Consider the following 144,179-nt stretch of genomic DNA (forward strand, 5'->3'; position numbering starts at 1 on the left):
AGTATTGGCTAGTGTGACTGGGCTCGGGTGAGAGAAGACGTATGTAGTGTCATCTGCAAATAGTGTGGGTTTGAGTAATTGCGAAGCATTTGGAAGGTCATTTATGTATAGGAGAAAGAGAAGAGGGCCAAGGACACTTCCCTGTGGGACACCAACTGTAATTGGTTGCGCGGAAGAGTTTGCCCCATTTGCGTACACATATTGGCTTCTGTTGCTGAGGTATGACTTGAGGTAGTTGAGGGAGTGCCCTCTTATACCATAGTGTGACAATTTTACGTGGAGCAAGTCATGGTCAACTGTATCAAAAGCTTTACGTAAGTCAATGAAGATCCCCAGTGGGACTTCTTTTTTCTCTATTGCAGTGTATATATGTTCTAGCATGTGTATAATAGCATCATTAGTATTTTTATTAGGCCTGAATCCAAATTGGCAGGGGTTGAGTATGTTTTGGGAGATAAGGTAGGAGTAGATTCGTTTATGAATTAATTTTTCGAAGATTTTTGAGAGAGGGTGTAAGTTGGATATTGGCCTATAGTTATTCAACTCTGTTTGGTCTCCTCCTTTGTGGATCGGGGTGACCCTTGCTATTTTGAGTACTGTAGGGAAGGTGGAGGATTCAATGGATTTGTTAAAGAGTGTTGCAATGATTGGAGATAGCACTTGTGACACTTTTTTGTATATAAAGGGTGGTAAAGTACTTAAATCTCCTGCCTTGTTTTTTAGTGCATTGATAATAAGGGAGACTTCGTATGGGTTAGTCGGAGCTAGGAACAGTGTGTTCGGGTAGTTGCCGGTGAGGTAGTCATTTGGTGGGGTATCTGAGCTTGGGATTTTATTGGCAAGGTTTTGTCCTATAGTGGAGAAGAAATCATTGAGTCTGTTTGCTGTTTCTGTTGGTGGGAGTTGGGGTTCATCTGATTTTGCTAATTTTATTTCGCTATTTCGTGATATCTTTTTTGTTCCCAGAATTTCTGATAGGGTTTTCCAGTTCTTTTTTATATCACCTCGTAAGTTGGATAATCTGTTCTCATATAATCTTTAGCCACACTTGGCTTATCCAAATTAATTTTGTAATAATTATAATCCACTACACATTAAGTAAATTTGTGAACTTAACATCCACCTCCTTCTGTCATTTCACATATAATAATTAAGTAATTAACTAATTAATGATTTCACTAATTATTTCCGGTTCAAGAAGGACCAACGGGCAATTTAAATGTGGAAAATTGTATTTATCTGGATGTATCTCATAACCTGGAGTTTACCTGGAGAGAGTTCCGGGGGTCAACGCTCCCGCGGCCCGGTCTGTGACCAGGCCTCCTGGTGGATCAGAGCCTGATCAACCAGGCTGTTACTGCTGGCTGCACGCAAACCAACGTACGAGCCACAGCCCGGCTGGTCAGGAACCGACTTTAGGTGGTTGTCCAGTGCCAGCTTGAAGACTGCCAGGGGTCTGTTGGTAATCCTCCTTATGTATGCTGGGAGGCAGTTGAACAGTCTTGGACCCCTGACACTTATTGTATGGTCTCTTAACGTGCTGGTGACACCCCTGCTTTTCATTGGGGGGATATTGCATCATCTGCCAAGTCTTTTGCTTTCGTAGTGAGTGATTTTCGTGTGCAAGTTCGGTACTAGCCCCTCTAGGATTTTCCAGGTGTATATAATCATGTATCTCTCCCACCTGCATTCCAGGGAATACAGGTTCAGGAACCTCAAGTGCTCCCAATAATTGAGGTGTTTTATCTCCGTTATGCACGCCGTGAAGGTTCTCTGTACATTTTCTAGATCAGCAATTTCACCTGCCTTGAAAGGTGCTGTTAGTGTGCAGCAATATTCCAGCCTAGATAGAACAAGTGACCTGAAGAGTGTCATCATGGGCTTTGCATCCCTAGTTTTGAAGGTTCTCATTATCCATCCTGTCATTTTTCTAGCAGATGGTAACAAAGATAATTATTATTTATCAAAGTTACATATACAAGTATGAATTTGGGACACCTAGGTCACAAAAATGTCCCCCTTCGATACCTACAACTGTCATATCCACAAGTTGCTCTAGACCTATAATTACAAATGAAATGTGCATCACCAAGAATTCTGGTAAATATATATGTTTTTGGACTGTATATTAAAATTAATAAATGATTATATATATACACATTTATATAACAGAAGGAGAATATATCTTAATATCACTCACCAATCTGACTGGAGATCAAGATGTATCATACTCAGAAAACCTCACCGTCTATACATGAAAATAACACTGGCCAGAGTTACAAACATAAACAAACTTATCTGAGGTTCCTGGAGCTGTCTTCTCCAGTCGCCTGATATCTCAAGTTATGCAGGAATGCACATCCAACAATTTCAGCTCCTATTTGAGAGGTGTCAGCCCAATTTAACCTCTAGAGCACGAAAATTCTTCCGATTATTCACTAACGTTTGTGTTAATAAGTTCAAACATGGCGAGTCATTCTGCTCTGCGCAGGCGCAGGGCTTCCCATTTTCGATAACATAATTTTTATTAAATACAATGTATTACACTAATTTACATAAAAAATACACTGTATTTTTTCCAGAAAATACATTATTTTCCACACTTGCTACCTCGTATAATTTTTGCTTCTTTTTAATTGCTATTAATTGCTCAAATTTTGTGTTGCAAGTCAAATCTTATTCCTAAATTAATGTTATTTATGGTTGCTACCTATCCTTTTAATTTTGTTTACCACTACTTATTTTATTTCCATTTATATTATGTGATGCAATTAGTGTATATTCCAATTACATTATTGTTCAATTCTCAGAACTATCACTTATTAGCTAGTACCAACTACCTCATTTTTTTTTACTTTGTATAGTACTATTAATTGCTCAAACTTAATACATATTACAAGTCAGATCTTACTCCAAAATCAATATTATATAATAGTGACTATCTGTCCATTTAACTTTGTTTACCATTACTTAGCTCAGTCCCTTGTATATGTTCTCCTTTATATTAGCTTTAAATAACTACCTTAGTTCATATATTCACAATTGTTAAACTAATCAAGGTGCTATTCTCAGGTGCTAAAGTGTAACACATTCATTATTTTAATATTATATTCCCTAGCTCCCTTATTTGATTACCACTGTGAAGGCTTACTCAGCCCTGTATTACCCAGGCTGGCTCCTCCTCAGGAAAATTAGTGAATAGAAAAAGAAATAATAACAGACAAACATAAACACTTTATTATATAGAAAATATAAAACACTTAAATATGAAATATTAATCCTACATTAAAGAAAATGAAAAATGAAAAATATAAATGATAACTGAATTCAACGCTATTATATATAGGGGTGTCTGGTGTTGGTGACACTGTGTTGTTGAAATTGTAGCTTTTGCTGATGATAGGGGGGGGGGGTCGCAGGTGTTGGTTACAACCCACCGGTTCGTTCTTCACAGTATAGCCGTGAGTATTATATCCCGATGACAGGAAAGCAGGTTCTTTACCACTGCAATGATGAGGGGTTACGTCCTGCAATTTCACACAGGTGCACAGGTAATTAAATCCAAAAAGGGGAAGTCTCAGGACGTTAGTCCATCTCCATCAGTTCTGCTCGTTGATTGGCAGGTGACCCTCTCTGTCATCCAAGCTGGAAAGATAGACAGGTTACCCACTGCTTAAGAAATCACTCTCCATGATAAGTACAATACCTAAAAGATGTGGTGATTATAACAACAGTCAACCTAGAGCAAGACTGAAAGGACTAAGTTTATTATTGGTCAAAAGTGAAGCTTTCAACCAATAAATCCACTAGAATACAAGGCAGGCATGTACTTACAGTAGTGCTGGGAGCTGTGAGTCTAGTGATTACTGTTTGGACCAGAGCCCCACACGTCACCTTTAATGTTAAAACCTAATAATTACAGTATGCCCAATAAATTAACTAAGAGAGTTTTGCTTGCTGAAGTTTCCAAATGTTTTGATCTACTAGGTTTAGTGTCACCCCTTACTATAAGAGGGAAATTATTAATACAGGAAGCATGGAAACTTAAATGTGCTTGGGATGAAATTCTACCCGAGGAATTCATTAACAGGTGGGATGAATTAATTGGCGATTATGAGAAAATTCCAATGTTGGAGTTCCCACGCCAGGTGGCCAATCCAAATGGGAAAAATGTACTCCACATTTTTTGTGATGCTTCAAAATTGGCATAGGGAGCAGTTGCTTACCTTCAATGTAACAGTATTATTTCTCTTGTTATGTCTAAGACTAAAGTGTCTCCAATTAAATCACGTACCTTGCCTCAGTTGGAATTAACAGCCATTTATGTACGTGTCAAATTAGCTAATTATATAAGAAATAAGTTGCATGAGATAAATATTAGCAACACTGTAATTTGGTCTGATAATAAGGTATCCTTACAATGGATTCATAATGGAAACAGTAAAATTGTGTACGTACAAAACAGAGTCGCTGAAATTAATCAGATGCAAGAGAAGTATAATAGTTTGGGTCGGCATATGTTAACATTTAATCATATACCTGTTGAGGAGAATCCAGCTGATTTCTTGTTTCGAGGTTTACCTTATGCTAAATTTGTATATGCTGTATCATGGTTTAAAGGACCAAGTTGGTTGGCAAATAATGCTAATTGGCCTGTACAAAAGGCGTATATTGCTCCTGTTGAAATTACTGTGACCACCGCTCCAATAGTTTGTCCTTCCTTAGCCATTCATATAAATAGGTATTCTTTTCTACCCAAACTAATCAATGTAACTAAGTTGGTGTTTAAATTTCTAAACAAGATGAATATTTCATATAAGTTTTCACATCCTCTTGAATTTTGGATAAAGAGGGTACAGGAGGAAATCTATGGAAATGAGATTAAATTGATGATGGAAAGAAAAATTGTGAAAGGTTCTATAATAGAGAAATTGGGGCTGTATTTAGAGAACAATGTAATTAGGTGCAGAGGTAGGTTACAAAATGCTGAATTGGGTGATTATGCTAAACACCCTATCTTACTGCCCAAAACTCATCATCTAACAAATTTGATTGTTCTAAATGCCCATAAAAATGTAATGCATGGTGGGGTACAAGATACCTTAAATTGTATTAGGGAAACTTTCTGGATTCCACAAGGACGGCAAAGTGTAAAAAGGGTGATTAAATCTTGTGTAATATGTCGCCGTGTGGATGCCAGATCCTATATGTACCCAGGTCCTCCACCATTGCCAAAGGAGCATGTACAATTAGTGAAACCATTTGATGTAACAGGTGTAGACTATAGTGGTCCAATAATTTTAACAGGTACGTCAAATGGTGTTCCACTGAAAGTGTATGTTTGTTTGTTCACCTGTACTGCTACTAGGGCAGTTCATTTAGAAGTGGCACAGGACTTGTCTGCAGAACAGTTTATACAGCTGTTTCGAAAATTTGCAGCTAGGAGATCCTGTCCGAGGTTGATGATTTCGGATAATGCCACAAATTTTGTAGCAGGTGCTCAACACTTGATAGAATTAAATAATAGTAACGATGTTCAATCTCTGTTAACCCAGCGAGGGTGTACCTGGAAATTTATTACTCCTAGAGCCCCTTGGCAGGGGGGGGGCTGTACGAAAGACTGATAGGCACAGTGAAGAGGTGTCTCCGCAAAGTACTACACCGGAAGAGAATTAATTTGGAAGAATTCCGTGCAGTGTTAGTGGAGGCAGAAAATCGTATAAATAGTAGGCCTCTCTCGTACATGAATGATACACCTGATGCAGATGTATTAACACCTTCTCACCTAATATGTGGAAGGAAATTGAAAGCTGCCCCTGTCTATAGAGATAATCCGGAAGAAAGTGGTGAAGATTACAATGATGCAGCAGTGTTGTGTAATAAATTTAAAATGTTAAATAAAGTAATTGATCATTGGTCTAATGTGTGGCGTAAGGAATATCTTCTTACACTACGTGAACACTTTTATGGTGCGACAGAGGCAGTAAATCGACAGACCATTCAACCAGGTGACATTGTTTACCTGGAGTTTACCTGGAGAGAGTTTCGGGGGTCAACGCCCCCGCGGCCCGGTCTGTGACCAGGCCTCCTGGTGGATCAGCGCCTGATCAACCAGGCTGTTGCTGCTGGCTGCACGCAAACCAACGTACGAGCCACAGCCCGGCTGATCAGGAACTGACTTTAGGTGCTTGTCCAGTGCCAGCTTGAAGACTGCCAGGGGTCTGTTGGTAATCCCCCTTATGTGTGCTGGGAGGCAGTTGAACAGTCTCGGGCCCCTGACACTTATTGTATGGTCTCTTAACGTGCTAGTGACACCCCTGCTTTTCATTGGGGGGATGGTGCATCGTCTGCCAAGTCTTTTGCTTTCGTAGTGAGTGATTTTCGTGTGCAAGTTCGGTACTAGTCCCTCTAGGATTTTCCAGGTGTATATAATCATGTATCTCTCCCTCCTGCGTTCCAGGGAATACAGGTTTAGAAACCTCAAGCGCTCCCAGTAATTGAGGTGTTTTATCTCCGTTATGCGCGCCGTGAAAGTTCTCTGTACATTTTCTAGGTCGGCAATTTCACCTGCCTTGAAAGGTGCTGTTAGAGTGCAGCAATATTCCAGCCTAGATAGAACAAGTGACCTGAAGAGTGTCATCATGGGCTTGGCCTCCCTAGTTTTGAAGGTTCTCATTATCCATCCTGTCATTTTTCTAGCAGATGCGATTGATACAATGTTATGGTCCTTGAAGGTGAGATCCTCCGACATAATCACTCCCAGGTCTTTGACGTTGGTGTTTCGCTCTATTTTGTGGCCAGAATTTGTTTTGTACTCTGATGAAGATTTAATTTCCTCATGTTTACCATATCTGAGTAATTGAAATTTCTCATCGTTGAACTTCATATTGTTTTCTGCAGCCCACTGAAAGATTTGGTTGATGTCCGCCTGGAGCCTTGCAGTGTCTGCAATGGAAGACACTGTCATGCAGATTCGGGTGTCATCTGCAAAGGAAGACACGGTGCTGTGGCTGACATCCTTGTCTATGTCGGATATGAGGATGAGGAACAAGATGGGAGCTAGTACTGTGCCTTGTGGAACAGAGCTTTTCACCGTAGCTGCCTCGGACTTTACTCTGTTGACGACTACTCTCTGTGTTCTGTTAGTGAGAAAATTATAGATCCATCGACCGACTTTTCCTGTTATTCCTTTAGCGCGCATTTTGTGCGCTATTACGCCATGGTCACACTTGTCGAAGGCTTTTGCAAAGTCTGTATATATTACATCTGCATTCTTTTTGTCTTCTAGTGCATTTAGGACCTTGTCGTAGTGATCCAGTAGTTGAGTCAGACAGAAGCGACCTGTTCTAAACCCATGTTGCCCTGGGTTGTGTAACTGATGGGTTTCTAGATGGGTGGTGATCTTGCTTCTTAGGACCCTTTCAAAGATTTTTATGATATGGGATGTTAGTGCTATTGGTCTGTAGTTCTTTGCTGTTGCTTTACTGCCCCCTTTGTGGAGTGGGGCTATGTCTGTTGTTTTTAGTAACTGAGGGACGACCCCCGTGTCCATGCTCCCTCTCCATAGGATGGAAAAGGCTTGATGAACACAGAGTTCCATGAGTCTGGCCCTGGGGCAGAGTGCATGGGCATGTCATTTATCGCCTGTTCGAAGTCATTTGGCGTCAGGATAACATCGGATAGGCTTGTGTTAATCAAATTTTGTGGCTCTCTCATAAAAAATTCATTTTGATCTTCGACTCTCAGTCTGGTTAGCGGCTTGCTAAAAACTGAGTCATATTGGGACTTGAGTAGCTCACTCATTTCCTTGCTGTCATCTGTGTAGGACCCATCTTGTTTAAGTAGGGGCCCAATACTGGGCGTTGTTCTCACATTGTGTTAATTGACACTGAACAACATTGAACATTGTGGCCTCTGGGCAAAGTATTGACATTGTACCCAGATGCACAAGGTGTTGTCAGGAATGTCAAAGTGTTGTGTCATGGCCAGGAAAGTTTACGCACAATTAATAAATTGATTCCCTTGGAATTTGGTGTTCAACCAAACGTAAGTGAAAATCTGAAGGAAAGTGACACGAGTGATATGGAAGATAACGCAGACCAAGTGATGCCGAAAGATGAAATCGTAGTAAGACCTACTAGGAGAACAGCCACTCAAGCCAGAACTGGCTGGAATTGTCTCCTAAAGGAAGGAGTAATTTGAATCGTTTAGCAACGAACTCCGGCCGGCCACAGTGTGGAAAATACTGTATATATTTTCCAGAAATTCAGTATTTATATGTAAATAGATGGCCATACTGTATTTAATAACATTTATGTCATAGAAAACGGAAAGCCTGCGTCTGCGCAGACGGGACTCGCCATCTTGGTTTTGAATTGAACAGAACATTAGAGTGAATGGGAAGAATTTTCGTGCTCTAGAGGTTGAAATTGGGCTGACACCTCTCAAATAGGAGGCGAAATTGTTGGACATGCATTCCTGCATAACTTGAGATATCAGACGACTGGACAAGACAGCTCCAGGAACCTCAGATAAGCTCTCTAGATTTGTGTATAATTCTGGCCAGTGTTTTCATAAACTTAGTTAGTGAGGTTTTCCTGAGTATGATACAACTTAATATCCAGTCAAATTGGTGAGTGATATAAAGATATATTTTCCTTCTGTTATGTAATTGTGTTTATATATAATCATTTTTTAATATTCAGTCCACAAATTTATATATTTACCAGCATTCCTGGTGTATGTATATTTCATTTAATTAATAGGTCCAGAGCAACATGAGGATATGACAGTGGCAGGTATCGAAGGGGGACATTTTTTGCGACCTAAGTGTCCCAAATTCCTACTTGTCTAACTGATAAATAATAGTTATCATTGTTCATTTACTGTTGTGTATATAATTATACATCCAAGTAAATGCAATTTTCCACACAACCACTGTATTTCTTTTGTACAAATATGTATCTATGTATCATGTCCAAATAATAATAATAATAATAATAATAATAATAATAAGGATGCAGTTAGAATCCAGAGTAGATCTATAACCCACTATGATAACATGAACGTAGATAAGTATGTTTATGGAGCAACGTGCAATGTGAACAGACTGACTGATGTTGTAGTGGCCAGGCTCAGGCTTGGTTACAAGTACTTCTGGCAGTTTGGGAGACACACAGATGATGATCAAACTAAATGTAAATTATGTTATCAGGCATATGGTCACTCTCTTGAACACTATGTGCTTAATTGTCCACTTACTGAAGAATACAGAGAGACAGTATAATAACCTACGTGACATGTCAAGATATCTTATTAATGAAAATAAGATACCAGATATACTAAGCAAATTTCCTAAATTTGCTTGTAACAGATAAGTGAACTGTAGATATGCAGATATAAATCCATATGTATTCCTGTTAACCCTTTGGGGCCTAGTTCCTGGGCCTTTCGTGTATCCATATGTCCTTGCACTACCGTTCACATGATGGATATGGGGTGCACAATAAACTAGCCACTTCGGTGGCAAAATCTAAATCTACACATATACCTGGAGTTTACCTGGAGAGAGTTCCGGGGGTCAACGCCCCGCGGCCCGGTCTGTGACCAGGCCTCCTGGTGGATCAGAGCCTGATCAACCAGGCTGTTGCTGCTGGCTGCACGCAAACCAACGTACGAGCCACAGCCCGGCTGATCAGGAACTGACTTTAGGTGCTTGTCCAGTGCCAGCTTGAAGACTGCCAGGGGTCTGTTGGTAATCCCCCTTATTTGTGCTGGGAGGCAGTTGAACAGTCTCGGGCCCCTGACACTTATTGTATGGTCTCTTAACGTGCTAGTGACACCCCTGCTTTTCATTGGGGGGATGGTGCATCGTCTGCCAAGTCTTTTGCTTTCGTAGTGAGTGATTTTCGTGTGCAAGTTCGGTACTAGTCCCTCTAGGATTTTCCAGGTGTATATAATCATGTATCTCTCCCTCCTGCGTTCCAGGGAATACAGGTTTAGGAACCTCAAGTGCTCCCAGTAATTGAGGTGTTTTATCTCCGTTATGCGTGCCGTGAAAGTTCTCTGTACATTTTCTAGGTCGGCAATTTCACCTGCCTTGAAAGGTGCTGTTAGTGTGCAGCAATATTCCAGCCTAGATAGAACAAGTGACCTGAAGAGTGTCATCATGGGCTTGGCCTCCCTAGTTTTGAAGGTTCTCATTATCCATCCTGTCATTTTTCTAGCAGATGCAATTGATACAATGTTATGGTCCTTGAAGGTGAGATCCTCCGACATGATCACTCCCAGGTCTTTGACGTTGGTGTTTCGCTCTATTTTGTGGCCAGAATTTGTTTTGTACTCTGATGAAGATTTAATTTCCTCATGTTTACCATGTCTGAGTAATTGAAATTTCTCATCGTTGAACTTCATATTGTTTTCTGCAGCCCACTGAAAGATTTGGTTGATGTCCGCCTGGAGCTTTGCAGTGTCTGCAATGGAAGACACTGTCATGCAGATTCGGGTGTCATCTGCAAAGGAAGACACGGTGCTGTGGCTGACAAAACAGACAAATGAATAAGCACCACCTTGTCTTATCTGGAGACTTCAACATCAACCTTGGCTTACTAGATGATCAGCCTCTAACTGATTTCATCAACAATATGAACAACACACTTCTCATACCAACAATAACTAAACCAACCAGGCTCACTGAGACAAGTGCAACCATAATAGACCACATATGGACCAATATACTAGCCCCCCTTAAATCAGGGATAATCACAGATAGCACTACAGACCACTACCCTACCTTCCCCCTGACAAACATTAGTAAACCACCACTTGAATACAACAAAGTCTCATTTAGACTCCATGACGAGGCCTCAGTAAGGAAGTTCACAGCTGACCTAGAGACTGTTGATTGGCCTACAGAATTCTCCAAGGCCAATGGTATTGATGACTGGACAGACATCTTTCTTAACAAATTACTTAGACTATACAACAAACATTGTCCTATAAAAAACAAAACAGATCACAAACAAACGGCTTGGTTGCCCATGGCTAACCAGCACCATTCTGAAATCCATTGACAAGAAACACCAATATGAAAAGCAATATAGACAGGGCTTAATACACAAAGATACTCTTAAACACTATTCATCAGCTCTCACCAAAGTAATAAAAAAAGCCAAACAACTATACTACTCCAGTAGATTCACAGACACTAGAGGAGATATAAAATAGACCTGGAAAACACTCTCTCAGATTCTAGGGACCCACAAACTGAGAAAAACCAAGAATATTGTCCTAACTAAACCTAATGAAACACCATTACATCCCACTGACACAGCTAACAAGATAAACGACTTCTTCTCAAACATAGGATCTAATCTCGCCAGTAAAATCCCACATACCAATGCCCATGCCGGGGACTACCTAGATGGAAATTTCCCTAATTCCTTCTATCTTGCACCAACTGAGCCCATGGAAGTCATTGAGATCATAAAGTCACTTAAAAATAACTCGGGGAATCTGTCTCATGTCCCACCATTACTGTACAAGCGAGCGGCCCATGTCCTTTCGCATGCTATTTCATTACTTTTTAACAAGTCAATAGAGACTAGCACCTTCCCGAAACTACTCAAGATGGCAAGGGTTACACCAATACATAAAGGTGGTGACCCTACAGACTTAAACAACTATAGGCCAATATCTAACTTACCATTGCTATCCAAAATCTTTGAGAAACTCGTGCACAGGAGACTGTATTCATTTATAACGGCTCAAAACATACTCAACCCCTGCCAGTTTGGATTTAGGAAAAATAAAAGCACTAATGATGCAATCATAAAAATGCTAGATCTGCTTTACACAGCATTGGAAAATAAGGAATATCCACTAGGAATTCTTATTGACCTAAGAAAAGCTTTTGACACAGTAGACCACGACATCCTACTCCACAAACTTGATCACTACGGTATAAGAGGCCATGAGATAAGATAAGATTTCGTTCGGATTTTTAACCCCGGAGGGTTAGCCACCCAGGATAACCCAAGAAAGTCAGTGCGTCATCGAGGACTGTCTAACTTATTTCCATTGGGGTCCTTAATCTTGTCCCCCAGGATGCGACCCACACCAGTCGACTAACACCCAGGTACCTATTTGCTGCTAGGTGAACAGGACAATAGGTGTAAGGAAATGTGTCGGAATTTCCACCCGCCGGGAATCGAACCCGGGCCCTCCGTGAGTGAAGCGGGAGCTTTAGCCACCAGACCACCGGGCCACCGGGCCATGCACTTGCTTATTTCAAATCTTACATTACTAATAGGTATCAGTACGTCACCATTAAAGACACAGCATCAGCAACACGGCCACTTGATACTGGAGTTCCGCAGGGAAGTGTCCTTGGTCCCCTGCTCTTCCTCATATACATCAATGACCTTCCAAACGTATCCCAACACCTGAAACCCATTCTCTTTGCTGATGACACGACTTATGTCATCTCTCACCCTAATCTTGCCACCCTCAACACCATTGTGAATGAGGAGCTGATTAAAATATCGACTTGGATGACAGCCAATAAACTTACGCTTAACACTGACAAAACCTACTATATTATGTTTGGTAGCAGAGCAGGAGATGCACAAATTAACATTAAGATTGACAGCACTCTAATTACCAGAAATAATGGGGGCAAATTCCTAGGCTTATACCTTGACAACAACCTGAATTTCAGCACCCATATCCAGCATATAGCCAAAAAAGTATCCAAAACGGTTGGGATCCTCTCCAAGATACGATACTACGTGCCGCAAAATGCCCTTCTCACACTATACCACTCACTTATTTATCCATACCTCACCTATGCTATTTGTGCTTGGGGATCAACTGCAGCAACACACCTAAAGCCAATAATAACACAACAAAAAGCTGCAGTAAGAATAATCACTAAATCCCATCCCTGGCAACACACCCCCCCACTCTTCATAGATCTAAACTTGCTCCCAGTTCAGTACATCCACACTTACTACTGTGCAATCTATATCTACAGGGCCTTAAACTCTAATATCAACCTTGACCTAAAACGCTTTCTTGATAGTTGTGACAGAACCCACAGGCATAACACCAGACACAAACATCTCTACGACATTCCCCGTGTCCGACTAAACCTTTACAAAAATTCAATGTATGTCAAAGGCCCTAAAATCTGGAATACCCTACCTGAGAACTCTAGAACTGCAGACACATTCATCACCTTCAAAACTACCATTAGAAAACATCTTATCTCCCTGATACACCCCGTCAACTAACTACACGAATACCACCTGGTGGTTCACACTTACACTCACTCACTCATTTGACCATAAACGGAAATATTAATCTCAGTCTTAAAATAATGAATCCTGTGATACTCCAATACTGAAACTATGTACTGTGCCAAAACAAAAGCATTCACATTACTAAACTCACAAACTAGTATTTAGTCACTTAGCCATAATACCAACTTACCTCATAATTTGTAATATTTTACAATTAAGAATAAAACTAAGTATGCCCGAAATGCCTAGCCATGCTAAGCGTTCTAGTGGTACACTCTGTAATCACAATTTTACTACATGTAAACCAAACAATAACCAAATTTCTGTAAACTCAGCATTGTAATCCTTATAGAGAATAAACTTTGAATTTGAATTTGAATTTGAAAAATTTGAATTTGACATCCTTGTCCATGTCGGATATGAGGATGAGGAACAAGATGGGAGCGAGTACTGTGCCTTGTGGAACAGAGCTTTTCACCGTAGCTGCCTCGGAGTTTACTCTGTTGACGACTACTCTCTGTGTTCTGTTAGTGAGGAAATTATAGATCCATCGACCGACTTTTCCTGTTATTCCTTTAGCACGCATTTTGTGCGCTATTACGCCATGGTCACACTTGTCGAAGGCTTTTGCAAAGTCTGTATATATTACATCTGCATTCTTTTTGTCTTCTAGTGCATTTAGGACCTTGTCGTAGTGATCCAATAGTTGAGACAGACAGGAGCGACCTGTTCTAAACCCATGTTGCCCTGGGTTGTGTAACTGATGGGTTTCTAAATGGGTGGTGATCTTGCTTCTTAGGACCCTTTCAAAGCTTTTTATGATATGGGATGTTAGTGCTATTGGTCTGTAGTTCTTTGCTGTTGCTTTACTGCCCCCTTTGTGGAGTGGGGCTATGTCTGTTGTTTTTAGTAACTGTGGGACGACCCCCGTGTCCATGCTCCCTCTCCATAGGATGGAAAAGGCTCGTTCTTGATGAACACAGAGTTCCATGAGTCTGGCCCTGGGGCAGAGTGCATGGGCATGTCATTTATCGCCTGTTCGAAGTCATTTGGCGTCAGGATAACATCGGATAGGCTTGTGTTAATCAAATTTTGTGGCTCTCTCATAAAAAATTAATTTTGATCTTCGACTCTCAGTCTGGTTAGCGGCTTGCTAAAAACTGAGTCATATTGGAACTTGAGTAGCTCACTCATTTCCTTGCTGTCATCTGTGTAGGACCCGTCTTGTTTAAGTAGGGGCCCAATACTGGACGTTGTTCTCGATTTTGATTTGGCATAGGAGAAGAAATACTTTGGGTTTCTTTCGATTTCATTTATGGCTTTTAGTTCTTCCCGCGATTCCTGACTCCTAAAGGATTCTTTTAGCTTAAGTTCGATGCTTGCTATTTCTCTGACAAGTGTCTCCCTACGCATTTCAGATATATTGACCTCTTTTAGCCGCTCTGTTATTCTTTTCGTCGCCTGTAAAGGGAGCGCCTGTCTCTTTCTATTTTACATCTACTCCTCCTTTTTCTTAGAGGAATAAGCCTTGTGCATACATCGAGTGCCACCGAGTTAATCTGTTCTAGGCATAAGTTGGGGTCTGTGTTACTTAGTATATCTTCCCAGCTTATATCGGTTAGGACTTGGTTTACTTGGTCCCACTTTATGTTTTTGTTATTGAAGTTGAATTTGGTGAATGCTCCCTCGTGACTAATCTCATTTTGTCGGTGTGGGGCTCCACGCATACATGTCTGAACCTCAATTATGTTGTGATCTGAGTATATTGTTTTTGATATGGTGACATTTCTTATCAGATCATCATTGTTAGTGAAGATGAGGTCTAGTGTATTCTCCAGTCTAGTAGGTTCTATTATTTGCTGGTTTAAATTGAATTTTGTGCAGAGATTTAAAAGCTCGCGTGAGTGTGAGTTTTCATCAGTCTTTATGCTGCTATGTATGATAATCTGTGTAACTATATTTGTGTATACCTGAATAAACTTACTTACTTACTTACACCTTTCAAGGCAGGTGAAATGGCTGACCTAGAAAATGTACAGAGAACCTTCATAGCACACATAACTGCGATAAAACACCTCAATTACTGGGAACACTTAAAGTTCCTAAGCTTGTACTCCCTAGAACGCAGGTGGGAGAGATTCATGATTATATACACTTGGAAAATCCTATAGGGATTAGTACCAAACTTGCACACGAAAAATCACTCCCTATGAAAGCAAGAGACTCGACACACGATGCAACATCCCCCCAATGACAAGCAGGGGTGCCACTTGCACCATAAGAAACAACATAGTAAGTGTCAGGGACCCAAGACTGTTCAACTCCCTCCCAGCATACATAAGGGGGATTACCAATAGACCCCTGGCTGTCTTCAAGCAGGCACTGGACAGGCACCTAAAGTCAGTACCTGACCACCCGGGCTGTAATTCGTAACAGTAACAGCCTGGTTGATCTGGCCCTGATCCACCATGAGGCCTGGTCACAGACCGGGACGCGGGGGCGTTGACCTCCGGAGCCCTTTCCAGGTGTACAGGTCGAGATCATTTGGATGGAAGGTTAAAGGCGGGCCATCCTGAGTTATGTGTATGATCCAAAAATCGACACACTGTATGTGGAGAAGCCAAGATCATAGTCATATCTGGAATCATAGTCAAAGCCGTGCGAAGATCAGAAGTGTCTAAAGGGTCGGTCGGAACCGCGGTACCAGAGGAGGGTAAGGGAACGTTACCTGGAGAAGGTGCCGGGTTGGAAGAGAGGTCCGAAGAATGGTCCGAAGACGTACCAGGGTCTAGGGGGTGCTGCAGGAAAGGTGTCCGGGAGGAGGCAAGTCATAGGTATGGGTCTCTATGATAAGTTTCCTTTTTATTTATTTATTAAAAAAGAAGGAGAAAATGGAAAAAAAGGGGGTGGGAGAATATGGAGGGATAGCTCCCAGGAGGAATGAAAGGAACTGTATATCCCCTTGCATGCCTAAGAGGGCTGTCAGTGTAGCCAGCAGTGAAGATGCAGCTTAGAACCCTTGCTATACCCTATCCGTCATGCCAGTAAACCAGCAATCCAGGATAGCAACCTCACACTCACCGAGACATCTCGGTGGATAAAAGAATGGGCGGCCGGAAACCAGCCACAAAGCATACCTCTCTTAGGAACTACCTCCCGGAACCAACAGGCAGCCTCCAGAGATGCACTCGTCATCAGAAGGACACCCTAAGCCACCCCCCAGAACTCTGAAGGAAGATCGGGACATTCCCAGATGATCCAGATACCACGGCAGACACTACCACCACCACCAAGGACCTCAATGGAATGGGATGGATAACGACACACTTTCTCCAGCCTAGGAACTAGAATTGCTGAGGGGAGGACCCCAAAGGCTAATAGCAGGAAATGAAGAGGGGGATGGGGTAAGGAGGAGGGATGGGAAGGGAAAGGGAGTAGAGGGCAAGGAAGGGAGGATTTGGAGTAATTAGGGTCGGTCGGAGGAAGAAAACCAAAAGGTCCAATTCCTCAGACCGAAAGCCTCTTTACCGCAACAAGGAGCTATACATGTAAATACCTGGAGTTATATACCGCCTTGGACCTGGAGTTTACCTGGAGAGAGTTTCGGGGGTCAACGCCCCCGCGGCCCGGTCTGTGACCAGGCCTCCTGGTGGATCAGCGCCTGATCAACCAGGCTGTTGCTGCTGGCTGCACGCAAACCAACGTACGAGCCACAGCCCGGCTGATCAGGAACTGACTTTAGGTGCTTGTCCAGTGCCAGCTTGAAGACTGCCAGGGGTCTGTTGGTAATCCCCCTTATGTGTGCTGGGAGGCAGTTGAACAGTCTCGGGCCCCTGACACTTATTGTATGGTCTCTTAACGTGCTAGTGACACCCCTGCTTTTCATTGGGGGGATGGTGCATCATCTGCCAAGTCTTTTGCTTTCGTAGTGAGTGATTTTCGTGTGCAAGTTCGGTACTAGTCCCTCTAGGATTTTCCAGGTGTATATAATCATGTATCTCTCCCTCCTGCGTTCCAGGGAATACAGGTTTAGAAACCTCAAGCGCTCCCAGTAATTGAGGTGTTTTATCTCCGTTATGAGATAATATGTTTATTCTGCACTCCATACTCAGCTTGTGGTCGGTAGTAAGAGGAAGTGCAAGGAAAAGGAAAGTGGTTCCATATTATTAAAAATATAAGTAAATATTAAAGACTGAGGGGCAACAGTTCAGGTTTCAATGTATATGTGAAAATGCTCCTTCCAGAAATATGCTAAATTTCGTGCTGGCTTGGAAGAATGAGAAGTCTATCTAATGTAATGATCAACGCAAACAAATATACGAGAATGTTAAACTCTAATTTTTTTTTTTTGGGGGGGGGGGTATTGTTCTCAAGTATAATTAAATCTTGTAATAACCATACTAGTTTATAATGAGAAAAATTTCTGGATGTGAGGACTGAGGGGAGAGGCTGATGACGTCAGTGTCAAGAATAACAGACAGGTGACTGACAACAATATTACTGTTATTCATTACATTAACACTATTTACAGTGTATTTATATCCAGTGATAAACTATACACAGTAATCTTAACCAGTGAGTGAACAAGTGGCTCAATATTATATATTTTTACTCCTGGCAGGTGTGTCCAGCTGATGCTGTGTGAGGTGCGGGTTGGTGACTGCCAGATGAAGCTAAAAATACTCTTAAAACTATGTTGCTGGTTCCTACCTCTGCCAGGGCTGCTGCAGGTAGGCTCATTACCATGTTTTACACACTTGGCACTCTAAACCTATGGTTTATCACTTATTTTGTATTTTGGTTGAATAAACACAAGTGTTGCTTATTGAATTGTTTATTTCTCTGTAAAAATTACAATGGGTGGTTTACATATTATAAAACAACAATTACAAAGAAAGCCACAAGCATGCCTAATAAGCCTAGGCATTTCAGGCAGATTTCAGGCTCTAGCATTTGGGATAAGAATCTCTCTTATTTACATATACTTTGTGATGAAAATATGAATATGAATTTAGTTCCCTTGTACGTACTATGAAATATTTGTGATGCTAATAAATAGGTATGCTGGTAGCAACAGCCTAGTTGACCATCTAATCTAACAGGCTTGACCTCAGGCCAGGTGTTGAGAGTAGGACTTGAACCTGGTCAGAGGTATGTCACAGGCACTAGTAATTGTGATATTTACTAAGCATTTTGACTGCATAAGACAGTCAGCCATAAAATTTATACACAGCACAATAAAAAATATAAAACTAGCAAACAATAAAGTCACTGAATATGTGCATTCAAGGTAAAACCTTATGACGGAAATTATTTTCTGGTTGAGTTACTTCATCAGGTACATGTGTGCTACTGATTCTCAGTTCTGTTCAATAATTCTCACCTACAGATACAAGGCTTCAAAAACCTTCAAATGCAAATAAAATGCAGCCTTCAAATATAAATAAATTACAAAAACTAACAATAATTATCATGTAATATGCTAGTCGCCACTAGTGTAATTTTCGGTACAGTACAGTAATAAGAAGTAATAGAGAAGGTCGCTTATGGCATTTCAGATAAATGCTTCTAACACTAGCAGTTATTATGGTTGTTGAATATTTTGCATATACTAAACCATACCCCCGGCCGGGATTGAACCCGCGGTCATAGAGTCTCAAAACTCCAGCCATGTTGCATATATGTACTGTACTGCATAGTACTGGTAGTCTGGTATCTACGAACACCACTGTTATGAGTGTGACCAGCTCTACATGGAGCTCATTACCTTTGTACTTGGTCACAATTGTGACCATATCTAGTTCATTACGGTTGTTACTTGCTCAGCTATCAAAACTTTGGAGTCCAGTCCCTGGACCAATTATGTACCTCTGTAATGTTTTGACTACCACCCACAGGATGGGTCTGGGGTGCATAATAAACATATTAAACTAACTAAACAACACTAATCAGCTCTTGTGTACTTCAACAGTTGGGAAACTTATAGTTTTAATATTACTGCAATAATTTCAGTTCACAAAGTTGGAATATACAATAATATATAATATATATAGAGCTATAAAATTTTTGGTAATAGAAATGCAGTATGTATACCATTGTGTTTTTGCGAGATTGTTCAGCATGACGACCTATCAGATAAAAAATAAACTCATTCTCTTTAATTGTATTACTGTACAAAAAAAGTTATAGCATAGTTTCCATTATATTTCCACACTTAAATGTATGTACTTAATTGTTCCATTAGATTGCACTGCATCTTACTGGCTGCCCTGTTAAAATATTAATAATTTAAGTTGAATGTCACTGCACAAACATAGTACAGTTCCATTGTATGATGTATCAAGATAAGGGCCAACAAAGAGTAAAAGTTCATACAGACAGGAAGACCAACTTTGTTCTAAAGTTTGGCTTCTTTTACATAAGTACTGTATATGTATTTGTTAAACCGGGAGATCAACATCTTAAGTTCATATAAATTTCCTTGTATTTAACAAGTGAATGCATACTTCTCAAAACCTTCACACCTTCCTTGTTAGTCTGTTTTTAAGTTTGCTAATGTATGATTATACAGTGGTACCTCGAGTTTTGGCCATAATTCATTCCAGAAGGCTGTTCAAGTGCCATTACCGAACGAATTTGTTCCCATAAGGAATAATGTAAATTAGATTAGTCCATTTCAGACCCCCAAAAATATGCTTAAAAAACCACCTACAAAAATACACTTACATAAGTGTTCGAGTTGGGAGCTGTTTGAAACTTGAGGTACCACTGTATTTTCATTTCATTGTACTGCATATACTGTTTTGGAAACATTTTTTATGTAGGGTTGTTAATATCTCAAGGCATATCTCTTTTTGAGAAAGAGTATTGAGATATTACCTAGATTATATCTTAGTAAACTCTTGATTTAACACATCTCAGTTTAATGAACTTTATAATTACAGGACAAAATGTGCTGGGTCAGTTTGTTCAGAAACAACAAACAAAGTTTGTTGCTTACAGAATTAGCCACTACTGTTATAATGCCTGGAAAATGATCTTATCTTTGTGCACCACAATCACCCACTAACCCCCACTAGTCTGTTAAATCAGGATTTACTAATGCATTGAGAGGCTGGTCAAAATCTTAATATCTTCAAACATTTTCTCTATATTAAGATTTTTTTTAGTCTGTCTCCTAATAAAATTAATGTGCAGCAGGGTAAATTGCCAGTTCTTCAATCCATACTTGATTTCAGGAGGCATGGCCAATACAGTAGAACTGCCACTACAGATCTCTGCACATGCCTATTTGATGAACCATATGGTTGATGCAGATGATGATGATGATGTCAGACTTCATTTAGCTGCTTTGTGTGGTGATGATAAAGGCTTAAGACAGATCACAGCAGACCCTCAGTATATTCAGTGGTTGAACTATCGTGTTCGGCCTTACATGTCACCTCCACTGAGATTAGCAGTTTCAGGTAAGTTGAAGTGAGCGAGAAGAATATATATGCGGTGGTACCTTGGTATGTATATGTCCTTAATCCATTCCAGGAGCTTGAACTGATACCAAACAGGACGAATACCAAACGAATTTTCCCATAAGAAATATAGGGAAAACGATTAATCCGTTCCGATAAAAAAAAATCCTGTTGTTATTGGCATATTATACATTGATGGGGTTGTATAAAATAATTTAAACACTGCTTAATACTAAAATGCATAATTTAAACATTGCTTAATACTAAAATACATACATAAATGCAAAAGAATTAGATAAAATAAATGCAAATTTAACTTCACTTTACTTTGCTGAAAATAGTCGAGTGCCTACTAGGATAGTGCTGAGAAGGGAGGAGGAGGAGGAGGAGGAGGAGGAGGAGGAGGAGGAGGAGGAAATGTTATTGTTTGGAAGGAAAGTCCCCTTCTCTTTTCTGTCTCTTTTTTCATATTTGGACCTGGTTGAAGCTCACCAGGTTTTACTTTTACTAAAAATCACTGAATGGTAGCAACGGGCATACTGACGCTAGTGGGCAGTCATGGCTTTGTCTCAAGAGAGAGGTAAACAAGGATAGTGCATGGTGTTGTGACTCGTTTTGACCCATACAAGTTCTAGCATGCGAGTCGTATTCCAAACATAGGTTGTATACCAAGCAAAAGTTTTTGCGTCCAAACAGGACGTGTACCAAGTTGGACTTATTCCAAAGAGGACGTGTACCGAGGTACCACTGTACTATATAAGTTATTGCTTCTATCATATACAGTGTAGTACCCTTTTGATAATTTTGGCACAGTTCAGCTAAATTGTTAAACACTGACTGTCCTGACAAACCTAAGGGATTGTGGAGGATTTTCTGCACCACCTTCCATATGCAGGGGCCCTTAAATTTCTTAATCACTCCTTGATCCAGTGATTGTTTCGAGGATGCCATATTTGGTGGTACAACCAAACTTTATTATTTGGGTCCATAGACTGCAAGACTTGAGGATGGCTACTGTATCAAGAGTAAGGAAAACCTTGCATGAAAGGTTCTTTTTTGCCAGGTACATCTTGAAGAAAGGAATAAATTAGTACTTGAACCAGTAGACAAACAAGACCTCATTCATATACATATGCTCTTATGTTAGACTGCCAAACAGGCAAAGTAGTTTAGTCTTTATCTTTTAAAACACAAGGATTATGGGAGCAGTAAATTAGAATTAGCTGGCACTTAAAATCACATAATGCATTACTGCAAAGAAGCAAGATAAAGAAATAAATTGTTACCTTGAAGATGGCATTTTACTGAAATGTAATCCGGTCTCATCAGCATTACACACTTGCTTAGGCTCATAGATACCCTCATTAAAAATGACCTCCAGGTGGGCAGGAATATCCTGCACTTTAAAATTGGTAAATCATCCTGCTCACACAGGCTTGCCATCCTGTGTAAGCAGGAGCACAAATACTCTTGTACAGGCTTGTCATCCTGCTCACACACTGTTTTATAATACAAGTGGCACACACCCTTATCATAAGGGCATTAAGTGGAGCATTTTTGGTTGTTTTCTGCTCACTCCACACATTTAGTAACTTTAAAGTCTTATTCAACCATATTGTCCTCTTGATATTATTTTCACCAGGCCACAGTCAGGGTTACTCATGACACATGCTCTTATCTTCATCTCATTGTCTTGAATTGAACAGTTAGTTGATTCTCTAACACTGAACACACGTGCTGCTTCCGTGACCATAGCATCTCTATCACTTACAGTTATTTCATAATAGACATAGTGTCACACTTAAAATTTTTCTTGGCAACTTCATTGTCACTAGTATTCCATTTTTTATGCCATGATTAATATTGACAGGCAAAATGGATTGATAAAAAGATTGAAAATGAAGTGGTGAACACTGGAGAAGGTATGGTATAATATGCAGTCATGAGACAACTGGCAGCATGGAAGGCTGTGTACAGTATACCAAAGATCCAAGCTAGGATCTTTCATTAAAACAATAACGTCACTGTAGGTGCAGAGGAAATTTTCCTGTCATGTGCCTAAGACCAGTTTCACATGAAATGCTCTCTCTCCAAACTTTATGGCATAAACAACTCTGACAATTTCTGTGATATCACAGCCTTTCAGATTTCAGTAGCAAAATATTAAGAATACAAAATATCATCATGCCAGATGTGCAATTGTGCTGTATATAAATTTTACTCAATACTTTATTTAAATTAACTGCAAAGTTTATAATTTTTTTATTAAATAAAATAATAAGATACATTGTAACCTCGGTAAGAACATAAGAACGAAGGAACACTGCAGCAGGCCTACTGGCCCATGCGAGGCAGGTCCAAGTCTCCTACCGGCTTAAGCCAATGCACCCAACCTAGTCAGGTCAGGTCACCTTGACTTAAGGGAGGAACACGGCAACCGTCCTGGTAGCACAAGCTAATCAGGTCCAACTCACACCCACCCACACCCACTCATGTATTTATCCAACCTATTTTTAAAGCTACACAACATTCTGGCCTCTAGGACTGTACTTGGGAGTTTGTTCCGCTCATCCACAACTCTATTACCAAACCAGTACTTTCCTATATCCTTCCTGAATCTGAATTTTTCTAACTTAAAACCATTGCTGCGAGTCATGTCTAGGCTAGATACTTTCAGCACACTATTTACATCCCCTTTATTTATTCCTGTCTTCCATTTATACACCTCAATCATATCCCCCCTAATTCTACGTCTTTCTAGAGAGTGCAGATTCAGGGCCCTTAGTCTATCCTCATAGGGAAGGTTTCTGATACATGGGATCAACTTTGTCATCCTCCTTTGTACATTTTCCAGAGCATTTATATCCATTCTGTAATACGGTGACCAAAACTGTGCAGCATAATCTAAATGAGGCCTAACCAAGGATGTATAGAGTTGAAGAACAACCTGAGGACTCCTATTATTTATGCTTCTTGATATGAAGCCAAGGATTCTATTAGCTTTATTGCGAACACTTATGCACTGTTGTCTTGGTTTCAAATTACTGCTAACCAGAACTCCTAAATCTTTTTCGCAATCCGTAATATTAAGATCTACATTATTTAGTTTATATGTGGCATGGTTATTGTCCTGTCCAACATTTAGAACTTTGCATTTGTCTATATTAAATTGCATCTGCCACCTCTCCGACCACTGCATCAGTCTATTCAAATCTTCCTGGAGTGCTCTAATGTCCTCGTCAGAATGAATTCGACGGCCTACAGTATTTTGGTGTCATCGGCAAACTTGCTGATGTCGCTCTTTATGCCCTCATCTATGTCGTTTATGTATATATTGTGAACAGCAGGGGGCCCAACACTGACCCCTGTGGAACACCGCTCGTGACGCTTCCCCTTAATTCATTCCAGAAGGCTGTTCGAGTGCCGCTTTGTTTGAGTATCGAACAAGTTCTTCCCAGCCAATTTTCTGTTTGGTTGGCTGTTATCACTAATCGTCGTAGTCCCCATGGTGACTTGTTTATGCAAATAATATAAAAAAAAAATGCAAAGAAACACGAAATAGTTTACAGTAAGCAAAGTTCTGGCAGGTCGTATTTGTTTGGTCGAGTGCTTTGTTAGAGTAGGGAGCTGGTCGTATACCAAGGTTCCACTGTATTTTAAACCCAGTTGGTAGAAAGGCGCTCAAAATACAATAGCATGGATAATGTTAAAAGAGATGGAGCACTGGGAAAATGCTGGTTTGTTAGATGTTGAAAATGAAGATTAAATGAAAATGAAAATGTTTATTTCCTTGCAAAGCTTATAATGTGTGGTTTACATATTCTAAAATATTAATTACAAAGAAGGCCACTAGCATGCCTAGGCATTTCAGGCAGACTAAGCCTAATTCTTACTGTATATTGGCACAGGTTATGGAGCAGTACATTTTAACCCTTAAATGGTCCAAACGTAATTATACGTTTTTTCAACATCTGAAAGTATGAAAAAAAATGTAGATCTTTTTTTTTTGTTTTATATGTGAAAACGTGTAAAAAACTTTTATCTACATTTTTTTTTTGTTATATTTGAAAATATGTAAAAAAAAGTAGATCTACTTTTGTAGCACTACGAATTTGAACGTCGATCTGTTTGGACCGTTTAAGGGTTAATGTACCTTATTGCATACTGATATAAAAGTTAGGTAACTGAAGTGATTAATTAGATTTATAATAATGAGGTAGTACAAAACATATAACAGTGTTAGGGTGAATTTTTTTTTATAATTGTATTATATTCATGGAAAAGGTAAACTATAAGAGTCATTTAGTACTCCACAGCAGAGACAAAAGAGATGGTAAAGAGGGAAAGTTGGAAATGTTGAGGACAGGACATCAGCAGAAAGAATGGAGAGTCATTTGAGGCAGCTAATTTATGTTATTTAAGAAAATACAGTGGACCCCCGGTATATGAAGGCATCGGTATACGTTAAATCCGGTATACGATACATTTTAACGCAAAAATTTTGCCTCAGTTCGTGTTAAAAAACCCGGTATACGCGATTCGTCCGAGACGCATCCACATGTGGCCTGAACTGCCCCATGCGTGCCAGTGTTTACAAGCGAGCCAGCCAGTATGCTAGCATCTAAGCATACATTCGGTACATTCCATATTATCACAGTGTTTTTGGTGCTTGTTTCTGCAAAATAAGTCACCATGGGCCCCAAGAAAGCTTCTAGTGCCAACCCTTCGAGAAAAAGGGTGCTAATGACTATTGAAATGAAGAAAGAAATAATTGAAAAGCACGAGAGTGGAGTGCGTGTGTCGGTGCTGGCCAGGTTGTATACGAAACCCCAATCAACCATCGCTACTATAGTGGCCAGGAAAATGGCAATCAGGGAAGCTGTTCTTGCAAAAGGTGCAACTGTGATTATGAAACAGCAACCGCAAGTGTTAGAAGATGTTGAGAGACTGTTATTGGTGTGGATAAATGAAAAACAGGCTAATTTGTGTGTGCTGTGGAGGGCAAACAGTAAGGCATGGGTCACTAGGGACTTTTTGTATGACTGGTTACACCATGCATTTGCCCCCACTGTGAAAAATTACCTAATTGAAAAGAAATTAAACCTTAAGTGCCTCCTGGTATTAGACAGTGCCCCTGGTCATCCTTCAGACTTGGCAGAGCGACTTTCTATGGACATGAGCTTCATTAAGGTCAAGTTTTTGCCTCCTAATACCACTCCTCTCCTGCAGCCCATGGACCAGCAGGTCATTTCCAACTTCAAGAAACTGTACACAAAAGTTATGTTTCAAAAGTGCTTTGAAGTGACCACAGACACTCGATTGACTCTAAAAGAGTTTTGGAAGGATCACTTTAATATCCTCAATTGTATAAACCCTATAGGTAAGGCGAGGGAGGGAGTGACTAAGAGGACCTTGAACTCTGTTTGGAAAAAACTGTGGCCAGAATGTTTAGACAAAAGGATTTTGAAAGATTTGAGACTAACCCTGAGAAGTGTATGCCAGTTGAGGAATCCATTGTGGCATTGGGGAAGTCCTTGGGGCTGGAGGTTAGTGGGGAGGATGTGGAAGAGTTGGTGGAGGAGGACAATGACAAACTAACCACTGATGAGCTGCTAGATCATCTTCAACAGCAAGAGGCCAGACCTGAGGAAACTGCTTCGGAGGAGGGGATAGAGAAACTGAGGAAGTTTCCTACTTCAAAGATTAAGGAAATGTGTGCAATGTGGCTTGAAGTGCAAACCTTTTTTGATGAAAATCACCCTCAGACAGCTGTTGCAAGCCGTGTTGGCAACCTGTACAATGACAATGTTGTGAACCACTTTAGGAAAGTCATAAAGGAACGAGAGGTACAGGCCTCTATGGACAAATATGTTGTGCGACAGAAGTCCAGTGACTCTCAAGCTGGTCCTAGTGGCATTAAAAGAAGTAGAGAAGTAACCCCGGAAAAGGACTTGCTACCTCAAGTCGTAATGGAAGGGGATTCCCCTTCTAAACACTAACACCAACACTCCCCTCCTCCCATCTCATCAATCATCACCAGATCTTCAATAAAGGTAAGTGTCAGTTTGTGTGTATTAAAATTAATATTTCATGTGGTAAATTTTTTTTTTTTCATACTTTTGGGCGTCTTGCATGGATTAATTTGATTTCCGTTATTTCTTATGGGGAAAATTGATTCGGTTTGTGATACGTAATTTTGGTTTACGATGAGCTCTCAGGAACGGATTAATAACGCAAACCAGGGGTCCATTGTATAGAGAAAATATTGAAGATGGGACTGTCAGAGAGGAGGCTGGAAACAGTAAGCATACCAAGGCCTTGAGGGTGTCTAAATTGAAGTTGGCTGCTTTCTAATAAATGGAATAATCAATCAAGAGGTGATGACGAAACAAAAGTTTATTTCTTTGCAAAGGTTACAATGTGTTTATATTTCATAACTGTCAGGATGACCTGACAGTCATTGCCAAGTGGCACTGAGTATTACATGTTAAGGTGAAGCTTAGTCATTAATAATAATGAGGAAGTCATAATTGAGAAGGTCAGCTTTAGATGCATATTCAGGAGACAAGGAAGCTGAGAAAGGTTTGTTGAGGTGGTTTTGGCATTTACAGAGGATGGAGCAGAATAGGATGGTTAAGAGGGTATAAATCAGGGATGGAAGAAAAGAAGGGTAGTAGGTGTCCTCCCAGGTAGGGTTGGAGGGATGGGATAGAGGAGGTTTTGAGTGCTAGGGGCTTGAACATCCAACAGGCTTGTGTAAATGCTATAGATCAAATTGAGTGTAGACTAGTGGTTTTCATGTCCTGATGCAGTGTTTGAGTGTGAGCAGGGTAGCATATATGAAGGAATTCAGGGAAACCAGCGAGCTGTGCTTGAATCCTTGAGGTGGAGCATACAGTGCCTGCGTTCTAAATTAGATATAAATGCTGCAGTTTGGAAGGTAGAAAATTTTAAGTTTGTGACCAACTGTTGGATTGGTCACAAACTTTGTACTACAGTATAAAGATATTGGGTAATAAACTATGTATAGATATGATTTGTATACTGCATCTCAGTGAAGTCTGAGAATAGTAGACTAGACCGTGTTCTCTAGGAGTATTAACTTTGTTTTTTCATGTGAACAGGAGGAAACCCTGAATGTGTAGAAGTGCTTGTGTCAGCAGGTGCAGACATAGAGCTGGAAGATGTGAAAGGACAAACTCCCATCTTTGTTGCAACATGTCAGAAAAAGTTAGAGATAATGAAGGTCTGTGTTTACATGTATATTTTCAAATACAGTGGTACCTCAGGATATGAACCTAATTCGTAGCAGAAGGCTGTTCAAGTGCTGATCTGTTCAAGTACCAAACGAATTTGTTCCCATAAGGAATAATGTAAATTAGATAATTCTGTTTCAGACCCCCAAATATACACTTACAAAAGCACTTACAAAAATACACTTACATAATTGTTAAAGTTTGTATCCCAAGGTATCACTGTACTATATATTGATGCATGTAATGTTACAACTTGTAGATACTGCTGTACTGGGCCTTAGTTGTGTCCTTAAACTCAGAGAATCTATAACATTATGGTCAGACAAATGGTTCCTAATGTATAACTAGACAAAAGTAGGTTGGTAAACAGCAATCACCCATGGAGGTACAACATTATTGTTTTGTTATTAAGTGTGGAATGGAAGCCTGTTAATGTTTTGCACCCAGGTAGAATTACTGGCCTTTTCTTTCTGTCTCTTTATTATTATAATCAGAACTAAGTGCTAAATCTTTCTCATATATGTAAGATGGCAGTTAAATATTACAAATAAGATAAGATTATGTTTAGATTTTTAATCCAGAGAGTTTGCCACTCATGATAACTCAGTAAAGTCAGTGCATCATATGAGAAGCTTATTTCCACTGGGGTCCTTGAATCTTCTCTGCCAGATGCAGCCACAACAGTCAGCTAGCACTCAAGTACCTACTTATTGCTACGTGAACACTGGCAGCAAGTGTGAGGAATGATCCTGGTCCCTCAGTGTGTGAGCTGAGGATGCTACCAACGAAGCCATGAGCCCCCATATGGATGCTTATGTACAGTGACCCATAAATTTGCAAGCTTCCAAATTTATGTATTTTGATACCTGGAGTATACCTGGAGAGAGTTTCAGGGGTCAACATCCCCGTGGCCCGGTCTGAGACCAGGCCTTGTGGTGGATCAGGGTCTGATTAACCAGGCTGTTGCTGCTGGCCACATGCAAACTGACGTATGAACCACAGCCCGTCTGGTCAGGTACTGACTTTAGGTGCCTGTCCAGTGCCTTTTTGAAGACAGCCATGGGTCTTTTGGTAATCCCCCTTAGGTATGCTGGGAGGCAGTTGAACAGTCTTGGGCCCCTGACACTTATTGCGTTGTCTCTCAGTGTGCTCATAGCTTTTCATTATAAAAAAAAATAAAATAAAATTTTATTTTTTTGCTAAGGTTACAGTGTGTGTTTACATTTCATAATTTAATTGGTACAAAGAAAGCCACTATCATGCTGAGGCATTTTGGGCAGAGTTAACCTAATACAGGGGTACCGTGACTTACGAGTTGTTTAATTCATTCCATGACTGAGCTTGTAACTCAATTTTATCGTATATCAAATCAATTTTCCTCATTGAAATTAATTTAAATGCCATTAATCCATTCCAGCCCAAAAAAAACTACCCCACTCATTCTCATATAACACCATCTTCAAGAAGAAATCATGCCCTGATTGAAGGTATACGAAAAGAATAATTTTCTAGTTATCCCCTGGAACATTATAGTGTACACATTGTCTCTGATGTTGGACTACAAGTCACCTGGCTACCCCAAGTCCTACAATTTGCCTGGCTATCACAAGTCCTACAAGTCGCCTGGCTACCACAAGCCCTACAAGTCGCCTGGCTACCACAAGCCCTACAAGTCGCCTGGCTACCACATCTCATAATTATGTTAATCTATTCTACTGTGGGGTGTATTTAGATGGATTAAGCAAAAATGTCTATATTAACATTTTATACAATATTCTGTTTCAGAGTGATTATCACTGAGCGATATTATTATCATTATTAATATGGCATCTTCAAAGACTAATAAGACACTCTTAGTGATTTTAATGTGTACCTGCATGCCAGCACAGTGTGTAAGTACACTTAAGTATAATTATAAGTTATAATAATAATGTAGGTATGTAGTCCGCCTGGGCTACATACCTACACCTACCTACATAGCTACTCGATATTTAATGCTGCCCAGAGCCATATTATTACCGTCGACATACCGTGTTCACTGAGTTTAATCGTTTCTAACAACTACCTTTAGATGCCATCATAAACAAAGAAGCTTGTACTTAATGAGTTTCCAGACATTCTCTGTCAGATATAACCCTTTCAGGGTCCATGCCGTAGATCTACGGCTTTACGTTCAGGGTCCAAACCATAGATCTACGCCATGAGCTCAGCTCACTTTGATAAGCTGTGAGTGGTAAATTTGGGCCTAGATATGAGAGAATACATCTATGTGGTATATGTGCACCACATAAAACAAATCCTGCAGCACGCAGTGTATAATGAGAGAAAAAAAACTGAGACTGTGATTTTCGATTAAAACAGCGACTTTGCAGTATTTTTTCATGTTTTTTATAGTTGTATATGCGATTTCTTTGTCTCATTTGATAGAATGGAAGACATTTTACAGAAATAGAGATGATTTTGATTGGTTTTCACACTGGAAATGGCTTGAAACTTAGCTCAAAGTAGCGGAAATATTAAATTTTTGCCGATGTTCAAGAGTAAACAAACAACTTCACATATCTGATACATGCCAGCTGGTGGGTCTAATATACATTCACAAATGTGGTGATGATATTTATACAATTATTACAATATTGCATAACAGTAATTCTTCTATTTTTTGGTTTGAATAAAAATTCATTATGTAAATAAAAAATCAAACTGGAATTTATTTGTAAAGCCTCAAAATATAACTAATGAACAGAGGAAATGTTAGTTTAGTGCCAGGAATACCTACATTGTTTATTCTGGACCCTATTTTGAAATTGGAATATTTTGAACTTTGTGTTAAATTGGCCAAATTACCAAATTCCGATCACTTTATTTTGTAGTTCAAAAAGTTGACTTGGCGATTTCTTGTGCTCACTCGATAGAATAGCAGTAATGCTAGTGAAATAGCTAAGAATTTGGTTGACTGGAATAATGTAATTGGCCTAAAATGGGAGTCAAAGTCGATAAAATCGCCGATTCGTAAATATCGCTGACACATCAAAATTTGTGAGAGCATAATTTTGTCAGTTTTCCATCAAATTTCCTACTTTTTGTTTTATTACCTTCAGAAAAAGATTCTCTACCATTTCATAAGAAAAAATAAAAATTTTTTTTTTTAACCCTTTGACTGTTTCAGGCCCCTCTCTGAAACTGTCATTCTATGTCGCTCAATTTTTGAAAAAAAAAAATTATTTTTTCTTATGAAATGATAGAGAATCTTTTCCCGATGGTAATGACACCAAAAGTTCGAAATTTGGTCGAAAACTCGTGGAATTATGCTCCCGCGAAGTTAGCGGTCTCGGCGACATGTGCGTATCGGCGATTTCGCCGACTTTGAGCCCAATTTTCAGCCAATTCCATTGTTCCAGTTGACCAAACTCATAGCTATTTCTTTAGAACTCCATTTTATCTATCAGCTGAGCACAAGAAACCTCCCATTTACTAATTTGGACTACCCAATATGGTGGTCAGAAATTGGCAATTTGGCCAATTTCACACAAAATAAAAAAAATGCCAATTTCAAAATAGGGTCCAGAATAAACAAGGTAGACATTCGTGGCACTAAAATAACATATGCTCTGTTCATTAGTCACATCTCTAGGCCCCTCTTATATTATTATTGCTTTCTATTTTGATTTTTTATTCATACAAAAAAATACAAAATTTACTGTTATGCAGACGACTGCATTATTGTAAAAATGGTATAAATAATATCAGTACACTAGTGAAAGAATATTAGACTCCCCAGTTGACGTGTATTGGACGTGTGGTGTGATTTATTTACTCTTGAACATTGGTAAAAATCGAACATTTCCGCTACTTTGAGCTCAGTTTCAAGGTCGTTTTCATCGTAAAAGTAATGAAAATCATCTCTATTTCTGTAATATGTTTTCCATTTTATCAACTAAGACCATGAAAACGCGAATACAACGATAAATACTATACGAAAATACACCTCAAAGTCGGCGTTTTATTCCAAAAAAACGATCAGAGTTTTTTTTTTCTCATTATGCAATGTGTGCTGCAGGATTTTTTTTATGTGGTGCACACTGACCACACAGACCCATTCTCTCACATGTGGGCCTACCAGCTTTCTCCCACTTGATTTGAAGCCGCTAGAATTATTGAGTATATATACGTCAGAAACATTGGCTCGTAAGACGTATTTATATGTCGAAAACAGTCAAAGGGTTAAACTTCTTTGACCCTGGTGTGCACTTTGAAATTTGGCCTCTGGACCCTCAAAGGGTCCAGAGGCCAAATTTCAAAGTTATTTATGGTTGTATTGTAATTTCAAAGTGCCAAATCTCACTGTTGCAAGCCCATTTCTGAAACTGTCATTCTATGTTGAAAAATATTCGAAAAAATAAAAAAAATGTTTTTTCTTACCAAAATGTTAGGATTATTTTGCTGATTGTTTTAAGCCTAATTTTTTCTTTTTGTGATCATTACTTACTGAGATATAGAGATGTAAAGTTGACAGAAAATGAGCCACATATGGCAACAGCGGCAAATGCCTCTCGCCCGGTTAACTTTTTTATGCTCCCATTCAAGGTTTCTTGCATTTTCCACTACTTTATTTTTTCAGGTAACTTATGTGGCCTGTGAGACCAAAATAAGGTGCAATGTACATATATACACTCATTGTATACAACACAATAAGTGCACAAACGTAATTATCAATATATTGTTTACAGAGCTTGTTTACATAAACAATACAATTTTTTTTTTATTACTACGTATTGTTCTATAACACATATACAAATGTACAATCACTGGGCATGCTCCTAGAAGTTCTGCAGCTTGTGGAACTCTTTGAAACATGGTGTCATACACAATGGTGTTTTACACTCCTCACACATAAAATGAGTGTCTGCATTTTTGTGGGCATTTTTTTTGTATGTGCACAGACAAAACACCTCATCCGAGCAGTTTTCTTCAAAGTAGTAGCAGACAGTTGTGTTAAGTAGTTATCCTAGGTAAATGGTCCTGTGTCATCATTCCTTCCTACCTACCTACCTACCTTTCTTTCTTTTTTTCTTTCTTTTTTCATTATTTCTTTCTTCATTCTTTCCTTCCTTCCTCCCTTCTGGTTACTGTAATATATATAAACATATATAGTCACTGGACACTTTCACAGAACTGCTATTATCTTCAGGTTGTGTGTGTGTGTGGGGGGGGCTTCTAAATGTCCTGAGTCAGGGTCTGGCAGCTGTCAAAATGATATGATATATCATTATTCACTCTCCCTACCACCTGTCAACACAATGGAGTCTGATGCTTGCTTCCCTTCCATCCTTCCTGCCTAATTATCTATCTTTCTTTCTCCTTTCTTCTTATTTCTTCTTCTTTCTCTTTCTTTCTGTTTCTTTCTCCTCCTTTCTCCTTTCTCTTTCTTTTTCTTTCTATTTGTCTTTCTTTTTCTTTCTCTTTCTCATACTTTTTTGTTCTCCTTTCTCTTTCTTTTTCCTCCTTTCTCTTTCTCTTTTCTCTTTCTCCTTTCTTTTTCTTTTTCCTTCTTTCTCTTTCTTTCTTTCTTTCTTTCTTTCTTCTGGTATCCTGGGCATTGCTTTCGGTCACAAACTTCTCAAAACCATGAAATTCATCTTCACTGACACTTCCATCTGTGTTAGATCTATCACTTGGGAAGAGAAGAGGCCCAGAGGGCATTGCTTTCGGTCACAAACTCCTCAAAACCATGAAATTCATCTTTACTGACACTTCCATCTGTGTTAGATCTATCACTTGGGAAGAGAAGAGGCCCAGAGTCACTGGGGAGTCAGATATTTCTTACTGCTAGGCATGCTGAACAAGGAATACTGAAATGGCATTTCTACAATGCACCACTGGCTCTCCGATCTTTTTTAGAGTGCGCACACTGACCATGGAGACCCATTCTCTCACATATGGGCCTATCAGCTTTCTCCCGCTTGATTTGAAGCCATTAGAATTTACGCATATTAATACATCAGAAACATTGGCTCGTAAGACATATATATGGCCGAAACAGTGAAAGGGTTAAATCCAGCAGGTATGTGTGAGCGTGTTAAATAGGAGTGAATGGAGACAAATGGTTTTTGGGATTTGATGAGTTGTTGGAATGTGAGCAAGGTAATATTTTGTGAGGGATTCAGGGAAACCAGTTAGCTGGACTTGAGTCCTGGAGGTAGGAAGTACAAGGCCTGCACTTTAAAGGAGGGGCTTGCAATATTTGTTGTTTGGAATGACATATGAACTGTCATATCTGTGTGCCTCTGCAAAGACAGAGATTGTGAGAATGATGGTGAAAGTGTGTCTTTTTTTTTTTGAGTCATACTGTCTTGGTGGGAGATGGCCAGCATGTTGGGAAAATATAAATATATGTATGTGTGTGTGTGTGTATATGTTTAATTTTTTTTTTTAATGCAGATATTGTTGGAAGCTGGTGCAAATCCAGAAGGTAGCAGAAAGAATCGCTGCTCTCCATTGTTGATTGCAGTCAGAGATGGGTTTTCTGATGGTGTGAAGGTAAGCTTCATTTTTATGACCTAAAAAGAAGGATTTTTGTGGTATATATTAAATTTCTAATTACAGTAGACCGTCATTTAGCATGAGTTTATTTGGCATGAGTCAGGTATAGCACAATTGAAGAATTTGCAGCACAATATTATTTAACACTTCATAAAATTAATTTAACACGGTTCAGTTTGCGGGAGAGGAAAAAATTTTGAGCCCATGGGAGGGGAAACCTACTGCCAATCCCGCCACCCTCACCACCCCCTCAGCCTTCATTTCGGCTCGTATGCGTGTAGGACGCTCTTCTGGCAGCTCGCTATGTTTGTCTAGATACTTATTTTAATTGCTATAACTTAAATCTGCCAAGCAATCATAGCACCTAGTAGGCATACAAGTGTTTCTGAAAGTAGCAAGAAAAGGTTGAAGCGTGTAAGTCTAGGAATTACAAAGATAATCGAGATATTAGATAAGCTTAAGAGTGGCTCATGTGTGGTGGATATAGTGAGGGCCTATGACCTTAATGAAGCATCAGTTCGTGCAATTAGAAAGAACGAGGTGAATATACAAGCTTGTGTAATGAATAACCCAAGATGTCATCTCATGAAAAGAATGACATGTAGATCACAACAAGTAAATAAAACAGAAAACTTGTTACTTGAAGGGATCGAACAAAATACGAAGAAAGGTGCACCACTTAATTTCAACCTAATTAGGGAAAAGGCCTTACAGTTGCTTAAGGCAGTGTGTGATAAGGAAGGAAGGCCTGAAAACAAGTGTAGTTTAGCACAGGTTGGTTCCAAAACTTTTAATTTGCATAATAAGTTACACAATATTTAGTTTTCTGGTGAAAGTGCTTCAGTTGATCATACAACAGCAAGTAATTTCCCTGCTGAATTGCAGGAAATTATTTCTGAGAGTAGCTATGAGCCACATCACATGTTTAATGCTAATGAGACAAGTGTTTTTTGGAAGAAAATGCCAACACGAACTTGTATCAGTCAGCAAGAGAAAAGTGCACCGGGCTTCAAGACAGCAAAAGATCGCTGAGCCTTGCTCCTTGCACCTTGCATCAGGTGATTTCAAGTGTAAGCCCATGGTTATTTACCGCTCTGAGAATCCTTGTGCTTTGAAAGGTGTAGATAAAAACACCTTACCAGTAATTTGGAGGTCAAACCAGTCGGCATGGATGACAGAGGAAATACTTTTTGACTGGTTTAAGCATCACTTTATTCCTGAAGTCAAGTTTTACCTGCACAGCAAGAACCTTGCATTCAAGGCTTTCTTCATTCTTGATAATTCCTGTACTCATCCACAAGCTTTGCTGGATGTAACCTTATATGTAAAAGTTGTATTTATACCTCCCGTGCCGGGGACTACCTAGATGGGAATTTTCCAAATTCCCTCTATCTTGTACCAACTGAGCCCACGGAAGTCACCGCGATTATAAAGTCACTCAAAAATAACTCAGGGAATCTGTCTCATGTCCCAGCATTATTGTACAAGCGAGCGGCCCATGTCCTTTCGCATGCTATTACATTACTTTTTAACAAGTCACTAAAAACTAGCACTTTCCCGACACTACTCAAAACAGCAAGGGTTACACCAATACATATGTCGTGGGGGTTCGTAAGGAGATAGATGGTTGAAGATAAACACACTTGTTGATGGTAACACTATATATTGTCAGACTGTCGTAAGGGAGGCCCAGCCTGCCTTGTTGCCTGTTGTAGACCTATCCGTGGACTGAGGAAGTTTCAGAGGTACTCACGCACACATGCACATCACGTGACGTCACACAAACTAGTCATGCAAGCAAAAGTCAATATGAATCGAGCTGTCAGCATAGTTGCTGATCCCTTACATGTATATGTATAGCTTATCTGAGTATCATTGTACCAGCCGTATGTTTTATATACATGATCTCTTGCTAGGCCTAGGTACTAGTTTGTGTGACGTCACATGATGCGCATGTGTTAGCCATTGCAAAGGAATTCTATCCTCCCAGAGATGATAACCATTCTGCATATGTAAATCTTACTCTCGAAGAGTTGGGTTTAAATGTAAATAGCCTGTATAATTAGATGTCCAAGATGAATAAAGTTCTCAACTGTGTGATTTGTTATTAGCTGATCAGTTTTTCAGGAATTATTTTTTTTTGTGTTCACGTTCCCTCCGAGTTCTGAGAATTTAGCAGTAATAATCTGTGCGCGCCAGATTTGCCTTTGCTGTTAATTACTTTCACCTTTGTAAATATATTTATTCTTCCTCAGAATCCTTAGAGTGCATGAATACAGATCAATCGATCAATTCCATCCTTTATTGTACAATGAATTGTTCTTATAATTCGTAATTCATTACGTTAAAACTCATTATGTTTACATCAATTACGTTAAAATCCATTATGATACCATCCATTAGTTCTAAGTTATATATGTCTTTGTTATTGTATAGAATCAGCCCAGAGCCACCTGCCTGTTCAGCCTATAGCATAGTAGTGTATGGCGAGACGACATACGTAACATGACTGAGCTGTCAGCATAGTTGCTGATCTCTTACATGTATATGTATAGCTTATCTGAGTATCATTGTACCAGCCGTATGTTTTATATACATGATCTCTTGCTAGGCCTAGGGACTAGTTTGTGTGACGTCACGTAATGCGCATGTGTGCGTGAGCACCTCTGAAACTTCCTCAGTCCACGGATAGGTCTACAACAGGCAACAAGGCTGGCTGGGTCTCCCTTACCACAGTCTGACAATATATAGTGTTACCATCCACAAGTGTGTTTATCTTCAACCATCTGTCTCCTTACGAACCCCCACGACACATAAAGGTGGTGACCCTATAGATGTAAACAACTATAGGCCAATATCAGACTTATCATTGCTATCCAAAATCTTCGAGAAACTCGTGCACAGGAGACTACATTCATTTATAACGGCACAAAACATACTCAACCCCTGCCAATTTGGATTCAGGAAAAATAAAAGCACTAATGATGCAATTGTAAAAATGCTAGATCTGCTTTACACAGCATTGGAAAATAAGGAATATCTGCTAGGAATTTTTATTGACCTAAGAAAAGCGTTTGACACAGTAGACAACGGCATCCTACTCCACAAACTTGACCATTATGGTATAAGAGGCCATACGCTTGCATATTTCAAATCCTACCTTACTAATAGGTATCAGTATGTCACCATTAATGACACAGCCTCATCAACACGGCCACTTGATACTGTAGTTCCACAGGGAAGTGTCCTTGGTCCCCTGCTCTTCCTCATTTACATTAATGATCTTCCAAATGTATCCCAACACCTGAAACCCATTCTCTTTGCTGACGACATGACTTACATCATCTCCCACCCTAATCTTGCCACCCTCAACACCATTGTCAATGAGGAGCTGCTCAAAATTCTGACTTGGATGACAGCCAATAAACTTACACTTAACACTGACAAAACCTACTGCATTATGTTTGGTAGCAGAGCAGGTGTTGCACAACTTAACATTAAGATCGACGACACTCTAATTGCCAGACATAATGAGGGCAAATTCCTAGGTCTATACCTCGACAACAACCTAAATTTCAGCACCCATATCCAACACATAACAAAAAAAAGTATCCAAAACGATTCTCTCCAAGATACGATATTACGTGCCGCAAACTGCCCTTCTCGCACTATACCATTCGCTAATTTATCCATACCTCACCTATGCTATTTGTGCTTGGGGATCAACTGCAGCAACACATCTAAAGCCAATAATAACCCAACAAAAAGCTGCAGTAAGAATAATAACTAAATCCCATCCCTGGCAACACCCTCCCCCCCCCCACTCTTCATAGATCTAAACTTACTACCTGTTCAGAACATCCACACTTACTACTGTGCAGTCTACATCTACAGGACCTTAAATTCCAATATTAACCTTGACCTAAAACGCTTTCTTGATAGTTGTGACAGGACCCACAGGCATAACACCAGACACAAACATCTCTATGACATTCCCCGTTTCCGACTAAATATTTACAAAAATTCAATGTGTGTCAAAGGCCCTAAAATCTGGAACACCCTACCTGAGAACTCTAGAACTGCAGACACATTCATCACCTTCAAAACTACCATTAGAAAACATCTTATCTCCCTGATACACCCCGTCAACTAACTACATGTAAACCACCTGGTGGTTCACACTTACACTCACTCACCCATTGACTATAAACACAGAAATACGAATCTTAATTTTAAAATAATGAATCCTAACTAGTCATAAGTTTGCCTATGATACTCCAATATAGACACTATGTATTGTGCCAAAAGAAAAGCATTCACATTGCTAAACTCACAAACTATAATGTAGTCACTTAGCCTTAAAACCTTAATCTGTAATAATTTAAAGTTTAGAATTAATCTCAGTCTGCCCGAAATACCTAGCCATGCTTGGTGTCCTAGTGGCCTCCTCTGTAATTAGTATTTTAAAACATGTAAACCACACAATATTCAAAATCTGTAAACACTGCATTGTAATCCTTATAGAGAATAAACTTGATTGATTGACTGATTGATTTCTAATTCAACCACTGGATCAGGGAGTTATTAAGTTATTCAAGTGTAACTACACAAAAAAAGTTATGAAAAAACTAGTTGCATCAGTGGACTCAGACTCCAACTTGGCAGTACCAAGCTTCTGGAATAAATCTAACATTGCAGATGCTATCAGCTATGCTAGAAGTGCATGGAATGAAGTTCCCCAATCAACATTAAATGCAGGCTGGGGAAAGTTATGGCCTTCTGTAGTTAATTCTTTCACTGGTTTTCCCTTGCTTGAGAGTAAGGTTCAGGAAATTGTTCAGCTGGCAAGGAGATTACCAGGTGATGGTTTTGAAGATATGAATGAAGAAGATGTGAATGAGCTCTTAGAAGATAATGATGATGAAGACAGGAGTCCAGAGGAAATGTTGGCAGAGCTCGATGCACAGATACAAGGGAGGGAGATAACGTAAGAAGATGAAGAAGAACCTGAAGAAAAACAGTTAACATTGCAGCAGTTATGTGAGCAGTTGCAAACTTTTTCACTGAAGAGGACCCTGACAAATCAAGAATCAGTGCTTTGAAACGGGGTCTAGACCAGCTGATGATGCTTTACTGTCAGCTATATAATGTACTGCAGGGTAAAAGAGCCCAGAGATCCATTACAGAATTTACGCACACTCCAATACAACCATCGACTTCAGTACCAGAACCTCAACCATCCACTTTTCGTGACAACCAACAACCATCCATCTCAGCCCAGTAGGGCCACACCATATATATCCACTCTTCTCAGTCATCTACAAACACCATTACCCACAATTTAACCCCTTGACTATCACAACCCCCAATCCTGAAGTGTCTCCTGGTGTTGCAAAATTTAAAAAAAAAAAATTATTTTTTCTTATGAAATGATAGAGAATCATTTATTGGACAATGACATCATTTGTTTACTTTTGAACATCGGCAAAAATCAAACATTTCCCCTATTTTGAGCTCCATTTCCAGGTTCTTTTTATAGTAAAATCAATCAAAATCACCTCTATTTCTATAATATGTTTTCCATTCTATCGAATGAGACCAAGAAAACGAGAATATAACCATAAATACTATACGAAAATAGACCACAAAGTCGGCATTTTAATTAAAAAAACAGTCAGAGTTTTTTTTTTCTCATGCACTGCATGCTCCAGGATTTTTTTTTATATGGTGCACACTGACTACACAGACCCATTCTCTCACATGTGGGCCTACCAGCTTTCTCCTGCTTGATTTGAAGCCGCTAGAATTTATGAGTATAAATACGTCAAACACGGTACCTCGTAAGACGTATATAGTATACGACTTCAACAGTCAAAGGGTTAAGGTAAGAAATTCTATTATTTCTATTGCATTTGTAGTCTTAAGCAGTAATATATCACGACAATGAACTGCAATTACATATTCACTTTTATTTTTGTAAGATCTGTTGGTCTACTAAAAATTTGTTTGGCTTTTTGGAGGCTCCTAGGAACGTAACCCTATTTTTCCCATAAGTTCTTCAGTTCATCTAACACGATTTTACATAGCACAGCATTTTCAGGAACATATCTACCGTGTTGAGTGACAGTCTACTGTATATGCTAGAGTAAAAGTACTTTTCCTGAAAGCCTGTGAATACGAGTCACTGAAAAAATATTTGTTTTTATTTGGGTTGCCATTAACCCTTTCAGGATCCAGTCCCCCAATCGGAAAATTCATCACAGGGTCCCAGAATTTTCAAAAAACTTTTGTTATTTTTTCTTATGAAATGGTAGATAGTCTTTTACTGATGGTAATAAAATAAAAAAATATGAAATTTGATTGAAAATTGATAAAATTATGCTATCGTGAATTTTGCTGTGTCAGCAATATGTACTCATTGACGATTTTTCCCACTTTGACTACTATTTTAGGCCAATTACATTATTCCAGTCAACCAAATTCTTAGCTATTTTACTAGCATCACTTCTATTTTATTGACTGAGCACAAGAAACTGCCCAATCAACTGTTTCAACTACTTAATAACGTCATCAGAATTTGGTAATTTGGCCATTTCACACAAAGTTCAAAATATTCCAATTTCTTAATAGGGTCCAGAATAAATGCAGGCATTCCTGGCACTAAAATAACATTTACTCTGTTTATTAGTTATATTTCCAGGCTTTACAGATGAATTCCATTTTGATTTTTTGTTCACAAAGAATTTTTATTTATACACAAAAAAATTGAAGATTTATTGTTATGCAGTGTTGTACTAATTGTATAAATAGTATCAGCACATTCATGAATGTATGTTAGACCCACTAGTTGATGTGTATTGGATGCATGAAGCAGTTTGTTTGCTCTTGAACATTGACAAAAATTGAACATTTCTGCTAATTTGAGCTCAATTTCAAGTTATTTTCAGTAATAAAACCAATCAAAATCATCTCTATTACTGTAAAATATCTTCCATCTATGAAATGAGACCAAGAAACCAGAAATACAACTGTAAAAACCATGCAAAAATACACCGCAAAGTTGCTGTTTTAATCCAAAAACACGGTCACAGCTCTTTTTCTCATTATGCACTGCAATGTGCAGGATTTGTTTTATATGGTGCACACTTACCACATAGGTATATTCTCTCATATCTAGGCCCAAATTTACCTCTCACAGCTTATCTGAGTGAGCTGAGCTCATAATGTAGTACAGTGGACCCCCGGTTAACGAACTTTTTTCATTCCAGTAGTATGTTCAGGTGCCAGTACTGACCGAATTTTTTCCCATAAGGAATATTGTGAAGTAGATTAGTCCATTTCAGACCCCCAAACATACACGTACAGACGCACTTAAATAAATACACTTACATAATTGGTCGCATTTGGAGGTGATCGTTAAGCGGGGGTCCACTGTACTTCAGTTTGGATCCTGGCTTCAACACTAGAACTACGGGACAGACCCTTAGAGGTTAAAATTGGCTAATATTTTAACTGAATATTGAATCTTAGTAATACAGTTAGCAAATGCCATCCATTTATTTCCTATTAAAATCACCATTATATTTGCTCCATAAAATTCCATTAATAGTTTATTATTATGGTGTTGTGTTCATGGTGAGGCACTAAATCAGTGAGGTCATACAGCACCTAGAGAGAGTGGCTCATATTCTTCAGATCAAGAACCCTTCACCAGAATCACGACACCCTTTTGAAGGGGCCTCTAAGACATGATGTGCAGTAATAAGCTTGCAAACAGTAAGATGTGGCAAGTATAGTTCACTTGCAGAAGCAACATTTTTGATATGCTTTGCAACTGAAGTCTCTCAGTACTCTCACTAAATGTTGAGGGGCAATACTACAGTTATCAAACTCTGCCATTTGTTCAGTACCTGGTAATTCATAATAAAAGCACCATTTTACTTTTATTAAAATTCCAAAAATGTGGGATATAATAATGTACAAATAGTAATGTGAAGCAGTAGGTTCAGTTATGAGTTTTGTGTAAGGAATGTCACAGCAGTATCCAGTATATTTATAAGTAGTATTGTTCAGTTGTCCCTACAAGTTCAAATGCTCCTATGTTCATGGATTTTTATTATCCAATGCTTTTAGTGATAGGGAATCAGTGAATAGTTTCAATTACCCAACATTTTTCTGCCCTGGTAGATTTCTATACACAAATCTCTCTGAGCTCAGAAAAAAACCCGCATTTAAGAGAAGAACTTATGTTGATGTTTAGGTTCATCTTGGACCATTGTCACATCATAACTGGGGCAAGGAAGGAAGATCTCACCTGAAGATAACATGATAGGGAGTTGGGAAAGAAAAAAAGTGGTAGTAGAAATAGTAGTAGTAGCAGATGTAGAATCAGTGGCTGTAGCAGTAGTAGTAAAGGTAGGATCAAAGGTGGTAGCAGTAGTAGTAATGCTAGTCATTATATCTTATGAATGTTGCCATTAACCAGATTGCATTAATATATTGCAGAGATATGGTTTCTGAAGCACAAAATGAACCCAGATCTTAGGAAAAAAATTTTATGAAGACTCGATTTTTGTATTACTCATGGTATCCAGTTTCACAGGACCTCTTGGAATGTAACCCTTGCAAAGTTGTAGGGTCAGTTGTACTGTGGAAAGTTGTTCATTATTTTCTTTCCTCTTTCACTACCACTCATTGTGTACACATTGTATGTGTACAATATTTTATTGATTTTTTTAACCCCTTGACTGTCGCAACCCCAAATCCTGAGGTGTCTCCTGGTGTCGCAAAATTTAAAAAAAAAAAATATTTTTTCTTATGAAATGATAGAGAATCTTTTCCCAATTGTAATGACACCAAAAGAACGAAATTTGATGGAAAACTGATGGAATTACGCTCTCATGAAGTTAGTGACCTCGGCGATATTTACGAATCGGCGATTTCGCCCACTTTGAGCCCTATTTTTGGTTAATTCCATTGTTTCAGTCGACCAAACTCATAGCTATTTCTTTAGAACTCCATTTTGTCTATCGATTGAGTACAAGAAACTGCCCATTTACCGATTTCAACTACCTAATAATGTGGTCAGAAATTTGCAATTTGGCCAGTTTCACGAAAATTAAAAAATATGACAATTTCAAAATAGGGTCCAGAATGAACAGTGCAGACATTCCTGGCTCTAAAATAACATTTTCTTTGTTCATCAGTCATGTCTCCAGGCCCCTCTGATATTACTCTTGCTTTCTATTTTGAATTTTTATTCAAACAAAAAATAGAAGATTTACTGTTATGCAGACTACTGCAATATTGTAATAATTGTATAAATAATGTCAACCCATTCATGACTGCATATTAGAATGGCTACTTGGACATTTATTGGAAAATGACATCATTTGTTTACTTTTGAACATCGGCAAAAATCAAACATTTCCCCTACTTTGAGCTCCATTTCAAGGTTCTTTTCATAGTAAAACCAATCAACATCACCTCTATTTCTATAATATGTTTTCCATTCTATCAAATGAGACCAAGAAAACGAGAATACAACCATAATTACTATATGAAAATAGACCACAAAGTCGGAATTTTAATTAAAAGAAACGATCGGAGTTTTTTTTTCTCATTATGCAGTGCGTGCTGAAGGATTTTTTTATATGGTGCACACTGACCACACAGATCCATTCTCTCACATGTGAGCCTACCAGCTTTCTCCAGCTTGATTTGAAGCCACTAAGAATTTGAGTATACAGTGGACCCCCGACTTATGATTAGCTCCCAACTCGAACAATTATGTAAGTGTATTTTTGTAAGTGCTTTTGTAAGTGTATTTTTGGGGGTCTGATACAGACTAATCTAATTTACAATATTCCTTAAGGGAGCAAATTCATTCGGTAACGGCACCCGAACAGCCTTCTGGAACAAATTAATATCGTTAGTCTTGGGTCCACTGTATATACGTCAAAAACGGTGGCTTGTAAGATGTATATATACGACCAAAACAGTCGGAGGGTTAACACATTGGCCGTCTTCCGTTAAGGCAGGTTGACCCGAAAAAGAAACACTTTCACCATCATTCACACTATCACTGTCTTGCCAGAGGCACACAGATACAACAATATAGATGAACATTAAAATGGTATAAAATACCGACAGATTGTTAGGTAAGACACATATGCAACAGTTAGGTATCTTTATTTTGAAACGTTTCGCCTACACAGTAGGCTTCTTCAGTCGAGTACAGAAAAGTTGATAGAAGCAGAAGATACTTGAAGACGATGTAATCAGTCCATCACCCTTAAAGTTTTGAGGTGGTCAGTCCCTCAGTCTGGAGAAGAGCATTGTTCCGTTGTCTGAAACAATATGTTGTTTCAGACAACGGAACAATGCTCTTCTCCAGACTGAGGGACTGACCACCTCAAAACTTTAAGGGTGATGGACTGATTACATCGTCTTCAAGTATCTTCTGCTTCTATCAACTTTTCTGTACTCGACTGAAGAAGCCTACTGTGTAGGCGAAACGTTTCAAAATAAAGATACCTAACTGTTGCATATGTGTCTTACCTAACAACAATATAGATGTCACTCTGAACAGCAAATGTCCCAAACCCCTCCTTTAGAATGCATGCACTGTACTTTCCAGCTATTCATTATAGTGTGATTTTTTGTAAATGTGCAGGTTGGCCATCACAGTACTGGTTGGTCATCACTAATCTGGCAATCAGTAATCCGACATTAATTTCGGCTAGCATAATTTCAAATTTCCGTTGTTGCCACACCAACCTGCCACTACTCTTTGGTGGTGCTACTTGCTGTATAAGTCATTCCAATTTCAGTTCTACATTTATGTTATAACCTGCACTTTTAGACCTAGCCATGGCTCCAATGAATAAAAGAAATGCTTCTCATTGCGTAAAGCACATACACCGTACATTGTCCATAAAAGATAAAGTGGCTTTGAAGCCACTGTCGGTCACCATGAGCTCAGCTCACTCAGATAAGCTGTGACTGGTAAATTTGGGCCTACATATGAGAGAATAGGTCTGTGTGTAAGTGTGCACTATATAAAAAAAAAATCCTGCAGCACGCAGTACATAATGAGAAAAAAACTGGAACCCGTGTTTATGGTGTAAGCCCAACTTTGTGATGTACAGTGGAACCCCGCCCAACGACGGCATCAAGTAACGGCAAATTCGTCTAACGGCACTCTTTGGCATGAAAAAAAGGGCTCTACCAATGGTGAGAAACTTGTCTAATGGTGTTCGTCCGGGACGTGTCCATGCGGTGGGAGTGCGGCCTGAGCAGGCCCAGCCACTCCAAGACTCAGTGTGTCATTGTTTACAAGCTGTTGCAGTCGCTTCCACGTGTACCTGCCATATACTATTTTGGATTATTCCAGTGTTTTTAGTGCTTGTAACTGCTAAATAAGCCACCATGGGCCCCAAGAAAGCTTCTAGTGCCAAGCCTGTGTTAAAAAGGGTGAGAATTACGATGGAAATGAAGAAAGAGATAATTGAAAAATACGAAAGTGGAGCGTGTATGTCCGAGTTGGAAAGGATATACAGTGGACCCCCGAGTTTTGGCAGCCTTGACTTTCGTGAAATTCGACCTTCGGCGAGTTTTTTTGGAAAAATTTGGCCTCGAGTTTCATGAAAAAACTCGTGTTTCGGCGACTGTCCAGTACCCGTCCGCCCGTCACAGCGTACACAAATCCAGTCTCCCACGCCATTCACGCTCAGTGTGCCATTGTTTACCAACACGTGACCATTACCCCATGGGTTCATGCGTAATAATCCATTGTTTTTTGTGATTACAACTGCTAAATAAGTCACCATGGGCCCAAGGAAAGCTAGTGCAAGCCCTTTAGTAAAGAAAGTGAGGAACACGATTGAATTCAAGAAGGAAATCATTGAAAAATATGAGAGTGGAGTACATGTTACAGAGCTTGCCGGGATGTATGGCAAGCCCCGTTCAACCATCACTTCGATCATGGCGAAAGGAAAGGAAATAAAGTGTGCTGTTGTTGCAAAAGGGGTGGATATGCTGACAAAAAGGAGATCACAAATCCTTGAAGAAGTGGAGAAGTTATTGTTGGTGTGGATTACCGAAAAACAGTTAACAGGAGATAGTGTTACACAGTTGATAATATGTGAAAAGGCAAGGCAGTTGCATGTTGATCTCGTAAAGAACATGCCTTCAACAAGTGGTGATGCTTGTGATTTTAAGGCCAGCAAAGGTTGGTTTGAGAGATTTAATAAGCGTAGTGGCATACACAGTGTGATAAGGCATGGTGAGGCTGCCAGTTCTGACAAAATTGCAGCTGAGAAGTTTGTACAGGAGTTTAAGGAGTGCATAGACACTGGAGAATTCAAACCCCAACAAATGTTTAATTGTGACGAAACAGGCCTCTTTTGGAAGAAAATGCCAAAGAAGACCTACATCACGCAGGAGGAAGCGGCACTCCCAGGACACAAGCCTATGAAAGATAGGCTTACTCTCATGTTTTGTAGTAATGCTAGTGGGGATTTTAAAGTGAAGCCTTTACTGGTGTATCACTCTGAAAATCCCAGAGTGTTCAAGAAATACAGTGTCACCAAGAGTAATTTGTGTGTGATGTGGAAGGCTAACAGTAAGGCATGGATCACAAGGGGAATTTTCCTAGACTGGTTTAATGAAGTGTTTGGCCCCAGTGTGAAGAAATACCTCCTGGAAAATAAACTGTCACTCAAGTGCCTCCTGGTAATGGACAATGCTTCTGCTCATCCTCCAGACTTGGAAGAGCAAATAGTGGAGGAGTTTAGTTTCATCACAGTGAAGTTCTTGCCTCCTAATACCACTCCTCTCCTCCAGCCCATGGACCAGCAGGTCATTTCAAACTTCAAAAATCTCTACACCAAAGCAGTGTTTCAAAAGTGCTTTGAAGTGACCTCAGACACTGAATTGACCCTAAGAGAGTTCTGGAAAGATCACTTTAATATCCTCCATTGCATAAACCTTATAGGTAAGTCTTGGGAGGGAGTGACTTCCAGGACTTTGAACTCTGCTTGGAGAAATTTGTGGCTAGATTGTGTACAAGAGAGGGATTTTGAAGGCTTTGTGGCTGAGCCTAAGGAACCTATGCCAGTTGTGGAAACTGTTGTGGCATTGGGGATGTCCCTGGGGTTGGAGGTGAGTGGTGAGGATGTGGAAGAGTTGGTGGAGGACCACAGGGAAGAGCTAACCACTGAAGAGCTGCAAGAGCTTCATCTGCAACAGCAAGAGATCACAGCTCAGGAAACTGCTGCAGAGGAGGAGGAAGAGAGATGGAGGAAGGTGCCTTCTTCAAAGATTAAGGACATTTGTGCAAAGTGGACAGAAGTGCAAACATTTATGGATGAACTTCACCCTAACAAAGCTGTTGCAGGCCGTATTGGCAACATGTACAATGACAGTGTTGTGTCCCACTTCAGAGAAATTTTAAAGAAACGCCAGAAACAGACCTCTCTGGACAGATATTTTGTGCGACAGGGGTCCAGTGACTCTCAAGCTGGTCCCAGTGGCATTAAAAGAAGAAGGGAAGTAACCCCAGATATGGACTTCATACCTGAAGTCCTAATGGAAGGAGATTCTCCTTCCAAAAAATAGTGTACACCTTCCTCCTATCCCCTCCTCCCATCTTCCATCCATGCAGAAGTCTTCAGTAAAGGTAAGTGTAATGTTATTATTATTATTTTAACTGCATGTACTTGATTTCTGATTGTTTTCATTATGTAAATCTTTATTTAATTTGAAAAAAAAAAATTATTTTAATATTTTTGGGTGTATGGAACGGATTAATTTTATTTCCATTATTTCTTATGGGGAAAATGGTTTCGAGTTTCGTGAATTTCGACCTTCGGCGGGCTCTCTGGAACGTATTAATCACGAAACTCGGGGGTCCACTGTACACAAACCCCATTCAACCATCAGTACTATCTTGGTGAACAGAAAGGCAGTCAAGGAAGCTGTTGTTGCGAAAGGTGCAAGTATGTTTTCAAAACGGAGACTGCAAATAATTGAAGAGGTAGAGAGACTGTTATTGGTATGGATAAATGAAAAACAATTATCAGGAGATAGTGTTTCTCAGTCTATAATTTGTGAAAAGACAAGGCAGTTGCATGATGGTCTCATTAAGAAAATGCCTCAAAATAGTGATGATATTGATGAATTTAAGGCCAGCAAAGGCTGGTTTGAGAGATTTAAGAATCGTAGTGGCATACACAGTGTGGTAAGGCATGGTGAGGCTGCCAGTTCAGACAAAAAAGCGGCTGAAAAATATGTGAAGGACTTTAAGGAATACATAGAGACTGAAAGCTTAAAACCTGAAAAAGTGTTTAACCCTTTGACTGTTTCGGTCATATATTTACGTCTTACAAGCCACCGTGTTTGACGTATATATACTCATAAATTCTAGTGGCTTTAACCCTTTGAGGGTTTTTGTCGTACTAGTACGTCTTACGCGTAGGGGTTTTTGTCGTACTAGTACGCATAAATTCTAGCGGCCTCAAATCTCACAGGAAAAGGCTGATAAGCCTAGATGTGAGAGAATGGGTCTGTGTGGTGGGTGTGCGCAGTAGGAAAAAAATCTGGGACCCAGTGGTGCATTGTGGGAATGCCATCATAGTACACAATTTCCACCGTGCCCTGTGGTAAGAAGTTCCTCACTCCTCGGCGAATTGGGACACTTTTGTTCCCCAGTGACAGTTCTAATACAGATGGAAGTGACAGTGAAGATGAGTTTCAAGGTTCTGGTGAGGTTTTGACCGAAACTAATGACCATAATATGGGTAATAGTGAGGAAAACCCAGACAACCCACAGCCTTCCACCTCTGGTGCTGGGCCATCTTGTTCACGTTCAGTTGTACCAGAATCAAAGAGGAAACTCCTATTTTCCAAAATCCCAGACTCAGATGTGAGCATTGGTGATGATAGTGATAGTGATTATGAACTACAAGCTCCTCAAACTTGTTCCAAGAATGGAGGAGGAGGAGGCAGAGGAGGAGGAGGCAGAGGAGGAGGCAAGAGGAGGAGGAGGCAAGAGGAGGAGGAGGCAAGAGGAGGAGGAGGCAAGAGGAGGAGGAGGCAGAGGAGGAGGAGGAGGAGGAAGAAGAAGAGGAGGAGGAGGAGGAAGAAGAGGAGGAGGAGGAGGAGGAGAAAGAAGAAGAGGAGGAGGAGGAAGAAGAAGAATACGTAATGATAACAATAATACATAATAATAATAATACATAATAATAATAATACATAATAATAATAATACATAATAATAATACATAATAATAATAATAGGTAATAATAAATGTTCACCCATGACAGTAACAAGATAAGGGGAGATAACATCTGATAAGTGCTGACGTTTGATGAGGGTAAATGAGGGTAGAGCTGATGCCAAAAGATGAGATAAACATCTCCCTCCCTTTGTTTTTGCTGGTATACTAACATTTCTGTCTGTCTATTTGCCTGTCTGTCAAGCTCCCTGTCTATCCGTCTAGCTCTCTGTCTCAGAGAGCCACAAGACTGTGTCATCACTTTTACTCACATCTTTAAGCAGAGTATAGCACTTTGTCTGGGTTTCTTGGGTTATCCTAGGTAATTTATACTATGTATACTTGTATTTATGTGTACCTGTGAGACAGAGATAAAAAGACAGAATGAGGGAGAAAGATAATTAGATAGAATGGAGGAAGGGAAGCAGCATCCGACCCCATTGTTTTGACAGGCGGGAGGGGAGTGTGAGTAATGAGACAATATGTCATTTTGACAGCTGCCGACTCCTGGTAATTTACACTATGGAGGAGGAGGAGAAGGAGAAGGAGGAAGAGTAGGGGGAAGAGGAAGAAGAGGAGGAGGAGGAAGAGGAGGAGGAGGAAGAGGAAGAGTAGGAGGAAGAGGAATAAGAGGAAGAGGAGGAGGAAGAGGAATAGTAGGAGGAAGATTAGGGGGAAGAGGAGGAAGAGGAATAGTAGGAGGAAGATTAGGGGGAAGAGGAGGAAGAAGAGGAGGAGGAGGAGGAAGAGTAGGAGGAAGAGGAAGAGTAGGAGGAAGAGGAAGAAGAGGAGGAGGAGGAAGAGGAGGAGGAGGAAGAGGAAGAGTAGGAGGAAGAGGAAGAGGAAGAGTATGAGGAAGAGTAGGGGGAAGAGGAGGAAGAGTAGGGGGAAGAGGAGGAAGAGGAAGAGGAGGAGTAGGAGGGTGGAACACTAGTACACTGGTACTGGTACACTAACATTTCTGTCTGTCTATTTGTCTGTCTCTCAAGCTCCCTGTCTATCTGTCTATCCATCTAGCTCTCTGTCTCAGAGAGCCACAAGACTGTGTCATCACTTTTACTCACATCTTCAAGCAGAGTATAGCACTTTGTCTGGATTTCTTGGGTTATCCTAGGTAATTTATACTATGTATACTTGTATTTATGTGTACCTGTGAGACAGAGATAGACAGACAGAAAGAGAGAGACAGATTGAAAGAGATAGAATGAGGGATAAAGATAAAACACCATTGTGTATGACACCATGTTTCAGAGTTCCACAAGCTGCAGAACTAATAGGAATATGTTCAGTGACTGTATATTGGTATATATATTATAGAACAATAATAATAAACAATGTTTTGTATTGTTTGTTTTTGTAAACAAGTTTTGTAAACAATATATTGATAATTATGTTTGTGTGCTTATTGTGTTGTATACAACGAGTGTATATATGTACATTGCACCTTACTTTGGTCTCATAGGCCACATAAGTTATGTGAAAAAATAAAATAGTGAAAAAAACAACAAACCTTCAAATACAAGTAAACTAAAGTTTACCGGGTGAGCGGCAGTCGCCGCTGTTGCCATACGCGGCTCATTTTCTGCAAACTTCATGCATCCATATCTCCGTAAGTATTGATGGTAAATTTTTTTTGTTTATCCTATAATGTTTAGAAAAAAAAACTCTATTTTTTCATAAGAAAAAATAATTTTTTTTTTTTTTGAAATTTGGCCGACCCTGAGAACGAGTTTCGGAGAGGGCCTGTCGACCCTCAAAGGGTTAAATCAAGCAGGAGAAAGCTGGTAGACCCATTTGTGAGAGAATGGGTCTGTGTGGTCAGTGTGCACCATATAAAAAAATCCTGCAGCACGCAGTGCATAATGAGAGAAAAAAAAAACTCCGACTGTTTTTTTTTTTAAATTAAAATGCCGAATTTGTGGTCTATTTTCGTATAGTATTTATGGTTGTATTCTCGTTTTCTTGATCTCATTTGATAGAATGGAAAACACATGATAGAAATAGAGGTGATTTTGATTGGTTTTACTATGAAAAGAACCTTGAAATGGAGCTCAAAGTAGGGGAAATGTTTGATTTTTTCTGATGTTCAAAAGTAAACAAATGATGTCATTTTCCAATAAATGTCCAAGTAGCCATTCTAATACAGCAGGGCCCCGCTTTACGGTGTTTCACTTTACAGCGTTCCGCTAATACGGTCATTTCAAATTATGACCAAAACTTGCTATACTGCTCCCCCATCTGACTTTCTAATACGGTCATCGTGCCCCACCCTGTTTGTTTACATTCTTCGTGAGCTCAGTAAGCATTAAGTCTCTCCATTTTGTCTGGAAACTCCAAAATTTCAAATGTTTTTAAAAGTTATTTCATATTTTACATATACTCTGATAATTATACTTATGTATACCTGTACTTAAATAAACTTACATACTGTGCTGGCATGCAAGTACACATTAAAATCAGTAAGAGTGTCTTATGTCTCCAGACGTCATATTAGTAATGATAATAATAATCATCGAGTCTCATTTAAATGTCGTATATTACGTTAAATACACATTTTCATTAATCCATCTATGATATTTTTTCAAAATTATATAATAAACACGATACATAACATAAAAAGATGATAAATACACCCCACAATAGAATAAACATAAATATGAGATGTGGTAGCAAACGACTTGCACAAGTGACGCCATATTAGAAATAATAATAATAATAATAATCACCAACTCTCATTAAATGTTGCATATTATGTTAATATACACATTTTCATTAATCCATCCATGATATTTTTTTCAAAATTATATAATAAACACGATACATAACATAAAAAGATGATAAATACACCCCACAATAGAATAAATAAACATAAATATGAGATGTGGTAGCCAGATAGCTTGTACAAGTGACGCCAAGAATAACATTTTCTCTAATCTAACATAAGAGAAAATGTGTTACTGGGGGTAACTGTAGAAAATTATTCCTTTCGTATGTATGTAAGTAAGTTTATTCAGGTATATACAAATACAGTTACATAGATTATCATACATAACAACATATGTGTAGAGAACCTAGGATAACCCAAAAAAGTCTGAGTGACTTATTTCCATTGCCTTCACTCAGAGCATCATTTCTTCTCAAAATGATGTTACATGAGAATGGGAGTGTTCTTCTTTATTTATTCTACTGTATCAATATAGAGACAACCTGTACACAATGTAACTTGTACACAAACCAGACGTTTACACTTTGTTTACAAAACTTACCTTCGCCTGGTTTGTTTACATAACTCTGCGCCTGTACTCTCTCATGCACTCATTCTTTCTCTCTCTCATTTATTCGTTTTATCTCATTTTCTTACTCCTGACCCTACATTAAGACTACAAATATTTTAAGGTAAGTAATGAGTGAACTGTATATACATTTTATCGCTCTGGGATGCTTAAATGTAATAGAATATTATGTGTAGGTGGGTTGGCCTGGTATGGTAGCCCGGCTGACTACCATACATACCACACTTGATTTTTTACAATAAATACTACTCATCTCACCCTATATTTTAAGGTAAGTAATGAGTGAACTGTATATACATTTTATCGCTCTGGGATGCTTAAATATCATAGAATTGTATGTGTGGGTGGGGTGGCCTGGTATGGTAGCCTGGCTGACTACCATACATACCACACTTGATTTCTTACAATAAATACTACTTCTCACCCTAGATTAAGACTATAAATATTTTAAGGTAAGTAATGAGTGCACTATGTGTGTATTGTACTTTTTTATTGTTTTTTGATGCCTGGTCCTATTGCTGACTTAATATATGTTAGTGTAAACTTGTTATCTAGTGTTTGTATGCATTTGTAAGTGGAAAAAAAGGGTGTTCCACTTTACGGCGGTAGCCTGGAACCTAACCAGCCATATAAGTGGGGCCCTACTGTATGCAGTCATGAATGGGTTGACATTATTTATACAATTATTACAATATTGCAGTAGTCTGCATAGCAGTAAATCTTGCAGTTTTTGTTTGAATAAAAATTCAAAATAGAAAGCAAGTGGAATATCAGAGGGGCCTGGAGACGTGACTGATGAACAATAAAATGTTATTTTAGAGCCAGGAATGTCTGCATTGTTCATTCTGGACCCTATTTTGAAATTGTCGTATTTTTTAATTTTCGTGAAATTGGCCAAATTGCAAATTTCTGACCATGTTATTGGGTCGTTGAAATCGGTAAATGGGCAGTTTCTTGTACTCAGTCGACATAAAAAATGGAGTTGTAAAGAAATAGCTGTAAGTTTGGTCGACTGGAATAATGGAATTAGCCGAAAATACAGCTCAAAGTGGGCGAAATCGCTGATTCATAAATATTGCCAAGGTTGCTAACTTTACAAGAGCGTAATTCCCTCAGTTTTCCATCAAATTTCGTTCTTTCGGTGGCATTACAATCACGTAAAGATTCTCTATCACATCATAAGAAAAAATAATTTTTTTTTTCGGAAATTTTGCGACACAAGGAGATACCTCAGGATTTGGGGTTGTGACAGTCAAGGGGTTAATTCAGGCCTGTTTTTGGAAGAAAATACCAAACAGGACCTACATTACTCAGGAGGAAAAGGCATTCCCAGGACATAAGCCTGTGAAAGACAGGCTGACATTAATGTTGTGTAGTAATGCTAGTGGTGATTACAAAGTGAAGCCTTTATTGGTGTGTCACTCTGAAACTCCCAGTGTTCAAGAAAAACAATATCATCAAGGGTAATTTGTGTGTGCTGTGGAGATCAAACAGTAAGGCATGGGTCACTAGGGAATTTTTCTTGGACTGGTTTTATGTTGTGTTTGGCCCCACTGTGACAAAATACCTCCAAGAAAAGAAATTGTCACTCAAGTGCCTCCTGGTAATGGACAATGCTCCTGCTCATCCTCACGACTTGCAAGAGGAAATTGCAGGGGAGTTTGGTTTTGTTAAAGTTAAATTCTTGCCTCCTAATACAACTCCTCTCCTCCAGCCCATGGACCAGCAGGCCATTTCAAACTTCAGTGTTTCAAAAGTGCTTTGAAGTGACCTCAGACACTCAATTGATCCTAAGAGAGTTTTGGAAAGATCACTTCAACATCCTCGGTTGAATAAACCTTATAGGTAAGGCTTGGGAGGGAGTGACTACCAGGACTTTGAACTCTGCTTGGAGGAAACTGTGGCCACAGTGTGTACAAGAGAGGGATTTTGAAGGGTTTGGGGCTAACTCTCAGGAGCCTATGCCAGTAATGGAAGCTATTGTGTCACTGGGGAAGTCCTTGGGGTTGGAGGTTTGTGGCGAGGATGTGGAAGAGTTGGTGCAGAATGACGAGGAAGAACTAACCACTGCGGACCTGCAAGAGCTTCAGGTGCAACAGCAACAGATCATTTCTCAGGAATGTTCTTCAGGGCAGGAGGAAGAGAGATGGAGGAAGATGACTTCGTCAAGGATTAGGGAAATGTGTTCAATGTTTATAAAAGTGCAAGCATTTATAGATGATTTTATCCTGTCACAGAAGTTGCTAGCCGTATTGGCAACATGTACAGTGACACTCTTGTGTCCCATTTTAGGGAAATCCTAAGGGCACGTGAGAAACAGAGCTCTCTGGACAGATTTTTGGTGTGACAGGGCTCCAGTGACTCTCAAGCTGGTCCTAGTGGTATTAACCCTTAACCCTTTCAGGGCCCGTCCCGTAGATCAACGGCTTTACGTTGAGTGTCCAAACCGTAGATCTATGCCAAAATTCTAGCGCCATCAAATTTAGCGCGAAAACGCTCATAGGCCTACATGTGAGAGAACGGGTCTGCGTGGTGGGTGTGCGCCATAAACAAAAAATCTAGGCGCCCGCATAGCATTGTGGGAACGCCGGCTCAGTTACCCTTGTTCACCATGCCTCGTCGCAAGTCAGCTCTCACTCCCCGGAAAATTGGGACTCTCCTCTTCCTATCTGATAGTTCTGACACTGATGGAAGTGGAAATGAAGACAAATTCTACGGCTTTGATCAGTTAGTGACCGAAAAGAATGACCAGGATATCGATAATAGTGCAGAAAACCCTGACGATCCTCAACCTTCTACCTCTGGTGTGGGCACTCGTGACTCACGGTCGGTTGTTCCTCATCGCAAGAGAAAACTAATATTTTCGCGTGGCCAGGCCTCTGACTTCAGTAATGATGATGATAGTGACGTGGACTGTGATTTTATTGCGCTCGACGATCAATCGAGTAGTGATAGTGAGGAATCATATTCACCAGTGAAGCGTCGGTATGTTCGCCGCCGCATGCGCTCGGGTAGTGTACCCTATGCTGTGCCCAGGGGACGGAGTACATCCCGGAGTACATCCCGTGGCCCAACACCAGTTTTAGGTAGTGATAGTGAGGATGATGTGGCTACACTTGGCATGGATAGACCACAGGCATCAGTGGATGGTGTTAGTGGTGATGGTAGTGGCACCGCCATGCGTGACTCACCAGGCCACGCTGGGACCCACGCTGCTGACTTGTCAGTTCAAGGACAAAGCCGAGCGCCAGCCACCAGCCCACCACAACCACAACCACCCGCACAACCAGCCTATGATGTCCAGTATCCACCAGCAAACCATATGTGGGATTGGCAGCAAAATCCCAATTTTGTTCCCAAGCCTCACCACTTTGATGATTCTCAAAGTGGAATTCTACCTACTTGTCCCCTTGGAACCACTGCCAATGAACTGGAATTCTTTGAATTATTCTTTGACCAGCCATTGATGGAAATTATTGTCAGGGAAAGTAATAAGTATTTTGAGCACACCATGGCAAATACGATCTTATCACCACAGTCAAGACTACACAGGTGGAAAGAGACGACTGTTGCAGAAATGTATTTGCTTTTTGCAACAATAATGCTTATGCCTCACGTCTATAAGCATAATATAAAAGCATACTGGTCCACAGATCGGCTAATTTCTACCCCGGTCTTCAGTGAAATCATACCAGTGAACAGGTTTATCTTACTCTTACGTATGTTGCACTTCTCTGACAAAACCAGGCCTGACAGAAGTGACAGGTTATACAAGATTAGAAATGTTTTCATGTATCTCAAACAAAAGTTCAGCATATACTTTTATCCATTCAAGAATCTTGTAATTGACGAGTCTTTGATTTTGTTCAAAGGTAGACTGTCATTCAAGCAGTATATACCGAGCAAGAGGAAACGCTTTGGTATAAAACTGTTTGTACTCTGTGATTGTGACAGTGGCCTGGTGTTGGATATTGTTGTATACACGGGTAGTAAAACATTGAAAGATACCAAGATGTTATTGGGTATCTCAGGTGACGTAGTGAGAAACATGATGGCACCTTATCTTGGTAAGGGGCATACATTATATACCGATAACTGGTACACAAGCCCATTACTCAGTGATTTCATGCGAGTGAACAAGACAGATGTGTGTGGCACAGTGCGTTCTAATCGTAAACATATGCCCAGGCTCAACGCAGGTGCTCGTGGTGATGACGTGCAGGTGTTTACTGCCAATGACATCATGGCATTACGGTGGCATGACAAACGAGATGTCACATTGTTGACAACCATTCACCGTAATGAAATGCAAGACAGTGGCAAAGTTGATCGAGTGACTAATGAACGTATTCGAAAACCAGTGTCAGTGATTGATTATACACAAAACATGCGCTTGGTTGACAAGTGTGACATGCAGATTGGTTTTGTTGACTGTGTTCGTAAGAGTTACAAGTGGTACATGAAACTTTTCAATGCATATAATATGTACCAAATAAAGACTGGCAACAGACCACCGTATGGTGAATTTTGTTTGTCTGTTGTCAGACAACTCATAATGAAGTACCAGGTAACAACACCTGCTATACAACATGGTCCTCGAATTCCTCAGGATATACCCAAGCGTTTGAGGAGAGAAGGTGATCATTTCATAATACAGCTTCCTTCAACTCAGAAGAAATTTGCTCAGAAGAGATGCATTGTCTGTGCACAAACAAAACGACGGCAACAAAGACGCAAAGACACTCGGTTTATGTGTGAGGAATGTAAGGTGCCTCTGTGCATGGTGCCTTGTTTCAAGGAGTTCCACAAGCTCCATCAGTTTTAAAACCATGTCCAGTGATTGTAAATATGTAAATATATCATAGAACATTAGTATTATACAATATTTGTGCATGTTTATTGTAATAAACAACAGTGGTAAACAATAATATGATAGTAACTTTAGTGCGGTTATTGTGTTCAACACAGTGAGTTTATATATATACATTATATACACTATTGGTCTCTCAGGCCCCAAATGTTAGTAGGAATAGAAAAAAATTGGAAAAGAAAAGAAAAAACAACTAAAACCACAAAATAATGTAATGCGCGTATGTGGAATTCGTCGATGTTGCCGCCACCACATCATTTTTGACAAACTTCTTGGAACTGTATCTCGGTAAGTACTGATCAGATTTTTTTTTTTGTCTTATTACCTTCACAAAAATATGCTCTTTAATTCTGTAAGAAAAAATAATTTTTTTTTTTTTTTTTCAAAATTTCTTGGACACTGGAGCACCACTTCAGATTTTGGCCTTGGACCCTGAAAGGGTTAAACTGTCCAAACGTAGATCTACGTCTGTGTGCGTAGCACTCCAACCTTAATTTTCTCTATAAGAAATAATGTAAAAAAAAACGTAGATCTACATTCGGAGCACTTCGTGAGCGAACGTAGATCTACGTTTGGACAGTTTAAGGGTTAAAAATCCAAGAAGGGAGGTAACCCCCACCAAAGGACTTAATACTTCAAGTCTTTATGGAAGGGGATTCCCCTTCCAAACAATAAAAACCTGCATCATCTTCCTACCGTCTCATCACTCATCAACAACTCCACAATAAAGGTAAGTGGCATTTAATTATTGTTTATTTTGCATGTCCCATTCGTTTTTGTGTAGGGAAATGTATGTTTCATGTAAAAAAAATCATTTTGTTTAAAACTTTTGGGTGTCTGGAATGGATTAATTCTATTTCCATTATTTCTTATGGGGAAAATTAATTCGACTACAGCAAATTCGTCTAACGGCTAGCTCTCTGGAACGTATTAATGCCATTGGTCCACTGTATTTTCATATGGTTTGTATGGTTGTATTCTCGTTTTGTTGGTCTCATTTGATAGAATAGAAGATATGTTACAGAAATAGATATGATTTTGAATGGTTTACGGATTAAAACTACCTTGAAATTGAGCTCAAAATACTAGTGGAAATGTTCAATTTTTGCTGATGTTCAAGAGTAAACAAATGATGTCACTATCCAATACGTGTCCAACTGGCCAGTCTAATACACAGTCATGAATGGGTTGGCATTATTTATACATTTATTACAATAATGCAGTAGTCTGCATAACAGTAAATCTTTTATTTTTTGTGTGAATAAAAATTCAAGCAAGCATAATATAAGAGGGGCCTGGAGACATGACTAATGAACAGAGAAAATGTTATTTTAATGCAAGGAATGTTTGCATTGTTTATTCTGGACCCTGTTTTGAAATAGGCATCTTTTGAAATTTGTGTGAAATTGGCCAAATTACTGATTTCTGACCATTTTATTGGGTAGTTGAAATAGGTGAATGGGTGGTTTCTTGTGCTCAGTCGACAGAATAGAAGGAATACTCGCAAAATAGCTATGAGTTTGGTAGACTGGAACAATGGAATGGGCCAAAAATAGGCCATAAAGTGGGTGAAATCGCTGATGCACAAATATCACCATTGGGTTAAGTGTATTTTAACCTAACCACTCTGTAATCTGGCAAAATCACTAATCTGGCACTCTACAGGTCCCAATGATGCCGGATTAGTGATGGCCGACCTATATATCCAAAATTGAATAACACGTACTATGAAAGCCTTTTCATGTGCTGTTCAATTTTGGATGTACTTTTTCAATCATATTTACAAATTATGCACTGTATAGAAAAGTTCTACTGTATACTGCACTGTATATACAGTCGGATCTAAAAATTTGCAAGCGTTAAGTTATTATAGGTCTTGCATAACTTGAATCAAATTTTATTTGCTTGCAAGATTATGAAATTACAATAATGAGTTGTGGTGCAAAGAGAGCCACTATCATGCCTAGGCATTATGGGCAGACTTAATTTCATGGCTTACAGACTACTTAATACTAAAGAAATTGATCGTAGTGTGTTTAAGTTGTACATCTTTTTTGTTTATAGTAGACAGTAATTTTACTCTAATTACAATAGTTTCAATAATGAATATTGAAATTATGTTATGGGAATTTAACATTGTGAGTTGTTGAAAGTAGTTTACAGTATAAGAATGCTACAATTGGGTGTAAAGCAGTATTGATTTGGGTAGGTATTTATAATACAATGTAGTATTAATAATGTATGAACTTTGGGTGTCTAGATTTGAAGTTTTAAGATTTAGGTAATTGGGAGATTTTTTGTAAAGTTAAATATTGAGTATTGAGTAGGGTCATAAATAATGCAGAGTATTGAGTAGGGTCATGAATAATGCAAAGTACAATCTATATATTTCTATATACTATTTCAGGTTTGATATCTAAATATTGTTCTAAGCTGTTTAATATTATGTATAAGAAAGAATAGAGATTTAGGCATAAAAAAGCCCTTGACTACATTCTGATTGAAACCCTATACAGTAGGGCCCCACTTATATGGCAGGTTAGGTTCCAGGCTACCGCTGTAAAGCAGAAATCACCATAAAGTGAGTCACACTTTTTTTTTCATTTGTAAATGCATATAAATGCTTCATAACATGTTTACACTATCATATATTAAGTTAGTAATAGAACTGGGCATTAAAAAACAATAAAAAAGTTAAATACACATACAGTACACTCATTTCTTACCTTAAAATATTTTTGTCTTAATGTAGGGTGAGAGTGAGTAGTATTTATTTTAGGAAGCCAGGTGGTAGGTATGGTAGCTTGTCAGGCTACCACACCTACATGTAATATATTTATTTATTTATTTATTTATTTATTTATTTCAACATGATACAGTGAAGTACAAAAGAATACAGTTAGATGCAGCATGCCAAAGCCACTTGAATGCATAGCATTACGGGCAGGCTTAAAATTAACTTAAGATTAACTAAGCAATGATATATTCAGTGGTACAAAAATTATTGTAAAACAGATAACAGTTTAGTACAAATGAGTATTACAAAGACAGGTTATATGGTCATTTACTGTGTTGCTGTGTAATCAGTAGAATGGAGTATTCTGTTAGGTAATGAAGTTAAATAGTAACAAAGTTTGATTGGGTCACAGGTTGACATTTATGAGATACAATAATGAGATACATATATGAGATACAATTTATGAGATACAGTTATTCAGTATTTATTTAATTGTGGGTAAGTAAGTGATTTTTGAGAAGAGACTTGAATTTATAAACAGACAGTGTTTCTTTTATATTCACAGGTAATGAATTCCAGATTTTAGGGCCTTTTATGTGCATTGAGTTTTTGCATAGCGTGCGATGGACACGAGGAACATCAAAGAGTGATCTGTGTCTTGTGTTATGGTCATGTGTTCTGTTGAGGTTCGTAAGGAGATGTTTAAGGGGAGGGTTTATGTCAGAGTTAAGTGTTCTATGTATGTAGTAGGTACAATAATAAGTATGGATGTTTTGTATTGTGAGTAGGTTTAGAGTTTTGAATATTGGTGGAGTGTGCTGTCTGTAGTGGGAATTTGTTTTCATTCTGACTGCAGCCTTTTGTTGGGTGATTAGTGGTCTGAGATGGTTTATTGTTGAGCCCCATGCACAAATTCCATAGGTGAGATAGGGGTAAATAAGTGAGTGATATAGGGCCAGGAGGGCTGACTGTGGAACATAGTACCGTATCTTCGATAGTATGCCTACGGTCTTGGAAATTTTTTTGGAAATTTGTTGTATATGTGTTTGAAATTTGAGTCTATTATCAAGGTGGATTCCTAGGAATTTTCCCTCTGTGAGTTTTGTGATAGGTGATCCATTTATCATTATGTTAAGAGACACATCTGCAGCTCTGTTACCAAACTGAATGTAGTAGGTTTTGTCAATGTTGAGAGTAAGTTTGTTGGTCTTCATCCAGGTTGATATTTTCTGTAATTCGGTATTTACAGTATTGCCTAGCATGACTGGGCTCGGGTGGGAGTAGACATATGTAGTGTCATCTGCAAATAGTGTGGGTTTGAGTAGTTGCGACATTTAAAGTTGCGACATTTAAAGTGCCCCAGCATGATAAAATATACATACAGTACACACATTACTTACCTTAAAATATGTGTAGTCTTAATGCAGGATGAAAGGTGAGTATTTATTGTAGAAAGTCAAGTGTGATAGCTTGCCTGGCTACCACACATACACGAAATATACGACTTAAATTTAAGGTACCCCAGAGCGATTATTATTATTATTACCATCAACATACTTTGTAAGCGATGCAGAGAATGCAAACAAACAGATGAACGCATTTAATACCTGTCTGGTTATGGTTCATTCATGTTCATTTCTCATACGTTTTTGAAGCTTATACAGTGGACCCCCGCATAACGATGGCATCGCATAGCGATTTTTCCGCATAACGATTACTTTTATCGCAAAATTTTTGCCCCGCATACCGATTAAAAACCCGCATACCGATTTTCGTCCGAGACGCGTCCAATGTGCCCTCACATGTGCCGGCCGTCCCATTGTTTACCAGCCAGCCTCCGCGGTAACATCCAAGCATACACTCGGAATATTTCGTATTATTACAGTGTTTTCGGTGGTGTTTCTGGAAAATAAGTGACCATGGGCCCCAAGAAAGCTTCTAGTGCCAACCCTGTGGTAAAAAGGGTGAGAATTAGTATGGAAATTAAGAAAGATTTTGAAGGGTTTGGGGCTAACCCTGAGAAGCCTATGCCAGTTGTGGAATCCATTGTGCCTACTTCAAAGATTAAGGAAATGTGTGCAGAGTGGTTTGAACTGCAAACCTTTATAGATGAAAATCACCCTGACACAGCTGTTGCAAGCCGTGCTGGTGACTATTTCAATGACAATGTTATGGCCCATTTTAGGAAAGTCTTGAAGAAACGGGAGGTACAGAGCTCTATGGACAGATTTGTTGTGCGACAGAGGTCCAGTGACTCTGAAGCTGGTCCTAGTGGCATTAAAAGAAGAAGGGAAGTAACCCCAGAAAAGGACTTGCTACCTCAAGTCCTAATGGAAGGGGATTCCCCTTCTAAACAGTAAGAAGATAATGCTCTCCCCTCCTCCCATCCCATCAATCATCACCAGATCTTCAATAAAAGTAAGTGTCATGTAATTGTGCATGCCTTTTTCAGTTTGTGTGTATTAAAATTAACATTTCATGTGGTAAAAAAAATTTTTTTTCATACTTTTGGGCGTCTTGCACGGATTAATTTTATTTCCATTATTTCTTATGGGGAAAATTAATTCGCATAACGATTATTTCGCATAACGATGAGCCCTCTTGCACGGATTAAAATCGTTAACCGGGGGTCCACTGTACTGCAATACAAACACCTTATGTTATGTACAAGTTGTCTTAACGTTGCAGTAGAATAACTAACAGCAACACTCCCGTTTTCATGCAACACATCATTTTTAGAGGTAAGGACACTCTGAGTGAAGGCATATGAAAGGAATAATTTTCTACAGTTACCCCCAGTAATGCTGTTGTGTACACATTTTCTCTGCTGTTGGACTAAAGGAAGTGTAATTCTTACCATCACTTCAACAAGCCATTCAGCTGCCACATCTCATATTTAAGTCAATTTGTTCTACTGTGGATGTATGTGTGATGGTTATGATACGTAACGTGTTTCTTATATAATTTTGAAAAAAAATATCATGGATGGATTAATGAAAATGTCAGTACGTACTGTATTAACATATTACATTTAAAGTGCCCCATAGTGATTATTAGTATTATTATTATTAATATGGTGTCACGACTAGTGAGACACTCTTTGTGATTTTAATGTATACCTGCACACCAGCATAATGTGCAAGTTTGTTTAGGTTCAGGTACACATAAGTATAATTATCAGAGTATATATAAAATATGCAATAACTTTAAAACACTAGAAATTTTGGAAAGTTTCCAGACTTAACCCCTAAACTGTCCAAACGTTTATATGTATACGTTCTTACATGTAGCGCCCCAAACGTATATATACGTTTTAATTTTCCTGCCTCCAAATTTGGCATGATTGGCCTGAGATGCCTGGTCAGCATAGAATGGGTCTTAACACTTGGTGTGCACCATATTAAAAAAATCTGGGACCACTTAGTACCTTGTGGGAGCACCAGTTAAATTGAGTGCCAGCTAGAGCAAACAGTGTGGCAAACACCAAGGATTCACTGATGTAATGTCATATTAACACTCCCCTTTTAAGAGGAAAATGATGTTAACCCCAAATTTAGGGTCTGTCTCTGTCTATTTATCTTTGTCTATCTGTCAGTGTAGGTAGCCGGTAGGTGTAGCCCAGGTGGGCTACACCTACCGGCTACCTACACTGACTTCCTACAAATAAATACTACTCACCTCTCTTCCTATATTAAGACTACACATATTTTAAGGTAAATAGTGAGTGTACTGTATGTGTATTTTAACTCTCTGGGATGTTTTAAATATCGTATATTAAGTATGTGACGGGGAGCCAGGGCTACCTACACCTGACTTCCTACAAATAATTACTACTCGCCACTCTCCCTTCATTAAGATTACAAATACTTTAAGATAAGTAATGAATGTACTGTGAATGTATTTTACTTTGTGTGCTTTTAATGCCTGGTTCTATTACTAACTTAATGTAATTTAGTGTAAACTAGTTGTCTGGCATTTATATGCATTTATAAATGGAAAAAATGGCATTCTGCCTTCCGGCAATGTCTGCTTTCCAGCGACAGCCTGGAACCTAACCCGCCGTATAAGTGGGGCCCTACTGTAATGTGGTGTACTGTACTAGTTAAATTCAAGAAGAGAGTGACCAGCTTCTTGCTCTTGGCATGTTAAATGCAAATACATACTTATTTACCAAGATGATATGTAAAACATTTAAGGCAGATAACTTCTGCAACGTGTATAGGCGCAAGGAAAGGATTCCAACTTGTCTCATTTCTTCTCTGTTTTCAGCTCCTGCTAGAGTATGGTGCTGATCCCGAGCCTTTTGACCATATCTTCACATGTGTACCTGGCTGGCCATTGCAACATGCTGTTGTTTATGCTCATTTCTCATGTTATTTTGAGCTATTAAAATCAGGGGCTTTAGCAAACCTTACCTCACTTCCCTATGAAGTAGCTCCAAGAATAGTAGCTCGATTGTCAATTCCACATGCCATTCTGAAATATTCAAGGTGAGTACTGTAATTATTAACCTTTTCAGTGTCAATGTCCCATCAATGAGTACTGTAATTATTAACCCTCTCACTGTCAAAGTCCCATCAGTATCCTTAAAACAAAAAAAAAAAAAAAACGAAAATGGTAGAGAATAATTTTCTGAAGCTAATGACACAAAAGATATGAAATTTGATGGAAAACTAATTGTGCCAAGACTACAGTCTGGGCACCATTTATGCATCAGCAATTTTGCCCACTTTGAAGCCTATTTTAGGTTAGTTCCATTGCTGAAACTGACCCAGTTCCTGGCTATTTTGCTAGGATGCCTTGCATTCTCTTGACCGAGGGTAAGAAACTGCTCATTCAGCTATCAGAACTACAGAATCCTACTAAATTCACAGGATTCAGCAATTTAGCCAATTTTACATAAAATTCAACAATTTCCAGTTTAAAAAGGCCAAAATAAACACTAGGTATTCCAATAAGTGAAGCAGTAAAAAAACAAAAAAAAAGATCAGTAGAGTAGTCAGCACCCTACCATTCTTGAAAATAGCCAAAAATCAAATGTCTGCCATTTTCAGGCCTATTTTAAGCCACTTTTCATCTGAAACCAACAGGAATCATCTCTGTTTCACTATTATATCTTCCATTGTATCAGAAGATGCAAAGAAACAGTAAAATCCATAAAAACAACCTCAAAGTTGCTATTTTAAACCAAACACAAGGTCAGAGGTTTACTTTTCCCATCATACACTGCATTGAACTTTTTTTTTATACTGTGCACACCCACTGCACAGACTCATTCTTTCATGTCTAGATCAAAATTTACACTCGCAGCATATTTCAGGGTGCTCTGTTTTAAAACGTAGATCTACATCAGCAACACTAGCATCAGTAACATAGATCTGCATGGGAGACACTGAAAGGGTAAATCTGAGATGGAAGGAAGGAGAGGTAGGGGTTATTCTAGGAAGGGTTGGAGGGAGGGAAGGAAAAAGGGTTTTTAAGTGCTAGGGACTTAAACATCCAGTAATATTGTTTGTGTTAGATCAGAATGAAGACAGGTAGATTGTATGGTTTGACTTGCTGTTGAAGTGTGAGCAAAATAGCATTACATATTATTATTATTATTATTATTATTATTATTATTATTATTATTATTATTATTATTATTATAATCTTCACCAAGCACTAAATCCATTAGAGGCAAAATAGCATTTATGAAGGGATTCAGGAAACTGGTTAATCAGACTTGAGTCCTGGTGGGTAGTAAAGGAGGGGTGGGGATGTTTCAGTTCAGATTATTACTTTATAATTATCATCATCATCATATTAAGTGCTGTTCCTATAAGGGTCATGCAGCACTGCAATTTGGAGACTGATTTGAATTGTGATGCCTGCACACTTTTGGCAGGTTAGTTATTAAATGAATGATAGTAAATGTGTTTTGTTTTTTCAGGGTCATCCCACCTTGGTAAAGATGGCCAGAGTGTTATAAAAGATAGAAATTTTTAATTTAACCCTGTCACTGTCTGTCATGTAGAACTACATCACTGAGACCAGGGGCCCTCACATAGTCCTACATCATAAGCTCAACTCAGATAAGCTGTGAAAGGTAAATTTTGGCCTACATATGAGAGAATGGGTTTGTGTGGCAAGTGTGCACAGTATAAAAAAAAATCCTCCCCCACATAGTGCATGATGGGAAAAACAAAACCGTGACTGAGTGTATGGTTTACAATAGTGACTTTGCTGTGTTTTCTTATATGGTTTTAATGGTTTTATTGGCTGTTTCTTGGTATCATTTGATAGAATGAAGATATACTACTGAAATAAAGATGATTTTGATTGTCTTCAGGACTGGAAGTAGCTTTAAATTGAGCTCGAATTAGTGAAAATATTAGATTTTTGCCAATATTCCAGAGGATAGCTAGGGCCCTTCTACAACCCCTAGTCTGATTCATTTTCCCCGAAATGCTCAGCATAACAAGCGGCTTTCTATATAGTAGTATGTCACTGATGTCAGCTAGGCCTGTATACCATGTACACGTACTTGTAGTAAATAAGGATATTATTATTATTATATATTCTTTCTTTCAACACACCGGTCGTATCCCACCGAGGCGGGGTGGCCCAAAAGGAAAAACGAAAGTTCTCCTTTTACATTTAGTAATATATACAGGAGAAGGGGTTACTAGCCCCTTGCTCCCAGCATTTTAGTCGCCTCTTACAACACGCATGGCTTACGGAGGAAGAATTCTGTTCCACTTCCCCATGGAGGTAAGAGGAAATAAACAAGAACAAGAACTAGAAGTAAAATAGAAGAAAACCCAAAGGGGTGTGTATATACAGTGGACCCCCGCTTAACGATCACCTCCAAATGCGACCAATTATGTAAGTGTATTTATGTAAGTGCGTTTGTACGTGTATGTTTGGGGGTCTGAAATGGACTAATCTACTTCACAATATTCCTTATGGGAAAAAATTCGGTCAGTACTGGCACCTGAACATACTACTGGAATGAAAAAAGTTCGTTAACCGGGGGTCCACTGTATATGCTTGTACATGTATGTGTAGTGTGACCTAAGTGTAAGTAGAAGTAGCAAGACATACCTGAAATCTTGCATGTGTATGAGACAGAAAAAAAAAGACACCAGCAATCCTACCATCATGTAAAACAATTACAGGCTTCAGTTTTACACTCACTTGGCAGGACGGTAGTACCTCCCTGGGCGGCTGCTGTCTACCAACCTACTACCTAGAATTATATATTATTATTATATTATATTATTATTGGGACACTGTAAACCTTGGCCAATCTTTCCAGGTTATATTTTATTATCTGGGAAATGGAGTAAATCTATTTTTTTGTGAATAAGGATTCAAAATGGAAGGCAAGTGTAATTTTTTTTTTTTTTTTTTTTTTTTTTTTATCACACTGGCCGATTCCCACCAAGGCAGGGTGGCCCGAAAAAGAAAAACTTTCACCATCATTCACTCCATCACTGTGTAATATAGTGTAATATAGAAGTGTAATATAGAAGAAAACTGGGGGATGCGACTAATGAACAGAGGAAATATTGTTTTAATGCCAGGAATGTCTACGTTATTTATTATGGACTTTATTTATCCAAAGGGCTGAGGAGGGGTTGTTGAGGTGGTTCGGAAATGTAGAAAAGATGGGACAAAATAGAATGACCTTGAGAGTGTATAAATCTGTAGTGGAGGGAAGGCGGGGTAGGGGTCGGCCTAGGAAAGGTTGGAGGGAGGGGGGGTCAAGGAGGTTTTGTGTGTGAGGGGCTTGGACTTCCAGCAAGCATGCGTGAGCATATTAGATAGGAGTGAATGGAGGCAAATGGTTTTTAGGACTCGACGTGCTGTTGGAGTGTGAGCAAGGTAACATTTATGAAGGGATTTAGGGAAACCAGTGGGCTTTACTTGAGTCCTGGAGATGAGAGGTACTGTGCCTGCGCTCTGAAGGAGGGGTGTTAATGTTGTAGTTTTATAACTGTAGTGTGAGTGCACCTCTGGCAAGACAGTGATGGAGTGAATGATAATGAAAGTGTTTCTGTTTTGGGCCACCCTGTCTTGGTGGGAAATGGCCGATGTGTTAAAAAAATAAAATGTTAATTTTGTGTAAAATTGGCCAAATTACTAACCTCTGTACATTTTATAGGGTAGTTAAAATACAAGTCTCCCTCAACATTCGCGTTATCCACTTTTGTGGACTTTGAACATTCACAAATTCCCAGCCGCCAAATCATTTTTATGTTGAGAACTTTGAAGGTGATGAACGACATTGATAGAGGCATGATTCCCTACAAAACTCTGTAAATATGAAGAAACAGTCTCAGTTGCCCATCATAATGTCCTTCACAAGGAAGCCTGCCACTACAGTCCCCATCCCTTTATCCAAGGTCCTATTGAAGCTAAAACCTTGGGTAGTTTAAAATTTAGGTTGGATAAATACATGAGTGAGAGGGGTTGGATTTGAGTGGGACTTGCACGTGAGTAAATAGAATTATCAAAGCTTATTGCTTGGGTAGCATTTATTCTGTTAGTGGGTTGGATTTGTGAAGGACCTGCCAAATATAGGCCAACAGGTCTACTGCAGTGTTTCTCCTTTCTTATGTTCTTATGTTGATGAGTGGAACAATCTGCCTAGTATGGTTATAAGAACATGTGAACATAAGAAAGGAGGAACACTGCAGTAGGCCTGTTGGCCTATACTTAGCATGTCCTTCACAAATCCAACCCACTAACAGAAACGCTACCCAAGCAATAAGCTTTGATAATTCTATTTACTCACGTGCAAGTCCCACTCAAATCTAACCCCCTCACTCATGTATTTATCCAACCTAAATTTGAAACTACTCAAGGTTTTAGCTTCGATAGGACCTTGGGTAGCTTTAAAAAGAGATTGGACAAATATATGAGTGAGAGTAGCATGTATGTATATATAATACATGTATGTACAGTGGACCCCCGGTTAACGATATATTTTCACTCCAGAAGTATGTTCAGGTGCCAGTACTGACCGAATTTGTTCCCATAAGAAATATTGTGAAGTAGATTAGTCCATTTCAGACCCCCAAACATACACGTACAAACGCACTTACATAAATACACTTACATAATTGGTCACATTCGGAGGTAATCGTTATGCGGGGGTCCACTGTATTTTGGAAATAAATGGTATAAAATACTGTAGGTGAAACAGCAAGAAACCTCGACACCTGCCTCAATGAACACATTTACGCATGTAGGAACGATAACTTGAACAACGCCTGTGTACATCACCGAAATTCCACCAATCATCTCATGAAATTCAGAGACGCCCAATTAGTGATCAAAGAAACTAATTTCCGCAGACGCAAGTGCCTCGAATCAGCACTGATCGCTGTTTTGAATACAATTAAACAAAACAACGGCAGCTTCACCATCTCCGAAGTCTTAGCAAGAATCCTCCTGAAAACAGTAAACCCTGCCATCACATAGTCTCTCCCGTTATTCTACACAAAGCACATTACAGAGAGTGAACACTGAAACAGGCTGCCTCTTTCCAGTCTATATTTGTCCAACCTATTTTTATGTTACCCAAGTAATAGCTTTTATATCATTTTACTCAGGTACGAATTAATTGCTCTACCATATTGTATTACTTTTGTCACTACTACTACTACTACCACTAGTGAACATCGAAATGGTACCTCACTAGTATTGCACCTCACTCTGAGCCTTTATATACCCTCTGTGTCCATGTATTGTTTGTAATGGCTTGATAAAGCTCCTGGAGAGCGAAACGTTGCCACAATAAAATGTCACATTAGTTCCACTTGTGTCCTTTTACTTTACATGTTTCAGCTTGTAGAGGCCCGCAAGGACCTTACTAGCTATTGCATGCCTTGAGTGAATGTGTCTGTGTAAGCAAAGAAGGTAGTCAAGATAACGCCAAGGACAGTGACAGATTGTGTGATGGGGATGTAAGTGCGGGTGTCAGCTGTTCTGAGCTCGACAGGTAATGGAGGATCACGTTTCCTATAGTTAAAATATGTAATGCTGGATTTTGCTGCATTGGATTTGATCCTCCATTTTTGTTCCGAGATGGCTATCCTGTTGACCTCATTTTGTGTTTTGTGTGTGAGTATATCTATATTGGCATGAGTGATAAGTTGTGTATGTCATCTGCATGGGCTAGTGTGATGGAGTTGTGGTATACAGGTATTGGAATGTCGTTAGTGTATAAAATGTAGAGGGTAGGGGAGAGGACAGTTCCCTGGGGTACTCCAGCATTTAGTGTGAAGTAGTCAGAGTAACAGCCTTGGAATTTGATTCTCATGGTACGGCCATCTAGGAAGTTGCAGAGGAGTTTACAAGTAGTGAGAGGCAGGTTAAAGTTAGTGCAGAGTTTGTACTTGAGCCCTTCATGCCAGTGTCAAAAACTTTTTCAACGTCTTTTGCAACCAGGGCCGTCCTGTTTCTTTGTTTTGTATTTATGTGGATGTAGTTGAGAATGATGTTAATTGCATCCTGTATGGATCTGTGAGTTCTGAAGCCAAACTGGCCACCAGAAAGTAGAGAGTTGTGTTCCAGGTACCTGCAAAGGCAATGGTTGATAAGTTTTCAAAGAGTTTTCCTAAAGTTTCGAGGAGGCTGATAGGGCGATAGTTTCTAGGATCAGAGTGGTCTTTTTTGGGTTTAGGAAGGAGGATAGCTGTAGCAGCTTTGAAGAGGGAAGGGAAGTATCCAGAGGCAAGGGAGGCATTGAGGAGGTTTGTGTAGGCAGTAATGATAGAGTCAGGAAGGTGTTTTAGGATAATATGGTTTAGGCCAGAGGCACCAGGAGCCTTGGGAGGAAGGTGTCTGAGGAGAGTTTTAATGTCTGTGTTGGTGAAAGGAGTGCTGAGTTCTTGGGAGGAGGTAAGAGAGTCCAGATGGATATGGCTGTCTGGTGTTGTTTCTTGTGTGTGTGTAGTGTTCCAGTGTTCTATGTTCTGAATGTGTTGAATAGCATTAGGGTGAGGTGGGTGAGGGTGGAAGATGTTCTCCCAGATGTGTTTGAAGATGTTAGTAGCATCCTGCGGATCTGAGATGTGTGTGTTGTTGTGGGTGATGTGTTTGAATTTCTTGGTGAGAGTTGTGTCTCTGATTTTTTTGATAAAGTTCCAGAAGGCTTTGGTGTTTTTAATACTCTGTTTGTCTGCTTGTTGTATGAGTTGTGACCAGTGATTGTTGTGGTCTTGGTCTAGGCTGTGTAGAATGTTGTTTCTAAGGTAAGTGAGATCTAATCAGACTTTATTAAATCTGTGTGTGTTGTAGAGGAAGCGGTTGTGGTAGCAGATAATTAGTCTTCTTGTTCTGATTGAGGGTTTGAAGGAATAATGAGTGGCGTGAGTTTTCTTTTATATTGCGATGTTGGCTGCTTGTGTAATGGTGTCCTGGATGAGATCAAGTTGAGTGTTGATGTCAGAGATAGGTTTGTTGTTGTAGTCATAGGTGAGGTTAGTATTGTCTATGTGTTGTTTGAAAGCATCCCAGTCAGCGTTCTTGTAGGAGAATGAAGGTGTGGCTGGGATGAGGATAGGGTTGGAGGAGATGTGTAAGATGACTGGGATGTGATCAGAGCCTGTAATAGGGCCAGGTGAGATGTAGTGTTGAACTAGAGAGCTGGCTCGGTTTGCCAGAATGATGTCGGGTTTGCCATGGCCAGTGTGGGTGTTGAAGTCTGGGCTGAGGTGAATTAGGTGTTTATGGTTTGTGAAGTTGAGTAATTGGTGACCAAGTTGGTTGTTACTGGTGTGATGAAAGGCGGTGTGTTTGGCATTCATGTAAGCTAGTAGGTATGTTGGAGTGTTGGTGTAGTTGAAGACTAAGGAAAGGTCGTGTATGTTGAGAATAGTGTTTGGGCGAGCATAGGTGGTGAAAAAGATAAAGGGGCCAAGGTGGGTGTGTGTTCTGACCGCAAGACAGTGTTGATGAATAAAAGGGATTGGGAGAAATTTGTGTTTTATGTTGGATTTGACAATGATGGCAACCCCATCGTGGGGATCATAGGGGGACTGTAGTGCAATGTAACCATAATGGCAGATACGCTGAGGGGCTTTGAGGCAGGTACTGTTTAGCAAAACAATATCTGGCCTCTCTGCTTCAAGGAGCTCGGCCAGTAGGTGTCTGATTGTAAAGTAAGAACGTACGTTGAACTGAATCACCTTAACCCTTTGAGGGTCGACAGGCCCTCTCCGAAACTCGTTCTCAGGGTCGGCCAAATTTCAAAAAAAAAAAAATTATTTTTTCTTATGAAAAAATAGAGTTTTTTTTTCTAAACATTATAGGATAAACAAAAAAAATTTACCATCAATACTTACGGAGATATGGATGCATGAAGTTTGCAGAAAATGAGCCGCGTATGGCAACAGCGGCGACTGCCGCTCACCCGGTAAACTTTATGAAAGTTAAGACACATGTGCAACATCTGGATATCTTTATTGTAGTAGACGTTTCGCCATCCAGTGGCTTTATCAATACAGATTCTAGGACATAATAGGAAGACAGTAGAACTATATACAAAAGATGAGGTAATCAGTCCCTCGGCCTTGGAGTTAGTGTTCACAGCATCGTGGTGGAGGAGAGTCTGGAGCAAAGGCAAGAAGACTGGCGCTTTTTATAGGCGTCAGTGAATGGGACGGGCAGCAGACGAGGGCGGTCACTGGTAGGCGGGATTCCCCAGTGGAAGTAGGTCCTTCCCAAAGAGATGGGTTAGTTGCAGCAGCCGTGAAGAAGGTCTTGTAGATGTCCTCTGAACCAAGATTCCATGATGTTGCAGTGTCTGACAAGTTGTGCAAGAAAGGTATAAAATACCGACAATATGAAAGTTAAGACACATGTGCAACATCTGGATATCTTTATTGTAGTAGACGTTTCGCCATCCAGTGGCTTTATCAATACAGATTCTAGGACATAATAGGAAGACAGTAGAACTATATACAAAAGATGAGGTAATCAGTCCCTCGGCCTTGGAGTTAGTGTTCACAGCATCGTGGTGGAGGAGAGTCTGGAGCAAAGGCAAGAAGACTGGCGCTTTTTATAGGCGTCAGTGAATGGGACGGGCAGCAGACGAGGGCGGTCACTGGTAGGCGGGATTCCCCAGTGGAAGTAGGTCCTTCCCAAAGAGATGGGTTAGTTGCAGCAGCCGTGAAGAAGGTCTTGTAGATGTCCTCTGAACCAAGATTCCATGATGTTGCAGTGTCTGACAAGTTGTGCAAGAAAGGTATAAAATACCGACAATATGAAAGTTAAGACACATGTGCAACATCTGGATATCTTTATTGTAGTAGACGTTTCGCCATCCAGTGGCTTTATCAATACAGATTCTAGGACATAATAGGAAGACAGTAGAACTATATACAAAAGATGAGGTAATCAGTCCCTCGGCCTTGGAGTTAGTGTTCACAGCATCGTGGTGGAGGAGAGTCTGGAGCAAAGGCAAGAAGACTGGCGCTTTTTATAGGCGTCAGTGAATGGGACGGGCAGCAGACGAGGGCGGTCACTGGTAGGCGGGATTCCCCAGTGGAAGTAGGTCCTTCCCAAAGAGATGGGTTAGTTGCAGCAGCCGTGAAGAAGGTCTTGTAGATGTCCTCTGAACCAAGATTCCATGATGTTGCAGTGTCTGACAAGTTGTGCAAGAAAGGTATAAAATACCGACAATATGAAAGTTAAGACACATGTGCAACATCTGGATATCTTTATTGTAGTAGACGTTTCGCCATCCAGTGGCTTTATCAATACAGATTCTAGGACATAATAGGAAGACAGTAGAACTATATACAAAAGATGAGGTAATCAGTCCCTCGGCCTTGGAGTTAGTGTTCACAGCATCGTGGTGGAGGAGAGTCTGGAGCAAAGGCAAGAAGACTGGCGCTTTTTATAGGCGTCAGTGAATGGGACGGGCAGCAGACGAGGGCGGTCACTGGTAGGCGGGATTCCCCAGTGGAAGTAGGTCCTTCCCAAAGAGATGGGTTAGTTGCAGCAGCCGTGAAGAAGGTCTTGTAGATGTCCTCTGAACCAAGATTCCATGATGTTGCAGTGTCTGACAAGTTGTGCAAGAAAGGTATAAAATACCGACAATATGAAAGTTAAGACACATGTGCAACATCTGGATATCTTTATTGTAGTAGACGTTTCGCCATCCAGTGGCTTTATCAATACAGATTCTAGGACATAATAGGAAGACAGTAGAACTATATACAAAAGATGAGGTAATCAGTCCCTCGGCCTTGGAGTTAGTGTTCACAGCATCGTGGTGGAGGAGAGTCTGGAGCAAAGGCAAGAAGACTGGCGCTTTTTATAGGCGTCAGTGAATGGGACGGGCAGCAGACGGTAAACTTTAGTTTACTTGTATTTGAAGGTTTGTTGTTTTTTTCACTATTTTATTTTTTCACATAACTTATGTGGCCTGTGAGACCAAAGTAAGGTGCAATGTACATATATACACTCGTTGTATACAACACAATAAGCACACAAACATAATTATCAATATATTGTTTACAAAACTTGTTTACAAAAACAAACAATACAAAACATTGTTTATTATTATTGTTCTATAATATATATACCAATATACAGTCACTGAACATATTCCTATTAGTTCTGCAGCTTGTGGAACTCTGAAACATGGTGTCATACACAATGGTGTTTTATCTTTCTCCCTCATTCTATCTCTTTCAATCTGTCTCTCTCTTTCTATCTGTCTATCTATCTCTGTCTCACAGGTACACATAAATACAAGTATACATAGTATAAATTACCTAGGATAACCCAAGAAATCCAGACAAAGTGCTATACTCTGCTTGAAGATGTGAGTAAAAATGATGACACAGTCTTGTGGCTCTCTGAGACAGAGAGCTAGACGGATAGACAGATAGACAGGGAGATTGACAGACAGACAAATAGACAGACAGAAATGTTAGTGTACCAGTACCAGTGTACTAGTGTTCCACCCTCCTCCTCCTCTTCTTCCTCTTCCTCCTCTTCCCCCTACTCTTCCTCATACTCTTCCTCTTCCTACTCTTCCTCTTCCTCCTCTTCCTCTTCCTCCTACTCTTCCTCTTCCTCCTCCTCCTCTTCCTCCTCCTCCTCTTCTTCCTCTTCCTCCTACTCTTCCTCCTCCTCCTCTTCTTCCTCTTCCTCCTCTTCCCCCTAATCTTCCTCGTACTATTCCTCTTCCTCCTCCTCTTCCTCTTATTCCTCTTCCTCCTACTCTTCCTCTTCCTTCTCCTCCTCTTCCTCCTCCTCCTCTTCCTCCTCCTCCTCTTCTTCCTCTTCCCCCTACTCCTTCTCCTCCTTGTCCATAGTGTAAATTACAAGGAGTCCGCAGCTGTCAAAGTGACATATTAGCTCATTACTCTTTCCCCCTCGGCCTGTCAAAACAATGGGGTCGGATGCTGCTTCCCCTCCTCCATTCTATCTAATTATCTTTCTCCCTCATTCTATCTGTCTGTCTATCTCTGTCTCACAGGTACACATAAATACAAGAATACATGGTATAAATTACCTAGGATAACCCAAGAAACCCAGACAAAGTGCTATACTCTGCTTGAAGATGTGAGTAAAAGTGATGACGCAGTCTTGTGGCTCTCTGAGACAGAGAGCTAGATGGATAGACAGGGAGCTTGACAGACAGGCAAATAGACAGACAGAAATGTTAGTATACCAGCAAAAACAAAGGGAGGGCGATGTTCATCTCATCTTTTGGCATCAGCTCTACCCTCATTTACCCTCATCAAACGTCAGCACTTATCAGATGTTATCTCCCCTTATCGTGTTACTGTCATGGGTGAACATTTATTATTACATATTATTATTATTACCTATTATTATTATTATGTATTATTATTATTATTATTATTATTATTATTATTATTATTATTATTATTATTATGTATTATTATTATTATGTATTATTATTATGTATTATTGTTATCATTACGTATTCTTCTTCTTCCTCCTCCTCCTCTTCCTCCTCCTCCTCTTCTTCCTCCTCCTCCTCCTCTTCTTCTTCCTCCTCCTCCTCCTCCTCCTCCTCCTCTGCCTCCTCCTCCTCTTGCCTCCTCCTCCTCTTGCCTCCTCCTCCTCTTGCCTCCTCCTCCTCTTGCCTCCTCCTCCTCTGCCTCCTCCTCCTCCTCCTCCTCCATTCTTGGAACAAGTCTGAAGAGCTTGTAGTTCATAATCACTATCATTATCATCACCAATGCTCACATCTGAGTCTGGGATTTTGGGAAATAGGAGTTTCCTCTTTGATTCTGGTACAACTGAACGACGGCCCAGCACCAGAGGTGGAAGGCTGTGGGTTGTCTGGGTTTTCCTCACTATTACCCATATTATGGTCATTAGTTTCGGTCAAAACCTCACCAGAACCTTGAAACTCATCTTCACTGTCACTTCCATCTGTATTAGAACTGTCACTGGGGAACAAAAGTGTCCCAATTCGCCGAGGAGTGAGGAACTTCTTACCACAGGGCACGGTGGAAATTGTGTACTATGATGGCATTCCCACAATGCACCACTGGGTCCCAGATTTTTTTCCTACTGCGCACACCCACCACACAGACCCATTCTCTCACATCTAGGCTTATCAGCCTTTTCCTGTGAGATTTGAGGCCGCTAGAATTTATGCGTACTAGTACGACAAAAACCCCTACGCGTAAGGCGTAAGACGTACTAGTACGACGAAAACCCTCAAAGGGTTAAACATGATTTAATGATTTCGTCATAGCAAAGTTAATGTCGGGGGAGGAGTTTGGATTAAAGCCCGTGATAGTGGTGCCATCGGTGGATGTGTGTTTGTAGGTGTTATGGACCCGTTTCCTGGAAGGGGAGGAAGAGATGGATCTAGTTTTATGTTTTTTGGTCTGTCTGTCAGAAGTTGGAGCAGGTTTAGGTTTGAGTGGGTTTTGTCTGGAGGAGGAGTTGGACCTGGATGAAGTTTTGGTTGTGGTGGAGGAGTGGGCAAAGGTGAATGCAGAGGAAGTGGAAGCTTTGGCAGGGGATGAGGAAGTGGAAGCTATGGTAAGGGATGAAGAAGTGGGAGCTTTGGTTGGGGATGAGGAAGTGGGTATGGAGGTGGGGGGAGGGGTGGTCATAGCAGCAGCAGTTGGGGTGTTGGTGGGAGGGGTGGAAGTAGTGAAGAGGGGTAGGGGAGGAGGAGAGCTGGTGGGTATTAGAAGTGGGGGAGTGGGAGAGAGGGAGGAGGGAGAGGTTGTAGGGGGCTTAGAAGAGAAGCAGGAGGGAGGGATAATTAAAGAGGGAAGATTGTTTGCAGACAAGATTAGGTTAAGGACATGTGAGTAGTCTGATTGGTAAGCTTGAGAGATTACCATCACAGAGTGGGCAGCAGTGACGAGTTGACAATTAGTTTTGTAGTCTAGTGTGGGTGTAGGTGTAGAAGGAGAGGTGCTTGTAGTCTGTGTGTTGGTGTTTGATGTGTGTAGAGTAGAAGAGGTAGACCAAGTGCGTGGAGTAACCCAGGCATTGGGGGTAGGGGAGGGAGGTATGGAAGGGGGGAGCAGTACAGGGAAGGGGTTGGGGAGGGAGGAGGGAGGTTGGCTTGCTCTGAGGGAGGAGAGAATGTCTTTTCAAGAAGGGCAGGAATTTGCAACTGCAGTGTGTGACCCACTGCAGTTAGAACATTTAAGGGGGAGGTTGCAAGTATTAATTTACTTATTTATTTATTATTAATTTGGACATGATACATAGATGTATAAAGAAATACAGTGGTTAAGTGTAACATGCCAAAAGCCCCTTGTATGCAGAGCATTATGGGCAGGCTTAAAATTAACTTAAGATTAACTAAGCAATGATATATTCAGTGGTAAAAATTATAGTAAACAAATAACAATTAAGCACAAATGAGTATTTCAAAGACAGGTCATATGGTCATTTGCTGAGTTGCTGTGCATTCAATAGAATGGAGTATTATGTTAGGAAATGTAATTAAAAAAAACAAAGTTTGATAGGGTCATAGGTTAAACATTTATGAGATACAATTATTCAGTATTTATTTAGTTGTGGGTGAGTAAGTGATTTTTAAGAAGAGACTTGAATTTATAAACAGACAGTGTTTCTTTTATATTCACAGGTAATGAATTCCAGATTTTTGGGCCTTTTATGTGCATTGAGTTTTTGCATAGTGTGCGATGGACACGAGGAACATCAAAGAGTGATCTGTGCCTTGTGTTATGGTCATGTGTTCTGTCGAGGTTGGTAAGGAGACGTTTGAGGGGAGGGTTTATATCCGAGTTAAGTGTTCTATGTATGTAGTAGGTACAATAATAAGTATGGATGTTTTGTACGGTGAGTAGGTTTAGAGTTTTGAATATTGGTGGAGTATTCTGCTTATAGTGGGAATTTGTTATCATTCTGACTGCAGCCTTTTGTTGGGTAATTAATGGTCTGAGATGGTTTATTGTTGTTGAGCCCCATGCACTAATTCCATAGGTGAGATAGGGGTAAATAAGTGAGTGATATAAGGCCAGGAGGGCTGACTGTGGAACATAGTACCGTATCTTCGATAGTATGCCTACGGTCTTAGAAATTTTCTTGGAAATTTGTTGAACATGTGTTTGAAATTTGAGTCTATTATCAAGGTGGATTCCTAAGAATTTTCCCTCTGTGAGCTTTGTGATAGGTGATCCGTTTATCATTATGTTAAGAGGGACATCTGTAGCTCTGTTTCCAAACTGAATGAAGTAGGTTTTGTCAATGTTGAGAGTAAGTTTGTTAGTCATCATCCAGGTAGATATTTTCTGTAATTCGGTATTCACGGTATTGGCTAGCTGACTGGGCCAGTGGCCAGTTGCTGAACATCTTGAGCAGATTTGTGTGGATGTGCATGAGTTTTTGTCATGGCCGAATTTGTAGCATTTCAGACGTGTGATGGGGTGGAAGTTCAGAGTGAAGAGAGTGTTTGGAGGAATGCGGATGGTCTTGACAAGGATTCCTTGATTGAAGAATGTAGAGGCGTCAGAAGGAATTGAACAGCGTATTTTGAGGATGGTAGAGTTTTCAGGTCTGTAAATATCGTCAACAGAGACTTTGTTCTTAGTACTAATGTCTTTGATAAAGTATTCTTTGTCTGTGTCATAGGCAGTCAGGAGAGAATAGTCTACATGTTTTGCGACCACTGTGCATTTGGTGCGGTGCTCAGGAGTCTAAATAATAGTGAAGCCTGCATTGAGAAGTTTTTTTTTGGTCTGGGTTGAGGTGTACGCTTCGTAAGAATGTCTGTCAAGAAGGAGTTTGAAGCCTGAGTTGGTTTTAAAGACTTTCAGCTGGGGTGCACCAGTGATGTTGTACAATAAATTTCCAGGACAGATAGTGGCATGATCAGAATTAGAGTATTTGAGGTTAAGCGAGAAAGAATTGGGTTTGGAAGAGGTAGAGGCAGGGTAGGCCTTAGCGGCAGGAGTAGACGGAGTAGAGGCAGGTGTTGGCGGTAGAGGAGGAGTGGTAAGGGATAGGAGGTGGAAGGCATTGAAGGCATTGTAAATCAGTTGTGGCGGCCAAATCTGTTAGAATACACAGCTAGGCAAGTATGTGTGAAGTAAACACACATACATGTACTTGCCTGGCTATAACTTTAAAGTTTTCTTGTGGAGTCTGTCGCTGGAGGCATAGGACACTGAGGAGGTGAGCTGTAGCTTGATGGAGCACTGTATGCCCTGAACGGTGAGAAGAGGCAACACTTGCTGTGAACGGTGAGGAGAGGCAACACTGGCTGTGAACGGTGAGGAGAGGCAACACTGGCTGTATGGTGTGCAGACTTCACATAGAGGCTGAGGCATGGAGACTTCAGATAGCGGCGAGGAGAGGCAACACAGGTTGTATGGTGTGCAGACTACATGTACAGGCTGAGGCATGGAGACTTCAGACAACAACAGGAGTGCAGAGGGAGGCTTCCTGCCCTTGGGTAGGCACCCACCAACGCACCAATCCTGATGGTGTAGACGAAGGTCCAGTAACCACCACTCGGCGAGGAGAGGCAACACTGGCTGCAAGCAGTGAGGAGAGCCAACACTAGCTGTATGGCATGGAGGCTTCACATACAGGCTGAGGCATGGAGACTTCAGACAGCAGCGAGGAGAGGCAACACTGGCTGTATGGCATGTAGACTACACGTACAGTCGGCGTGGAGACTTAAGACAGCAACAGGAGTGCAGAGGGAGGCTTCCTGCCCTTCGGTAGGCGGCCACCGATGCACCAATCCTGATGGTGAAGACGAAGGTCCAGTAACCACCACTGAGGAAAGCCACTCTCAACACGGGGTAATTAGAGAGGCGAGATCGTTGGTTGATGAAGGTGTACCTGGGGTGGAAGGTACGCGAGTATTTATAGTCAGGTTCAGAATGCTGTGGTCAGGTGGAGAATGCTGCATCTGATGATCTACCGAGTGGGGTTATAGAGTCTAAAATCTTGGGTAGCTTGGAAGGGAGATTGGATAAGTTTGTGAGAAGACCTTCTGCATTGTTCCTCCATTCCTATGTTCTTATGTGGGATAGCAATGAAGAAGTTTCTTGGCAGGTGGTTCAATGGCTTCTATAACATAGCTGAACCACTTGCCAAGAAACTTCTTCATCGCTATCCCACATAAGAAAATAGGAATGAAGGAACACTGCAGAAGGTCTGCTCACAAACTTATCCAATCTCCCTTACAAGCTACCCAAGATTTTAGACTCTATAACCTCACTCGGTAGATTATCAGATGTAGCATTCTCCACCTGACCACAGCATTCTGAACCTGACTATAAATACTCATGTACCTTCCACCCCAGGTAGATCTGTTTGTGACTTGAAAAATCCCACCGTGCGGGCGAAACATTGTCATTAAAGGATCACATTATACTGCATATGTGTTTATATTTCCACATGTATGTATTTTACGATGTTTTCGTGTGTTTTATGATTGTTCATGGCTCAGTAGGTTAAGGATTCAGTATTGTATTATATTTCCCTACAATATATTGGGGCACCAAACATTCATGATTTTTCAACATTCGCGAGGGTCGTGATCCCCTAACCCTCACGAATGTTGAGGGAGACCTGTAGTTGAATGGGCGGTTTCTTGTGCTCATATTTGATAGAATGGAAGGCATACAAGCAAAATAGCTAAGAATTAGGAACAGTGGAATTGGCTGTGGGTGAAAGCACTGATGCGTAAATTGCACAGAGATCACTAACTTCGCACCTGCATAATTCCGTAAGTTTTCCATCAGATTTTGTACCTGTGGAATCATTATCTTCAGAAAAAAGTTCTCTACCATTTCAGATTTTCTTTTTAAAAAGTCTACACTGAGCAATATTAATTTCAGGGGTCTGGACAGTGTAAAGGTTAATATATGTCATATTCCATAGATGTAAATAAATTTCTAAATGTTTTACAGCTGCAGATTGTAAAGTATGATACAGGTTATTCAACTGCAATTCGTGATGTACACATACTATACTATTTAGTACATAACTTTACTTATTAAATAACAGTGAAAATTTTAAATTTTATATACCTTTACCAGTATATTTCTTTGACACAAAACTCTCTCTGTAGGGAGTATCCAGAGTTTGTGAAGTTGTACTATGAATGTGGGGGGAACCTGCGCCAGCTAGGAACTGCTGGAACTACTTGTATAGAAGAATTTCTAGAATGCTCACCTGCAAAGGAACTTTTAGTTACTTTATCAGGTAAGGTACTAATTTTATTGTTAGGTATCCCTTTTTGTTTTGCTGTCTTCATTTAGTTTTTACATTTTTACTTTTTGTTTTGTTTTCTGGACAGTAGCTTGTGAATGCTTGTGGGTGTTGACATTCAACTTTACATTTATGAATACCATATTTACAGAAGGAAGCAGGAGACAGCTGTTAAGTTAAAAATAAAAAAATCTAAATCAAGGTACACCTAGCCTTAAAGGGTGGTACAGTAGACCATTATGTTATGCAGATTTATTTGTCATGTTTTGGTTATTGCACTGTTGAAAAATTGCTGCACAGTTTTATACAACACTTTGTAAAATTAACTTTATACGGTTCCGTTTGCGGGCATAGAAAAAATTTCCCCAGCTCAAGCTGCTGCCTTGTTGTGGATCAGCAGGGGAGACTTCCTGCCATCCCCTGCCACCCCTAACACTCCCGATACCCCCATTACAGCCTTGGTAAATATGTATCCAGTACGAATGCCCCCTCGGAGCTAGCTGTGTTTATGAATTGTGTTTTGATCATTTAATTACCATATCTTGTATCGGCCAAGCAATCATGGCACCCAATAAGCATACCAGTGTTGCTGAAAGTGGCAAGAAATGGTATAAGCATTTAAGTCTTAGAGTTAACAAAGAAAACAGAGATATTAGACAAGAGATAGCCTGTGGCCTTAACCCTTAAATGGTCCAAACGTTTATATACGTTTTTTCAACATTTGAAATTATGTAAAAAAATGTAGATCATCTTTTTTTTTCATTTGAAAATGTGTAAAAAAACTTTTATCTACATTTGTTTTTTTGTTATTTTCGAAAATATGTAAAAAAACGTAGATCTATGTTTGGAGCACTACGGATTTGAACATCGATCTGTTTGGACCGTTTAAGGGTTAATGAAGCATCAGTTTGTGCAATTAAAAAGAATGAGGTAAATATATGAGTTTGTGTGATGAATAACTGACTAAACTGACTGACTGACTTACTTGACTGACTTTACTGACTAACTAGACTGATTTACTGACTTCACTGACTTCACTGATTTACTGACTGACTTGAATGATTTACTGACAGACTTGACTGAGTTACTGACTGATTTACTAACTTGACTGATTGATTTACTGACTGACTTGACTGACTGACTTAGAGTTTTTCACTGAAGAGGACCCTGAAACGGTGTCTAGAGCAGCTGATGCCTTGCCGTCAGTTTTATAATGTACTGCGGGTTAAAATAGAACAGAAATCCATTATGGAATTTATGCACACTCCAGTACAACCATCAGCTTCAGTACCAGAACCTCTACCATCCACCTCAGCCCAGTAGGACCACAACATAACTCTCCACTCTCTTCACAATCATCCACAAACACCAGCACCCACAATTTAAGGTAAGAAATACTATTATTTCTGTTGCATTTGTAGTCTTAAGCAGTAAAAACAGCATAATACATCATGACAGTGAACTACAATTACATATTCACTTTTATTTTTATAAGAGCTGGAGGTCTAAAAAAAGTTGTTTGGCTTTTTTGGGGCTTCCAGGAGTGTAACTCTATTTCTCTCGTAAGTTCTTCAGTTTATCTAACAGATATTACAACCCAGGAACAATAAGGCCTGTTATCCTGGGTGTAAAGGGGAGCAAGGAGCAGGACAAACACAGCTGAATGACTTTGAATTATATTTTCCTTCACTCAGTGCAATTATAAGTATTTACAATTTTTTTTTTTCAACAAGTCGGCCGTCTCCCACCGAGGCAGGGTAACCCAAAAAGAAAGAAAATCCCCAAAAAGAAAACACTTTCATCATCATTCAACACTTTTACCTCACACATAATTACTGTTTTTGCAGAGGTGCTCAGAACACAACAGTTTAGAAGCATATACATATAAAAATACACAACATATCCCTCCAAACTGCTAATATCCCGAAATCCCTCCTTTAGAGTGCAGGCATCGTACTTCCCATTTCCAGGACTCAAGTCCGGCTATATAAAAATAACCAGTTTCCCTGAATCCCTTCACTAAATATTACCCTGCTCACACTCCAACAGATCGTCAGGTCCCAAATACCATTCGTCTCCATTCACTCCTATCAAACACGCTCATGCACGCCTGCTGGAAGTCCAAGCCCCTCACCCACAAAACCTCCCTTACTCCTTCCTTCCAACCTTTTCGAGGACGACCCCTACCCCGCCTTCATTCTCCTACAGATTTAAATGCTCTCCATGTCATTCTACTTTGATCCATTCTCTCTAAATGAGGAAACCACCTCAACAACCCCTCTTCAGCCCTCTGACTAATACTTTTATTAACTCCACACCTTCTCCTAATTTCCATACTCCGAATTTTCTGCATAATATTTACACCACACATTGCTCTTAGACAGGACATCTCCACTGCCTCCAACCCCCTCCTCACTGCTGCATTCACAACCCAAGCTTCACACCCATATAAGAGTGTTGGTACTACTATACTTTCATACATTCCCTTCTTTGTCTCCATAGATAACGTTTTTTGACTCCACATATACCTCAACGCACCACTCACCTTTTTTCCCTCATCAGTTCTATGATTATCCTCATCCTTCATAAATCCATCCGCCGACACGTCAACTCCCGTGTATCTGAAAACATTCACTTCTTCCATACTCCTCCTCCTCAATTTGATATCCAATTTTTCTTTATCTAAATCATTTGATACCCTCATCACCTTACTCTTTTCTATGTTCACTTTCAACTTTCTACCTTTACACACACTCCCAAACTCATCCACTAACCTTTGCAATTTTTCTTTAGAATCTCCCATAAGCACAGTATCATCAGCAAAAAGTAACTGTCAATTCCCATTTTGTATTTGATTCCCCATAATTTAATCCCACCCCTCTCCCGAACACCCTAGCATTTACTTCTTTTACAACCCATCTATAAATATATTAAACAACCATGGTGACATTACACATCCCTGTCTAAGACCTACTTTTACCGGGAAGTATTCTCCCTCTCTTCTACACACCCTAACCTGAGCCTCACTATCCTCATAAAAACTCTTTACAGCATTTAATAACTTACCACCTATTCCATATACTTGCAACATCTGCCATATTGCTCCCCTATCCACTCTATCATATGCCTTTTCTAAATCCATAAATGCAATAAAAACTTCCCTACCTTTATCTAAATACTGTTCACATATATGCTTCAATAGCTAGTAGGTTGGTAGACAGCAACCACCCAGGGAAGTACAGTGGACCCCCGCTTAACGATCACCTCCAAATGCGACCAATTATGTAAGTGTATTTATGTAAGTGCGTTTGTACGTGTATGTTTGGGGGTCTGAAATGGACTAATCTACTTCACAATATTCCTTATGGGAACAAATTCGGTCAGTACTGGCACCTGAACATACTACTGGAATGAAAAAAGTTCGTTAACCGGGGGTCCACTGTACTACCGTCCTGCCAGATGACTGTGAAACAGAAACCTGTAACTGTTTTGCATGATGGTAGGATTGCTGGTGTCTTTTTCTGTCTCATAAACACGCTAGATAACAGGGATATCTTGCTACTCCAACTTACACTTTGGTCACACTTCACAGACATGCACATGCATGTATATATACATACATCTAGGTTTTTCTCCTTTTTCTACATAGCTCTTGTTCTTCTTTATTTCTTCTATTGTCCATGGGGAAGTGGAAAAGAATCTTTCCTCCGTAAGCCATGCGTGTCGTATGAGGCGACTAAAATGCCGGGAGCAATGGGCTAGTAACCCCTTCTCCTGTAGACATTTACTAAAAAAGAGAAGAAGAAAAACTTTATAAAACTGGGATGCTTGAATGTGCGTGGATGTAGTGCAGATGACAAGAAACAGATGATTGCTGATGTTATGAATGAAAAGAAGTTGGATGTCCTGGCCCTAAGCGAAACAAAGCTGAAGGGGGTAGGGGAGTTTCGGTGGGGGGAAATAAATGGGATTAAATCTGGAGTATCTGAGAGAGTTAGAGCAAAGGAAGGGGTAGCAGTAATGTTGAATGATCAGTTATGGAAGGAGAAAAGAGAATATGAATGTGTAAATGCAAGAATTATGTGGATTAAAGTAAAGGTTGGATGCGAAAAGTGGGTCATAATAAGCATGTATGCACCTGGAGAAGAGAGGAATGTAGAGGAGAGAGAGAGATTTTGGGAGATGTTAAGTGAATGTATAGGAGCCTTTGAACCAAGTGAGAGAGTAATTGTGGTAGGGGATCTGAATGCTAAAGTAGGAGAAACTTTTAGAGAGGGTGTGGTAGGTAAGTTTGGGGTGCCAGGTGTAAATGATAATGGGAGCTCTTTGATTGAACTTTGTATAGAAAGGGGTTTAGTTATAGGTAATACATATTTTAAGAAAAAGAGGATAAATAAGTATACAAGATATGATGTAGGGCGAAATGACAGTAGTTTGTTGGATTATGTATTGGTAGATAAAAGACTGTTGAGTAGACTTCAGGATGTACATGTTTATAGAGGGGCCACAGATATATCAGATCACTTTCTAGTTTTAGCTTCACTGAGAGTAAAAGGTAGATGGGATACAAGGAGAATAGAAGCATCAGGGAAGAGAGAGGTGAAGATTTACAAACTAAAAGAGGAGGCAGTTAGGGTAAGATATAAACAGCTATTGGAGGATAGATGGGCTATTGAGAGCATAGGCAATGGGGTCGAAGAGGTATGGGGTAGGTTTAAAAATGTAGTGTTAGAGTGTTCAGCAGAAGTTTGTGGTTACAGGAAAGTGGGTGTGGGAGGGAAGAGGAGTGATTGGTGGAATGATGATGTAAAGAGAGTAGTAAGGGAGAAAAAGTTAGCATATGAGAAGTTTTTACAAAGTAGAAGTGATGCAAGGAGGGAAGAGTATATGGAGAAAACGAGAGAGGTTAAGAGAGTGGTGAAGCAATGTAAAAAGAGAGCAAATGAGAGAGTGGGTGAGATGTTATCAACAAATTTTGTTGAAAATAAGAAAAAGTTTTGGAGTGAGATTAACAAGTTAAGGAAGCCTAGAGAACAAATGGATTTGTCAGTTAAAAATAGGAGAGCAGAGTTATTAAATGGAGAGTTAGAGGTATTGGGAAGATGGAGGGAATATTTTGAGGAATTGTTAACTGTTGATGAAGATAGGGAAGCTGTGATTTCGTGTATAGGGCAAGGAGGAATAACATCTTGTAGGAGTGAGGAAGAGCCAGTTGTGAGTGTAGGTAAAATGAAAGGGGGTAAGGCAGCCGGGATTGATGGGATAAAGATAGAAATGTTAAAAGCAGGTGGGGATATAGTTTTGGAGTGGTTGGTGCAATTATTTAATAAATGTATGGAAGAGGGTAAGGTACCTAGGGATTGGCAGAGAGCATGCATAGTTCCTTTGTAAAAAGGCAAAGGGGACAAAAGAGAGTGCAAAAATTATAGGGGGATAAGTCTGTTGAGTATACCTGGTAAAGTGTATGGTAGAGTTATTATTGAAAGAATTAAGAGTAAGACGGAGAATAGGATAGCAGATGAACAAAGAGGCTTTAGGAAAGGTAGGGGGTGTGTGGACCAGGTGTTTACAGTGAAACATATAAGTGAACAGTGTTTAGACAAGGCTAAAGAGGTCTTTGTGGCATTTATGGATTTGGAAAAGGTGTATGACAGGGTGGATATGGGGGGCAATGTGGCAGATGTTGCAGGTGTATGGTGTAGGAGGTAGGTTACTGAAAGCAGTGAAGAGTTTTTACGAGGATAGTGAGGCTCAAGTTAGAGTATGTAGGAAAGATGGAAATTATTTCCCAGTAAAAGTAGGCCTTAGACAAGGATGTGTGATGTCACCATGGTTGTTTAATATATTTATAGATGGGGTTGTAAGAGAAGTAAATGCGAGGGTCTTGGCAAGAGGCGTGGAGTTAAAAGATAAAGAATCACACATAAAGTGGGAGTTGTCACAGTTACTCTTTGCTGATGACACTGTGCTCTTGGGAGATTCTGAAGAGAAGTTGCAGAGATTGGTGGATGAATTTGGTAGGGTGTGCAAAAGAAGAAAATTGAAAGTGAATAAGGAAAGAGGAAGGTTATGAGGATAACAAAAAGATTAGGTGATGAAAGATTGGATATCAGATTGGAGGAAGAGAGTATGGAGGAGGTGAATGTATTCAGATATTTGGGAGTGGACGTGTCAGCGGATGGGTCTATGAAAGATGAGGTGAATCATAGAATTGATGAGGGGAAAAGGGTGAGTGGTGCACTTAGGAGTCTGTGGAGACAAAGAACTTTGTCCTTGGAGGCAAAGAGGGGAATGTATGAGAGTATAGTTTTACCAACGCTCTTATATGGGTGTGAAGCATGGGTGATGAATGTTGCAGCGAGGAGAAGGCTGGAGGCAGTGGAGATGTCATGTCTGAGGGCAATGTGTGGTGTGAATATAATGCAGAGAATTCATAGTTTGGAAGTTAGGAGGAGGTGCGGGATTACCAAAACTGTTGTCAAGAGGGCTGAGGAAGGGTTGTTGAGGTGGTTCGGACATGTAGAGAGAATGGAGCGAAACAGAGTGACTTCAAGAGTGTATCAGTCTGTAGTGGAAGGAAGGCGGGGTAGGGGTCGGCCTAGGAAAGGTTGGAGGGAGGGGGTAAAGGAGGTTTTGTGTGCGAGGGGCTTGGACTTCCAGCAGGCATGCGTGAGCGTGTTTGATAGGAGTGAATGGAGACAAATTGTTTTTAATACTTGACGTGCTGTTGGAGTGTGAGCAAAGTAACATTTATGAAGGGGTTCAGGGAAACCAGCAGGCCGGACTTGAGTCCTGGAGATGGGAAGTACAGTGCCTGCACTCTGAAGGAGGGGGTGTTAATGTTGCAGTTTAAAAACTGTAGTGTAAAGCACCCTTCTGGCAAGACAGTGATGGAGTGAATGATGGTGAAAGTTTTTCTTTTTCGGGTCACCCTGCCTTGGTGGGAATCGGCCAGTGTGATAATAAAAAAAAAAAAAAGCTTTTGATACAATTGACCATGATTTGCTGCACATAAAATTATCTCACTCTGGTATAAGAGGGCATTCTCTCAACTACCTAAAGTTGTACCTTAGCAGCAGAAGCCAATATGTGTACACAAATGGAGCAAGCTCTTCCACACAGCCAATTACAGTTGGTGTCCCACAGGGAAGTGTCCTTGGCCCTCTTCTCCTTCTCATTTACATAAACGACCTACCAAATGCATCGCAACTACTCAAACCCATACTATTTGCAGATGACACTGTTAATTATTTTTATTATTATCACACCGGCCGATTCCCACCAAGGCAGGGTGGCCCGAAAAAGAAAAACTTTCACCATCATTCACTCCATCACTGTCTTGCCAGAAGGGTGCTTTACACTACAGTTTTTAAACTGCAACATTAACACCCCTCCTTCAGAGTGCAGGCACTGTACTTCCCATCTCCAGGACTCAAGTCCGGCCTGCCGGTTTCCCTGAATCCCTTCATAAATGTTACTTTGCTCACACTCCAACAGCACGTCAAGTATTAAAAACCATTTGTCTCCATTCACTCCTATCAAACACGCTCATGCATGCCTGCTGGAAGTCCAAGCCCCTCGCACACAAAACCTCCTTTACCCCCTCCCTCCAACCCTTCCTAGGCCGACCCCTACCCCGCCTTCCTTCCACTACAGACTGATACACTCTTGAAGTCATTCTGTTTCGCTCCATTCTCTCTACATGTCCGAACCACCTCAACAACCCTTCCTCAGCCCTCTGGACAACAGTTTTGGTAATCCCGCACCTCCTCCTAACTTCCAAACTACGAATTCTCTGCATTATATTCACACCACACATTGCCCTCAGACATGACATCTCCACTGCCTCCAGCCTTCTCCTCGCTGCAACATTCATCACCCACGCTTCACACCCATATAAGAGCGTTGGTAAAACTATACTCTCATACATTCCCCTCTTTGCCTCCAAGGACAAAGTTCTTTGTCTCCACAGACTCCTAAGTGCACCACTCACTCTTTTTCCCTCATCAATTCTATGATTCACCTCATCTTTCATAGACCCATCCGCTGACACGTCCACTCCCAAATATCTGAATACATTCACCTCCTCCATACTCTCTCCCTCCAATCTGATATTCAATCTTTCATCACCTAATCTTTTTGTTATCCTCATAACCTTACTCTTTCCTGTATTCACCTTTAATTTTCTTCTTTTGCACACCCTACCAAATTCATCCACCAATCTCTGCAACTTCTCTTCAGAATCTCCCAAGAGCACAGTGTCATCAGCAAAGAGCAGCTGTGACAACTCCCACTTTGTGTGTGATTCTTTGTCTTTTAACTCCACGCCTCTTGCCAAGACCCTCGCATTTACTTCTCTTACAACCCCATCTATAAATATATTAAACAACCACGGTGACATCACACATCCTTGTCTAAGGCCTACCTTTACTGGGAAAAAATTTCCTTCTTTCCTACATACTCTAACTTGAGCCTCACTATCCTCGTAAAAACTCTTCACTGCTTTCAGTAACCTACCTCCTACACCATACACTTGCAACATCTGCCACATTGCCCCCCTATCCACCCTGTCATATGCCTTTTCCAAATCCATAAATGCCACAAAGACCTCTTTAGCCTTATCTAAATACTGTTCACTTATATGTTTCACTGTAAACACCTGGTCCACACACCCCCTACCTTTCCTAAAGCCTCCTTGTTCATCTGCTATCCTATTCTCCGTCTTACTCTTAATTCTTTCAATTATAACTCTACCATACACTTTACCAGGTACACTCAACAGACTTATCCCCCTATAATTTTTGCACTCTCTTTTATCCCCTTTGCCTTTATACAAAGGAACTATGCATGCTCTCTGCCAATCCCTAGGTACCTTACCCTCTTCCATACATTTATTAAATAATTGCACCAACCACTCCAAAACTATATCCCCACCTGCTTTTAACATTTCTATCTTTATCCCATCAATCCCGGCTGCCTTACCCCCTTTCATTTTGCCTACTGCCTCACGAACTTCCCCCACACTCACAACTGGCTCTTCCTCACTCCTACACTGTTAATGTTGCAGTTTAAAAACTGTAGTGTAAAGCACCCTTCTGGCAAGACAGTGATGGAGTGAATGATGGTGGAAGTTTTTCTTTTTCGGGCCACCCTGCCTTGGTGGGAATCGGCCAGTGTGATAATAATAATAAAAAAAAAAAATAATAACTACATACATCTTCTCTCACCCAAGCCCAGTCATGCTAGCCAATACTGTAAATACTGAATTACAGAAAATACCTACCTGGATGATGATTAATAAACTTACTCTCAATATTGACAAAACCTACTTCATACAGTTTGGAAACAGAACCACTGATGTCCCTCTTAACATAATGATAAACGGATCACCTATTACAAAGCTCACAGAGGGAAAATTCTTAGGAATCCACCTTGATTATAGACTCAAATTTCAAACACATATACAACACATTTCCAAGAAAATCTCCAAGACCGTAGGCATTCTATCAAAGATACGGTACTATGTTCCACAGTCAGCTCTCCTGGCCCTATATCACTCACTCATTTACCCCTATCTCACCTATGGAATTTGTGCATGGGGCTCAACAACAATAAACCATCTCAGACCATTAATTATCCAACAAAAGGCAGCATACTCCCCCAATATTCAAAACTCTGAACTTACCGTACAAAACATCCATACTTATTATTGTACCTACTACATACATAGAACACTTAACTCGGATATAAACCCTCCCCTCAAACGTCTCCTCACCAACCTGAACAGAACACATGACCACAACACAAGGCATAGATCACTCTTTGATGTTCCTTGTGTCCATCTCACACTATGTAAAAATGCAATTCACATAAAAGGCCCAAAAAATCTGGAATTCATTACTTATGAATATAAAAGAAAAACTGTCTGCTTATCAATTCAAGACACTTCTTAAAAACCACTTACTCACCCACAACTAAATAAATACTGATTAACTGTATCTTATAAATGTATCTACATTACCTAATAGAATACTCCATTCTCTTGAATGCTCAGTAACTCATCAAAGGTGTTAAAAATTTGTACAACAATAAAGCCTCTAATTTCAAATACTCATTTGTACTTCATGTTGTAATTTGTTTACTGTACGTAGTTTTACCACTGAATATATCATTGCTTAGTTAATCTTAAGTTAATTTTAAGCCTGCCCACAATGCTCTTCATACAAGGAGCTTTTGGCATGTACACTCAACCACTGTATTTCTTTTGTACAACTATGTATCTATGTATCATGTCCAAATAATAAATAAATAAATATATAGTACAGTGGACCCCCGCTTAACGATCACCTCCAAATGCGACCAATTATGTAAGTGTATTTATGTAAGTGCGTTTGTACGTGTATGTTTGGGGGTCTGAAATGGACTAATCTACTTCACAATATTCCTTATGGGAAAAAATTCGGTCAGTACTGGCACCTGAACATACTACTGGAATGAAAAAAGTTTGTTAACCGGGGGTCCACTGTATATATATTTTATGCAAGGGGACAGAAAAATTGCTCCTCCAAAAGCTTCTAACAGAACAGAGGATTGTAATGAAGTGTGTTCAGAAAGGGGAAGTACTCCCTCTCTTATAAGTGAGCAATATGCTTCAGTATCTGTAAAGGCTCTGGCTTCAGTTTTCTTGGAGACTTCCTGAAGAGATATTTGACTCATACAATAATAAGGGGCCATCTCCTCCTCTACTTCTTTCAGGGACTTGTTAAGGGACAGTATAAATTCTCCATAATGGTTGGGGTTTATTTGGGCAGTTTGGGCGAATATGGCCTTATTTATTATTATAAAAGCAAATGGCAGGCTTGACCTTATCTCCCTGCTGATGTTGTGACTGGTGCTGCTCTGGGTATTGTTGTTGGGATACACCACGTTGAGTGGTTTGTCACTCACCAGGTTGACCATAGGTTGAGTAGTGTAGCTCACCATGTGACTTAGTTGGCTGACATCATTGTTCTTCTTCCTGCTGGCACTTCATTCTCCACTCTGGAAATTTTTGTTGACGGTCTCTGCTCGTGCCAGGCTGTTGAAAAGAGAGATGGGACCGCTCAGACATGGAGCAGTTGGTTTCAAAAGTATCAGCCAACCTGGCTGCCTCCAATGCAGTGGTCAACACGTGATCCTGCAGAAAGACTCGAACATCTGGTCCAACAGACTCCAGGTTATCCACCAGTATGAGTTGGACTAACTCCCCAAAGTTGATGTGGACCCCCAGTTAACGATTTTAATCCGTGCAAGAGGGGTAATTGTTATGCGAAATAATCGTTATGTGAATGAATTTTCCCCATAAGAAATAATGGAAATAAAATTAATCCGTGCAAGACACCCAAAAGTATGAAAAAAAAAATTTTTTTACCACATGAAATATTAATTTTAATACACACAAACTGAAAAAGGCATGCACACTTACATGACACTTACTTTTATTGAAGATCTGGTGATGATTGATGGGATGGGAGGAGGGGAGAGCATTATCTTCTTACTGTTTAGAAGGGGAATCCCCTTCCATTAAGACTTGAGGTAGTAAGTCCTTTTCTGGGGTTACTTCCCTTCTTCTTTTAATGCCACTAGGGCCAGCTTCAGAGTCACTGGACTTCTTTCGCACAAGATATCTGTCCATAGTGGCCTGTACCTCTCGTTCCTTTATCACTTCCCTAAAGTGTTTCACAACATTGTCAGTGTACAGGTTGCCAACACGGCTTGCAATAGCTGTGTGAGGGTGATTTTCATCCATGAAGGTTTGCACTTCAAGCCACTTTGCACAGATTTCCTTTATCTTTGTAGTAGGCAACTTCTTCAATTTCTCTCTCCCCTCCTCTGAACCAGTTTCCCCAGGTCTGGCCTCTTGCTCTTGAAGTTGATCTATCAGCTCATCAGTGGTTAGTTCTTCATTGTCCTCCTCCACCAACTCTTCCACATCCTCCCCACTAACCTCCAACCCCAAGGACTTTCCCAATGCCACAATGGATTCCTCAACTGGCACAGGATTCTCAGGGTTAGCCTCAAACCCTTCAAAATCCCTTTTGTCTACACATTCTGGCCACAGTTTCTTCCAAGCAGAGTTCAAGGTCCTCTTAGTCACTTCCTCCCAAGCCTTACCTATAAGGTTTACACAATTGAGGATATTAAAGTGATCTCTCCAAAACTCTCTTAGAGTCAGTTGAGTTTCTGAGGTCATTACAAAGCACCTTTCAAACAGAGCTTTTGTGTACAGTTTCTTGAAGTTGGAAATAACCTGCTGGTCCATGGGCTGCAGGAGAGGAGTGGTATTAGGAGGCAAAAACTTCACCTTAATGAAGCTCATGTCCCCATAAAGTCGCTCTGCCACGTCTGTAGGATGACCAGGGGCATTGTCTAACACCAGGAGGCACTTAAGTTCTAATTTCTTTTCAGTTAGGTAATCTTTCACATTGGGGGCAAATGCATGGTGTAACCAGTTATAGAAAAATTCCCTAGTGACCCATGCCTTACTGTTTGCCCTCCACAGCACACACAAATTATCCTTGAGGACATTCTTTTGCCTGAACGCTCTGGGAGTTTCAGAGTGATACACTAATAAAGGCTTCACTTTGCAATCACCAGTAGCATTGGCACACATGAGAAGAGTAAGCCTGTCTTTCATAGGCTTATGTCCTGGGAGTGCCTTTTCCTCCTGAGTAATGTAGGTCCTGCTTGGCATTTTCTTCCAGAACAGGCCTGTTTCATCACAATTAAACACTTGTTCAGGTTTCAGTCCTTCAGTTTCTATGTACTCCTTGAATTCCTGCACATATTTTTCAGCCGCTTTGTGGTCCGAACTGGCAGCCTCACCATGCCTTATCACACTATGGATGCCACTACGCTTCTTAAATCTCTCAAACCAACCTTTGCTGGCCTTAAATTCACTCACATCATCACTAGTTGCAGGCATTTTTTTAATTAAATCGTCATGCAACTTCCTAGCCTTTTCACATATGATCGCTTGAGAGACGCTATCTCCTGCTAGCTGTTTTTCATTTATCCACACCAATAAGAGTCTCTCAACATCTTCCATCACTTGCGATCTTTGTTTCGAAAACACAGTTAAACCTTTGGCAAGAACAGCTTCCTTGATTGTCTTTTTGGTGCCCACAATAGTAGCGATGGTTGATTGGGGTTTCTTGTACAACTTGACTAGGTCGGCGATACGCACTCCACTTTCATACTTATCAATGATCTCTTTCTTCATTTCAATGGGTATTCTTATCCTTATTGGTGTACGGTTGGCACTAGAAGCTTTCTTGGGGCCCATGGTCACTTATTTTCCAGAAACAGCACCGAAAACACTGTAATAATACGAAATATTCCGAGTGTATGCTTGGATGTTAGCGCGGAGGCTGGCTGGTAAACAATGGCACGGGCGGCACATGTGAGGCTGGCTGAGGGCGCACATTGGACGCGTCTCGGACGAAAATCGGTGAGCGGGTTTTTAATTGGTATGCGCGGCAAAAATTTTGCGATTAAAGTAAGTGGTATGCGAAATAATCGCTATGTGATGCCATCGTTATGCGGGGGTCCACTGTATATATTTTATGCAAGGGGACAGAAAAATTGCTCCTCCAAAAGCTTCTAACAGAACAGAGGATTGTAATGAAGTGTGTTCAGAAAGGGGAAGTACTCCCTCTCTTATAAGTGAGCAATATGCTTCAGTATCTGTAAAGGCTCTGGCTTCAGTTTTCTTGGAGACTTCCTGAAGAGATATTTGACTCATACAATAATAAGGGGCCATCTCCTCCTCTACTTCTTTCAGGGACTTGTTAAGGGACAGTATAAATTCTCCATAATGGTTGGGGTTTATTTGGGCAGTTTGGGCGAATATGGCCTTATTTATTATTATAAAAGCAAATGGCAGGCTTGACCTTATCTCCCTGCTGATGTTGTGACTGGTGCTGCTCTGGGTATTGTTGTTGGGATACACCACGTTGAGTGGTTTGTCACTCACCAGGTTGACCATAGGTTGAGTAGTGTAGCTCACCATGTGACTTAGTTGGCTGACATCATTGTTCTTCTTCCTGCTGGCACTTCATTCTCCACTCTGGAAATTTTTGTTGACGGTCTCTGCTCGTGCCAGGCTGTTGAAAAGAGAGATGGGACCGCTCAGACATGGAGCAGTTGGTTTCAAAAGTATCAGCCAACCTGGCTGCCTCCAATGCAGTGGTCAACACGTGATCCTGCAGAAAGACTCGAACATCTGGTCCAACAGACTCCAGGTTATCCACCAGTATGAGTTGGACTAACTCCCCAAAGTTGATGACCCCACTGGCTTTGTACCACTGGGTAAATATTTTAGTCTGTTGCCTTACAAAGTCAACATAAAGACTGACGCAGCTGTCGATTACTGACTTTAAAAGCCTTTCTGTACTTGGCAGGAACACACTGATGTGCACCAAGAACCGTGGATTTCACCACCCGATAGTTGCTAAATTCAGTGTCATTTAACACTGATGTAAACTCCTGTGCCTTACCAAACAATGCTGTGTGAACCAGTGATACCTAATGCTATTCAGGCCACCCCAAGGCTCGAGCTTGGTTTTTGAAAGCTTCAAAAAACTGTTCCGGCTCGGCTTCGAGGAAACGAGGAACAAACTGTACTGCCCTTTGCAAACTGAAGTCCTCTATAGTCTGTTTAAATTGCCTTCTCTCTTTCTCTCTATCAAATTCCTTCCTAGCAAAAATGCACTGCTCTTTAGTTTGTTCAAGATTGAGTCTGGCTAACTCAAGTGCCAATGAAGCAGACTCACCCTTAGACAAACTTGACACACCTTTTGCTTCACCAGGCTGCTAGTTTTGCTCAGGTGTGTCTCGATCATTCTACAGAAACCTAAGTGGAGATCTATTAATAACTCCTGTAGCTAGGGACATGTCAATCTGGTGCACCATGTCTCTTTCTGTCTTTAATTTACTGCGAATAAGATTACGAAGTTGTGCCACAGTTAGAGTTCTTTGAAAATCAATGCCAATAGATCAAGTAATATGCCAACAATGCTTGTTTATGCCAACTGGGCAGGTTTAGTAGAGTAAACCCAGTCACTAATTGTCGGACTCTTAAAGGTGGCATTTAATCTCCAACCCACGACTTACAACACGTTCAAGCTGCTATGCACAGTACGACTGCAGATTCATGATAGCAAGGCTGACACAAATGCAGAGTACTCACATACAATAGCAAAACCAACTGCAAAATATTCACACAACAGCAAGATTGACCATAGAGAAGCGAGCACAATTGACACTCCAAAATAGCCAGCTGTCAACGATCGCACAATAGCAGGCCGACCATAAAGAAAGAAAAATGCAAAGCTGACACGCAAAGTTTCCTAAAGTGTTGGCAAAGCTGACGCAATGCCAGACAGCAAGCTTTACGATGTTCCTGCTTCAGCTTCAACTCTAGGCTCAACTCCTGCTCTAATTCCAGCTCCAGCTCTCGGACAGGCTACCCATATTACAACCCAGGAACAATAAGGCCTGTTTGCCTGGGTGTAAAGGGGAGCAAGGAGCAGAACAAACACAGCTGAATGACTTTGAATTATATTTTCCTTCACCCAGTGTAATTATAAATATTTACAGGTATGTACACTATATACAGTTGGAAATATATGTGTACCACATGGTGAATCAATAGGCAAAGACACAGCCTGGAGACAGAATGGACAACCATGTTCAATCAGCTCTAGAATGGAAATGACAGGGGCGGAAAGGTGAGTGGTGACCACATCACCTCTGCAATTGCCAGACCCACCTTCTCATTGGCTGAACCTAAGTACTGATCTGACGATGGGGCCCCATTGTTCGACCCTTAGCACCCGGTTCGCTGGTTGGGGAGGTAGCTGTTTAATAAGGGTGTGTACGTGCGCCGAATAAAGGTTACGTACTCTTTGCATGCCACAATAGATTTACCTAACACGGCATTTTCAGGAACATTACCATGCAATATAACAGTTTATTGTACCATAGCTCTATCGCTAGGACACTCAGCTCACACACTGAGGTCCGGAAATCGAATCCCCGGTATGGCTGTAAAACATTAGGACGTGTTTCCTTAAGACACCTGCTGTCCATGTTCACCCATCAGTATAAAATGGGTACCTAAGTGTTAGTCGACTGGTGTGGGTCGCATCCTGGGACAACACTGACCTAATTTGCCAGAAATGCTCTGCATAACAAGCGGCTTTCTATATAGTAGTGTGTCATTGATGTCAACTAGGCTTGTATGCCTTGTACATGTACTTGTAGAAATAAAGATTTATTATGTTTAACCCCTTAACTGTCCAAACATAAATCTATGTTCTTACCACTACCGCTCCAAACGTAGATCAACATTTTATTTTTCCTGCCTCCAAATTTGGCACGATTGGCCTGAAATTGCCTGGTCAGTATAGAATGGGTCTTACAACTCAGTGTGTGCAGTACAGCCTCACCTCACTTACTGATGGAGTTCCGTTCCTAAAACCATGTCAGTAAACGAATTCATCGCTAATCGAGGAATCGCCCCTTACTGATACTTCAAAAATGTCACCACCCGAAATTAAAACATTCAGCTTTATGTTTGCTTTAAAAATCCTTTCAATCCGTCCATTATTAACAGTGATACAACATGAAATAGGTCAATAATTTATTTCCAAGATATTCCAGGTAACTTGCGCAAAACTGATTGGGAAAAATAAAATTCAAGAAAATTGCACTTCGGGTGCATAATGCATAACATTTTCCGTAATGGTCATGGTCACTTTTTTTTTTATCCCTCCCTGACCCCCACCCTTCAATACCTCTCCATATAATGTCAGTTTTTATTAATTTGGGCATCTTTGTCATGCTTCTATGTTATTTATGCTATACCTAATACGTATTCTGTAATAAATATGATAGGTAGATAACCTTTATTGATGGTAATAGTATAATTATACAATATTTTAAAGTGCTGTGAGTCTGTGCCTTCTCCCTTTCTCGTATAGCTCTGCCCACCCTCCAGTACCTCTCTATATAATGTCAGTTTTTATTAATTTGAGTGCCTTATCATGCTTCCATGTTATTTATGTTTTAATATTATTCTGGAATAAATGTGATAGGTAGATAACCTTTATTGGTAGTAATACAGTGGTCCCTCATTTTTCATAATTAATATGTTCCAGAGAGTGTGACTATTATTGAAATTGACGATTTGCGAAACCATTTTCCCCATAAGAAATAATGTAAATACAATAAATCTGTTCCAGACACCCAGAAGTATTAAAACAAAATAATTTTTTTACATTCAGTATAGATGTGCATACACAGAAAACAATGAGACATGAATGAAATATTAACAGCATAACACCTTTATTGGCAATTCTTCTTAGTGTATGGAAGACTGGAGGAGGGGAGAGGTTGGATTAATTACTTTATGGAAGGAGAATCCCCTTCCATAAAGACTTCATGTACCAAGTCCTTTTCGGGGTTACTTCCCTTCTTTGTTTTTTAGTGCCACTAGGACCAACTTGAGAATCACTGCACACCTGTGGCACAAAATACTTGTCCAGAGAGCTCTGTTTCTGGCATCTCTTTAAAATTTCCCTAAAATGGGACAAGACTTTGTCATTGTACATGTTGCCAACATGGCTGGCAACAGCTTTGTCAGGGCGATGTTTCTCCACAAGTCCTTTCTCCTGAGTAATGTAGGTCCTTGGCATTTTCTTCCAAAAGAGGCCTGTTTCGTCACAATTGAACACTTGTTGGGGTTTGAATTCTTCAGTCTGTATGTACTCCTTGAATTCACTTACATATTTTTCAGCTGCATTTTTGTCAGAACTGGCAGTCTCACCAAGCCTTATCACACTGTGTATGCCACTACATTTCTGAAATCTCTCAAACCAGCCTTTGCTGGCCTTAAAATCACAAATATCAATACTTGTTGCAGGCAATTTCTTTACGAGATCGTCATGCAACTGCCTTGCCTTTTCACAAGTAATCGACTGCATAAGACTATCTCCTGCTAATTGTTTCTCAGCAATCCACACAAACAATAACTTCTCAACATCTTCAAGTACCTGCGATCTCATTTTTGTGAGCATATTTATCCCCATATTTATTTCCTTTTTCTTGCCCACGATGGAAGCAATGGTTGTATGGGGTTTCTTATACATCCTAGCCAGCTCTGCCACACGTATGCCACTTAAATATTGTTCAGTGATGTTTTTCTTGAATTCTATCATATTTCTCACCTTCTTTACCAAAGGCATGGCACTAGGAACTTTCTTTGGAGCCATGGTGGCTTATTTAGCAGTTGCAAGCACTTAAATGAATGGAATATTATGAAATGTATCATATGAATGCGTGAGGTGATGGTCACTCGCTGGTAAACACTGGCACACTGACTGGGAATGCAGTGTGAGGCCGCTTGGGGCCGTGCATACGCGTCCAGGACGAATGACTATTTGCGAGTCAGTCTTTTGACGAAAAAAGTTATGATTTTAAAAAAATTACAACTTACGATGCTTACGAAAAATGAGGGACCACTGTAGTATAATTATACAATATTTTATAGTGCCGTGCAGCACACCCTGTCACGGTGATTCATCAGCTGACACACTGCTGGCTTCTCCCTCTGCTATTGCTAGCTCTGCCTGCTTTGTAATAATGCCAAATGGTGAATTAAATACGTATATTAGAAAGAAAAATATATAAAAAGGAAACTCCAACTGATAACTTTGTTTTAATTTGCATAACTCATACATATTACAGAAGACAATAAAAAAGTAAAACGCACATGCAGTGGACCCTCGTTTTTCCTAAGCATCAGAAATCGTAATTTTCGAAAATCATAACTTTTTTGTCAAAATATTGGCTCGCGAATCATCGTTTGACTCGCAAATAGTCGTTTGTCCCAGATTTGTATGAGCAACCCCGAAGTGGCCACAGTCAGTGTCCCATTGTTTATCAGCAAGTGAGCACAATCCCACACATTCATATGATACATTTTGTAATATCCCATTTTAGTGCTTGCAACTGCTACATAAGCCACCAGGGGCTGAAAGAAAGCTAGTGCCAGCCCTTTGGTAAAGAAGGTGACAAACACGATAGAATTAAAGAAAAAGATTGTAGAAAAATATGAAAGTGGTGGTGGTAATGATAGTGGTAGAGGGTGGTAGTGACAGTGGTAAAGGGTGGTAATGATGGTGGTAGTGGTTGTGATGGTGGTAGGGTGATAGTGATGGTGGTAGTGGTTGTGATGGTGGTAGTGGTTATGGTGGTAGAGGGTGGTAGTGATTGTGGTAGGGGGTGGTAGTGGTTGTGATGGTGGTAGTGGTTGTGATGGTGGTAGAGGCTGTGATGGTGGTAGAGGGTGGTAGTGGCTGTGATGGTGGTAGAGGGTAGTAGTGGTTGTGATGGTGGTAGAGGGTGGTAGTGGTTATGATGGTGGTAGTGGTTGTGATGGTGGTAGAGGGTGGTAGTGGTTATGATGGTGGTAGAGGGTGGTAGTGGTTGTGATGGTGGTAGAGGGTGGTAGTGGTTGTGATGGTGGTAGAGGGTGGTAGTGGTTGTGATTGTGGTAGGTAGGGTGGTAGTGGTTGTGATGGTGGTAGAGGGTGGTAGTGGTTGCGATGGTGGTAGAGGGTGATAGTGGTTGTGATGGTGGTAGAGGGTGATAGTGATTGTGATGGTGGTAGTGGTTATGAGGGTGGTAGTGGTTGTGATGGTGGTAGAGTGTGGTAGTGGTTGTGATGGTGGTAGAGTGTGGTAGTGGTTGTGATGGTGGTAGTGGTTGTGATGGTGGTAGAGGGTGGTAGTGGTTGTGATAGTGGTAGAGGGTGGTAGTGGTTGTGATGGTGGTAGTGGTTGTGAGGGTGGTAGTGGTTGTGATGGTGGTAGAGGGTGGTTGTGATGGTGGTAGAGGGTGGTAGTGATGGTGGTAAAGGGTGGTAGTGGTTGTAGAGGTTGGTAGTGGTTGTGATGGTGGTAGAGGGTGATAGTGGTTGTGATGGTGGTAGTGGTTATGAGGGTGGTAGTGGTTGTGATGGTGGTAGAGGGTGATAGTGGTTGTGATGGTGGTAGAGGGTGATAGTGATTGTGATGGTGGTAGTGGTTATGAGGGTGGTAGTGGTTGTGATGGTGGTAGAGTGTGGTAGTGGTTGTGATGGTGGTGGAGGGTGGTAGTGGTTGTGATAGTGGTAAAGGGTGGTAGTGGTTGTGATGGTGGTAGTGGTTGTGATGGTGGTAGAGGGTGGTTGTGATGGTGGTAGAGGGTGGTAGTGATGGTGGTAGAGGATGGTTGTGATGGTGGTAGAGGGTGGTAGTGGTTGTGATGGTGGTAGTGATGGTGGTTGAGGGTGGTAGTGGTTGTGATGGTGGTAGAGGGTGGTAGTGGTGGTAGTGATGGTGGTAGAGGGTGGTAGTGGTTGTGATGGTGGTAGAGGGTGGTTGTGATGGTGGTAGAGGATGGTTGTGATGGTGGTAGAGGGTGGTAGTGGTTGTGATGGTGGTAGTGATGGTGGTTGAGGGTGGTAGTGGTTGTGATGGTGGTAGAGGGTGGTAGTGGTGGTAGTGATGGTGGTAGAGGGTGGTAGTGGTTGTGATGGTGGTAGAGGGTGGTAGTGGTGGTAGTGATGGTGGTAGAGGGTGGTAATGATGGAGATTTGTGCAATGTGTAGTAGGCTGGAAAGATTTGTGGCATTAACCCTTTGACTGTCGCAGTCGTATATATACGTCATGGGAGATACCGTGTTTGACGTATCTATACGCATAAATTCTAGCGGCTTCAAATCAAGCGGGAGAGGGCTGGTAGGCCTACACGAGAGAGAATGGGTCTCAGTGGTCGGTGTGCACCCTGTGAAAAAATCTGGGACTCAGCGGTGCATTGTGGGAATGCCATCTTGGTAGTCCATTTTCACCATGCCTCGCGGTAGGAATTTTCCTCACTCCTCGGCGGATTGGAGGTCTTTTGTTCCCAAGTGATAGCTCAAACAGTGATGATAGTGTCAGTGAAAGTGAATTCCCTGGTTTTGAAGCAGGTGTGACCGAGAAAATTAGCCAGGATAACATAATTAGTGATGAAATCCAGATGACCCACAACCTTCCACCTCTGGTGCTGGGCCGGCTCATTCATGTTCACCTGTACCAGGACGAAAGAGGAAACTATTTGCTCGTGTACAAGACTCAGTTGTGAGCAGTGCAAGTGATAGTGATAGTGATTTCAAGGTTATTGAAAGCAGTTCTAGTTGTGACAGTGAGGGTGAATATTCCCCAGTGAAGCGGCAGTATATACAACGTCGCATGCGGTCTGGTAGTGTGCCATATGCTCTTCCAAGAGGAAGGAGTACATCTCGGAGCACATCCCGTGGCCCTACACCACGTCCTGATAGTGAAGATGACGATATTGTTACGATGGGTATAAATGATGTGAGTGAGGCAGCAAGCGGTGGTGGTGATAGTGATGGTGGCACGAGTCATGTGACACCAGCAGCGGGCCACGCTACTACCCGCGCTGCTGACTCTGCACAACTACAACCAGCCTCGCCCGACCCCACACTCCCACAACCACAACCACAACCTGCACAACCATAACCACATTACAATATCCAGAACGCACCAGCTGACCACATCTGGGATTGGCAGCAAGATGACGAGTTTGTTCCCAATCCCCATGACTGTGATGGAGGACAAAGTGGAATACGGCCATCATGTACACTTGGGAACAATCCCACTGAACTGGAATGCTTTCAGTTGTTCTTCGATGAACCCCTGATGGACATTATTGTCAGGGAAAGCAATACATAATATGAGTACACCATGGCAAACACTATTCTGTCACCAAGATCACGCCTACACCAGTGGAAGGACACAACTGTGGCAGAGATGTATCTGTTCTTTGCCACAATAATGCTTATGCCACATGTGTATAAGCATAGTGTCAACACATACTGGGCGACAGACCGCCTGATTTCAACCCCTGCTTTCAGTGACATTATACCAGTGAATAGATTTGTGTTACTGTTACGTATGTTACACTTTTCAGACAAAACCAGGCCTGACAGAAGAGACAGGTTATATAAGATCAGACGTGTGTTTATGTACCTGAAACAAAAGTGCTGTATGTATTTTTATCCTTTCAGGAAGCTTGTTATTGACGAGTCTTTGATTTTGTTCAAAGGAAGACTCTCATTCAAGCAGTATATACCAAGCAAGAGGAAACGCTTTGGTATAAAGTTATTTGTTCTGTGTGATTGCAAAACTGGTCTAGTTTTGGATATAATTGTGTACACTGGTGGTAAAACAATGGAAGATACCAGGAAGTTACTGAGTATCTCTGGTGATGTGGTTAGAACAATGATGGAGCCATATCTTGGTAAGGGGCATATTTTATATACTGACAACTGGTACACAAGCCCTATACTCAGTGATTTCTTGCGAGTGAACATGACAGATGTGTGTGGCACAGTGCGTAGAAATCGTAAACATATGCCTAGGTTCGATGCTGGCAGTCGTAGAGGTGAAGTGCAGGTGTTTGCTGCCAATGACATCATGGCATTTCGGTGGCATGACAAACGTGATGTCACACTGCTGACATCAGTTCACCGACACAAATGGTAGACACTGGCAAGCAGAATAGAGAGACCAATGAACCCATTGTAAAACCTGCAGTTGTGATGGATTACAACCTCAATATGCACTTAGTGGACAAATGTGACATGCAGATTGGGTTTGCTGACTGTGTTCGGAAGAGTTATAAGTGGTACATAAAGCTGTTTTTCCATCTTCTTGACATTTCCATGCTGAATGCTTATAATATGTATAAGTTGAAGACCAAGAAGAAACCCAAATATGGTGAATTTTGTTTGTCAGTCATCAGACAAATAATATTCAAGTACCAAGAAACAACACCTGCAATAGACCAGCGCCCACGAAATTATCAAAACATGTCCTCTCGTCTGAGGCCTGGTGATCACTACCCCATACCACTGCCTGCTACTACTGCCAAGAAAAATGCTCAGAAGAGGTGTTTTGTCTGTGGACATACCACAAAACGCCCACAAAAATGCAGAGACACTCGTTTTATGTGTGAGGAGTGTAAGACACCATTGTGCTTATACCCATGTTTCAAAGAATTCCACAAGCTGCAGCACTTCTAGAAAAGTGTCCAGTGATTGTACATATGTATATATATTATAAAACAATCGTAATAAACATTTGTTTACATTGTTTGTGTAAACAAGTTTTAGCAACATTATAATGATACGAGTGTTTTTGCTATTATTGTGTTACATTCAACGAGTGTATATTTGAACATTGCACAATAATTTGGTCTCACAGGCCACAAAAGTTATGTGAAAAAATAAAATAGTGAAAAAAACAAGAAACCATCGAATACAAGTAAATCAAAGTTTACTGGGTGAGCGGCAGTCGCCGCTCGCAGATCAATTTCAGCAAACTTCAGGACTCTATATGTCGGTAAGTACTGATGGGAAAATTTTTTGGGGGGACTAAAACAATCAGAAAAATAATCTTAACATTTTCATAAGAAAAAATAATTTTTTTTTTTTCGAATATTTTGCGACACCAGGAGACACTTCAGGATTGGGCCCTTCGACAGTCAAAGGGTTAAAAAACAAGGGAAGTGACCCTGGATAAGGACTTGGTACCTAGAATCCTTATGGAGGGGGATTCCCCTTCCAAACAACCTCTCTTCCCTCTCTCCTCCCTATCTTCCCTCTCCCCTCCTCCCTATCTTCCGTCCACCAACAACAGCCTTCAATAAAGATAAGTGTCATGTTGAATGTTCATTCTTTTGTGCAAGTAAATCTATCTTTAAGGTAAAAAAAAAAATTTTTTTTTTTAATACATCTGGGTGTCTGGAACGGATTAATTGGATTTACAGTGGAACCTCAAATTTCAAACGTATCGCTCATCAAACTCTATGAAAATCGACCGCTTTTTTCAAATCAACTTTGTCCCTATTATTGAACTCGCCGCTATTTTTGAACTGCCGGGTACTGGACCTGTCTGCCAGCCCGCTCTGTCCGCGTCCCTGTGCAGGTGCTGTGAGCCAGTCTGGCTTTGTTGATGCTTGAGTGAACACTAACCCGCGCTCTCACTCAAACATTTTATGATTAATTCATTGCGTTTAGTGCTTGTGGGACTGTGAAATAAGCTACCATGGGCCCAAAGAAACTTGCTAGTGGTACCCCTGTGGTAAAGAAAGTGAGAAACACCATAGATGTGAAGAAGGAAATAATACAGAAGTATGAGTGTGATGGGAAATTTGTTGAGCTTGCCAGGATGTATGTGAAAAACAAGTCGACCATCGCTTCTAACCTGGCAAAGAAAGAACAAATCAAGGAAGCTGATTTCCCCATTTTAGGGAAATCTTAGAGGCGCCAGAAACAGAGGACTGTGGACAGTTATTTTGTGAGACAGGGGTCCAGTGACTCTCAAGCTGGTCCTAGTGCCATTAAAAGACAGAGAAGGAAAGTAACCCCAGAGAGGACTTTGATACCTAAAGTCCTAATGGAGGAGGGATTTCCCTTCCAAACACTAACCCCAACTCCCTCTCTCCTCCTCCCTATCTTCCAGATGCCATCACCAATCTTCAATAAAGGTAAGTAAAAATGTTACTTTACATGTTTATTTAAATTTATTAATACATAATTGTACACTATATTTGTTGTGTGTATGTAAACCTATAATTAATCTTTATAAAATATATTTTTTGTGTGAATATTTTTTGGGTTTCTGGAACAGATTAACCCTTTCAGGGTCCGTCCCGTAGATCTACGGCTTTAGGTTCAGGGTCCAAACCGTAGATCTACGCCATGAGCTCAGCTCACTCTGATAAACTGTGAGTGGTACATTTGGGCCTAGATATGAGAGAATACATCTATGTGGTATGTGTGCACCACATAAAACAGATCCTGCAGCACTGTGTATAATGAGAGAAAAAAAATGAAATCATGATTTTTCGATTAAAACAGCAACTTTGCAGTGTTTTTTCGTATGTTTTTTATAGTTTTATTTGCGATTTCTTGGTCTCATTTGATAGAATGGAAGACATATTACAGAAATAGAGATGATTTTGATTGGTTTTAGCACTGCAAATGGCTTGAAACTGAGCTCAAAGTAGCAGAAATGTTAAATTTTTGCCGATATTCAAGAGTAAACAAACGACCTCACACGTCTAATACACATCAGCTGGTGGGTCTAATATACATTCACAAATATGGTGATGATATTTATACAATTATTACAGTATTGCATAACAGTAAATCTTCTATTTTTTGGTGTGAATAAAAATTCATTATGTGAATAAAAAATCAAAATGGAATTTATTTGTAAAGCCTCAAAACATAACTAATGAACAGAGGAAATGTTAGTTTAGTGCCAGGAATGCCTACATTGTTCATTCTGGACCCTATTTTGAAATTGGAATGTTTTGAACTTTGTGTTAAATTGGCCAAATTAACAATTTCCGATCACTTTATTTTGTAGTTGAAACTCATGACTTGGCGATTTCTTGTGCTCAATCGATAGAATAGAAGTAATACTAGTGAAATAGCTAAGAATTTGGTTGACTGGAATAATGTAATTGGCCTAAAATGGGAGTCAAAGTCGGCAAAATCGCCGATTTGTAAATATCGCTGACACATCAAAATTCGCGAGAGCATAATTTCGTCAATTTTCCACCAAATTTCGTACTTTTTGTTTTATTACCTTCACAAAAAGATTCTCTACGATTTCATAAGAAAAAATAACAAATTATTTTTTTGAAAATTCTTGGACACTGGTGCGTGACTCCAGATTTGGGCCTTGGACCCTGAAAGGGTTAATTGTATTTCCATTATTTCTTATGGGAAATATTGCTTCACTTTTCAAACTTTTTGAATTTAGAACTAGCTCCTGGAACGGATTAAGTTCGAAATTTGAGGTTCCACTGTACATTAATTCTTATGGGGAAAATGGTTTTGCAAATCGTCAATTTTGCAATTAGTCACACTCTCTGGAATGGATTAATTACGAAAAATGAGGGTCCACTGTACAGTACACTCATTACTTACCTTAAAATATCTGTAGTCTTAATGTAGGGTGAGAGGTGAGTAGTGCAGAGAGAGGAAGAACAAAGAATGGAAGAAGTACGAAAGAGGTTCACACAAACGAACACATCAGCTAACCCCTTCACTTTGAACTTCTTTTGTATTTCTTCCATTTTCCTCTTCCAAGTGCTGCTGCACTTCTGCCTTGTACTATGGGGGTGCACAATAAAGTACAAATTTATAGACAAAATATGTAGTCTTGGAGATTGCTTGATACTGAGACCCATCACTAACCACTTTACAGTGAACTTCTCTTGTATTTCTTCCATTTTCCTCTTGTTTTTCCTCCCAAGTGCTGCTGCACTTTAATCTTGTACTATGGGGTGCACAATAAAGTACAAATTTGTACAAATATGTAGTCTTGGAGACTTTGAAAGCTAGTGTACTGAGTGGCTGTAGGAAGGAGATTGAGATGCTTGATGCTGAGATGCTGTGCTGCCCATTTCCACGACCTAAGATTAGATTTTGCCACCGAAGTGGCTAGTTTATTGTGCACCCCATATCCATCCTGTGGACGGTAGCGCGAGATCATATGGATACACAAAAGGCCCAGGAACTAGGCCCCAAAGGGTTAACAGGAATACATATGGATTTATATCTACATATCTATAGTTCACTTATCTGTTGCAAGCAAATTTAGGAAATTTGCTTAGTATATCTGGTATCTTATTTTCATTAATAAGATATCTTGACATGTCACATAGGTTATTATACTGTCTGTCTCTGTATTTCTCAATAAGTGGACAATTAAGCACATAGTGTTCAAGAGAGTGACCATATGCCTGATCACATAATTTACATTTAGTTTGATCATCATCTGTGTGTCTCCCAAACTGCCAGAAGTACTTGTAACCAAGCCTAAGCCTGGCCACTACAACATCAGTCAGTCTGTTCACATTGCAAGTTGCTCCATAAACATACTTATCTACGTTCATGTTATGATAGTGGGTTATAGATCTACTCAGGCTTCTAACTGCATTCCTATAACAATCATTTTCATTATTTACTTCTCTCCTAATATTATTCCTAATGCTAGACACAGTTATACCAAAGTTATATTCTACATTCTCCTTCTCGATACTCTTCTTGGCTAACATATCAACTTTATCATGAAGGAGTAATCCAATGTGTGATGGGATCCATAGCAATTGTACATTAATTCCTTTGTCCCTAATTTTTGAGTATCTATACCTGGCTTCCCCAATGAGCATGTTGTTGGAGTCATTATATGAGTCAAGAGCCTTCAGTGATGACATAGAATCAGTAATGATGATAGAGTCAAGCTCAGTGTCATAGGTTAGCTTTAGCGCCATTAGGATTGCAAACAATTCAGTTTGCAGTGTAGATGCCCAGTTGTTAATTCTTATGCCTAACTCAACAAATTTATTATCGTTCTTAACTAGGGAGGTGGCAACAAGAGCAGATGCAGCCCTGCCAGAAGACTCCTGTTGAGATCCATCAGTGTATATAACTTGTGATAACTTGTTACTACCAGCTAGGTGAGAAATTTCTTCTTGAGCAGTTGCTCTAACAAGAGATTTAAGGAAGGGATTACTAGCAATGAGCTTCTTGGGAGGGACTTGTAGGTATGTGATATTAAATGAACACATCTTCCATGGAGGGGTGAAATGCTCTTGTTGCCTACAGTGATACAGTTCATGTAGGTTATAAAACTTAATGCAATTGCACGTTTTCACAATCCATTTAGATCTGTGTGTATTTACCTCTAGACACTTGGTAAGATTCACTGTGACAGTGTCTGGTTCGTTTCTCAACATTCTAATACCGAGTACAGTGTTAATTTCAACAATCCTATCACTGATACTAGAAATACCAAGCTCCTTCCTCATGTTAAGAACTTTTGTAGATCTGGGACAGCCAAGAATAATCCTGAGAGCTTCATTTTGCATTAACTCCAAGGGTCGGAGAGAACTTTCTCTAGCTAATATCAACATGGGAGCAGCATAATCAATTAAGGACCTAATATAGGCTATGTACATCATTCTCACGATTCTCACATTTGCACCATAGTTGGGATTGTAGCCAGCAACAGCTTTGAGAGCATTTAGCCTAGCCTTACATTTCTTGTTTAGTTGTGGTATAGTGGATTTGTTAAAGGGTACATCTACACCAAGATATCTGTAAGTTTTAACGTAGCTAATGATTTCACCCTGCAAATAGATGGGTGGGGGATGTCGTTTGCTTGTTAATATCTTAGTTTTAGAGGAAGATATTATGAGGCCTAGTCGATTACAAATTGCTTGAACTTCATTAAGAATGGTATTCATCTTCTTATGCCCTGTTGTATGGATCATGATATCATCAGCATAGCTTATAGCTATATGTTTAGGTGAGGCAGGTAGAGCATTTAGCAGAGCATTAATCAGAATATTAAATAGCATGGGACTAAGAACTCCTCCCTGCGGTGTACCTAAAGACATTGACCTAAGTTCTCGTACGGCATACAATACCGACTCGTTGGGGAGAGCCCGTCGTAACTCCAAGTTGTTGGTAAACGAGTACATCAGTGAGGAGAGGCTGTTTTAAAAAATCTGGGACCACTTAGTACCATTTGGGAACACCAGTTCAATTGAGCACCAGCTAGAGCAAACAGCATGGCAAACACCAGGGATTCACTGATGTCATGTCGTATTAACACTCCCCTTTTAAGATGAAAGTGATGTTGACCCTGAGTTTAGTGGCTTTGAAATGGATGTGGCCAAAAGTGGTCGAGGAAATATCAAAAACCTCGATAATAACCCATGTGCAACATTTGTGCCACATCCTTTCAATTTTTATACCATTGATAGTGTCATCCTGCCAGAATGTCCTGTAACGTGTGCCCTAAGTAAAGAGAAATGATTCTGGAACATGTGTAATACATGTTCAGCAGGCCAGCTTGCTGGGTGGGTGACTGGCTGGCTGATTGAGTTTGGCTGTCTATCTCTGTCTCACAGGTATACACAAGTACAGTTATCATACATGGTGTAAATTACCTAGAATAACCCAGAAAAAGTGCTACACTGTGCTTGTAGATATAAGGCATAATAAGCATGACTAACAAGTAATATGCATTTTCACTTGTTCAGGAATCAGACATGACAACTCTGCATCATGTGTAATACCTGTTGGTTCATAAGTGGCTCTCTCTGAGGCAGAGACAAGCAGACACATACACAGGAAGACAGAGAGCTAGACAGGCAGACAAACAGTGAGAACAAATATAGCCAAGGTTCACTAGAGCAGTGCATGATCATCAGGTGTCACGCCACTGGAGTTTCATTTATACTCCAGTATGTCTAAAACATTGCTGGGACCTATAAATACTTTGTATTTCTAGACAGTAATGTGTGACCAAGGCAGGTGAAAATGTTCACCTCGCCTAATTGTACTCACCTAATTGTGGTTACAGGGGTTGAGACTCGGCTCCTGGGTCCTCTCCCTGCTCCATGAGCTTTATCATACCTCTTCTTAAAGCTATGTATGGTTCCTGCTTCCACTACCTCGCTAGGCTATTCCACTTCCTGACTACTGTATGACTGAAGAAATATTTCCTAACATCCTTTTGACTTATCTGGGTCTTCACCTTCCGGTTGTGACCCCTTGTTTCTGTGTCCCCTCTCTGGAACATCCTGTCTCTGTCCACCTTGTCTATTCCATGCAGTATTTTGTATGTTATCATGTCTCCCCTAACCCTCCAGTGTCATCAGGCCGATTTCCCTTAACCTTTCTTCATAGGATATTCCTCTTAGCTCTGGAACTAACCTTGTCACAAACCTTTGCACTTTCTCTAATTTCATGACGTGCTTGATCAAGTGTGGGTTCCAAACAGGTGCTGCATACTCCAATATGGGCCTGACATACATGGTGTACAGTGTCTTGAATGATTCCTTACTAAGGTATCGGAACTCTATTCTCAGGTTTGCCAGGCGCCCATATGCTGCAGCAGTTATCTGGTTGATGTGTGCTTCCGGAGATGTGCTCGGTGTTATACTCACCCCAAGATCTTTCTCCTTGAGCGAGGTTTGCAGTCTTTGGCCACCTAGCCTATACTCCGTCTGCGGTCTTCTTTGCCCTTCCCTGATCTTCATGACTTTGCATTTGGCGGGGTTAAATTCAAGAAGCCAGTTGCTGGACCAGGTGTCCAGGCTGTCCAGGTCTTGTATGAAGAATGTAACAATGGCTCCATAACGCAAGGTAACTGTCAGCATGTTTGTGACTGAGTAGCTAATATTAGTGTCAGAACAAAGAGTGGCCATGAAATCACAAGAACTACTATAAATTGTAATTATCAGAACATAAAAATTACATAAAAGAAAAAAAGGTATATTGGCAACACTTCTGCAAGCAGCAGGACATGTTGCTGTTAGGTGAGCATCCAGTGCCAACTTCGTGGCCCATCTTGGTAAGTACTGAACCTAAAAATTTTTTTTGGTCTTATTGCACACAGAAAAATGCCCTCTTTATATTTATTTTTTTCCCCAAAATATTCAGAGGGCTAGCAGTGCAAACGTAGATCTATGTTTGGACAGCTAAACGGTTAATATTATGTCCCGCTAAATTCACATGTGATCATGTACTGTACTGGCCATGTTATGCTTCCATCATAATTTGGGATTTTACTAACTTGTTCCTTTTATTTTAAGATCTACTTGGATATATTAATTTATTTCAATATTTATTTTGCAGGATTGCCTCTGAGCCTCAAATCCTTGTGTCGCGTGACTATCCGTCAGCTTTTAGGGAGAAGAAATCTACATAAGCTTTCATCGCTTGAACTTCCATTATCTTTGTTTCCATTTTTAAATTTTGAGGAGTTTTCTCACTACTCATTACAAACCAGATTAAATACTCGCAGTCGAATCCATACCACAGAAGAGTAAAGTTATAAGAGTGAAAAAAAAAAGTTAAAAAAAAAAACAGTGCAGTTAAGTCTTGGTACAATTCCACTTTGGGGTGAAATATTGTATTGTACAGTTGAAGACTTTATCCTATTTCAGTTTTAACACTTGTCAACATTACACCTTGTTTTGAGTAGTTACAAAGAGAAGAGTAGATGGTTGAGAAATAGTATATTTGTCAGATAAATCAATTCCTTGAAATTTAATTTTTAAAATATACAAAGTAAAGATTTATTCCCATGCAACTAAATGGCATTTTATGTATGTGTTTTGACTGATATTTTTGTCTCAGTGGTGAGTACAGCATTTGATGTGCCTTAATGCCTTTTTAAATATAGAAAATGAACTTCACTTGCATCATAATACAGTTGCAAAAACTGATTAAATAATGTAAAGCTATTAATGTATATTTTGTGAACAATCATGAAATTAAATATATTTCAAATATTTTTGTTAGTACTGGCACTATATTTTACATATGTTCATTGCTGGCACAATGTTAAGCAATGTAATTTTTTTTTGTTTGTATTTAACTTTATAAAGGCTGTGCTGTAACTTGCCTTATTCAGGAATATTATTAATACAAAATAGGTGGCCCCGTGGCTTGACTAGCAAAGCTCTTGCTTCACACGCTGAGGGCTCAGGTTCAGTTCCCGGCGGGATGGAAACATTTTGATGCATTTCCTTATGCCTGTTGCTCTGTGTACCTAGCAAATAGGTACCTGGGTGTTAGTTGACTGGTGGGATGCATCCTGGGGGACAAGATTGAGAACCCCAATGGAAATAAGACACAGTCCTTGATGATGCACTACCTTTCTTGGGTTATCCTGGGTGGCTGACCCTCCTGGGTTAAAATCCAAACAAAATCTTATCTTACATCTCTCTATACTGTTATTCACTAGGGAAGCACTGAACCCAGAAGGGTCATACAGTGTCTGGAGAATGAGAGGTTATCAGGTTTGATTCAAGGAAGAGGCAGACAGCTCCAGTTTCCTTGATAAAGATCCCTTCAACAGCCTTTAAGTACCTCCCTTCCTTAAAGGATACATATATTCTAGTCATCTAATGTGGTCATTTTTAATTCTGGATTCTAATGGTATGAATTCTCAGGTATCTAATTTTGTTTATAACTAGAGCTTTTTAAATACTGAACTAATGTAAAATATATATAAAATAAAAAACACTTATTATAATGTATTTGCTTAGTTTCATGAATGTTGTATATACAAAGTTTTATTGAAGCTTTATACTATATGTATTTTGTATTTGAAGTTTAGAGTATATTTATGTCAGCATTATATGTAATGCACAGTGTTGGGATGAGTGTTGTGAAGTTTAGTCAGACTGTGCACAAGGGTACAAGTCTAAAATTATTATTATTATTATAATCAAAAAGAAGCGCTAAGCCACAAGGGCTATACAGCACAAGTCTAAAATAGTTTACATGTTATCAAAAATTTTTTTTTTAGGGCTAAACAGTAGATATGAAATAATAAGGGATTTAAAAACCTAAGTAAATTTTTACATAAAAGTATTTTTTCTGTTTCAAGTAGACTGAGAGAACATGGACATCACATTTAAAATATTTCAGTGGGCAATGAATGGTTAATAAATATATAACTGTGCCCAGTATCACTTGTGTACATAACCAGGTTGTCATATATGGTAGAATTTAGCCTGAATATTTATTCTTACTCAAAACTAGTCATTATTAATTATATTTACAGCTGTCTCGACTCTACACCATAAATAAAGTAACGAATATCCGACACTTTTTAATCCTCTAATTATTATTATAATCAAAAAGAAGCGCTAAGCCATTTAATCCTCTAAGCTATATTGGAAAGACTAAATTGGTTTGAATAAACTGAAGCACTGATATAAATTTGGTATTGTTTTATTTATTTTTATGTTGAGATAATGTCAGTTGTTGCATTTTACTCTTTTAATTTTAAGATACTAGTAATAGCATTTATTATGGCACACTGTTTGATTATTATTATAATCAAGGGGGAAGCACTAAACCCGTAGGATTATACAGCGCCTATGGGGGGATGGAAGGCATTCAGGCTTAATTCAGGGAACTGGAGCACAGATCCAATTCCCTAGATCAAGAGCCCCTCACCAGCATCAAGGAGCCTTCCTTGAGGGGGGGCACACTGTTTGAAAATTATGTTTGAGGTGTATGATGAAAATATAAACATTAAGACGTATAATTTAAAGGAATGAATAATTTTAGTCATTGGAATTTAGTGGCAAGGCTCTATACATAAATGTGTCAGATTAGAACATAGTATAGGCCTCTTTTGAAAAAATGTGGCTTTGTAGCCTATTGGGTTTTAGGGCTGGTTACTTGGAATATTTTTTGCCTCCCATTATGATATTATTATTATAATCAAGGGGGAAGCGCTAAACCCGTAGGATTATACAGCCCCATTATGATAAATGTTGAATTTATTAAATTTTTATGCAAGTTCAGAATCTTGTTAATATTTGTCCTAATATAACGAAGATCACTGCATCACACTGCTAAGTAATACTGCACAGTTTTACAGTAAAAATATTAACTGTTGCCACTAAAAGCACTAAACCCATTAGAATTGCATAACAGTTAATACACCAGAAGAGAAGGAATTCAAGAAAAATGAGAATGGAGAAAAAATAAAATGATGAATCAAAGCAATTTCTAATATATAAAAACAACATTTTTTGAGAAGAGCAGACACACAAAGCATAGCCTTGGGGAGAGATCAAAAACATATGTCAATATTTGCATTTCTCAACATTATCAAATGCTCAAATATGTAGAACATGTAACTTGACCTGACCTTGGCTTTCTCTATACCTCTTTAGGAATTTTCTTCACTTGATTGTTGACTTTATCCTCACCTTTTCCCCTAACCTATCTTTCACTTTATAAACACCTGTCTTCTGATTTTTTTGCTCATTTTTATTTTTCCATTGTGACTTGATGATGGTTCAGAATAAACCAAAACATTACTTCAAGTTTCCTTTGAAACTGCAGATGATGACGTAGGAACTGATGTAATATGCATAATCACCACTAGAACTGCATACAACTCAGCTGTGAAAAATACTAGTGAAATCTAGTAAATGACCTCATATAATTCTGTCTGGAAAAACCACTCCATACATGACACCTTCAGATGACTTAAAACCATAGTGTATATTACAATAACATGAGAATGAGATTGGAAGTGGTAAAGAAAGTGAATGTGAAGCAATACTGGGTAATAGCTTTCAAATACAGAAAGTGGGGAAGAACAAATAAAAATTGTCAGAACCTCCCAGAGAAGAAAAGAAAAGTAAGATGCTCGATGGACATGCTGCATGGCTCTACTTTATCACACAGCAGTGCGTGATGCAGTGGGGCCAGCACTGAACTTCCTGCTTGACTTCCTTGGAGCAGAGGGGTGGGGTGGAAGTGAGTTGCCTACTTAAGGATCGCACACACACAGGCAGTGCTTCATTTAACTTCCATATGCCATGACCTAAATGCATATCCAAACATTTTCTCTTCCTCCATACTGCCTCATTCTAATCTCATATCCAATCTTTCATTACCTAATTTTTTTTGTTACTCTGATTGCTTTGCTCTTGTCTATGTTCACTTTTAATTCTTTTAAGTACCCTCTAGAACCTTCCAAAAGCACCATGTCATTGGAAAAAAAAAATATGACAATTCTCACTTTGTATTAGATCCTTTATCCTACACTTCTCCCAAACATCCTAACATTCATTTCTTTTATAATACATCTATATATTTGTTAAACCATAGTGACTTCACACTTCCCTGTCTAAGGTCTACTCTTACTAGAAAATAATCTTCCTCTCTCTTACATACCCAAACCTGAGTCTGTCCTCAAAAATTCTTAAGCTGAAGTTTATGTATAGTTAAATGCTAAACCCACAAATCTACAAATGCAGAAAAAAACTTCCTTACCTATATCTAAATATTGTTCATTTATATGCTTCACTGTAAACACACAAAACTTCGCTCATCTGCAATCTTGCCCTTAATTCTTTCAATTATTATTACAGTATTAGTATAATCAAAAAGAAGCGCTAAGCCACAAGGGCTATACAGCGCTGCAGGGTAAGGAAGGAAGCGAGGGTATCAGGTGGCAAAAGGGAGATGGATGAGTAACAGGTTACGGAGAACAGCGAGGCAGTGGATGGTGAAAGGGTAGAGGGCAGCAAGAGATTGAGATAGAAAGGGCTGAGGGGAGTGCAAAAGGTATCATCATCAGAGTTTGTGAAGTCAGTCAGTTGTTTTCAAAAAGTCAAGGAGAGTGTCTGGATGAAAGGTGGGTCCATCAGCGAGAAGGGAAGGTAAAGAGAGAGCAGCGGAGCGAAGACGACGTTGGAGGTAAATTCTGCGTGCTCGTTGATAAAGTGGGCAGTCTATTATTATTATAATCAAAAAGAAGCGCTAAGCCACAAGGGCTATACAGCGCTGCAGGGTAGGGAAGGAAGCGAGGGTATTGGGCGGCAGAAGGGGGGAGGGATGATCAGTAGGTTACAGAAAACAGCGGGGCAGGGGATAGTGCGGGGATAGAGGGTAGCAAGAGATTGAGGTAGAAAGGGCTGAAGGTATCAGAGTTTGTGAAGTCAGTCAGTTGTTGTCAAAAAGTCAATGATAGAGTCTGGATGAAAGGTGGGTCCATCAGCGAGAAGGGAAGGTAAAGAGAGAGCAGCGGAGCGAAGACGACGACGGAGGTAAATTCTGTGTGCTCGTTGATAAAGTGGGCAGTCTAACAGAATGTGGCTGACCGATAATGGAACCTGACAGTTCTCACAGAGGAGCAGGGTGCCTCTCCATGAGATATCCATGAGTAAGAAGAGTATGGCCAATGCGAAGATGGGAGAGAGTAGTCTCCCAACCTCGACACTGGTGACAAGAAGACGGCCAGTAACCTATACTTGGTTTAATAGATTGAAGTTTGTTACCGAGCAGAGTAGACCAACGTTGTTGCCAACGGGTGTGAAGGTGGGTAGCTATTGCAGCAAAATAGTCCGTAAATGGAACACCTCTATATGAAACTGGTAGGTCATGTACTGCTGACCGTGCAGCAGTGTCTGCCTGTTCATTGGCCTGTACGTCAACATGACCAGGGACTCCATAAAAAACAATATCTCTATGCTTGGTAAAGATGCGGCGTAGCCAAAGTTGGATACGGAGGACTAAGGGGTGAGGTGTATCAAATTTCTGTATAGCCTGTAAAGCACCAAGGGAGTCTGAGACAACCACAAATGATGACACAGGCATAGATGCAATACAGGTAAGTGCAGCAAGAATGGCATACAATTCAGCAGTAAAAATACTAGCTAAAGATAGTAAATGCCCTCGTACGACGCTGTCCGGAAACAGTGCTGCGAATCCTACGCCATCAGCAGACTTAGAGCCATCTGTGTACACTGCAATGACATGAGAATGAGAGTGGAAGTGGTCAAGAAAAAGAGAGCAGGAAGCTACCGTAAACAGTTGGGCTTTCGAGCAAGGGAGAGAGAAAGAACAGACTCGAACAGCTGGAACTTCCCAGGGGGGTAGGGAAAAGTGAGATGCTACATGAACATATTATTATTATTATAATCAGAAAGAAGCGCTAAGCCACAAGGGCTTACATGAACATAGAAAGGTGGTAATTGAAGAGAAGACAAGAGCGAATGTAGGCGAAGAGAGAAGGGACGGAGCAAACAGGGGCGGCGAACAAATAAAAATGTCTACTAATATCGGTGACCATTCTATAAATGGAAGGATTGCAGAGATCATGAGAGCATACATAGTAGCGAAGGCAATGGGCATCACGGCGATTGGATAAGGATGGAACGTTCGCTTCTGCATAGAGGCTCTCAACAGGGGAAGAGCAAAAAGCACAAAGGCATAAACGTAATCCTTGGTGATGAATGGGGTTAAGGCTAGAGAGAGTAGCAGGAGAGGCTGCTGAATAGATCTGATCACCATAATCAAGTTTTGATAAAATGAGGGTGGAATGTAGGCGAAGGAGAGTTCGACGATCAGCTCCCCATGAAAGATGAGCAAGGGTTTTAAGAAGGTTCAGCCGGCTGTGACAAGTTGCCTTTAGAGAGGTAATGTAAGGTTTCCAGGATAACCTATGGTCAAAGAGGCCTAGAAACCTGACTGTATCACGTTCAGGGATACGGGAGCCATAGAGGTACAAAGGATGATCGGAGATGACAGAGAGTCTAGTAAAAGTAATTTGGTGAGTTTTGGTACTGGAAAATTTAAACCCATGTGTGGTGGCCCAAATGAAAACACAGTCGACCGCATGTTGGAGAGAAACTGTAATGAGGTGACAGTCAGCGCCTGCACAGGCAATAGCGAAGTCATCAACATAGAGTGATGACCAAATATTGGATGGAAGACTAGAGGCCAAATCATTTATAGCAAGGAGAAAAAGTGTTGTGCTAAGAACACATCCCTGGGGGACACCTTCAGCTTGGATAAAGTCTGGGGAGAGCACATTATTAACCCAAACATGGAAATGTCTGTCAGTTAAAAAGTTCTTAAGGAAGGATGGTAGATTGCCTCGGAGGCCTAAGGAGTGGGCTTGGGCCAAAATATTATACCTCCAAGTTGTGTCATATGCCTTCTCAAGGTCAAAAAATATGGCAATAACTGAGTGGTTATTCGCAAAGGCATTACGGACATACGCATCCAAGCGTAGTAAGGGGTCTATGGTAGAACGGCCCTTACGAATGCCATATTGACGAGTGGAGAGACTGTTGTGTCTCTCTAAATACCACACTAAACGCCTATTTACCAGGCGTTCCATCACTTTGCAAACTGCACTGGTAAGAGCAATGGGACGATAGTGGGAGGCTTCATGTCCCGTAGTACCCAGTTTGCGGAAAGGGAGAGCAATGGCAGATTTCCACAGCTGTGGAAGAACTCCTTGTGACCAAATAAGATTGAAAAGGCGTAATAGGACTGCAAGGGCTGACTGATGTAAATGTTGTAGCATACGAATATGAATGTCGTCGGGCCCAGCTGCCGATGATGGGCAAGCTGAGAGTGTTGCCTCCAGTTCCTGATGTGTAAAAGGCACATTATACTGTTCTTCCCTGAGAGAAGAAAAGTCCAAGGGTGCTAACTCTCTGGCAGACTTTGAGGAAAGAAATGAGGGGCATAGATGGAGCCCCTGAGAAATACGGACCAGATGATTGCCAATTTCATTGGCAACATCTAGTGGGCTTCCTATATCAACACCGGCAACCCGCAGAACAGGAGCCGGGTCAGGAGAATATTTACCACTCAGTTTTCGTACTTTTTTCCAGACTGCACTCGTAGAGGAAGCAGAGGTGATGGTGGAGACATAATCTCACCAGCAAGTGCGTTTAGCGTCACGGATGACACGGCGAGCGATCGCACGCTTCTGCTTAAAATCAAGAAGTCTCTCTGTGGTTCTATTGTGCCGGTACCTGCCCCACGCAGCGCGTTTCAAACGTACTGCATGAGCACAAGCAGGAGACCACCAAGGCACGCATTTCTGAGAATGCCTACCCGAAGTTTGGGGTATAGAATCAGAAGCTGCAGTTAAAACGGAGGACGAGAAGAGGTGTAAAAGCTCATCAATGGAGGACGAAGAAGGAACCTCACTAAAAACAGTTAGTTGTGAGTAAAGGTTCCAATTTGCCTGATCAAACTGCCAGCATGGGTTACGAAGAGGTGGTGAATATGAAGGGGAAGTAAGAATGATTGGGAAATGATCGCTGTCATGTAAATCTGGGAGAAGAGACCAGGTGAAGTCTAATGCAGTGGAGGAAGAGCAGACTGAGAGATCAATGCAAGAGAGAGTATGAGTCCGAGGATCAAAATGGGTGAGTACCTGTATTTAAAACATGGAGGGGGTGGGCAGCAAGAAAAGCCTCTAACTGAATGCTACGGGAATCACAGTGAGACCCCCTCAGAGGAAATGATGGGCATTAAAATCGCCAAGTAACAGAAGTGGCGGCTGTAAGGACGAAACAAGAGAGGCAATATCCGGGATAGATAAGGCCCGAGAAGGAGAGAGATACAAAGAACAGATTGTATACCACCTATGCAAGTGGATATGGGCTGCTGTGTAATGCAGCGAAGTACGAACAAATAGCTGAGGGTATGGAATATCAGTGTGTAGAAGAAGGGCACTTTCATTAAAGGTCCCATCAGGAAAAGGATCTGAAGAATACAATAAATTATAGCCTGAGATGGGATAGATAACAGCAGAGTGTAATTTTGGTTCTTGTAAGCAAACACCAACAGGGAAAAACTGGGAGAGCAACATCTGAAGCTCACCCCGATTACCCCTGAGGCCGCGTATATTCCACTGTAAATAGGCCATGATTGGCAACGATAAGGATACCTGAAATCCGCAGGTAAGGGTACCTACGGACTAGAGGGGTTAGAAAAGTCCACATGCGGTGGCAAAGGAAAACGTTCAAGCAGCGAAGGAACGGTACGCTGTGAAGAAAGGAGTTGCACAGATGGAGAAGAGGAAAGAGAAGAAACAGAGGGTGGATCAGTGTCCATTGATGGTTTGGTCTCTGCAATATATTCAGAGATTGCTTCAAGTGTTTTGGAGTTCAGAGACGTTGTATGGGAGACAATATTGGAGATGGAAGGAGGAGGAGTTTGAGTAAAGATCGGAACTGTAATGGATTGTACCAAGGTAGGGGGGGGGGGCGAAAGGGTGGAGGGAACTGGAGAAGTGTGGGAGGGGTCAGAAGAGGCAGAAACCTGGGAGGTGGCAGAAGAGGAAGAAACTTGGGAGGGGACAGCAGAGAAAGGGACAGTACGAGGAGGAGGATGAACCTCCACACTTGTAACGAAGCCAGTGAAAGGGAAAGACCCAGGTACAGAGACCGGGAAGGTAAAATGTGGAGGTGGATGAAGGAAAGGAGGGGTTAAAGGAGATTTTTTGGACCTCTGAGAAGTAGGGGGACGATTGGGAGGAGATGTTGTACGAGGTCTTGTTGATACCGGGGTTTGTGAGGGAGAACACGAAGAAGTGAGGACAGACTGAGGTGTTGAAGTAGGGATGTCTGAGCCCAGGACAGCAAAAGAATTAGATACAGGAGTGACTATGGGACCGGCAATCGCAGAGGTGGCTGCAGGAGATGGGACCCCAGAAGTGGGGGGACGTTTTGAAACACGAGAATAAGAAACACAGGGTAGTCTCCCTTGGAGGCGGAAATGAGAAACTGCCATAGCATAAGGGAGACCTTCTGCTTCTTTGAGGCAACGAATTTCCCGCTCATTTAAGTAGACCTGGCAACGGCAAGAGTACAAAGGGTGAGCCTCATGACAATTAAGGCAAGAGGGAGGTCAAGTGCAAGACATGTTAGAATAGTCATCGGCACTAGAGACTGGGCATTCGGCTATAGATCTGCAATATTTTGCTGGGTGACCAAATCGCCAGCAATTTCTACACTGTTGCGGTGTAGGGATCACTTTCCGAACTTGTAACCGATGTCCTACTACATAAACAGAGGATGGGAGTTCACGGCTGTCAAAAGTTAAACGAGCCACATTGCAAGGAAGAACATGGGCAGGAAGAACATAAGTGTCTACCTTGAGAATTGGGAGATCTTGGAGTTCCAGCTGTTCGAGAATGTCAGTGCCACATGTCTGGAAATTCTGTTGGACTATGGTATGGGGCAGAATAACAGTACCACTACAAGAATTGAGGGAATGATGTTTTTCGATAGTGATAGGAATAGTATCGATATGTGAAAGAGAAAGATCATGAGCTTGGGTAGAATTCTGGACTGTGATGATGTGCGTACCACTCTTAAGAGCACGAAAGGAAATATCTCTACCAACATGGCGTAGGAGCGCTTTACCAATACTATGGTCAGAAAGATAGGCAGTAGAAGAAGTCGGTCTTAAAGTAAAGAATTTAGTCCATTGTGTGGTCCGAAACTGAGTGTGGAGAGGAGTGCATGTGTCGGTCTTTTCCGAGGAGAATGGGAAGGTAACAAAGTAACATCATAAGGAGATTGTCGTTGGCGTTTAGAAGTGGGACCAGAGTTGGTCCGACATGGGACGGGCTGGCGATTCGAAAATTGCCGCACCGTAGAGGGAGAGGCCAGAAGCATAGTCAAAGGAGAGCGGAGGTCAGTCGAAACCCCGGCACCTGAAGCGGGTGACGAAACAGCACCAGCAAGAGGTACAGGGGCCTTAGGAGTGTCCAAAGAGTGGCCAAAAGACGAGGTGAGGTCAGAATGGAGTGCGGTAACAATAAGGGGCCTGGGGGTAGCGGGGTCATGGATTTGGGACTCCATGGTTAGGTTACTTCTTTCTTTTTGTTTTTAAGAAAAAAAAAAGAAAGAAAATAAAAATAAAAAAGAATAAAAAAAGGGAGGACCGGGGAGGGATAGTTCCTAGGAGGAATGAAAGGGCCAGAAATCTCCCTCCGCGCCCAAGAGGACCTCAGCACCGCAAGTAACGCAGATGCAGCATGGAACCCGTGCCATACCCTACCCTTCATGCCAGTAAACCAGCAATCCGGGATAGCAACCTCACATCTGCCGAGCTACCTCGGTGGACAAAAGAGAGGGCGGCCGGATATCCGCCACAAAGCATACCTCCTTCGGCCACCACCCCCAGAATCCGAAAGGTGGCTTCCAGAGATACACCCGTCGCCCGAAAGACACCCAAAGCCACCCTCCGGGATACCGGAGAGGGATCGGGACATCCCCAGGCGATCCAGATTCCACGGCAAACTACGCCACCGCCAAGAACCTCAACGGAATGGGATGGACCCCAGTACCCTTTCCCCTACCTAGGAACTAGCGTGCCTGTGGGAAAAATCCCAAAGGCCAAAAAGAGGAAGGGCAAAAGAGAGGGGTGGGGAGGAGGGGGAGGAAAGGAAAAAGGGGAGGATGGGATAGGGAAGGGGGGATTGGGGGGTAATTAGGTTTGGTCTGAAGAAGGAGACCGACAGGTCTAATTCCTCAGACCAAGAGCCTCTTCACCACGCCAAGGAGCCCCCTTGAAGAGGAATTCTTTTAATAAGAATTCTACCATACACTTCACCTGGTATACTCAACAGGCTTATTTCCCTTTAATTCTTACACTTTCTCTTGTCCCTTTTTTCTCTTTGCAAAGAAACTATAAAGGTTATCTGTCAATCCCTAGGTACCTTCCCCTTTTGTCATACATTTATTAAACAAATATGCTAACCACTCCAAAACTATCCCCACCTGCTTTTAAAATTTGTCTAGACCACATCAATCCCAGCTGCTTTACCCCCTTTACTCTAGCCACTCACACCTGCCCCACACTTACATTTGGTTCTTCCTTACTCATAAAAGAAGTTATACCTCCCTGTCATCAACAACATTTAATAGCTCATCAATTATTATTATAATAAAAAAGAAGTGCTAAACCTACAAGGGTCATACAGCGCAATAGCTCTTCAAAATACTCTCTCCATCTTCCCAATACCTCTACCTCCATGTCTAATAACTCCCCTCTTTTGTTGTAACTGTTAAAATCCATTTTTCACTAGGCTTTTTCAACTTTTTAATCTAACTCCCAAACTTTTTCTTCTTGGCAAAATTTGTTGAAAAAACCTCAATCACTCTTTCATTTACTTTCCCTTCACCACTCTTTTAACCTCTCTCTTGCTCTCTGTATACTCTACTCCCATACATCACATCTGTAAAAATCTCGTATGCTACCTCTTTCTCCATTACCACTCTGAACTCATCATCCCACTAATTGCTTCTACATCCAAAAACTTCCGAAGCATATGTTACAAGTGTTGCTGCGAGAAGGAGGCTGGAGGCAGTAAAAATGTGGTGTATGAGGGCACTGTGTTTAAATATTATGCAGAGAATTTGTAGTTTGAGGATTAGGAGATGTAGCAATCCTTAAAGCCGTATTCGGAGGACTGAGGAGGGGATATTGTGGCAGTTTGGACATTTAAAGAGGTTGGACAAAAGCAGGATGACTTGGAGGGTGTATAAATCTGTAGTGGAGGGAAGAAGGGGTAGGGGTCGGGATCGTTCCAGGAAAGGTTGAAGGGGGGTAGAGGAAGTCTTGTGTAGAAAGAGCTTGGACGTTCAACAGGCATGTGTACGCATCTTAGATAAGAGTGGAGGCACGTGCTTTGTACGACTTGATGTGCTGGTGGAATGTGAGCAAGGCAACATTTATGAAGGGATTCAGGGAAACCCGTTAGTTGAACTTGAGTCCTGGAGGTAAGAAATATAATGCCTGCACTCTGGTTATTATTATTATAATCAAAAAGAAGTGCTAAACCACAAGGGTTATACAGCACAGCAGGGCAGGGAAGGATGCACGGGTAATGGGTAGCAAGAGGGAGAGGGATGATTATTAGGTTATGAAGTGCAGCAGGGTAGTGGATAGTGCAAGGGTAGCTAGAGATTAAGGTAGAAAGGACTGAGGAGAATGCTAGAGACATCATCATCATCAGAGTTTGTGTAGTAAATCAGTTACTGTCAAAAAGTCAATGAGAGAGTCTGGATTAAAGGAGGGTCCGTCAGCAAGAAGGGAAGGTAAAGAATGGGCAGCAGAGCAGACAACGTTGAAGGTAAATTCTGCATGCTTGTTGATAGAGTGGGCAATCAAACAGAATGTGGCTAACAGATACTGGAACTTGACAATTCTCACAGAGAGGAACAGGGCGCCTCTCCACGAGATACCCGTGAGTACGACAAGTGTGGCCGATGCAAAGACAGGAGAGAGTAGTCTCCCAACCTCGACACTGATAAGAAGACAGCCAGAAAGCTATTCTTGGTTTAATAGTATGAGGTCTGTTATGGAGATCAGACCAACGTTGTTGCCAACGGGTGCGAAGACGGGTAGCAATTACAGCAAAATAGTCCATAAATGGAGCACCTCTATATGAAACTGGGAGGTCATGTACCGCTGACCACACAGCAGTGTCTGCCTGTTCGTTGCCCTGTAAGTCAACATGACAAGGGACCCAACAAAAAACAATATCTCTGTTTGCTAGAGATACAGCGTAACCAAAGTTGGATACAAAGAACTAGTGGGTGAGGTGTATCAAATTTCCGTATAGCCTGTAAAGCACTAAGGTAGTCTAAAACAACTACAAATGGCCACTCAGACATAGATGCAATATGGATAAATGCTACAAGAATTGCAAACAATTCAGCTGTAAAAATGCAAGCCGAAGCTAATAAATGATGCTGTTTGGAAACATTGCTACAAATCTGACACCATCAGAAGACTTGGAACCATCAGTGTACACTGCGATGGCACGAGAATGAGACTGAAAGCTGATTAAGAAAAAGAAAGCAAGAAAAAACCATAGTAATTTGGGTTTTCGCACATGACAGTGGGGAAGAACAGACACAAACCATCGGAACTTCCCAAGGGGGAAGGGAAAAGTTAGATGCTACATGAACATAGAAAGGTGGCAACTGAAGAGAAGACGAGCGAACGTAGGCAAAGAGAAAAGGGATGGAGCAAACGGGCGGTGAACAAATAAAGAACTACTAACATCTGTTACCATCCTATACAGTGGACCCCCGGTATTCGATATTAATCCGTTCCTGAGAGCTCATCGAATACCGATAATATCGAAAACCGAATCAATTTTCCTCATAAAAAATAATGGAAATCAAATTAATCCATGCAAGACGCCCAAAAGTATGAAAAAAAAAATTTTACTACATGAAATATTAAGTTTAATGCAATAGAATAATTACAATAACAATAAAATAATTGACACTTACCTTTAATGAAGATCTGGTGATGATTGATGGGATGGGAGGAGGGGAGAGGTGTTAGTGTTTAGAAGGGGAATCCCCTTCCATTAGGACTTGAGGTAGCAAGTCCTTTTCTGGGGTTGCTTCCCTTCTTCTTTTAATGCTACTAGGACCAGCTTGAGAGTCACTGGACTTCTGTCGCACAACATAACTGGCAGCCTCACCATGCCTAATCACACTATGTATGCCACTACGATTCTTAAATCTTTCAAACCAACCTTTGCTGGCCTTAAATTCACTCACATCACCACTAGTTGCAGGCAATTTCTTTACCAAATCGTCATGCAACTGCCTAGCCTTTTCACAAATGATCGCTTGAGAGATGCTATCTCCTGCTATCTGTTTTTCATTTATCCACACCAGTAACAATCTCTCAACATTTTCTAACACTTGCGGTCGCTGTTTCGTAATCACAGTTGCACCTTTTGCAAGAACAGCTTCCTTGATTGCCGTTTTCCTGGTCACTAGAGATGGTTGATTGGGGTATATTATACAACCTGACCAGCTCCGACACACGCACTCCACTTTCGTACTTTGCAATTACAGTGGACCCCCGCTTTACGATCAGCTCCCAATTTGACCAATTATGTAAGTGTATTTATGTAAGTGTGTTTGTACATGTATGTTTGGGGGTCTGAAATGGACTAATCTAATTCACAATATTCCTTATGGGAACAAATTCGTTCAGTAATGACACCTGAACATACTTCTGGAATGAAATAATATCGTAAAGCGGGGGTCCACTGTATCTATTTCTTCATTTCATAAGTCATTAGCGACTTTTTTCTCGAAGGGTTGGCACTAGAAACTTTCTTGGGGCCCATGGTGACTTATTTTGCAGAAACAAGCACGAAACACAGTGATAATATGGATAATATGGAATGTACCGAATGTATCCTTAGATGCGTGCACACTGGCTGGCTTGTAAACACTAGCACACACGGAGCAGTTCAGGCCACATGTGGACAGGTCTCACACAAATCGTATCGAATACCGGGTTTTCAATCGAATACTGAGGAAATTTTTTTGCGTTAAAATGCATCGAAAACCGGATTTATCGAATACCGATGCCATCGAATACCGGGGGTCCACTGTATATGGAAGGATTACGGAGGTCATGAGAGTGAACAAAATAGTGGAGGCAATGAGTAGCTCTGTAATCAGTCAAGGTAATCAGTAGAGGTTCTCAACAGGTGAAGAGAGAAAAGCACCGAGGCATAAACGTAATCCCTGGTGGTGGATGGGATCAAGGCTAGAAAGAGTTGCAGGAGAGGCTGCCATAATTGCCATAACCTAGTTTTGATAAAATTAGGACAGAATGCAGTTGAAGGAGAGTTCTATGATCGCCCCCATGAAAGATGAGTGAGGGTTTTAACCCTTAAACTGTTCAAACGTTAATCTACGTTCACTCACGTAGCGCTCCAAATGTAGATCTACGTTCAGTTTTACATGCTTTCTTGTGTAAAAAAAAAGTAGATCTATGTTCAGAGCGCTACGCGAGTGAACCTTGATCTACGTTTGGACAGTTTAAGGATTAAGGAGGTTCAGTCGGCTATGACACGTTGCCTTCAAGGAGGTTATGTGAGGTTTCCAGGATAACTGACGGTCAAACAGAAGGCAGTGAAACTTGACAGTATCACATTCTGGGATAAGCGAACCATACAGGTACAATGGATTATCAGGGACAATAAAATGTCTAGTGAAAGTAATTTGGTGTGTTTTAGTACTAGAAAATTTAAACCCATGAGCAGTGGCCCAACTGGAAACACGGTTGACTGCATGCTGGAGGGAAATTGCAATGAGGCAACAGTCAGCACCTGCACAAGCTATAGCAAAGTCATCAACATAGAGTGATGACAAGATATTTGATGGAAGAATAAATGCTAGATCATTTATAGCAAGGAGAAAAAGTGTGGTGCTCAAGACACATCCCTGGGGGACACCTTCAGCTTGGACAAAGTCCGGAGAAAGATTATTATTAGCCTGAACATGAAAATGTCTCTCGGAAAAGAAGTTCCAAGGAAAAATGGTAGACTGCCTCGGAGGCCTTAGGAGTGAGCTTAGGTCAAGATTGTTATATCTTGAAGTGTCATATACCTTCTTGAGATCAAAAAAGATGGCAATAACCAAGTGGTTATTGGCAAAGGCATTACGTACATACAGCCTCTTCTCGCTTAGCGATGTACTCGTTTATCAACGACTTGGACTTATGACGGGCTCTCTGGCCAGTGTGCATACCTAAATAATGTATATTAGAGCTGATTTCCTCTATTCTGTTTATTAAAATATACAGTACACTACTGTATAAACATTTAAAAATATACTAAAAATGTTATAAATGGTGCAAAGGTGACATTAAAAGCAATATCAAAGATGGTTGACATAAACCCACTACCATTATAGTATGCTCCTCGTTTAGTGACAAATTCATTTAGCAACGCGGTATTAGGAGCGGAACTCTGTCATTTAGTGAGGAGAGGCTGTATACTGGGTAATAAAACTCTTTTTATAAGATCATTTTCAAAATTAGGTATTCAAATTAAACACAAAATAAGTTATTTAAAAATCTTTGGTAAACACTGAAGAAAACGGAGGGATGTGTACAGTACATAGATTAGCGAACTGTAATTTATGTTTCTATTTGATATAAACTTACTAATAGTCATGTATTAAAATTTAATTCTTAAGCAAAGTACCCAATATGATGATTGCCAATCTCTCCTCTTACTACTGCAATTCTACATACTACTGATTTCAGTTTTATTTCTAAAGATAATACAAATTCAATAGTGTAATAGAGAACAATAGAATTAATGTTATCTTTACCAATATGGCAATAAGATGTATATTTCCCTTGATACTAACTACAGACTAGATGTAATAGATGTTTATGGAATTTTAGTTCTTAACAATGATTTTATACTAATATTCAGAAATATATTCATAATACTGCCTGGAAAAACCTCTGCCAATTTTATTCAAATATGTAAATGTATGTTAAAATACTATGCTAAAGTGCAGCACTATAATTAAAACTGATACAATAATAATAAAATAAAAATTTTCAAAAAACCTGAACATTTTTGCAGGAACAGAAATGGAAGAATTTTACTGAAGGAATAATTAAGATCCCTGAACAGTTGAATGTACATCATTAATATACTCAAGGTTAAAATATCTTTTGTATGTCAAATATATTAATAATTTTTGAACAGAGGCAATATTAGAGTTCCAATGTGTTATTTCAATATGTTTATGTATCACTGCTAGCATATAGTGGACAATATATGTATCACTGCTAGCATGTGGTGGACAATATGTTTATCACTGCTAGCATGTGGTAGACAATATATGTATCACTACTAGCATGTGGTGGACAATATATGTATCACTTCTAGCATGTGGTGGACAATATATGTATCACTACTAGCATGTGGTGGACAATGTATGTATCACTGCTGGCATGTGGTGGACAATATATGTATCACTGCTAGCATGTAGTGGACAATATATGTATCACTGCTAGCATGTGGTGGAGAATATGTGTATCACTGCTAGCATGTGGTGGACAATATGTTTATCACTGCTAGCATGTGGTAGACAATATATGTATCACTACTAGCATGTGGTGGACAATATATGTATCACTTCTAGCATGTGGTGGACAATATATGTATCACTACTAGCATGTGGTGGACAATGTATGTATCACTGCTGGCATGTGGTGGACAATATATGTATCACTGCTAGCATGTAGTGGACAATATATGTATCACTGCTAGCATGTAGTGGACAATATATGCATCACTGCTGGAATGCACAACCTGTAGGATAAGATACCTATAATGCCATGGCACAATACCAGCATTATCTACACAGTTCTCTATAAAAAGAAAAAAAAAGTTCTTTTTGGAAGCAAAATTCTACTCATACTGCATTTTATACAAGTATATTTACCTGGTCTAACTCAGGCATTCTGCTGTCTACAAAATACACCTTCATACAAATTACACCTAACTCATTCCATAAATCACAACAATCTCACATTCCTCAATATGATAATGGCAGTACATTTCTTATTAAAAAAATGTTGTCTTTACTATGCTTGACAATATCAATGTGCATAATACTTCCCAATTTCAAACTTTCTCACACTAACGTTTATGAATTAGAAACACTGTCCTTGTCTCTCTTCAACATTGTTTAGAAGTAGTGAACAAATATCAATATCCTACACTCCTTACATCTTCTAACATATCCTTTATACCGCCATCTCTTATTTTTCCCCTGAATCAGAATCAATCTAAAGTAATCATTTCTTCTCACATAAATGTAACCAACTGTAGTATAAATAGCATTTAATTACAACTGGTCATTCAGAATATTTTCCTATTAATGTTACAATGAATGACCAGCTATAAATATATGTAATAATTTAGAAAATTAGTAAATACAATGCAAAATATATTTTATGAATAAAAGAAGGCAAATAACATACGGTACATAAAAGAGTGATGAAGAAAAATGATGTATAAAGTTAAGACTTTACAAAGTGCTCTAGAATGAGTATATAATAAAGAAGATAAAGGAATGCTTTAAATGAATGATAATTTCTTCCCATGCAGAGTGAAAAATGTTAAGACAAAGTTCATAGCAACAGAGAAGATATACCAGGAAATTATGAAAACACCACTGTAAATAAAACAATGAATTAATGCTGATTATAACTGCAGAAGCACCAAATATAGAATATGCATAGAAAAGACTACATAAAGACAAGAGAACAGCATAGACCTAATGAACAAATCATGAAGGTCAGCCATTTTCTAAACTGCACTTTTAACACTTTCCACTGTCCAGACCCCAAAATTAATATTGCTCTCAGTGCCCACTTTTAAAAAAAATATATATATAAAAATTTTTTATTCTTCAGAAATGGTAGAGAATCTTCTTCTGAAGATAATGACACCTAAAGTACAAAATTTGATGGAAAAAAACTTACAGAATTACGCACATGCAAAGTTAGCGGTCTTGGTACAATTTGCTTACTGGAGATTTTGCCAACTTTGAGTACTTTTGAAAGCCAATTCTAGTGCTTCATTTGGTGAAATTCTTAGCTATTTTGCTAGCATGCCTTCTGATCTATTGACTGAGCACAAGAAACTGCATACAGATCTACTGCAACTACCATATAAAGTGCACAGCAGTCAGTAATTTAGTCAATTTTACACAAAATTAAAAAATAATAGTTTCAAAATAGAAGGCAAAATAAACCATGTACACATTTCTGTTTATTAATCACATTCCCAGGCTTCACCTATATTACACCTGACTTCCATTCTGAACTAAATTTTAATTATACAAAAATAAAAGATTTACTATGTTTCTTGAATAATAAAATATACACAAATAACCCGCACATAGGAGCAGCTTACAACAATGTTTTGGTCCAACTTGGACCATTTACAAAGTCACACTAACACAGAAGAGCGAGGGAGCCAGTATATATAGGCAAGAGGGATAAGGACTGGCTCCCTCCCTCTTTTGTGTTAGTGTGACTTTGTAAATGGTCCAAGTTGGACCAAAACATCGTCATAAGCTTCTCCTATGTGCAGGTTATTTGTGTATTGTTCCAGTCATGGTACTGTGCCTTTTGCTCATAATAAAAAATAACCAGGAATGATTGGTTATAGTTTACAGTGTCCCAATAATTGAATCATACCTATTAAAAAACAGACTGGGGGAAGGGGGAGAGAGGTGTAGCAGGGTCTTACCCGCCCTCTGGAATATTGGCAAAAATTGAATATTTCCACTATTTTGAGCTCAATTTTAAGCTACTTTTGGTCATGAAATCAATCAAAATAATCTCTATCCCATTTATATGTCTTCCATTCTATCAAATTATACTAAGAAACAGCCAATGAAACCATAAAAATCATCCGAGAAAATACCTCAAATTCGCCATTTTATACCATCCACATGGTCAGTGTTTGTTTTTCCCATCATGCACCACATGGGGAAGGATTTTTTCAAACTGTGCACAGTCACCATATCTAAGTCAAAATGTACTGCTCACAGCTTGTCTGAGTGAGCCGAGCTCATGCAGTAGAATCACATGAGGGACCCTGGCCTCAATGACCTGGTTCTACATGATGACTACTGAAAGGGTTAATGAGTAATCCTCTCATAATAAAAATTACTATACAGTATTTGCATAGTCCAACACAAAGAGTGGGCACTTAAGACACAGGGTAAAAGGGAAAGGTATAATGAATTGATCATGTATCAGTGCAAAAATAAATATGGGCTGCTGTATAGCAAACCAGTATTAAAAAAAAAGTCAAATGAAAGATATTAGAATGTACAAAAAGTGCCCTTTCATTATGCAAGACACCAGGGAAAATGCCAAATGACTAAAAAAAAAAAAAAAAAGCTAGACACAAGACTACCAACAGTGTTATGAAATTTTGTCTATTTGTAAACAAATGCATACCAAGTAAAACTAGGAGAGAAACAAATAAAATACATCCAAACTGTCTCTAAATTGTGATAATCCACTATATATGGAAAAAGCAAATAACATAAGACCTTACAGTCTACTTCCTTCTTACTGCCAACTCTTCCACTGCTGCACTAATTACTCTACCACTACCACTGCTACCTCTACCACTTCTACCACCACTTCTACAATTATACTAAAACCTCCTCCTGTTATTCTTCAGGCACTAGCCTCCCTTTCCCCTCTTGTATATATATACTGGCTCCGTTCCCTTCGTGCTTATGTGACTAGTTACTGGTCCAAGTTAGACCAAAATGTGGTCATAAGTTTCATTCTCCTATTTGTATGTTATCTGTGTATAGCCTATCTACTGTGAGGAAATAACTGTAGTCTGACCTCTTCCTGTCTATGTAGTCAAGGTAAGTATAAAGCAGCAGCAGATTTTCTCTTTGTCTTCCACTGTCTCCAAGCACACTACCAGCTTGAAAAAGTAGTGAGGAATTAACCCTGTTGCACTGAAAAGCATGATTAGATATATAAGAGGAAGGGTTAAAGTATTAAACCTATAGGGTCCCCACAGAGCCTGAAAAATGGAAGGTGATCAGGTTCAATCTGAGAAAGAGGAAGTCAGCTGGAATTCCTTGGGCGAAGAACCCTTGACCAGAATCAAGGATGATCCATGGTTAACCAGTTATTCTGCAGTTTCAGTTGCTAGGGCACTGTATCTAGTCAACCCCTAGTACTACCAAAGTATTATTATTATTATTATTACTATGCTACCACAATGAACTGTAAAATGTACAAAGCAAAAACTGAAAGAAATAATTAAAGCTTAACATCCATGATGATGAGAGGTGTTAGAATTAAGTAGCAAAGTTATAAAGTATAGGAAAACAATGCATTATTCAAAGCCAATACTGATAGCTATTATAATAACCTAGAGAAGTTATTTTTATAGGCATTCCCATATTCTGACCAAGAGATCACTGTAAGTAATTTTATTTTCTATAATGGACTATATTGTAGCTGGCATGCACATGAGATGCACAAACCCAGTATTATCACATATGAACTAAAATATAGTAAAAGATAATGAGATAATTGGAAATGGAATGTAAAAATTAAAGATGAAAACAGATATATCTAAAAGCAAGTATTTAATATTAAGTACGAATGTAAACCAGTGCCAAATAAGAGTGAAGATTTAGTACCAGCTTTTTTCTTTTTTACAAGCAAAGGATTGAAAAGAAATGTATCAGTGCAGCAATAAATTCATGAATGTGTTCTTCACTGACATGCTATCAAGTTAGAGCAAAAATCTGGGCATGTGAAAGCTCTGTTGCGCTTTATTCCTAATGTACCTGTACACTTGTAATGGATGAAAATGGAAAAACAAATTAGCTTGAAAAACTATCAGGAGATGAATTAAATAATTTCAAGAGATTAAGGTATCCTAAACATGAACAACGAAAACTGGCTAACTTCAAGGTAGAAAAACTGTAGGCAGTAGTTTATAAAGCAGTACAAGAATGGTATACAATACCGACAAGATGAAATTAAGACACGTGTGCAACACCTGGGTATCTTCATTGTAGTCGTGGAAACTATGGTGCTCTTCGCACCTACTCCAAGGTTGAGGGACTGATTACCTCATCTTCTGTATATAGTTCTACTGTCTTCAAGTTATGTCCTGGAATTTGTATTGATAAAGCCACTGGATGGCAAAACGTCTACAATAAAGAGACCCAGATGTTGCACATGTGTCTTAATTTCATCAATTTATAAAGCAAAATGGATTACTGGGCATTTGCAATTTCTTGACACAAGAGGAGAAATACTGTAACATATAGTCAACAAATATTTCAGAAAGGTGAATTTTTGTTTCTGATTTGAAAATAGAAAGGAAGGTATGAAAAATGTAAAGATAGGACTAGAAATTTCAAGCAACTAGTATACACGAGGGTTGCATGCCAGAAAAAATAAGCACCACCATGGCCAAAAAACCAGGTTAAAGAATGAATCAATTCCTTAATGTTTAATCTGTGGGGATGTGTAGATGTTGTCTTCTGCATCTTTAAGTTAGGCTCAAAGCCCCATAACAAAGTATAGTAACTTAAGCTTTATAGCTTCGATCTTCCCCATCCTTGCATTTTCCTTCACTGCTTCAATCTGGTGCTTACTTTTTTTTTTGCCATGCAAGACCTCATATGTATTGTATGTAGAATATTCAAAGATAACTTTTATGAGGAAGGTAGAAATAAATACATAAACAATGTTGAAGTCTGAAGTTTAACAGAAATAAAACATTTTTATGGTGTAAATTTCCACCGGTTAGCATCATTAACTAATAATGCAAGACAAGACATTCATCTTTAAAAAATAATGTTAAGCTTGAGCTTCATGAACAATATATTCCCAGATGATGCATTACTAACATATCAATGTAAAAAGTTAACTATAACAGAAAATATAATATCACTAAGACGTTTTAAAACATAACTGCAATAAGGAAACATTTACACTGTAGTGCCTTGCGCGCACACACACACACACACACACACACACCCACACACACACACACAAAACCTCTCATGCTTCTAAACTTCATAGTAAAATACATTTATGTTCTTTTGGTCCTTTGTTCCAGGGAATAATGCTTGACATAGCTAAATCAAAAGAAATACAGTAAATCCTCAATTTAACATACTAATGGGGAGACAGTGTGGCCAATAATGGCAACTGTAATGGACAGAGATAAGACTGTTTTGTAGTGATCTTAACAATTGTAGACAATTCTGTAACAAACAGACATTGTCATTTCTAAATCAACTAACCCAACAGATTTTTTTCCCATATTTCTGAAGTGTGTTAAGTTGAGGTCTTCTGAATTATTGGTTTATTGTTCATTCAGACTACTGAATACCTGGTACAGTTATATAAGAAGTGTGATAAAACTACTATACTACATTTCTATTACAATTAAGGAACTTGGCACTATAAATGATAATGAAATGATATAGTAAATTTTCTCACTGACAATGAAAATAACATTTTGCAAGGCATGTGGTAACTACTGTATATACAACAATTTTCAACTATATCCAATACCTGCAAAAAACTAATTAGCTAATATTACATATTTACAGCATCAGATCTTCAGTAATTTTTGGTGTGGAGAAATCTTCTTTGAGAACAAGATGTCATACAGGTACTTCCTTGCCTAGTCACTGCAAAAAACAAAAGTAAAGATTATTTTTCCTTTACTCTAATATAATGGCACATGAACAAAAGTGACTAATTAGTAGATTAATACAGTAGTAGTGAAAATATGCTAGTTAATTAGTGATAAATTGAAATTTTTATTTAGAGCCATAAAGTTATTTCCGGTTCTTTGGAAGAGTGGCTGACATATACTGGTAGTTTCCTGACAAACCTTTCAGACAGTTCAGTACATCACATGTTGGCTTGTACACCTTAAGAGTGATGTCACATGACTTGCTCTGTACAACAGAATTTTTTTAAGTGAATTTCTGGCAATTATCATTATATACTCACAAAATGCACTTGACAAATATGGGGCAAAAAGTGCTACAAGATTGATGGGAGCTATCAATAAATTCTGATGATTGAATTTGTGACCAATATAAAGAAAAATTTAGGATTTGCCACCATTCTTTTAATAAAGATAACAGAATTAACTATATGGCCAAGAAGAGACTAGCACCAATTCCAAAGACATTCAACATCTCAAGAGATACTACTAGAGAAGAAAAGCACAGAACAAAGATGGTGCATTACAGACAAACATATTTTAGGTGTGTTTATAAACTGTATAAAGAAGCATCCTATCTGAAGCATTTGTTTTAAATTATCCAGTAAAACCTCAATTGTCCAGGTATCAGCAGCTGCCAGTTTTCATCAACATAATAGTTATTATTAAAATTACAGAGAAGAACTGAACTTGTCAAGTTTATACAGTGTCCTGGGAAATGAGAAGTAATCAAGCTCTGTCTAAAGAAAAGGAGGATGGCTAAAATTCCTTGGATCAAGAGCCCTTCACTAGCATCAAGGCACCAATATTAAAGGGAACAGTTACTAACCCTTAAACTGTCCAAATGTTGATCTACGTTCACTCGTGTAGTGCTCCAAACATAGATATACTTTTTTTAAATGCTTTCAAATGGAGAAAATCAAGGTCGGAGCACTACGCACATAAATGTAGAACTATGTTTGAACAGTTTAAGGGTTAAAATAGATCACAAATTATTTATAACAGCTAGCTGCAGATTTATGCAAAAATATACCTGAGTAAGTAGAGCGCCTGTATCACTTAATCTAAATCTTGTATAATTTCTTATATTACTGTTAATCTAGTTTGTATTTCTATAACATAATTTCAATATCAAAATAAACTTTTAGTATAGTATTAGTTCTGCCAGTAAATACTATGCAATCACCATCTTGTAAATTATTTTTATTTTTATTATTATCACACTGGCCGATTCCCACCAAGGCAGGGTGGCCCGAAAAAGAAAAACTTTCACCATCATTCACTCCATCACTGTCTTGCCAGAAGGGTGCTTTACACTACAGTTTTTAAATTGCAACATTAACACCCCTCCTTCAGAGTGCAGGCACTGTACTTCCCATCTCCAGGACTCAAGTCCGGCCTGCCGGTTTCCCTGAACCCCTTCATAAATGTTACTTTGCTCACACTCCAACAGCACGTCAAGTATTAAAAACCATTTGTCTCCATTCACTCCTATCAAACACGCTCACGCATGCCTGCTGGAAGTCCAAGCCCCTCGCACACAAAACCTCCTTTACCCCCTCTCTCCAACCTTTCCTAGGCTGACCCCTACCCCGCCTTCCTTCCACTACAGACTGATACACTCTTGAAGTCATTCTGTTTCGCTCCATTCTCTCTATATGTCCGAACCACCTCAACAACCCTTCCTCAGCCCTCTGGACAACAGTTTTGGTAATCCCGCACCTCCTCCTAACTTCCAAACTACGAATTCTCTGCATTATATTCACACCACACATTGCCCTCAGACACGACATCTCCACTGCCTCCAGCCTTCTCCTCGCTGCAACATTCATCACCCATGCTTCACACCCATATAAGAGCGTTGGTAAAACTATACTCTCATACATTCCCCTCTTTGACTCCAAGGACAAAGTTCTTTGTCTCCACAGACTCCTAAGTGCACCACTCACTCTTTTCCCCTCATCAATTCTATGATTCACCTCATCTTTCATAGACCCATCCGCTGACACGTCCACTCCCAAATATCTGAATACATTCACCTCCTCCATACTCTCTCCCTCCAATCTAATATTCAATCTTTCATCACCTAATCTTTTTGTTATCCTCATAACCTTACTCTTTCCTGTATTCACCTTTAATTTTCTTCTTTTGCACACCCTACCAAATTCATCCACCAATCTCTGCAACTTCTCTTCAGAATCTCCCAAGAGCACAGTGTCATCAGCAAAGAGCAGCCGTGACAACTCCCACTTTGTGTGTGATTCTTTATCTTTTAACTCCACACCTCTTGCCAAGACCCTCGCATTTACTTCTCTTACAACCCCATCTATAAATATATTAAACAACCACGGTGACATCACACATCCCTGTCTAAGGCCTACTTTTAATGGGAAAAAATTTCCCTCTTTCCTACATACTCTAACTTGAGCCTCACTATCCTCGTAAAAACTCTTCACTGCTTTCAGTAACCTACCTCCTACACCATACACTTGCAACATCTGCCACATTGCCCCCCTATCCACCCTGTCATACGCCTTTTCCAAATCCATAAATGCCACAAAGACCTCTTTAGCCTTATCTAAATACTGTTCACTTATATGTTTCACTGTAAACACCTGGTCCACACACCCCCTACCTTTCCCAAAGCCTCCTTGTTCTTCTGCTATCCTATTCTCCGTCTTACTTTTAATTCTTTCAATAATAACTCTACCATACACTTTACCAGGTATACTCAGCAGACTTATCCCCCTATAATTTTTGCACTCTCTTTTATCCCCTTTGCCTTTATACAAAGGAACTATGCATGCTCTCTGCCAATCCCTAGGTACCTTACCCTCTTCCATACATTTATTAAATAATTGCACCAACCACTCCAAAACTATATCCCCACCTGCTTTTAACATTTCTATCTTTATCCCATCAATCCCGGCTGCCTTACCCCCTTTCATTCTACCTACTGCCTCACGAACTTCCCCCACACTCACAACTGGCTCTTCCTCACTCCTACAAGATGTTATTCCTCCCTGTCCTATACACGAAATCACAGCTTCCCTATCTTCATCAACATTTAACAATTCCTCAAAATATTCCCTCCATCTTCCCAATACCTCTAACTCTCCATTTAATAACTCTCCTCTCCTATTTTTAACTGACAAATCCATTTGTTCTCTAGGTTTTCTTAACTTGTTAATCTCACTCCAAAACTTTTTCTTATTTTCAACAAAATTTGTTGATAACATCTCACCCACTCTCTCATTTGCTCTCTTTTTACATTGCTTCACCACTCTCTTAACCTCTCTCTTTTTCTCCATATATAAATTATAAATTATCAATTTAGTATAATTATACACCTATCCCCATCTCCTCTTACATAGTTTAAATCCTTGGTGCTTTGATTCCTCTTGAAACTCTTACTATCTGGGGATCTTGGGTAAAAACTGAACTACAAATTAAAACTCCCTCTGTGTGGTTCAAACAATTTAGAACATGTGAAAATGTGAAAGACCATACTATATTTGTTAAACAAAATAACATATGCAGGATTAAGTGTCACATAAACAAGGCAAAGCAAACACCATTTGCTTACAATACAAAACAGGATGTAAGGAAAGAGTAAGGATTGTTTCAGCCCCCCTCCCCCCCCCCCAAAAAAAAAATGCAAGCTTAAATACAGAAGGGAAGAAATAAAGAAAGAGAAAAGCTTGGATAAAATAGACACAAAGAATGGGACACTATTATTTACCTAGGTAGTTATGTGGAGCTAGCTAATACAGCAATTCATTCACTAATACTAGAGAACAATTATTACCAGGATAAGTATGGACTCTCTCCATGGTATTGCTTACATTCCAAGAAAACAGCCCCCTGTTCCCTCCATTTGTGAAGGTTCAAAGAAGAAGAATTATTTATACTGTTCTGAACCTTCACAGATGTCATCTTGTTTAACAGTCCTAATATACAATATACTTTGGCACTGACTTTATTTCTGAGCACTTTCAAGCGTAATAATTTTGTGACCACATGTGTCTTAACCTGATCTTTAATATACTGATTCTCAATGCCCTAATGCCTTGACCTTGCTATACTATCAGCTTAGGCTGTAGTCTCCTCACTTTATCGTAGCTTTTGTTTGCAAAGCTGTTATTGACAATCTCATAAAGATACCTACTGAGATGACAACCAAATAAATCATACTCAGTATTGATAAGACCCTCTACATAATACAGTGGACCCTCGGTTATTTGCCGTTCCTGTTATCAGCCAACTCAGTAATCGGCCATTATTTCGGTGAGCGACCATTTCGGGCGCGTCTGTCCACCGGCTGGGGCCGCTTGCGTGTCGGTTTGGCTGTCTCTCTCGGCGCGCGAGGAAGCTTCTGCTCATACATCCAAACATTTCGCTCGTTTTCCATTGTATTTTGTGGGTTTTTTTGCAATGCAACTGTGAAATAAGTAACCATGGCTCCGAAGAAAGTTCCTAGTAAAGTTCTTGTGGTAAAGAAAGTGAGAAACACCCATGGAATTTAAGCATGAAGTGTAGCAGGTATGTAGGGAGTGTAGCAGGCATACAGGAGTGTAGCAGGCATACAGGAGTGTAGCAGGCATGCAGGGAGTGTAGCGGGCATGTGGGGAGTGTAGTGGGCATCCAGGGAGTGTAGCAGGCATGCAAGGAGTGTAGCAGGCATGCAAGGAGTGTAGCAGGCATGCATGGAATGTAGCAGACATGCAGGAAGTGTAGCAGGCATGCAGGGAGTGTAGCAGGCATGCAGGGAGTGTAGCAGGCATGCAGGGAGTGTAACAGACAGGCAGGGAGTGTAACAGGCATGCAGCAAGTGTTGCAGGAAGTGTAGCAGGCATTCCAGAAGCCAGCATTAGTCTTCAATAAAGGTATGTAATACTGATTTAATTGTTAAAAAAAAAACATTTTTTTTGTGAATATTTTTCTCTGAAACAGATTAATTGTATTACATTAATTCTTATGGGAAATATTATTTCGGTTTTCGGCCATTTCAGTTTTAGATTGAGCTTCTGGAATGGATTATGGCCAGTAACCGAGGGTCCACCGTACAGTATTTGGGAATAAACCTAAATTATTTTTATAATCATAACCAAGCTCTAAACCCATAAGGGTCAATAAATTAAAAAATATTCAATTGAACATAAATATCAATAACACACATGCATATTTAAGTATGAGGGAAAATTCTTAGTAATGCACCTTGAGAGCAAACTAAAATTCAACATTTGCTTCCAGGACATATCTAAAACAAAGAACATTCTTTTAAAAAGTTACTATGCACCTCAAACTCATTCCATACCACTCACTTGTCTATTCCTACATCACTTATGGAATATGTGTATTGGTCAATTATTATTATAATCAGAAAGAAGCACTAAACCACAAGGGTTATACAGTGCAGCTGGGCAGGGAAGGATGCACGGGTAATGGGTAGTAAGAGGGAAAGGGATGATCATTAGGTTATGAAGTGTAGCAGGGCAGTGGATAGTGCAGGGGTAGAGGTTAAGGTGGAAAGGGCTGAGAAGAGTGCCAGAGATATCATCATCATCATCATCATCAGAGTTTGTGTAGCAAATCAATTGCTGTCAAAAAGGTAATGATAGAGTCAGGATTAAAGGAGGGTCCATCAGCAAGAAGTGAAGGTAAAGAAAGGGCAGCAGAGCAGAGATGACATTGGAGGTAAATTAAAAGCAACGGTCTGGAGTTTTGAGACTCTCTGATAGCGGGTTCTATCCCCACCCATGGTATAGTTTGTTTGCAATCGTGTCATTACGATTTCGTGAGTCGTCTTGGAGGTAAATTCTGCGTGCTCACTGATAGAGTGGGCAATCCAACAGAATGTGGCTAACAGATACAGGAACTTGACAATTCTCACAGAGAGGAACAGGACGCCTCTCCATGAGATACCCATGAGTAAAATGAGTGTGGCCAATGTCAATACTGGCGAGAGTAATCTCCCAACCTCAACACTGATGACAAGAAGACAGCCAGAAACCTACACTCGGCTTAACAGAATGAAGTTTGTTACGGAGCAGATCAGACCAATGTTGTTGCCAATGGGTGCAAAGATAGGTAGCAATTACAGCAAAATAGTCCGTGAATGGAACACCTCTATATGAAACTGGGAGGTCATGTACTGCTGGCCACTCAGCAGTGTCTACCTGTTCATTGCCCTGTATGTCAACATGACCAGGGACCCAGCAAAAAACAATATCTCTGTGTTTACTAGAGATACAGTGTAACCAAAGTTGGATACAAAGAACTAGGGGGTGAGGTGTATCAAATTTCCATATAGCCTGTAAAGCACTAAGGGAGTCTGAAACAATTACAAATGGTGACACAGGCATAGATGGAATATGGATAAGTGTTACAAGAATGGCATACAATGCAGCTGTAAAAATGCTAGCCGAAGATAATAAATGTCCTCGCATGACACTGTCTGGAAACACTGCTGCAAATCCAATGCCATCAAAAGACTTAGAACCATCAGTGTACACTGTGATAGCATGAGAATGAGAGCAGAAGTGTTCAAGAAAAAGAGAGCAGGAAGCCACCATAGGTAGTTGGGCTTTCGCGCATGGCAGTGGAAAAGAACAGACACGAACAGCCGGAACTTCCCAAGGGGGCAGGGAAAGGTGAGAGGCTACATGAACATAGAGAGATGGTAACTGAAGAGAAGACAAGAGTGAATGTAGACAGAGAGAAAAGGGACAGAATAAACAGGGGGCAATGAACAAATAAAGAACTCTTACTAACATCAGTGACTATCCTATATACAGAAGGATTGTAGAGGTCATGGGACCGAACATAATAGCGAAGGCAACGAGCATCATAGCGATCAAACAAGGATGGAAAATTCACCTCTGTATAGAGGCTCTCAACAGGGGACGAACAAAAGGCACCAAGGCACAAGCAGAGACCTTGGTGATGAATAGGATCTAACTTAGAGTTGCGGGAGAAGCCGCAGAACAGATATGGTCACCATAATCTAGCTTGGACAAGACTAGGGTGGAATGTAAACAGAGGAGAGTGCAACGATCTGCCCCCCATGAATGATGTGCAAGAACCTTAGGGAGATTTAGCCAACCATGGCAAGTTGTCTTCAACAAAGCAATGTGAGG

The 144,179-nt window shown here is 40.0% G+C and overlaps 2 protein-coding genes across 13 annotated transcripts in view; one reads left to right on the forward strand and one right to left on the reverse strand.

The window, feature by feature from the left end:
• The first annotated feature begins 17,676 nt into the window (after nucleotides 1-17,676).
• Nucleotides 17,677-114,137, forward strand: LOC128689242 (ankyrin repeat and SOCS box protein 1). 2 transcript variants are annotated; one of them, XR_011392159.1, is made up of 9 exons: nucleotides 17,677-17,782; nucleotides 17,923-18,031; nucleotides 20,540-20,767; nucleotides 27,892-28,013; nucleotides 34,465-34,563; nucleotides 65,014-65,234; nucleotides 82,313-82,446; nucleotides 112,502-112,778; nucleotides 113,271-113,408. XR_011392159.1 is itself a non-coding variant. In XM_070086401.1 (8 exons), the coding sequence occupies exons 2-8, from the start codon at nucleotides 17,995-17,997 to the stop codon at nucleotides 113,462-113,464; spliced, it is 1,035 nt and encodes a 344-aa protein (XP_069942502.1). In that variant the 5' UTR covers nucleotides 17,681-17,782; nucleotides 17,923-17,994; the 3' UTR covers nucleotides 113,465-114,137. The 2 variants fall into 2 exon arrangements, 1 of the variants encoding a protein (XP_069942502.1); XM_070086401.1 differs by lacking the exon at nucleotides 112,502-112,778 and having other exon boundaries at nucleotides 17,681-17,782; nucleotides 113,271-114,137.
• Nucleotides 114,138-136,856: 22,719 nt separating this feature from the next.
• Zir (dedicator of cytokinesis) overlaps nucleotides 136,857-144,179 on the reverse strand; it is a 353,738-nt gene continuing 346,415 nt past the window's right edge. For 8 of the 11 annotated variants that reach the window (XM_070086406.1, XM_070086403.1, XM_070086405.1 and 5 more), the window contains one exon: nucleotides 136,857-136,996. Coding sequence is in view for 3 of the 11 variants with exons in the window: in XM_070086410.1 (XP_069942511.1) it covers nucleotides 136,990-136,996 (7 nt within the window). In the remaining 8 variants the exon portion in view is untranslated. The remainder of the gene's footprint in view (nucleotides 136,997-144,179) is intronic. The other 3 variants (XM_070086410.1, XM_070086409.1, XM_070086411.1) reach the window with 3 other exon arrangements.

The sequence above is a fragment of the Cherax quadricarinatus genome, chromosome 18 (genome assembly GCF_038502225.1).
Source record: "Cherax quadricarinatus isolate ZL_2023a chromosome 18, ASM3850222v1, whole genome shotgun sequence".
In the NCBI taxonomy this organism is placed as follows: Eukaryota; Metazoa; Arthropoda; class Malacostraca; order Decapoda; family Parastacidae; genus Cherax; species Cherax quadricarinatus.

Excerpts from the sequence above, each read along its gene's own strand:
- LOC128689242 (XM_070086401.1), top strand. The coding sequence starts at position 17,995 with ATGTTGCTGGTTCCTACCTCTGCCAGGGCTGCTGCAG. Across the intron at positions 18,032-20,539 it reads CTCTGCCAGGGCTGCTGCAG|GAGGCATGGCCAATACAGTA; the intron begins GTAGGCTCATTA and ends ACTTGATTTCAG. Across the intron at positions 82,447-113,270 it reads ACTTTTAGTTACTTTATCAG|GATTGCCTCTGAGCCTCAAA; the intron begins GTAAGGTACTAA and ends TTTATTTTGCAG.